This window comes from Capra hircus, chromosome 14 (genome assembly GCF_001704415.2).
Source record: "Capra hircus breed San Clemente chromosome 14, ASM170441v1, whole genome shotgun sequence".
Taxonomy (NCBI): Eukaryota; Metazoa; Chordata; class Mammalia; order Artiodactyla; family Bovidae; genus Capra; species Capra hircus.
In genome coordinates this window covers 65,501,451-65,645,629 of record NC_030821.1, presented here as the reverse complement: position 1 = coordinate 65,645,629, position 144,179 = coordinate 65,501,451, and the positions used below count along the sequence as shown (strand labels likewise).

General features: G+C 40.2%; 2 protein-coding genes across 5 annotated transcripts; one reads left to right on the top strand and one right to left on the bottom strand.

Annotated features, from left to right (window-relative positions):
* On the bottom strand, positions 40,221–58,427 carry WDYHV1 (WDYHV motif containing 1). Of its 2 annotated transcripts, none has more exons than XM_018058539.1 (6): positions 58,133–58,427; positions 52,980–53,079; positions 52,156–52,206; positions 47,856–48,004; positions 46,738–46,862; positions 40,221–40,891 (listed from the first exon to the last, which is right to left on the bottom strand). In XM_018058539.1, the coding sequence occupies exons 1-6, from the start codon at positions 58,219–58,221 to the stop codon at positions 40,782–40,784; spliced, it is 624 nt and encodes a 207-aa protein (XP_017914028.1). In that variant the 5' UTR covers positions 58,222–58,427; the 3' UTR covers positions 40,221–40,781. The 2 variants fall into 2 exon arrangements, with proteins under 2 accessions (XP_017914028.1, XP_017914029.1); XM_018058540.1 differs by having other exon boundaries at positions 40,805–40,891; positions 46,645–46,862.
* Positions 58,486–136,392, top strand: ATAD2 (ATPase family, AAA domain containing 2). Of its 3 annotated transcripts, none has more exons than XM_018058538.1 (28): positions 58,486–58,582; positions 79,677–79,825; positions 86,262–86,311; positions 88,017–88,182; positions 88,542–88,644; positions 89,176–89,263; positions 90,006–90,191; positions 91,441–91,558; positions 96,727–96,834; positions 101,132–101,240; positions 101,483–101,598; positions 107,928–108,102; positions 108,953–109,041; positions 111,249–111,408; positions 112,234–112,324; positions 113,014–113,328; positions 113,658–113,790; positions 114,144–114,330; positions 114,989–115,174; positions 121,809–121,944; positions 126,793–126,989; positions 127,517–127,676; positions 129,675–129,797; positions 129,916–130,059; positions 131,371–131,763; positions 133,975–134,108; positions 134,971–135,099; positions 136,075–136,392. In XM_018058538.1, exons 5-28 carry the CDS (start codon positions 88,567–88,569, stop codon positions 136,117–136,119), a joined length of 3,600 nt encoding a protein of 1,199 aa, XP_017914027.1. In that variant the 5' UTR covers positions 58,486–58,582; positions 79,677–79,825; positions 86,262–86,311; positions 88,017–88,182; positions 88,542–88,566; the 3' UTR covers positions 136,120–136,392. The 3 variants fall into 3 exon arrangements, with proteins under 3 accessions (XP_017914027.1, XP_017914026.1, XP_017914025.1); XM_018058537.1 differs by lacking the exon at positions 58,486–58,582 and adding an exon at positions 70,467–70,877 and having other exon boundaries at positions 113,679–113,790; XM_018058536.1 differs by lacking the exon at positions 58,486–58,582 and adding an exon at positions 70,467–70,877.

The following is a 144,179-nucleotide window of genomic DNA, read 5'->3' as shown; positions in this document are numbered from 1 at the left end:
GCCACTAGACTACCAGGGAAGTCCCCTCAACAGCATTCCCATTCTGTCTACTTCATTCTCCTCACAGCAGCAAATCAGATAATGTCACTTGTCCATTTAGGACCCTTTGGTGGGCTCCTATTACACTTAGAATAAAACTAAATTTCTTACCAAGGGCTGGTAGGGCCCTCCATGGCCTGTCCTGACCATCCTTCTGGCCTCATCTCACCATTCTCTCCTTGTTATGCTCCAGCCACACACACTCTCTTTCAAACCCTTGAACTTGTCAAGTTCTTCCCCCACCCACTCACCAAAACCTTTGTATTATTTCTTTTTTCCAGACTCTTTCCTATCATCAGGGCTTAAATGTCACCTGGTCAAGAAGTCTTCCTTTCCTTCCCATGCAAAGTAAGATCTGAGCTTCCTTCCCCATCCCAACTCCATTATTCTATATTTCAACCCTTCCACTATTTCCTTGGTGGTGCCTATTACAATTTGTAATGATTCCACTTGCTTGTTTTTTAATGTATTCTCTGCTGCTGCTGCTAAGTTGCTTCAGTCGTGTCCGACTCTGTGTGACCCCATAGACGGCAGCCCACTAGGCTCCCCCGTCCCTGGGATTCTCCAGGCAAGAACACTGGAGTGGGTTGCCATTTCCTTCTCCAATGCGTGAAAGTGAAGTCATTCGGTCATGTCCGACCCTCAGCGACCCTGTGGACTGCAGCCTTCCAGGCTCCTCCGTCCATGGGATTTTCCAGGCAAGAGTACTGGAGTGGGGTGCCATTGCCTTCTCCAAATGTATTCTCTACTAGGTTGTAAATCCTTGAGCACAAGGATTCTGTCTTACCTAATAGTGTATCCCTACCACTTTTGAGTGTGACAAAGTGAAAGTGATAATTGTTCAGTCTATGTCGTATTTGTTGTACGTGGTATGCGGCCATTTCTTAGACTCTTATAAACAACAGCTAATAAATTCAAAATTGTAGACTTCATTGCTGTGTGAGCCAGTTTCCTTTATTGTTTTCAAAGGCTCAAACCTGAGCAGCTGTTGCCATAATTGTATCTCCAGCTCTACGATAATGTTGCAGGTAATACATTAAATACAAATCCTTACCATTACTATTCAATACACTCAGTTCAACAGCTACTTACAAGCACTACACACTGTGTATCTTACAAGGAGCAAATGTGGGGTGTCATCATCCACTTGTAATGAAAAGTAGCATTATTTTACTTAAATAAACAAATAATAGTAAGAACTAGTTTTGATGCATATTAAAGGACAGAAATGGTATGTACCTAACAGAAGCAGAAGATATTAAGAACAGGTGGCAAGAATACACAGAAGAACTGTACAAAAAAAAATCTTCACGACCCAGATAATCAAAACTGTGCAATCACTCACCTAGAGCCAGACATCCTGGAATGTGAAGTTAAGTGGGCCTTAGAAAGCATCATGACGAACAAAGCTAGTGGAGGTGATGAAATTCCAGTTGAGCTATTTCAAATCCTGAAAGATGATGCTGTGAAAGTGCTGCACTCAATATGCCAGCAAATCTGGAAAACTCAGCAGTGGCCACAGGACTGGAAAAGGTCACTTTTCATTCCAATCCCAAAGAAAGGCAATGCCAAAGAATGCTCAAACGACCGCACAATTGCACTCATCTCACATGCTAGTAAAGTAATGCTCAAAATTCTCCAAGCCAGGATTCAGCAATACGTGAACTGTAAACTTCCAGATGTTCAAGCTGGTTTTAGAAAAGGCAGAGGAACCAGAGATCAAATTGCCGACATCCGCTGGATCATGGAAAAAGCAAGAGAGTTCCAGAAAAACATCTATTTCTGCTTGATTGACTATGCCAAAGCCTTGTGGATCACAACAAACTGTGGGAAATTCTTCAAGAGATGGGAATACCAGACCACCTGACCTGCCTAAATCTGTACGCAGGTCAGGAAGCACCAGTTAGAACTGGGCATGGAACAACAGACTGGTTCCAAATAGGGAAAGGACTACATCAAGGCTGCATATTGTCTCCCTGCTTATTTAAGTTATATGCAGAGTACGTCATGAGAAATGCCGGGCTGGAAGAAGCACAAGCTGGAATCAAGATTGCAGGGAGAAACATCAATAACCTCAGATATGCAGATGACACCACCCTTATGGCAGAAAGTGAAGAGGAACTAAAAAGCCTCTTGATGAAAGTGAAGTTCAGTTCAGTTCAGTTGCTCAGTTGTGTCCGACTCTTTGCGACCCCATGAATCGCAGCACACCAGGCCTACCTGTCCATCACCAACTCCCAGAGTTCACTCAGTTTCACGTCCATCGAGTCAGTGATGCCATCCAGCCATCTCATCCTCTGTCGTCCCCTTCTCCTCCTGCCCCCAATCCCTCCCAGCATCAAAGTCTTTTCCAATGAGTCAACTCTTCGCATGAGGTGGCCAAAGTACTGGAGTTTCAGCTTCAGCATCAGTCCTTCCAATGAACACCCAGGACTGATCTCCTTTAGGATGGACTGGTTGGATCTCCTTGCAGTCCAAGGGACTCTGAAGAATCTTCTCCAACACCACAGTTCAAAAGCATCAATTCTTTGGCGCTCAGCCTCCTTCAGAGTCCAACTCTCACATCCATACATGACCACAGGAAAAACCATAGCCTTGACTAGACGGACCTTAGTCGGCAAAGTAATGTCTCTGCTTTTGAACATGCTGTCTAGGTTGGTCATAACTTTTCTTCCAAGGAATAAGCATCTTTTAATTTCATGGCTGCAATCACAATCTGCAGTGATTTTGGAGCCCAGAAAAATAAAGTCTGACACTGTTTCCACTGTTTCCCCATCTATTTCCCATGAAGTGATGGGACGAGATGCCATGATCTTCATTTTCTGAATTTTGAGCTTTAAGCCAACTTTTTCACTCTCCTCTTTCACTTTCATCAAGAGGCTTTTTAGTTCCTCTTCACTTTCTGCCATAAGGGTGGTGTCGTCTGCATGTCTGAGGTTGTTGATATTTCTCCCGGCAATCTTGATTCCAGCTTGTGTTTCTTCCAGTCCAGCGTTTCTCATGATGTACTCTGCATAGAAGTTAAATAAGCAGGGAGACAATATACAGCCTTGATGTACTCCTTTTCCTATTTGGAACCAGTCTGTTGTTCCATGTTCAGTTCTAACTGTTGCTTCCTGACCTGCATACAGATTTCTCAAGAGGCAGGTCAGGTGGTCTGGTATTCCCATCTCTTGAAGAATTTTCCACAGTTTATTGTGATCCACACAGTCAAAGGCTTTGGCATAGTCAATCAAGCAGAAATAGATGTTTTTCTGGAACTCTCTTGCTTTTTCCATGATCCAGCGGATGTTGGCAATTTGATCTCTGGTTCCTCTGCCTTTTCTAAAACCTGCTTGAACATCTGGAAGTTTACTGTTCACGTATTGCTGAAGCCTGGCTTGGAGAATTTTGAGCATTACTTTACTAGCATGTGAGATGAGTGCAATTGTGCGGTCGTTTGAGCATTCTTTGGCATTGCCTTTCTTTGGGATTGGAATGAAAAGTGACCTTTTCCAGTCCTGTGGCCACTGCTGAGTTTTCCAGATTTGCTGGCATATTGAGTGCAGCACCTTCACAGCATCATCTTTCAGGATTTGAAACAGCTCAACTGGCATTCCATCACCTCCACTAGTTTTGTGCATAGTGATGCTTTGGCTTAAAGCTCAACATTCAGAAAACGAAGATCATGGCATCTGGTCCCATCACTTCATGGGAAATAGATGGGGAAACAGTGGAAACAGTGTCAGACTTTATTTTTCTAGGCTCCAAAATCACTGCAGATGGTGACTGCAGCCATTAAATTAAAAGACGCTTACTCCCTGGAAGGAAAGTTATGACCAACCTAGACAGCATGTTCAAAAGCAGAGACATTACTTTGCCAACAAAGGTCCATCCAGTCAAGGCTATGGTGTTTCCAATAGTCATGTATGGACGTGAGAGTTGGACTCTGAAGAAAGCTGAGTGCCGAAGAATTGTTGCTTTTGAACTGTGGTGTTAGAGAAGACTCTTGAGAGTCTCTTGGACTGCAAGGAGATCCAACCAGTCCATCCTAAAGGAGATCAGTCCTGGGTGTTCATTGGAAGGACTGATGCTGAAGCTGAAACTCCAGTACTTTGGCCACCTCATGCGAAGAGTTGACTCATTGGAAAAGACTTTGATGCTGGGAGGGATTGGGGGCAGAAGGAGAAGGGACAACAGAGGATGAGATGGTTGGAAGGCATCACCAACTCGGTGGACATGAGTTTGGGTAAATTCTAGGAGCTGGTGATGGACAGGTAGGCCTGGTGTGCTGCGATTCATGGGGTCGCAAAGAATCAGACACGACTGAGCAACTGAACTGAACTGAACTGAGGGGCCAGAAACCATGACAAATTTATGTACATCATCTCATTTAATCGTCAAAACAGCCCTAAACAGTGTAGAATACCAAGAACATAGGTTCTAGAATCATATTTATTTGGGTTCACATGCCAGTCCTGCTTCTCTTGTTGTTTAGTCTCCAAGTCGTGTCTGACTCTTTGTGACCCCATGGACTGTAGTGCGCCAGGCTCCTCTGTCCATGGGATTTCTCAGGCAAGAATACTGGAGTGGGTTGCTGTTTCCTTCTGCCTAGAATCCTCCCAACCCAGGGATCAAACCTGCGTCTCCTGCGTTTGCAGGCGGACTCTTTACCACTGAGCCGCCAGGAAAGCCTCTGCTACTCTTACAAAGTTGCTTAACTTCTCTGTGCTTCCATTTTTTCATAGGTAATGTGGGGGTAATAGTAGTAACCATATTTTATTAGGGTCATTGAGAGGATTAAGTGAGATCATGTATGTGATGTGCATGGCACATAGAAAGCATTCGATAGATACCACCTGCTGCTTCTTCTTATCCTTCTGTGGGGCACTGTATGTCCTACAGCATCACAGGATGCATCCATCTCAGAGGGAGTTAGCCAGGCTGAGTTCCTGCCCTTCAGAAGCACACCATCCGAGCCAGCTGTGAGCACACAGAATTCAGAAGAAGAGAGCAAACACGTTCCTCCAAATGGCTGTGTTCGTTTACTGGCCAAACCCAGTAAACCCATGTTCTCATTTCCTTTTCCACCAAAATAGCTATCTCTGCTCCCTGAAGAGGCCTTGGATTATTATAGTTCCTTAAATGCCCTGAAATCCTCAAGAGAGAAGGAATGTTTTTCTAAAGCAGGCAGAGCTTGGAGCTAGAAGACAAAAGGTTAAATTCTCTTAAGCTACAACAATGTAACTCATTTCCTGTTTTTCTCAACTGTCTAGACACAGATCTCATAGGCATTAGCCATGAATCCCACCATCAGGTTAAAAATAGAAGGTTTAAATATGAAATGCTGTGGTGGGGGAAAGATTGTAGGTTTCTACCTTCATCCACAAAATGACTATTTTGAAAAGGGATATTTCATCTTTGCTGTTAGTTTTTCCATAAGTTCTGTTGAGCTGTATTTCAATGGCAGAAATAGAGAATATTTTTTTTCTAAAGAATATATTTGCCCCTTGAAAAGCAAATGCAATTTTCCCCATAGATTTTAAAAGCTATTTGAAGACATACCTTATAGCAGCTTCTCTTCACAAGGAATGTGGTCACACAACTTTAAATATTTCATGTTATTGTGCAAACCAACATTTAGTCCGAAATAAATTTATACAACAAAAATCACATTAAATTTGATGTGTTTTCGTCTTCTTTTATATCTTCTGCTTCCATTAAGTGGTCTGACAAATATTTTGTTTATATCATATAATTTTTCTGAAAAACATATTTTTAAAAAACTCCTTTAATAATCCCTGGGCAGTGTTGCATAAGTGTGGGGGATCTACCATGACACGCTTCCCAAATTTATTGGACCACAGAGCCCTTTCATCATGATAAGCCTATTAATACTTCCCAAAACAGTATTCCATGGAATACCAGTTTAGGAAACATGAATTGGATACCTCTATGATTTTTTTTTCTGGACTCAGAATTATATGAGGTTAGGTCCCTTTTCCAATAACCTCAGCTATGTGAATCATAACATAAAATTGAAAGTAAACAAGTACCATTGACTCTGCAATATTGTAATATTCTCCTTATTTGGGGCAGACAAATAGAAGCCTGCCTGTAGATACTCCTGCAGTTTCTTTAGAGTGAATGTATTCATTATGGCTTTTAATATTTACATAGGGAATTCCCTTATGGTCCAGTGCTTAGAATTCCGTACTTCTGGGGGCATGGGTTCCATCTATGCAGGGAACTAAAACACCACAAGCCAAGCAGCTCAACCCAAAAAGAAATCTATACAGATTCATTGAAATAAAAATTGATGTGTGTGTGTTAGTAAACATATTTCCTAGCTCTATCCACTGAGAGGACCTAGAAGCAATGATACCCAGCAGCAATGAGCACACCCACCGCCAAGATCATAGTTTCCATTCTCCAATAAAAGAAGCTAGTGCTTTGGGGAAGATAAAAGGAGGGGTGGGGCAAAGAACTGTAGGACGAGCCTAGAAAAAGAAGGCAGTGCCAATAATAACGAATGATGGAGCATGTTGAAAGAATACAGAAGCCAACCTAAGTAAGCTCCTCATGGGAAAGCTGGAACAATGTGAGCATAATAATGATAGTATTGGATCATAACCCATAGAATAAAATAAATATGTATTAGCTCATTCTAAAACAAATAAGTGGAAGAAAAGGAACGACTTTTCCTTACAGAGGAATTCCAATTAACAAATACAGGCATGAAGGAAATAGAAAATCTCCAATAAGCAAACACCACATTAATAATTGTTTCTGGCAAAAATCCTGCATAGATGCTAAAGCGAAGTGAAGTCGCTCAGTCATGTCCGACTCTTTGCGACCCCATGGGCTGTAGCCTACCAGGCTCCTCTGTCCATGGGATTTTCCAGGCAATAGTATTGGAGTGGATTGCCATTTCCTTCTCCAGATAGATGCTAAAACTAGTATGCAAAAGTATGACAAAAAGAATATATTCATGGTCTCAAAGTATCTCCCCAAGATTTTTGTTAGCTGCAAGAGGAAAAACAGTAACTTAAATTCAAGAAACCTGACAGATACTACTTTAACCAAGAGGGCAAGGTTAACACCAGTTATAAAATACATTGGCATTGTGTACCTCCTGAGATGGTACATGGAGAAAGATACGGCTTTACTTCTGAGGTATCCTTGCTAAACTGCATTACCTCAATTTAATCAAAGAAAACACAGACAAGCCCAAACTAAGGGACATTCCACAAAGTAACTGATGAGTTCTCTTCAAAAGTGTTGAGATCATTAAACACAATTTTTAAAAAATCTAAGTTAGAGAAGATTAAGCTAGTCTTCTCATAAAGTCCCTGCATTGCAATAGGAAACTTAAACAGGAAAACAAGCAATTTCAAGTGACATCTATAGTTCATAGTATTGAATCGATCTTAATTTCTTGGTTTTGATCATCTGACTGTGGTTAATTATGTTAACATTAGGGCCTTTTCTGGTGGCTGAGTGGTAAAGAATCCACCTGCCAATGCAGGACACACAGGTTCGATATCCCTGACTCAAAGATCCCACACGTTACAGAGCAGCTAAGCCCTTGCACCACAGCTATTGAGCCTGTGCCCTAGAGGCTGGGAGCCATAACTACTGAGCCCACGTGCCACAACTACAGAAGCCCGAACATCCTAGAGTCCATGCTCCGCAACAAAGAGAAGCCACAGCAATGAGAAGCCTGCACTCCACAACAAAGAGTAGCCCCCGCTCACCACAGCTAGAGAAAAGCTCTCACCGCAATGAAGACCCAGCACAGCCAAAAATAAAGGGAAATTTTTTAAAGATGTTAAAATTAGGGAAAGCTAGTGAAGCACATAGAGAAGGCAATTGCAACCCACACCAGTACTCTTGCCTGGAAAATCCAATGGATGGAGGAGCCTGGTAGGCTGCAGTCCATGGTGTCGTGAAGAGTCGGACACGACTGAGCAACTTCACTTTCATTTTTCACTTTCATGCATTGGAGAAGGAAATGGCAACCCACTCCAGTGTTCTAGCCTGGAGAATCTTGGGGACAGGGGGGCCTGGTGGGCTGCTGTCTATGCGCTCACACAGAGTCGGACATGACTGAAGCGACTTAGCAGCAGCAGCAGCAGTGAAGCACATACATGAATTCTCTGTACTATTTTTGTTAACTTTTCTTTAAGTCTAAAATTAGTTGACATTTTTTAAAAGTTAAAAAAAATTGATTCATTAGCAAAGTATTTATAACTCAGTGCTTGTGAAAACCAATGATATTAATAATGTTAATAGCAATAATAATAGCAATGTGAAAATTTTTTTTTAAGTTTTCACTTCCTGACCATCTTTAGTGTACCAGGAGCTGCAGTGGGAGCTTGTATGTGCTCTTTCATGTGTATGTGTCTATGTGTATGTGTGCATTTTTGTTTAACCTTCACAATGTAAGATGAAGTCAAGCAATATGACCAAAGTAATATTACTGGTCAGTGGCAAGAGCTATGACACCAACTTACGCTGTAACTAAAATTACTTGCTATTTGGAAGAGGCTAAATTGAGCAAAATTACAGGCAATGCTGAATATCTATACTGCACTATTTCTGTTTCTTGTTCATCTAAGACTTAAAGGCATGTCAACATTTTAGAGATTCAAAAATATAAATTAATCAATACCCTACATGAGTAACGTTCCCTTTTCTCCCTGAAAAATGTGTCTATAAAAATTCCTTAGAGTTGCATGCATGCCTTGGAAGCTTTTGCCAAGCTTTCTCATACTGGTTTTACTGAATACTCACAATCACCAAATGAGATGTGTCATTTTTGTGATTTTATAAACAAAAAGAACACTAAATCTCTAAGAGTCAGAGATTTTGTATTCCCTACATATCATCCCATCCCTCCGCCCATCAGGCAACAGCCCTGGTCATTTCTGTCCATCAAAATTAAGATCAACTAACATCCAAGGTGTCATTGAATGAGGAAATAAGCAATGAAAGTCCAGGAGTGGTGGCTGGCGAAGGGGCAAGCTGATGGGAAGGACGACAACATCTTGGCTAATTAATAGTTTTTAAATGTGCTTCTAAACTCAGCTCAGTCACTTTCTGTAACCTGGACAAGTTATTCTTTCTGCCTCTTTCTCCTCAACTGAAAAAAAAAAAAGAATTGTAGTAAGTGTAGATGGTGATTGCAGCCATGAAATTAAAAGACGCTTATTCCTTGGAAGGAAAGTTATGACCAACCTAGACAGCATATTAAAAAGCAGAGACATTACTTTGCCAACAAAGGTCCGTCTAGTCAAGGCTATGGTTTTTCCAGTGGTGATGTATGGATGTGAGAGTTGGACTGTGAAGAAAGCTGAGCTGCTGAAGAAATGATGCTTTTGAACTGTGATGTTGGAGAAGACTCTTGAGAGTCCCTTGGACTGCAAGGAGATCCAACCAGTCCATCCTAAAGGAGATCAGTCCTGGGTGTTCATTGGAAGGAATGATGCTGAAGCTGAAACTCCAATACTTTGGCTACCTCATTCGAAGGGTTGACTCATTGGAAAAGACTTTGATGCTGGGAGGGATTGGGGGCAGGAGGAGAAGGGGACGACAGAGGATGAGATGGCTGGATGTTATCACCGACTCAATGGACATGAGTTTGGGTAGACTCCGGGAGTTGGTGATGGACAGGGAGGCCTGGAGTGCTGCGATTCATGGGGTCATAAAGAGTCCGACATGACTGAGCGACTGAAATGAACTGAACTGAACTGAAGTGTAGTGGGGTGTCCCCCTAAATTTATGCCCATTCACAACTTCAGAATGTGACCTTATTTGGAAATAGAGTTACTAAAGATGTAGATAGTTTATTTAAGATGAGGTCGCACTGGAATAGGCCTGGCTCTTAACCCAGTTGACTGGCATCCATATAAGTAGAGGGTGTAGAAACATACAGGGAAATGACAACAGTCTGACTTGGGAGACAGGCACTGAGTGGTGAATTCACAAGCCAGGGGACCTAGAAGAGGCGAGAAAAGAGTCTCCCCACCAGTTTCAGGGGCACGTGGCCCTGGCGACACCTTGATTTCCCACTTCAAGCTTCCTGGACTGCTAGCATTTACATCTGTTGTTTTAAGCCACTGAGTTTGTGGTACTTTGTGATGCAAGCAGTCCCAGGAAATGGATGCTGTTGTTGTTCATTTGCTGAGTGCATGTCCAACTCTTTTGTGACCCCATGGACTGTAGCCTGCGAGTCTCCTCTCCATGGGATTTCCCAGGCAAGAACACTGGAGCGGGTTGTCATTTCCTTCTCCAGGAGGTCTTCCTGGACCAGGTATCAAACCCATGTCTCTTGCATTGGCCAGTGGATTCATTACCACTGAGCCACCAGGGAAGTCCAGGAAATGTATACAATTGCCTTACCAAGGTTAAGTTTAGAATGAGGGTGTCCCTGCCTTAGGAAAATTTATGTTATGAAATAGAGTCAAATAGGTATACTTTTAAGTATTGGTGCTGGCTATTCACTATTTACACATACTCTCCTCCATTCCCTACCCTTCTGTGCAGCATGGAGCGCTGATCCCAAAAGACTGTAGTGTCCAGGCTCCCCTGCCCTTGAATTCTGGTTGAGTTTGACCAGTGGGTGACAGCAACTGGGAACTGGAGGCTAGGAGAAGTTTGGATATTTCTCACTCTCTCCCTGCCTTGCATTCTAGCTATGTTTTCCTCTCTACTACTACAGCTCCTGCTAGGCACCATGCCTAACTCCCAACCACCATCTGCAGCTTTGAGACCCACAGTACAATTTCCTCCCCTTGCTCCTTCATCCCTTGGGGTTTCCCTCTGCTTCCAGTCCCAAAGAGCCTCAACATCCCTATCAGTTCCCTCTATCCCTGCCTATTACAGACTGCACGTTTATGCCCTACCCCTAACTCCTATGTTGAAGCTCTAACCCGTAAGGTGATGGTGTCTGGTGGTGGGGCATCTGGGAGGTAATCAGGTGTAGATGAGGTCATGAGGGTGGGGCCCTCATGGTGGGATGAGTGCCCTTTAGAGAGAAAAAGAGACCAGAGCTCTCGCTCTCTCCATGTGAGGAGAAAGGGCAGCCATCTTCAAGCCAAGAAAAACAGCTTGACCAAGGCTCTAGTCTTGGATCTCCCAGCCTCCAGAGCTATGAGAAATAAATATCTGCTTTTTAAATCACCTGACCTGTGACATTTTTATAGAAGTTCCAGCTAGCACACTGACTCACCTGGGTAAACATTAAATCCTCTTTAAAATCCTGGCTGAATGCACTTTAGATTTTCCTTCCAAACCCTTGACTAACAGAATTGCCATGTTATGAAACCAGATATAAACCTGGCCAATGCTGGATAGTGTCACCGTGACACATACCTACAGCTTTCCCTTCTGGGTGCTGGGATTTTTTTTAAATTATTGTATCAGCTGCAAGGGTCCATTCAGGTCTATCCAGTCTAGAAAATTACCTTTATTAATAGAAGTGTTTTAACACTGGGCTCTAGAAAGACCAGAAAATAATGCACTAAAAGTGATTACACTATTGTACATCAATGTATGGGTGTATAGCAATAAAATAAATTTTTAAGTGATTTGACCCAGAACTCTACCAAATACATTCCTAATTCTCCTCAAAACTGTCAAAGTCATAAAAAACAAAGGAAAATTGAGAAACTGTCACAGACCAGAGAAGACTAAAGAGACACAACAACTAATGCAACGTGGTGGTAACCTGAATTGAACTGTAGAAGAGAAAAAGACATGAATGGAGGAAGCAGTGAAATCCAAATAAAGCCTGAAGTTTAGTTAGTGGTAATGTACCAATGCTGGTTTCTTGGTTTTGATCGAAGTACCATGATAATGGTACCACGAATAATGGGCTTCCCCAGTGGCTCAGCAGTAAAGAATCCCTGGGTTGGAAAGATCCCCTGGAGGAGGAAATGGCAGCTCATGCCAGTATTCTTGCCTGGAGAATCCCATGGACAGAGGAGCCTGGCGAGCTATAGTCCCTAGGGTCACAAAGAGTCAGACACGACTGAAGTGACTTAGCATGCACTTAGCATGCATGATAATACAAAATGTTAACATCAGGGGAAACTGAAACTGGGTAAGGGACATATGGGAACATTGCAACTCTTCTGTAAATCCAAGATATTCCAAAGTAAAAGTTTATTTTAAACAGAAAAGTGACTGGACCTACATTACGAGTGGAAACTAAATGCAGGTTCAGTTCAGTTCAGTTCAGTCGCTCAGTCGTGTCTGTCTCTTTGCGACCCCATGAATCATAGCACGCCAGGCCTCCCTGTCCATCACCAACTCCCGGAGTTCACTCAGACTTACGTGCATCGAGTCAGTGATGTCATCCAGCCATCTCATCCTGTGTCGACCCCTTTTCCTCCTGCCCCCAATCCCTCCCAGCATCAGAGTCTTTTCCAATGAGTCAACTCTTCACATGAGGTGGCCAAAGTACTGGAGTTTCAGCTTTAGCATCATTCCAGAGAAGGCAATAGCAACCCACTCCAGTGCTCTTGCCTGGAAAATCCCATGGACGAAGAAGCCTGGTAGGCTGCAGTCCATGGGGTCGCGAAGAGTCAGGCACGACTGAGCTACTTTACTTTCACTTTTCACTTTAACGCATTGGAGAAGGAAATGGCAACCCACTCCAGTGTTCTTGCCTGGAGAATCCCAGGGATGGGGGAGCCTGGTGGGCTGCCGTCTATGGGGTCGCACAGAGTCGGACACGACTGAAGTGACTTAGCAGCATCATTCCTTCCAAAGAAATTCCAGGGCTGATCTCCTTCAGAATGGACTGGTTAGATCTCTTTGCAGTCCAAGGGACTCGCAAGAGTCTTCTCCAACACCACAGTTCAAAAGCATCAATTCTTCGGCACTCAGCCTTCTTCACAGTCCAACTCTCATATCCATACATGACCACAGAGGGACAGCAAACTTAAGCATCAATAATTTGTTTACAATAGTGAAGATTACAGAGTTTCTTATATAAACTTGATACTCCTCTCCAAAGATACTGAAAAGCTTTCATCATACAGAGCTGAGAGAAGTTGTACTAGGAGAACAAGCAATGCAAAAGAGATTTCAGTTCATATATGCACACCTATCCCATTTGGAAGAAATAAAACAGCTGCCAAATAACTGCAAAACAAAGCATTATGCTAACTCACACACAATCACCACTGTTCAGCCCAAATGAGAGTGCTATTGAATGTCTCAATCTGCTGGTCTGTGGCTTGCAGAAGCAATATCTCTTTCACCCTATTTCCTGTGTGTCTTGAATGGAACATTAGATTATTGAAATGACTGAAATTTTGGTTTCAACTAGAGTGGGATGTGTCTGGGGAGACCCTAAGAAATAGCCCTACGGAAAGCAGCTTCAGATGGAACATGGACTCCTTCAGACATCTGGACATAAGTCCCACCCTTTAAGCCCTCAGCCCTTTCATTCTCCAAGCAAAATGCATCAGTTTCACTAGGTATTAGCCCTTAGCAAAGAGCAGCAGGCATGAAGGTGATCTGGGGCCTTGGTAAGAACAAGCTCACATGGGCCCTTAAGAGCATGGACAGCATCTCACAGCCTCTTTTACCTCTTCAAATTCCTAGCAGAGGGAGGGCAGGCACACACATTTTTCTTGATGCTGCTAATGGAAAATGAGATTCTATACAGAGCAAGGACTGGTCTCATGCACAACTGTATTCCCTTGGCCTGGTTAATGCCTATATGGTAGGCACTCAGTAATCATTAATTTGGTGAATTAGATTGTCAATCAACTTTCCCCTTGGCACTAATGACAACTTAAGAAAAGGTGTTACTAGGTCTCCATCCCATGGTCTCGAGTTTTATTCACATTTTTGTGTTTTTTATTTGGATCTCACCACCTCATTCAAAACGTCATTATTTGTCCCCAAGTCTACTTTACAAAAGAATTCTGTGATCTGGTTATTATTCATATGTTTCCATCATTAAAAAATAACAACAATTGATGATTTTTCACAAGGTTGCTAATCAGTTCAGTTCAGTCCCTCAGTCATGTCCAACTCTTTGCAATCCCATGGACACCAGGCTTCCCTGTCCATCACCAACTCCTGGAGCTTGCTCAAACTCATGTCTGTAGAGCTGGTGATGCCATCCAACCATCTCATTCCCTGTCATCCCCTTCTCCTCCTGCCTTCAGTCTTTCCCAGCATCAGGGTCTTTTCCAATTAGTCAGTTCTTCGCATCAGGTGCCCAAAGTATTGGAGTTTCAGCTTCAGCATCAGTCCTTCCAGTGAATATTCAGGACTGATTTCCTTTACAATTGACTGGTTGGATCTCCTTGCAGTCCAAAGGACTCTCAAGAGTCTCCTCCAACACCACAGTTCAAAAGCATCAATTCTTCAGTGCTCAGCCTTCTTTATGGTCCAACTCTCACATCCATACATGACTACTGGAAAACCCAGAGCTTTGACTAGACAGAATTTTGTCGACGAAGTAATGTCTCTGCTTTTTAATATGCTGTCTAGGTTGGTCATAGCTTTTTTTCCAAGGAGCAAGTGTTTTTTAATTTCATGGCTGCAGTCACCATCTGCAGTGATTTTGGAGCCCAAGAAAATAAAGTTTGTCACGATTTCCATTGTTTCCCTATCTATTTGCCATGAAGTGATGGAACGGGATGCCATGATTTTAGTTTTTTGAATATTGAGTTTTAAGCCAGGTTTTTCATTCTCCTCTTCCACTTTTATCAAGAGGCTCGTCAATTCCTCTTGGCTTTCTGCCATAAGGGTGGTGTCATCTGCATATCTGAGGTTATTGATATTTCTCCCTGCAATCTTGATTTCAGCTTGCGCTTCATCCAGCCTGGCATTTTGCATGATGTACTCTGCATAGAAATTAAATAAGCTGGGTGACAGTATACAGCCTTGACATACTCCTTTCCCAAGTTGGAACCAGTCCATTGGTTCTAAATTGTTGCTTCTAACTGTTGTTCTTGACCTGCATCCAGATTTCTCAGGAGGCAGGTAAGGTGGTCTGGTATTCATCTCTTCAAGAATTTTCCACAGTTTGTTGTGAAAGGGGAAAGAAGAGTTTCTTCAATGAATGGTGTTGAGGAAAGTAGATGTCCACAGAAAAAAGAGTGAAGTTAGAACCTTATCTTACACCATACACAAAAATTAACTCAAAATGGACTGAAGATCTAAAAAATGAAAACTATAAAACTCCTAGAAGAAAACACAGGGGCAAAGCTTTATGACACTGGACTTGGCAGTGACTTCTTGAGTGTGACACCAAAAGCACAGGCGAGAAAAACAAAAGCAGACAAATGAGACTACATCAAACTTTAAAGTTATGTGCGTGAAAAGACAGAATCAGTAGAGTGAGAAGTCAGCCTATGGAATGAGAGAAAATGTTTGCAAAACATGTATCTGATAAGGAGTTAATATCCAGAATATATCATTTTTTTCATTTCAAACATGAAATAGCATTTAAACATCTTTATGCTAACAATCTAATGCTACTAAACTTCCACGTATTATCTGGTGGGAACGTAAGTTGGTACAAAACTTTAGAAAGGTAATTTGGAAATATGTTTTGAGAATCATAAAAATATCCATGCCATGCCATAAAAATATCCAAACCCCATTTCCAGGAATTAACTTGAAAGAAATTATAAAAGAAAAAAAAATGACTTATGTATAAAAGATGTTTATTTCCAAGTTATTTATGTAACTGCTGGCAGACATAATCAAAATATATTTTGTTTTTCTCCCACCATCCCTCTAAAATGAATTCATTTGAAGAGAGGGGCAGTAGGAGGAAGAAAGGAGATGACAACTATTGCTGGACCCTGTCTGCTCTGGCCATTTCCAAGTAATGACAGTTTGATGCCACATCAAGTCACAAACATGGTCTTAATAGAGTAATTCAATGTGTCAGGTCATTATATTAATCAACAATCCAGTTTCATCCCAACACTTTCTCCCCCGATCCCAGCCAGCGCCAGCAGTTCAGTGAGAGGCGGTGGGGAGGAAGGGGTCTCCTACGCAGTTTCTTCTCTCTTCCACTACTCGGTCGCATTTCCTCCCCCTCTCACTAGCTGCTGTTTTGGATCGCATGTTAAAGTGACAGAGGTAAATGGTTCTGTCTGGAAATACTTTAATTGGCTTGTGACTGGCACTGTTGGAAGTTCACTGGACTTTGAAGCTATAAACTGCTTCTTGCTTGTGCACTGTTTCATGGGATCTTTGGAGATCTCCCTCTCTAGGGACCTCTCCAGTTTTAATTCTCAGGACAACGGAGAAGTATGAAGCATTCCATCCCAGCTGCCACTACCCACTGAGCCCCTGGTTCCCCGACAATCCTTTCTGTTCTAACTTCATCATTTGAGTTGCTCTCACCCCCTGAGAAAGTCCAATGGGCAGGACTTCAGTGACTCCTGCTGGGAATGTATAAACTATGTATAGGTATATGATTAAATATTACTAAGAGATAAAAAATAAAGAACTATTGATACAAGCAACAACATGGCTAGAACTCAAGGCTGTTATTTCTGCTAGTGAGAAAAGCCAATCTCAAAAGGTTACATCCTGCATGAGCCTACTATGTAACACTCTTGAAATGATAAAGTTATAGTGATGGAGACTAGATCAGTGATTGCCAGGGAATAGGGTTGGCGGAAGGGTCTGACCAAAAAGATGTAGGGTGAGAGAGCTTCTTACTAGTAAATCAGTATCCTGATTGTGATGGTGATACACAAATCACAAATCTGTACTAGTGATTAAATTTTCTACCTCCTTGGCAGTCTAATGGTTAAGATTTTGCCTTCCAGAGCAGGGGTGGGTGGTTTCAATCCCTGGTCAGGAAGCTAAGACCCCACATACTTCAGTGGCCAAAAAAACAAAACATAAAGCAGAAGCAATATTATAACAAATTCAGTAAAAAGACTGCTGCTGCTGCTGCTAAGTCACTTCAGTCGTGCCCAACTCGGTGCGACCCCACAGATGGCAGCCCACCAGGCTCCCCCATCCCTGGGATTCTCCAGGCAAGAACACTGGAGTGGATTGCCATTTCCTTCTCCAATGCATGAAAGTGAAAAGTGAAAGTGAAGTCGCTCAGTCGTGTCCGACTCTTTGAGACTCCATGGACTGCAGCCCACCAGGCTCCTCCATCCATGGGATTTTCCAGGCAAGAGTACTGGAGTGGGGTGCCATTGCCTTCTCCGAAAAGACTCTGGTCCACATCAAAAAAAAATTTTTTTTAATTGCATAGTAACACACACACACAAGTCCATGTGAAAATGGATGAAAACCAAAAAGGTCTGTTTAGTTCATAACCTTATACCAATGTCAATTTCCTAGTTTTGAAAATACAATTATCACTGGGGAAAAATGGGTGAAGGGCACATGGGAACTCTCTGTTTTATTTTTACAACTTTTTGAAAGTCTTAGAGGCTTTTTAAATATATATATATATATATATATTTTTTTTTTCTTTTTAATAGCTCTAGCCTAGTTCTCTCCCAAGTGACTCACACTTGAGTCCTAGGAAACCCTCTCTCATCCTTTGCTCCAACAAACCCTGGGAGGGCAGGACCAAACACCACCTTCTGTGTCCTGCGGCCACAGGCCACCGGTTTTCTTTATCTCCAATTATAGAGAAAAGTACTTCGAGTTCAATATGTGGACCTGAAGAAGCCCCCATCATATACTTTCAGAAAAGGAGGTAGAACCGCGGTCTTTCCTCTGGGGGTGGAGGGAGGAGTCCCAGCATGCAATGCTCTCCCCACCTCGTCCCAGCCTCCTCCCACCTCCACACACTGCATTCCGTCTGTATTCAGTCTGTATTCAGCCTGGCTGCGGGGATCTATGACTTGCATGACAGATTCATGAGAATTCCCCTGGTGTAGTGGGTGCTGTGTTCTCTGCCCACAGGACTGAGGCCCTCATTTTCACCCTGAGTCTTTGAAAATTGATCTAAGCTAACTAGCTCACCCAAGGTCATGGCCACTTCCCAGGGGGAAGCTGTATCTGATGACTGGTCCCTGAAGAGGTAAAAAGACCCAATCTCCTCACCCCAGGACAGAACAATTCTGCAAGACGATCTCAGCTCGAGCCAGCGGAAGGCCGGCTGAGGCCTTTGTAGTGACTGCATTGAAGTTCAACTATCCCTTCGGCCCAGTCCCACTTCCTCTATTCCTCCATAGGTGTTGATCTCCAGCACTCTCAGTAAACCTCCTGTACAAAAATCTCCATCAGGGAACCTGCTCTGTGACACTTGACAAATTCCATATATGATTATCGGTCTCATATAATTGCAATCTGATACCTATTGAATTGGTACCTGAGTCAAAATTGAGAAAGGAAAAGTCCCACATGACACCATGTTATGCTTCTAACAGGAGTAACTGAAGAGAAATTTATTAATAATTCACAGTAAATCAGCTTCATGGAATAGCAAATAGGAAAAATCATGAACATTTTATACCAAAATATTTCAGAAAAATGATGATGGTCTAGGATTAAGAGAATACAAAATTGATTCTGGATCAAAAATAGAAAAAGAGGGACTTCCCTGGTGGTCCAGTGCCTAAGGCTCCATGCACTCCCAATGCAGGGGGCCCAGGTTCAATCCCTGATCAGGGAACTAGACCCCACATGCTGCAGCTGAGAGTTCGCATGCTGCAACTAAAGACCCCACGTACTGCAATGAAAATTGAAGACCCCACATGCTACACCTAAGACCTGGTGCAGCCAAAAAATAAACATACTTTATGGGGAGAAAAAATACAGAAAAGTTTTACAAAAGAAAAAGCTATAAAAGGCATCTTGGCAATATTGGAAAAATCTGGATATAGATTATGTTACATATAGATTATGTGGTTTCATCAATATTGATTTCTTGGACATCATAATAACAATATTGGGATTAGGTAGAAAACAGTCTTCATTCTTAGGCAATCCTATTAAGAGAGAAAGAGAAAGAGAAACTCTTTCTTGCAAAGAACAAGAACTCACTCCCTGCAGCGATCTTATTCCCATTCCTGTGCTAAACGCTCCCCCTTGTGTACCAAAAGAGCAGACCGCATTCATCAGAATGCATTTTAAAACTCCCCAGCACAACAGGAATGCAAAGCTCCAATAATTGTAGAGAAGGTGGTCAAAGTATGGCACACTTTAATGCACTCTCTCCCAACCCCCAACCAACGGTCTGGTTCCCATTCCCCAGGTTGTGCCCCATAAGGTCAAAGTCTGAGTTTCAGTTCTGATGGAGGGAGCATATGGTTGGCCAAGGGGTGGAGAGGAGGGTACCTATAGCCTTGCCTGTGAAGGTCGTGGGCTCCAGAGTCAAATAGCCCTGAGGCCAAATCCCACTCAGTCTTACTTAGCTGAGTAACCTCTTTCAGCATCAGCTTTGTCATCTGTGAGCCAGGGATGACAGTAGTACCTATCAAAGGGTAACTGGGAGAATTAACTGAGATAATGCAGCCCAAAACACAGCCTAGGGCTTGGCCCATGATTTAGCAAGTATTAGGAATTCCTTGGCAGACCAGTGGTTAGGACTCAGCACTTTCACTGCCAGGGACCAGAGTTCAAACCCTGCTTGAGGAGTTAAGATCCCACAAACCACATGGGATGGCAAAAAAAAAAAAAAAAAAAGATTTAAAGCTCAGTAAGTATTAATCATTATTATGATCTAACCTCTTCTTGAGGAGGCTTCTAAGAGAGTTCCTTAGAAGTCCTACTGCCTTGTAGAGCATCATTTGAAAAATACTGTCCTAAGTATCTGATTTGTAGAATTTATTCTTGGGTAGAATCCATCCTATGTTTTTTCTACAAAGCTAACATTACTCATCTTATATTAAAAACAAAATATAGGGCCTCCCTGGAGGTAGTGGTAAAGAATCAGCCTGCCAATGCAAGAGACATAGGTTCGATCCCTGATTGGGGAAGATCCCACATGCTGCGGAGCAACATGCCACAACCACTGAGCCTGTGCTCTAGAACCAAGGAGCCACAACCACTGAGCTTACCTGCCACAGTTACTGAAGCCCGTGCACCTGAGAGCCTGCGCTACACAACAAGAGAAGCTACCACAACGAGAAGCCCACACACTGCAACTAAAGAGTAGCCCCCTGATCGCTGCAATTAGAGAAAAGCAACGGAGACCAAATACAGCCAAAAATTAAATAAATAAAGTGCTTTAAAATAAACAAGTAAGAAAAAACCAAAACTCTTACAGAAATTCTTGCACTGAAAAGGTCTATTTCATTAGGGATAGCTTTCCTCATCAGTGATTTCCAAGAAAATGGATTTTTGAGTTCTCTACCAAGTTTTCTGCTCACCATTGTGCCTCCTCTGGATCTTCCGCCTGACAGCCTAACCATGGTCTCCTTTAAGGCAGGCCGCTCTCGAGCCCCATGACAAGATGCCTGGAGGCTCTCATTCATGCTCCTGTGTCGAGTACCCAAGTGCCTATGCCTCCTCCTCCTTTTGCTCTGTCTCTTCCTTTCAACAAATCCTCACTGAGCATCTGTCTCTGAAAGACACAAGTCTTGTTGCTCTTGGGTACTAAATTATCCACATCATACTTCCTGCCTTTTATGGGTTTATACTGGTGTCTAATAGGCCAGACTCTAGTAGGAAAGCCAAACGTGTTAAAAGATCCAGGGAGACATTACAGTGAATACAAAGACTGGTTAGTATCAGAGAACATCAGGAGCCCACTGGATTTAGGAGAGCTGAATTAAAATCCTAGATTTCCCACAGACTGGATTTGTGAGCTTGAACAAGGGAAATAACCTCTCTGGACTTCCCTGGTGGTTCAGATGGTAAAGAATCTGCCTACAATTAGGGAAACCTGGGTTTGATCCCTGGTTGGGAAGATTCCCTGAAGAAGGAAATGGCAACTTACTATACTATTTTTGCCAGAAAAATCCCATGGACAGAGGAACCTGGAGGGCTACAGTCCATGGGGTCACAAAGAGTTGGACATGACTGAGCGACCTCGACATACCATCTCTCAACTGTCTTAGGTTGGGTTCCCCCAAAGCAGGAACTGAGATTGAGGGCTGGGGTACAGGTGGTTTATCTGAGAGGTGATCCTAGCAAGGAGCGGCCCAGAGTGGAGAGGTCAGGTGGGAGAGGCAAGGGGGCATGTTACTGTGAAGGCAATGAGCAGGAAGTGGGGGCTTCACACTGCTGGGTACCCCTGGGAGAAGGTGCAGCACCCCACTCGGAGCTGTGCCCTTTGAGGAGAAAGAAAGCAGAAGCCTTTATCCACCAGCTCTGGCACATCAACAGAGGCGGAAGGCTGCTCTGGGTGTGTTAACTCCTTCCTGTATCCAGCCTGCCTGAGCCAGGGTCAAGTGTACCAGGACCAGGAAAGCCCTTCCTGGATGCACCAGGGCTTCACTCAGGTGAGGAAGAGTAAGAGGCAATGGGCACTCGATCGGAGGGAGGGACTGACAGCAGCTGCTACGGCTTCTAGAACTGTTTTGCAGACAAATGAGAAACTCGGGGAGCCTTGAACAGAAGCATTAAATACACGTGGACGTAAAAGCAGGATGAAGCACCTCCTCCACCGACCCCTGGATGACAGAGCATCTTAAGCATGTTCTTATCTCCTTGCTTCCTCTTCAGCTTTCAATTGGTATGAGCCCCACCAAGTTCTCAAGACAAAATCTTCCAGATCCATCCTTCCTCCCATTTCCATGATGGCCTCCCTAGTCCTGACCCTCTTCTATCTGCATGCAGAGGCCTTTTTCCTTTGGTCTCCCCTCTGCCAACCCCCACGTGCCAATCACAGTCCAAGGACACCCTACGCAATGCTAGTTTCCCCACATCCCTCCCCTGTTGAAGAGCTTGCTCCCAGAGGCCCCCCTTTCTTATTATAAGATTAAGCCCTGATGGGATGCCCCTGGTAGTCCAGTGGCTAAGACTCTGTGCTCCCAATGCAAGCAGCCCAGGTTCAATCCCTGGTCAGGGAACTAGATCCCATATGCCTCATCTTAAGATCCTGCCTGCCACAACGAAAACGGAAGGTCCCGCGTGCCACAGCTAAGACCCAGTGCAACCAAATAAATTTTTTAAAAGATGCTGCTGCTGCTGCTGCATTACTTCAGTTGTGTCTGACTCTGTGCGACCCCACAGACGGCAGCCCACCAGGCTCCCCCATCCCTGGGATTCTCCAGGCAAAAACACAGGAGTGGGTTGCCATTTCCTTCTCCAATGCATGAAAGTGAAAACTGAAAGTGAAGTCACTGAGTCGTGTCCAACTCTCAGTGACCCCATGGACTGCAGCCAACCAGGCTCCTCCGTCTATGGGATTTTCCAGACAAGAGTACTGGAGTGGGGTTTTAAAAGATGATGAAGCCCTAAATCTCATCTTGCTCTCAAGGCTCTCACATTGTAAAGACACACCACATTCCAAAGACAGGCTGCCCCATTACTTCCCCAGGCTCTCACTTCTATAATCCACTCAGCATCTCAGTCCCAAGACCAGCAGGAGAAGCAATACTCTAATTTCACCTTTGGATTTATTCCTGTGTGACTGGATCTTCATCTCAGGGGGTAGCAATCCTGGAGCCAGACCCAGGTTCAGATGACATCCATCTGCGTGTTTGAAGAAGGAATTCATAGGGCCTGGACTCCATCTTAGGCCTGTTCATGCTGATCATGCTCGGCCACCTTTCCAGTGGACTCTGAACTCTGTGTTTAGTGCCTATGAAAACAACAACAGAAGGATAAGACCCCCTCCAGACAGGGGAACCTTGAAGATCGTATCTAGGTTACTCATCACCTAAGAGAAAACATACACTATCACCCCTTCCTCCAGACAGGCCATAAATTTTTCTATCGGAGTGTAGCCTTGGGTTTATTGATTATTGGCTAATTGTTTGACTGTTTGAGCACATGAGCACGTAGCACGTGAATGAGGGGGTTATTGGGATTGTATTTTCCTTGGTTTATGTAAGTCTCAAGGAATTTGGAGTGGTGGGTTCAGACACGTACACATGGGGTATACAAGATTTTCACAAATGCTGGTTGGGGTCCTTGGCTAAGAGGAGACTCTGCCTTGGGCCCGCCAGTGTAATAAACTGCACTCCACTATCTTCATTGTCCTTCTGAGTGAGTTTGTTTCCCAGAATGCGTGGCTACAACATGTTGACTGTGCTCCTTGGGGAACATTGCCCACACCTGTTTCCTCATTTGAGAAATAGATAATAATAATTCCTACTTCATATGGTTGTTGTGAGGATGAATCAGTTCATATACAGGCAGTAGCTTTGACCCACACTCGTACAAACTGAGAGCCCAATAAACGTTGGCTATCATGACGAGTTCCCACAAGGGGTTATTTTTAAGATTCTTAAAAGAAATTCAAGAGCAATGTATCTACTAAGAAGGTTTTCTCTCTGCATGAGCTCCTTTCTGAGCTTTCTGACCCCAGGCTGCAGCTCAAAGCCATATAAGGCACCAAAACACATTCCTCAAGAGCGCAAAAAGCTCTTTATAAAGGTCTCACCTTTACTCCCAGCAGCCAAATCAAAGGTTAGCACTGCTGAACAGAAGGCTAAGATGAGTATAATAGAAAAACAATTGGAGGCATGTTTCCTCGTTACTCAGTCTCAGCATATGGATGTTGCTGTCAAGTTCTCTAAGTGTGTGTCACACACACTGGCTTCCTGTGCTGCTGGTCAACCCCGCTTTCACTCCAGAGAACACCTGAGGATGCAACTGTTAAAAGCTCTACTTTTGCTTATTTTTAAAAAAAAAAAGGTGGTGTGGGTAAATGTGTGAGTGAGGCAAGGTATGATTTATATATTTTTAAATTGTATTTATTTTCAACATTTTAAATAAAATACTATTTATTTTATTTATTAATGAGTAAGATTATTGATGGGGCTCACAACTATTTTGATAGGGGTACAGTTTGAAATGGAGCAGGACCACACGGTCCTTGCCCCCACCACCACATGTCCTCTGCATGCCTTTTGCCTGTGGAAAACTTAAGTCAAAGAATAAGTTTAATCAGAGAAATGTGGAAATGTGGAAACAAAGGAAAACAGTCAAAGAAGACTAAATAATAGTAATGTCATTAAGCACAATCAAGGATCTTTAGTTCTTTCTCAGGGCTATAAGAGAATATTCTGATCTATATCCTGTGAGCTGTCCTATAGATACTAGAACACCAGGTAGAAAAGTTAACTACGTGATGACCGGACTATACCCAGGATATGAGCTGCCGCAATGCATTTTAAAGTATTTCCTCATTTATTTGGCTGTGTTGGGTCTTAGTTGCAGGATGTGGAATTCTTTAGTTGCAAGGAAATGGGAACAAGTACACCCCGGAACTGAAGATTAACTGTACCTAAAACAACCAAGATGATGCTAGTCGGACCAGTGATGACCAATTTGAAGATGACTGTTAGAGATGACTGTGCTGCTTCTGCATGTAAACTCCCCTACTCCGTCTATAACAGCTCTCACCCTCTGCTTGTTGGGGGGGTGTGGTGGAGGCTGGGGGGAAGTCAGCCTTTGGACAGATGTCTGCCACCCTTTCCTAGCTGCCAGCATCTGAAATAAAGTAAACTTGCCTTTCCACCAACCTGTTGATTGGCTTTTGAGCGGCAAGCAGCTACGGTGAGCAGCCACGGTGAGCAGCCAGACCCCCATGCATACTTTTCAGTAACAAGTTGATTGACAATGTTGCATTAGTTTCAGGTAAAGGAGGCTCATGACTCTTAAAAACACAAAAGGACATATGATGGAGTTTCCCTTCTTCCTCTAATGCCAGCCACCCAGTTCTCCTCTCCAGAGGCCACTACTGTCACTAGTTTCTTTGCGATATTGGATATTCTTTATATTCTGTACAAATACAAGCAAATATATACCTATTTTCTCTCTCTTTTTTTTTTTCTTTAACCAAGACACAAAGGCGACAGATACATATATGTTCTAGGGTCCTTCCAAAGTAAAGATGGATTGACTTTTATCTATTTTTAAATATTTATTCATTGATTTGGCTGTGCTGGATCTTCATTGCAGCATACAGAATTCTTTGGTTGCAACATGCAAACTGTTGGTTGCTGCATGTGGGATCTAGTTCCCCAGCCAGGGATCAAACTCAGTCCCCTGCACTGGGAGCACAGAGTCTTAGCAACTAGACCACCAGAGAGAAGTCCCCACTATTTTCGCTTTTAATACACACTTTTTCACTCACTTTTTAATTTACTAAATACTTAATACATGTGAAAGAACATAATATAAACTTAAGATAAAGAGGAAAACCACTACCAGTCAGCCTAAGAAACATAAGCTTCATTTGTTTTCATAGCTTCATGATGTTTTCTTCCATGTTGTTGTTTAGTCACTAAGTCGTGTCCAACTCTTTGTGACTCCAAGAACAGCAGCACGCCAGGCTTCCCTGTCCTTCACTATTTCCTGGAGTTTGTTCAAACTAAAGTCCATTGAGTCAGTGATGCCATCCAACCATTTCATCCTCTGTCACCCTCTTTTCCTGCCCTCAATCTTTCCCAGCATCAGGGTCTTTTCCAGTGAATCAGCTCTTCACATCAGGTGACCAAAGTATTGGAGCTTCAGCTTCAGTCCTTCCAATGAATATTCAGGGACTGACTGATTTGATCTCCTTAGTGTCCAAGGGACTCTCAAGAGTCTTCTCCAACACCACAGTTCAAAAGCATCAATGCTTTGTTGCTCAGCTTTCTCTACAGTCCAACTCTCACATCTGTACACGACTAATGGAAAAATCTTTGACTATACAGACTTCTGTTGGCAAAATGATGTCTCTGCTTTTTAATATGCTGTCTAGGTTGGTCATAGCTTTTCTTCCAAGGAACAAGTATCTTTTAATTTCATGGCTACACTCACTATATGCAGTGATTTGGGATTGCCTTCCACAGAGTGTGAAACAAATTGATTTTTTTATTTTTGAAAATTTCCAAGATGCCTAGAAGTTTAATAGCTGGCAACATCATTTAAGTTACAGAGCTAAGAGGTTGGCAAAATGAAAGGATCATCACTTTAAAGTGACATTTTTAAAGGATAAGCTAAATATCATTTTTTGTTTCACCCTGAGGTAATCATGTAAAGCAACTCGGCTTTTCCTTCAATACTTGCTAAAGGGTCCAGGTACATACTTTATTCTGGCATAATTCCTGTAAGGGTTCATGTTATTCAGAACTGACCAAAATAATTATTTCCTGTAATGAGGTAATTATGTAATCAAGTTCAGCAACACTTCTTTGTAATTCTGTTTACTTAAAAATGACTAATGCTTTAGGTATTTAAGAAGTGCATCTTGTGCTCCAGGTTTTGAAATAAAAGTCCTTATGACATTTAAGTTCTCCTGACATTTAATAGCATCAGGAATAAGCAGGTTGACTATTAACTGAATTGTTTATCTGGAAATATAACCACTGTCAGATTATAGGGAACTATGAAATGGATGTCACAGTGTCTAGAATTTGGCACTGGAGATTCCTGTAAATAAGTACAGTGAGTTAAAGTGATTTACTCCAAAATTATAAAGCAATTATCCTCCAATTAAAAATAAATTTAAGAAAAACAATGAAGTGACTTACTTAAAGCCAACATTACTTATATATTTAAATATATTTATTTACTTATTGACTTATTTGGGCTTCCCTGGTGGCTCAGTGGTAAAGAATCTGCCTGCCAATGTAGAAAACGCAGGACCCCTGGGTCAGGAAGATCCTCTGGGGAAGGAAATGGCAACCCACTCAGTATTCTTGCCTGGAGAATTCCACGGACAGAGGGGCCTGGCATGCTGCAGTCCATGGGGCTGCAGAGAGTCAGACATGACTGAGCAACTGAACAGCAAGAGCAGCATTTATTTATTCATCTATCCGGCCGCCTTGGCTTAGTCGCAGTGCACAGGATCTTCACTGCGGCGAGCGGGTCTTCCCGTGCAGGGCATGGGCTCTCTAGCTGTGGCTTGTGGGCTTAGTTGCCTCATGTCACATGGACTCTTAGTTCCCCAACCAGGGATCAAACCCACATCCCTTGCATTGCAAAGTGGATTCTTAACCACTGGACCACCAGGGAAGTCCCAAAGCCAACATTACTTCTGATCACGAATCCACCTACAGCAAAAGGAGTACGTCAATGAGTTGGCGCCCTAGGATTCTCTGGTTTTACCATGCTCCTCATAACCCAGAAGTAGCTGATCTTCTGGAAGGTAGAATAAATGGCCTGTTGAAGGCAGGCACAGCACCAGCTGAGAGACACCACCTGGTGATGCTGACCTCCTGTCTTGAAGAATGCCGTAAGCCATGACGGTGCTGCCAGAACTCCCGGATCTAGGCACCAAAGGATATGTGTGAAGCACGTTATCACCCTGGTCGCTACACCCAATGATCCCCTCTCCAAATGTCTGCCTCCCTTCTCTGTGATTTGAATCAAACCCTTTTTGGCTTCAAGCATGATTTCTGTTATCTGCAACTGATTTCTGATTTCTGTTATCTGTTATCTGTTATCTGCAACTGAAGCCTGACTGAATCAACACCTCTCAGAGAGGGCTCTGAACATCAGCCGTGTGTGTGTGTGTGTGTGTGTGTGTGTGTGCATTTGGTGTGTGTGTGTGTGTGTGTGTGCATTTGGGATCTTCCCAGACTAAGGATCGAACTGTTGTCCCTTGCATTGGCAGACAGATATTTAACCACTGAACCACCAGGGAAGAACAAAATAACTCTTTCTTAAGTGAAGCAATGAAAGCCCAGAGAGGTTAAGTGACTTCCTCAAGGTCACACAGCAAGTGACTAACAAAAGCACAATTATAATGGGGACTAAAGACTCAAACCTGATATTTCCTGTATTCTGAATGCAGGCAGAATCTAGGTCTCCTCTGTACCTGGCCCCAAGGAGGTCACACACAGCTCTGTACCCCATGGGCCTTGAGTGGAAATGACTCATATATCACCCATGTTTCTAGAAATGGTGTCTGTCAGAACAGTGTGACTTTATTAACATTTTTACCGTCAATTTCTTTCCAACGTTCTTCCCAGAAATTGCTCTAAAACTCCAGGTCCCCATGGAAACCATTGGAAAGACTGCCTATTGACTCTATGTGTGATGCTGCTATGACTGCTCCCTTGATAACAAACGGATGCTATTAAAAGCCTGGCTCAAATGGAAACCTGCTATAGCTCATGGCGAGAGCCACATTCTCTTTGGACTGACCGAGTGAAAAGAAATAACCCTCTGATGCTAGGCTACATGGTCAAGGGTAGAGGAGAGAAGGAAAAAGTAATGCCTTCCCCAACTGTCACGAGCAGATACACAGGACGAGGCTTTCAATATATGTTTACAAGAGGAGGCTAGAGTGAAGAACCCACCAAGGTGTGAGAGTGACGCTGATTAAGTCAACTCACAATAATCTTTGCTATCTGCCATTTGTAATGTCCTTTCTAGACCGAAAAGTGAAAGAGTAGTGGAGTGGAGGCTTGAGAGACTGAAAAAGAAAAAAGAATAATACCATCTAAATAGGAATTATATACCTTCCCTAAACGGTACAGTACTGTTTATAAAAGGACAGTACAATCTGAAAATGGAACAGAACCTGGTCAAAAGGAAGAATGCAAAGAGCAAGAATTTAGCAGCAATTTTCTGGCATTACCCTTACCCAGAGATGGGGGGAGGGGGAACGTGACCTTCCAGACCCCTGAGGTAGCAGGGATTGCTCCTTCATTAAATGTTCCAGGCATGTTTGTTGGGCACCTACACAGTGGCAGACAACATGCTAGGCAAAGCAGAGAGAGCTCACAGTCTAGTGACGGGAGATAAAAACAGACTTTACACAAAATAAATACAGCAAATCACTTCAGTTAAGTGATAACTGCTGAGAAGGGAGAAGTGGCGAAGCAGTCTGATACTGACTGGGGCAGGCAGCTTCTGACACGTGACCAGGAAAGGATTAGCTGAACTGTCAGGGAGCCGACAGCCAAGAGAAAATATGAAGGGGCAGAAAAGGGGTCAAATTAGAGCAAATAGCATGTGAGGTCCCTAAGGAAGGAATGAGTTCCTCCTCCTTAGGCACAGGAAACTCACCAGTGAGGCACGACCGGAAACGGCCAGGAGCACGGGTGCTGGAATCACAGAGGCAGCCATGTCCAGACCCTGCAGGGCACTGTGGGCCAGAGTAAGAACACTGGATTTTATCTTTTCCCCTTTTTGTAAGCACTGATTGTTTTTTTAAGCATGCTCACCTATTTATTTCTGCTTGGCTCTGCTGGTCTTCATTGCTGTGAACAGGCTTTCTCTAGTTGCACCAGCAGGAACTACTCTCTAGTTGCTGCGTGGGGGCTTCTCATTGTGGGGGCTTCTCTTGTTGTGGAGCACAGGCTCTAGAGAACAAGACTTCAGTAGTTGTGACGAACGGGTTTAGCTGCTCCGTGGCATGAGGGATCTTCCAAGACCAGGGATCAAACCTGTGTCCCCTGCATTGGCAGGCGGATTCTTAACAACTGGGCCACCAGGGAAGTCCTGGATTTTATCTTAAGTAGTGTTGAATCTAGTGTGAAGTTTTGGTAGTGGCAGCTGTTTTGAAACAAGGAAGTGAGATCATCTGTTTATATGTTTAAAAGATCACTCTGGCTGCTTTGTGGAGAAAACACTGAAAGGTGGGAAGGGGACAAAGGGAAAAAGCAGGAAGTCTATTAGGGGTGGTGCCTAGACTTCTCTATGACCTGAATGAAAAACAGCCAGCACTCTATCCATGGGTTCCCCATCTGTGGATTTCAATCTGCGTTTTCCATGGGTGGTTGGTTGAGTCCACTGATGTGAATCCCAGAGTTACCGAGGGCTGGCTGTATTGCACCATTTTATATAAGGAATTTGAATATCTGTGGGTATTCACGGGAGTCCTGGAACCAATCCCCCATGGGTATCAAAGGATGACTATCCCTCTGGGGTATCCAGCTTTCTTTCCTCCAGTCGATGCTGAGGAAGGCGGTATGAACTGATGGATGGATTTAGTCAAGAACACAGACGTGTTCGCCCTGAGACCTGTGGGCCTGGAGGACAGGTCTCTGATGTCCCCAGAGGTCTCTCTGGAGGGCTAGAAGTGGTCAATTTGTTCATCATGAAGGAAGACTTGGATGATGGCCACGATCAGGGCAGCCCCACATCACCCTTGACCCACATCCCCCTTCGGGACAGCCCCTCTTCTCTATTCCTTTCATCAGACCACTCTGCCTCCTGCCTCCCTTTCTCTCCTAAGCCCATTTCAAGGAGGATTTCATCCCCACCACTCCTCTGAACTTATTCTGAAGACATTTGCCAAGGCCGGTGGTCATCTCAGTCCTCAGCTTACTCAACTGATCTAATTACTCAATTATTCTCCTCTGAGCTTTCCTATCTTCTCCCTCTCCCTACCCCGACCAGCCCCTCCTTCCATCCTCTTTCTGGAGTCTCTTCATCTCCTGACCTCTAAGTGTAAAAGCTCCCAGGGCTAGGGCCCCCAAGTCTTCAGTCTACACTCATTCAGTCAATGATCTCATTGAGTCCTGTGCCTTTAAATACTATTAACTGAGGTCTCCCCAATTTATATTCACAGTCTGAACCTCTGCCCTGAATGCCTTTATCCAACTATTTGACATCTCTTCTTAGACATCTAACCAGCATCTCAAATTTAAGATGCCCAAAATAAAACTCTTAATCCTCTTCAACACTCCTCCTCCCCAAGATTTCTCCACCTACCATCTTCCCCAACTCGGTAAATAGCAGCCATTCTTCCACACACAGTGTGTGTCCACTGTCCGTCTTCTCTACCAGAGTGTGGCCTCTGTGAGTGCAGGAGCTTGTTTTCTTCACCGCTCAACCACCAGGGCAGGAATGCTGCTCGGCACATAGTAAGAGCTACTTGCTGAATGGATGAAACACTTCCTCAAGGAAGCCTCCCAGTCCCCTTTAACCAGATAACTTCCCCCATTACACGTTCTCATGGGGCTTCCCAAGTGGCTCGATGGTAAAGAACCCACCTGCCAAGCAAGAGCTGCAGGGTCAATCCCTGAGTCCTTGGGAAGATCCTCTGGAGGAGGAAATGGCAACCCACTCTTAGTATTTTTGCCTGGGTAATCCCATGACAAAGGAACCTGGCGGGCTACAGTCAATGGGGTCACAAGGAGCCTGACACGACTGAGCACACACGCACGCACGCTCACATGTGCTCTCACAGAACTGTTACTTCTTGACAGCACTCACAGCTGCAATTGCACAGTCATTTGATTCCTGCTACTCTCCATCATGAGTCTATAAGCTACAGGAGAGCAAAAGCTACTCTGATTTCAGTTACCAGCATCTATCCTGGGGCCTGAGGTTATAGAGTAAGCCCTCAGTAGGTAAAAACAATAATATTGGTGTTTTTTTAATATTTACTTTACTTGGCTGTGCTGAGTCTTAACTGCAGCACACAGGATCTTCACCCTTTGTGGCAAGATGCAGGATTTTTAGTTGCAGTGTGAGAACTCTTAGTTGCAGCATGTGGGACCTAGTTCCCTGACCAGGGATTGAACCCAAGCCCCCTGCATTGGGAGCTCAGGGTCTTAGCCACTGGACCATCAAGTAAGTCCCTAGAGATTGTTAAATGAAGAAACAGATAATATAGGCTAGGAGTTCTCTCTCCAGAAAAATACACTCATAGACACACTCAGTGTGTGTTAGGACTCCAGGCTAGGGACACTTTGCCTTAGTACATTCAGGCTGCTATAACAAAATGCCGCAGACTAGGCAGTTAATAAGCCTCAGTAATCTACTGCTCACGGTTCTAGAGGCTGCAAGTCCAGCATGGTTGGCTTCTCATTGTATCCTCACATGGCAGAAGGGGCTAGGGCACTTTAGGGGATTTCTTTGATAAGGCCACTAATCCCCTTCATGAGGGCCCCACATTCCTAATCTTTTAAAAAAATATTTATTTGGCTGCACCGGGTCTTAGTTGCAACACAGCCTTTGATCTTCGCCACAGCATATGGAATCTACGGTTGCAGCATGTGGAATCTTTACTCGCGGCATGTGGAATCTTTTAGTTGAGGCACTCAGGATGTTTCGTTGCGGCATGTGGGATCTAATTCCCCGACGAGAGAGCGAACCCAGGCTCCCTGCTTTGGGAGCACAAAATCTTAGCCACTGCACCACCAGGGAAGTCCTCCCTACCCCCTACTAATCTCTAATCTCCCTCACACACACAGACACATGCCACCTCCTAATACCATCCCCTCTGGGGGTCAAGATTATACCATATGAATTCAGGGAATGGGTTGGAGGAGATACAGATATTCAGGCCATAGCATCCTTGCTGAATTCCAACAGGCTAAAGCTACTATGCCGTTCACCAGGGTGAAATACAGGGATATTGTTCCTTCTCTACGTCTGTTTGGTCAAGGCACACAAGGAAGTATTGATAGATATTCTGACGAAATGTTCTCATTAGTCGGGGTATTTCTGAACACTCTTCTCAGAAATGGCACAAACAATCTCGTCCAAACAGGATCGGGAGGGAAAACAGGGGCACAAAAGGCAAAAGAATAGGCCGAGATAATCCCTCCTGCAGAGCATTCCCGTCATTTCTCTGCCAAGAGAAAAAAACAGTAGCAACAGTTGTCTCACAACCAAATTCAACCTCATCGACCAGCTGCGGCTGCTTTATGTGGACAATTACACACCATTTCATTGATTTTATAACAAGCAGTGCTAGTGGAAAAACACTGAGAGAACCTCATAAATGTATATTCATTCACGCAGCAAATGCTCATGGAGCATCTATTGTGTGCCACACGCTGAAAGACAAACAGTATGGGGGGACTACTTAGCACTTTCTGTCCACACTGAGTATCAGAGGCTGATTTGGAATAGTTATAATACAGCCTCAACACCACACTGCAGTTATAACTAGACAGCTTCTTTCACTCGGTGTCCTATGAAGGCAACAAAAGGACTTGCTTAGAGATATTGTCATCAGCCTCCAGAATGAGTAGTATAGAGTCAGCTCAGTTGGTAAAGAATCTACCTGCAATGCAGGAGACCTGGGTTCAATCCCTGGGTTGGGAAGATCCCCTGGAGAAGGGAAAGGCTACCCACTCCAATATTCTGGCCTGGAGAATTCCAAGGACTTTATACTCCATGGGGTCACAAAGAGTTGGGTACAACTGAGCAATTTCAAATTTCAAATATTCACTTTCAAATACTGTATACCTGTAACCGAGCCCCACACGGCAGAGGCAGCAGTGCTAACATGAGTCTCCAGCCCTCGCCCACTGAAGAGCTGACAGTAACCCCCAACCAGGGGAACCAAGTAAATGATTCTGCTCCAGCCTGGATTTGTTTTTCTGGCCCTAGGGATGCTCACGTTTCCAAATTTTCTGGTTCTGTAACATCTGTACTAGAATAATCACTTCTTCCTTCAAGATCCTATTAAGTAACTACAGAAAAGTTCTTTATTTTGGCTTACATACAATGTTTGTTCTAAGTGAAATCTCTACGTGCCAAGTCTTTACCAAAAGATTGCTATACAACAGGCTCCTCCAAGGTTCGCCCTCTGCTTTACAAGCGAATGCGAGTGAGGTAATAAGAAACATACTAAAAAAGGACAGAGGTTCTGTCCCTTGAACCTGAGCATTCTCCATATGTCTTCTCTTATAGGGCAGTTCTGTCTTATTCATCATGGTCTAACTTTGCAAATGGTAGGCATGTAATACACCCTGGGTGGGTGGATGGATGGATGGAAGAAGGGAAAGAGGGATGGAACCTGCTACCTCATAACTTCTAACTCTGTCTCCAAAATGTATTCAAGGCAAATGACTGAGACTTCCTCTTCCCTGAATGGTTATGTCTCAGGCTTCTAACCATCAGTGACTACAAACCTGTCACTTTTTTAGTAATCCCAAATCTTGATGATTTAGGCACATATCCACCATCACTAGGTCCAGCTTTTTAATAACCATTCTCCACAGAATTTCTGTGCATTGTCAAGGGTTCTTGCTATTATAAACTGAACGTATGCAAGCCCCTTACTAGCTCATCAATCCTATGTAAGGTCATTTTCTACTTCCAAGTCCTGAAGAGGTGGAGACACCCTTGGCCGCCTCACTCTCACAAGGACCCCCGCTCCCCGCCGGCACCCACTGACCCCACTCCCTTCCACCTGGTTCACTGCAGCTATGCCCCACCTAACACGGCTCCCAAAATCCATCACTGACCTAGAGTCAACCGTTGACTGACCAGCCTGAACCACTGACCAAGGCTTCACTGACGAGGCAGAGACAACCACTGACTCACACATGGAGAACACAGACTTTCCCCTCTGTCTACTGAGGTGGAATTAAACACCCTGAGTTCTGAAGGAGACATTGAGGCCACCGCTGACAATTCTCTTCACACAGAGAACTCTGAAGTAGATTATGACTATGAAGATTATAGTCATAGATTATATCTATGAAGTAGATTATGATGTCACTGCTGATTTTTCCAAAGAACCCATGACTGAGTCCCAGGAGGAGCCCGACATCTTCATGGGAAGAAACAAGCCCAGCTCAGTGTTTTGTTTTGCTTTGTTTTGTTTTTCAGAAAATGAAGCAGATTCTCCATTAGCTGTGACCATCACTCTGCTAACCCCAACTTTCTACAGAGATTCTGAGCCTCTAAACAAACCTGCTATGCTGTGCTTAGTCACTCAGTCGTGTCCGACTCTTTGCAACCCCATGGACTGTAGCCCACTAGGCTTCTCTGTCCCTTGGGGATTCTCCAGATAAGAATATCGGAGTGGGTTGCCATGCCCTCCTCCAGGGGATCTTCCCAATCTAGGAATTGAACCCAGGTCTCCCACACTGCAGGCTGATCCTTTACCATCTGAGCCACTAGGGAAGCCCAAGAATCCTGGAGTGGGTAGCCTATCCTTTCTCCAGGAGGAACTCCCCAGCCCAGGAATTGAACTGGGGTCTCCTGCATTGCAAGGGGGTTCTTTACCAGCTGAGCTACCAGGGAAGCCTGTGAACAAGCCTACCACTCCTTAATAGGAGCTTGAATAATCATAAAAACGAGTAGCGAGACATTCAGTATGAGGACAAACAGAAAAGCAGGAATTGCGCCCAGACAGAAAAGGGGCCTCTTATGCCCCTTTAATGTGGGCTCAATAGATGTCCATTTGAACTGAAGAGCAACTCCCCAAAAAGGCCTGATGAAACGGAGTTTCACAGAAAATAAGAGCTACAGCCTCGGGCTTTATCATCTTCTATTCTGTTGCTCTGAGTCAACCGCTCAAATCCCAGCCTGTCAGGCCACTGGCCCTCCACTGTTCTCCTTTGAAGCCCAAGACCAGCCACTTTCAAGGTTCCCCAGGGCTGAACTGGGCCCCTGGTGACACAGTTCATTCCCTTCACTCCCAGAGGACAGGGCTCTGACGCGGGTGGGAGTGGGCTGAGGGAGCGCTGCATGAAGGGGAGCACACCCATGCTGCCCGTGCCACCTGTGGTCCCTCTAGCCACCAGGCCTCGTTGCCCAGTCTGGTCCACTCAGCCAGCTGTCTTCCTCACTCCAGGTGACCTTCTCTCAGGAACCCGTTTTCCTCTCCTCTAGCTAGGACAGCTCAGAGGCCTCCTAGTCCATCAGACAAGCCTGTACATACCCGAACTGTAAATAAAGACAAGATTCACTTGGCTTCCTTCCCACAAGGCTCTCGAACCTCATGCAAAACAAAAGGCATGGATGGACAGCAGTGTTCCTAAACATTCTGTGAAGGGCAATAATCCCACAAATACTGTAAGACACTGAAGGGGCAGTTTGTGTGAGAACACCATGGACCTAACTCCACCTGGAATATCAGTCTTATTTCCAACCCCACAGAAATCCCCTGACAAGCCTTGAATGGGCTCTGTATTAATTAGCGGGGGTGGTAGCTAAACTGCAGAATCAAGGTGCACCAGTAACTCTGTGACTTAAAAAAATATGTAAGTGTGTCTCTTAAGGAAACGCTCTACAATACACTTTTCAGGCAGGCCTGCAGCTCAGCTCCATGGGGTCATTCAGGAATCCGGCTGATGGTGGTTTTGCCATCTTCAGTGGGTGGCTTCCAAGGTCATTCTAGTCATCATCATATGGAGAGGGTAATAGGCAGGAAGGCCAGGGGTCTCCAAACGCAGGAAACAGGCTGCAAGTGTTAGACATTTTTTATCTAAGTGGCAGGAGGAAACAAGTGTTAGATTTTTTTCCCTTTCGCTATACAAACTTAAGAGGTTTCTCTTAAAATTCTGTGTTGCCGTAACGATTATCTGGCTCCACCAGAATTTAACTTTTCTCAAACCTTGAGCTAACCAATGCGCTTTTCTTATGGAAATGTTTGTCTTAAGCTATGTTAATGTACTATGTATTTACCCTAGACTGTGTCTTCAAGTCAGTTCTGAATAAGACTCAGAATCAACTTGACAAGCCAGTATTTTTTACTCATACATTGGTCCTAATCTATGTTAATGAAAATACATATTGCTTGGAAATCTGCCCTTCTTCAAGATTCATGTCAATCGTTTTATGGCCTGGGATGACTCACCTGGTGCTAATGTTATCTCAGTGCATGTTGTGGGTGAGGGACCTGGTGCCATTCTCTGAGTTTTGAGACATTTCCTTTCTCTACTTAGCAGACTGCTTAGTAGGTATATAACATCCGGCTAAAGGCTAGCAGAGGGGCACTCTTTCTGCCCCCTTGTGATGTCTATGTCAGAAGTTTTCTCTATCTCTTTTATACTTTAATAAAACTTTATTACACAAAAGCTCTGAGCAATCAAGTCTCACTGGCCCTGGACTGAATTCTGCTCTGGGGGCCAAGAATCTTGGCCTCTTTCCTGGTTTAGCAACAACCTTTCAGTATTGTGCAGTAGGCAAGGGGGGAGAGATGTGAAGGAGGGGACGGACAATGTTTCACAAGTTATCCCTCTAAGTGGCATGCACCCCCTCCCCTTAGATCCCAACGGTGAGAACCTGGTCACATGGCAACACCTAGCCGCAAAGGACACTGGGAAATGTAGTCTCTGGCAGAACACCCACAATGCCAGCTACAACTCCGTGACTCTAGAACAGGGGACAGCGAACTATAGCCTAATGGTCAAATCCTCCAGCCCCCAGATTTTACAGTTTTATGGAGCACAGCCACACCCACTCATTTACACACTGTCTACGGCTGCTTGGCTGCTTACCTGCTACGAAGGCCAAGCCTCAGCTGAGCAGCTAGTTATAGATGAGACCTTATAGCCTGCAAAACCTAAAACAGTTACTATTTTGCCCTTTATATTAATAGAAAACATTTGCATCCCCTTTTCTAGAAAAAAAAAGAATGGATTCTGTCGGACAATTAGCGGGCTACACTTTCAAAATTTATGTCAAAAACTGCTACAAAGATGCATGGCCAAAAATACTCCTTGAACTTTTTTCTTTGGTTTTACCAAGAGACTAAAACAACTTCAGGACTCTTAAATTATGAACCATGCACACCATAGACTACAACATATCCTTTAAAAAGAATGAGGAAGTTCAATTTGTACTGACTGGAAAATATCCAAATATATTAACTTTTAAAAGTAAGATGTAGAAGGGTACTTTTAGAATGTTACCATTTGTGGAAGAAAACAAAAACCAGAATTAATACATAATAATAGTAATACTTAATAATTAATACATTAAACATATATGCTTACATGGGCACTAAAAAATTCCTGCAAGGATATAAAAGAAACAGAAAACACATTACTTCTGGATAGGGAAATTAGAAGGGAAACTTAAGGTGAGAATGGAAGGGAAGGGTACTTTCTATCATATACCTTTTCCCTCTCTTTTGGATTTGTACAATGTGCATGTACCAGCTATTTTAAAATAATTATTCGGCAGTGAAAAGAAATGAAGCACTGATACACCCTACAACATGACCAAGTCTTGAAACCATGATGCTCAGTGAAAGAAGCCAGTCCCCAAAGGCCACACAGTATCTTATTTCATGTATGTGAAATATCCAGAATAGGCAAATCCACGAAGACAAAAAAAAATAGATTAGTGGCTGCCTGCGGGGGAGGGAGGGGAAATGGAGAGTGACAGCTACGGGGTGTAGGGATCCTTTCAGGAGTAAGGAAAATTTTCTGAAATTGACAGACAACGCTGAATAAATTAAAAGCCATCAGACTGTATACTTGAAAAGCATGAATTGCGTATTATTTGAATTTCATCTCAAAAAAGCTACTGAGGGGCTTCCCGGGTGGCTCAGTGGTAAAGAATCTGCCTGCCAATGCAGGAGACTTGGGTTCGATCCCTGCATCGGGAAGATAACCTGGAGAAGGAAATAGCAACCCACTCTAGTATTCTTGTCTGGAGAATTCCATGGACAGAGGACCCTGGCAGGCTACAGTTCATGGGGTCATAAAAGTCAAATACAACTTAGCAACTAAACAACAACAATTAAAAATGAAACCGAGAAAAACCAGAGTTCGTCTTTACTTCCACTGCTAATGAGCCGTTCTACTGACAGACACAATCATTTGCAAAAGCCATGGTAATACCCACAATCAGCTACAGTCAGTTCTACTGCCCTGGGAGCCATTTTATATCATGTAATTGCTTCCCTGTCAAGATTCTCAGAGATGCCTTATTTCTCTTATTTTCAGAGTCAATTACAAATTCTACTTGAGTCCCCTGCATTTCTCGAAAGCTCCTCTTTCCACACAGCATTTATCAGTAATCTATTCAGTTCTCTCACACACGCTAGGATAAAGGAAAGCGAATCTGACCGCAGAGAAAAGTAAAAGCACAGAGACAATGGTAACAGTTTTCTGATAAAATCAACCGTTCTGAAGAGAAATCTTGCGAGGGAAGCTACCCATCAGTTAGAAGTGACAGCACTCCTACTCACACAGGCTGAAGAGGAAAAGGAACCTTCTGGTCTGTGTACCTGTTAAGTTCAAAGGCTGAGGCTGGCTTGAAGCACAGGAAGACGCAGGCACTGAGAAATGCCCCGGGGCGCTTGCTCTGCGAGGCTGCAGTGAGCAGGCAGGTCCTTCTACTGCAGTCAGAATGCTCCCAGCGGCCCCAAACTCCCAGGGCCCTGGCCCAATAGTCCTGAAGGAGCAAGAACTTCTCTCTCTGAATGCCAACACAGCAGTTCCAGAGAACCCTGGGACAGGTCACTCTCAAGACTTGTGCAGGGGTGGGGTCCACGCCTGGTCCAGCTTAGGCAACATGCCTTTATCTATGGCCATGCAGACTCTATGAAATACGCGAAGAAGCTTCTCAAAAGGTACTGAAGGAGTGGTAGGTAGAAAAAAACAAGAGTCCTCTACTTCCTCCAGCAAGTCATGACAATGGCCACTGGATATGTTGACAAAACCTTGCTCACCACACTGGTTAGAAGTAGGGGGTTTTCAATTTCAAGGCAAGGTGGCTGGGAAGTTCAAACTTAACACACACAGACAGTCTGACTGGTCTGCACCAGACATAATTTTGAATACCATATTGGAAACCTGCTCACTAATTGCCAAGGGGAAAAAAATCTACAGAGATGCAATTTATAAATCAGATCACAATCCTTTGTTCCCTCTGAATGTTTCTGCTCAAGGCAAGTATTTCTGGGGTCCAATTTGCCAAAACTTATCTCCTTTATTGTAGTCACGTACTTTTTAAATGACCATCTGAAACGCAACAAAGTCATCCAAGTATAGGGTCTATACTGAACTCTAAATTACAAACATAATTTAGGCTGTATTGGTATGCCTCTTACCAGAGCTGATTCACTTTCTCTCAGCATCTCCCAGGTCAGCTGAACCAGCTGGATACGTGGTATTTCCTGAGACTGATTCTCGAGGAAATGACTGCAAGTGTCCCTCCAAAGCACAAGGCACGGGATGTGAATGGAAGTTTCTTAGTAAGCAGAAAACACACCTAAGAGCGAAAGCTTGCACAGCCCTATTATAAGAAATGTGCTCCTTTTTACAACAGAACCATGGAGTATGTGAATGAGAACTATCGCTATACGCTGCTTTAATGCCAAACATCTTTTATTTGGAATTAGATGATGAAAGCCAAAGTTCCAGACACATCTTCAAGAAGGAAAACTGATCAATGCACTCTGAAGGACGTTCCTGTCTACAACTGAGACAGTCTTGGGTATCCCAGATTATCAAGAGGGACACAAAATCTTCCAAACAAAATTAATTTAAGTCAATTTTATTTAAAAACATATAAACAGGCCAAAGAACACTTAAGCCTGAGAGGGCTGCAAACTTTTCTAAGAACATAATGGTCCCAAAAGACTAACATTTATTGCTGATTCAGCTCACAATGGCAGCCCTCTTCAAGCAGCAGCACAGTTACTAGCAAACATTTTACGGGCCTCTCTTATGAGCATCAGAGATCCACAAAGCAATGGGCCACGGCCCTGCCCTCAGGGAGCTTACAGTGGAGCTGGAGAGACATGATACATCCAAAAGAGACACAAAGTCCACATATCAATATCGTAACAAAAAGCAATTACTGGCCTAAGTCTTCATAGGTTTTAACAAATGAACAGGAGGAATATCTGAGCAACTACATCAAATTTCAACCTGACATATCAAAAAAATGGTTTCTATTTATTCTTTTCAATTGAACTGAATTAAAAGGGGAAAGCATAATTCCAAGCCAAATGTACCATAATGTTTGCTGTCTCAGATGAAGGGGTAGATTGTTCAGGTTCTAGGGTTTCTCTACGGCACCACATCCAGAGGTCAAGTTCAGTAGTTCTGGCTGCTAAACCGATCTACAAACTCAGACAGCGAGTAGACGGCTCCCCATCCGACCTCAGGATCCATGCTGATAAAATCATTCAGGTTCATCTTGGAATCTAAAAAATATATGAAAGAAATGTCCACTGCAGGCACAATTCTGGTTTAACAGCCCCAAAGACCAACAGTAGGGAAAATTATTCCAAGGTTTCATAAGGGATCAATATCATTCTGTGGTATTCTTACCTCATATGTATAACCTCAACTGAATCATGAAAAACATCACACAAACCCAAACTGAGGGACACTATACACAGTCACTGATCAGTATCCTTAGAAAGGGTTGTTGTTTAGTTGCTAAGTTGTGTTCGACTCTTTCGTGACCCCAGGGACTTTGGCCCACCAGGCTCCTGTGGCCATGGGACTTCCCAGGCAAGAATACTGGAGTGGGAAGTTGCTGTATCATGAGGGGATCTTTCCAATCCAGAGATCAAACCCACATCTTCTGCACTGGAAGAAAGATTCTTTACCGCTGAGCCACCAGGGAAGCCCCTTCAAAAGGGCAAAAGTGTAAAAGTAAAAGAAAAAAGAAATTGTCACAGATGAAGGAATGTGAGGAGACATGACAACTACATGTAATATCCTGGGTTAGATTCTGGACCAGAGAAAAGAAATTGGGGTAAAAGTCACAAGCTATAAATAAGGTCTGTAAGTGAACAGTACTATGCTGATATTTTTCTACTGATTTATTATTTTCTTGCTTTAGATAATTACACCATGGTTTTCTCAGATACCCTGGAATTTGAGTAAAAGGTACAAAGGAACTTTCCGCGCTTTTTTACCCAATTCTCTAGCAATCTGAAGTTATGTCAAAATAAAAAGTTAGATGAAACATGCACAAATAAGCTGCTGATCTACTGGATAAAACGGCCAATTTACAGAAAAATTCAGAAGATAGAAGAGGTACAATCTGCAAAACCAGACCTTTTCTCCCAGATTCACTGCTTCAACAAATAAATTACAAGGAAAAAAAGAGCTGGACTAGGAATCTCTACATATTAAAAAAAGACTCCACAGAGACATAACAACCAAGCACAAGGTAGGGGTTTTATTTGGATAATAATTCAAATAAATGTACTATAGGAAAAAGATTACAACTTTATGAGATAACTGTGAATCTAAACACTGACTAGAGAGATAAAAGCTGATTTTAAAGAACTGTTAAATTTTTTAGCTGTAATAATGACACTGTGGTTATACTTTAAATAAACTAATCCTTATATTTTAGAGATTCATACTGAAATATTTAGAGTTGAAAGTACCTAATATCTGGAATTCACTTCAACATAATACAAGAAGGGGGAAAGCGGATAGGCTATCAGCCATGAGCTGATAACTGTTGAAAGTCTCATTTTCTGTCTAGTTTTGTTTATGATTTAAATTTTCCATACCATACATTTTTTAAAAGTGTGTACACATTTCTTCTTGTCCTCATTAAAGAATAGTTATACAACTATACTCCTATCAAAAACAGTCAGGAAAGCGGACAAAGTATATTCAGCAGCTCTTTCCACAAGCCAGACAATGGGCAACACGACCGACTGTCAGAAAGCAGAAACAAGGGAGGGAGCCCTAGGACCCTCCAGTTCACTGCCCAGGGAGCATTTCCAGGCCACAGCACAGAAGGAGCAACACGAACAGCTCGGGGGTTCTGCCCGTGGGAAGACAGAGACCTGAATCCAGCAGGGCACAGTGGCTACGTGCTGGGGACAGAGTGTGGAAGAGGACGCAACTACGCAGACAGTGCTCTGGACTTCTGCAGAGGCGACTCAGCCTCTACCCCCAAGTCTGCCTAAGGACTGAACTCATGAAGCCAGGAAAGAAGCCCAGAAAGCAGCTGGTCTTAAAACTCCCAGAACTTCCATAGTCCCCACCAGCCAAGGGGGAGAGAATCCATAACACATGGGCATTTAGCAGAACCCTCGAAAGGGTTACACCTGAGTGGCAGGGCCAAATGAGCGCAGGGTGAAAGGCTGCTGAGAATCTGCACTGCGCACTCAGTTGCTTCAGTCGTGTCCAACTCTGTGCGACCCCACGGACTGGAGCCCACCAGGCTCCTCTGTCCACGGGATTCTCCAGTCAAGAATACTGGAGTGGGTTGCCATTTCCTCCTCCAGGGGATCTTCTCGACCCCGGGATGGAACCCGCGCCTCTTATGTCTCCTGCATTGGCAGGCGGGTTCTTTACTACTAATCCCACCTGGGAAGCCCGTACTGAAAGAGCAAGCCTTAACTGTAAGCTAGAACCAAATCCAATATTGTTTTTAAAAGTACCTCAAGATCTAGCAACTAACAATGTAAAAGTCACAAAGTCCAGCACCCGACCAAATAACATGAATCACACAAAGAAACAGGAAAACGCGACTCAACATCAGGAACAAAATCCATCAACGAAAACAGACTGAAATGACAGAGATAACGCAACCAGCAGACAAGGATCAGCTATTATAAACACACTCTGTATATTCAAAAGGGTAGAGGAGAACGTGGGCACAACAGAGAGAAATGGGAGATATTAAATCAGCCCCAAGTGGAATTTTTAGAGATAAAAAATAAAATATGTAAAATGAAAAAAAAATGCACTGGATGGGATTAACAGCAACTTAATGCAGCAGAAAAGATAAATGAATTTATAGACAAAATAATTATTCAAAATGAAACATAGAAAAAGTCTGAAAAAAAGTGATCATTGACTTAAGAGAATAAGAACGAGGCATCTAACATAAGCGTAGGTAAAAGACAAGAATTTTTTTTAAAGGGGGAGATAGAGGTGGTGGTCAAATGAAACATTTGAAGAAATAATGGCCAAATGTTTCCAAATTTGATGAAAACTATAAATCTACCAATCTAAGAATCTGAACAAACCTCATGTGGACTAAATCTAAAGAAAACTACAGTCCATCATAATTAAATTGCTGAAAATGGGAAATAAAGAGAAAAAAATCTTAAAAAGCAGCCAGGAAAGGGGGGAAAGATACACTACATTTAGAGAAACAAATATAAGAACAGTTTCCTTGATCAGAAACTAAGCAAGCAGAAAACAAGAGACACCTTTAAAAAACTGAAAGAAAAAACATGTAAAACTAGCGTATATTATCTAATAAATATATCTTTTCAAAAATGAAGACACTTGGGATACAGAACACTAGAAACAGAGTCTTACAACAAAAAAGCTAGATAATCACCAAAACCAGGACTTCTGTTGATGTGATCAGACAGCCAGGGATGAATAATGACCAAGTAATCCACAATAAAGGAAAGACAGGCGCCTCCCAGGAAAGAAGGAGTAAAAGTTCTTGCTTACCTGAGGTAGATGTACTTACCTGACTTACTCCATGTAAGTCAGCTAAAATCTTTACCAAATGGCTAAAGGAAACCTCAAGTTCTGAAATACAATGGTATTCATTTTCTAGGACTTTTTAATGCAATTAAATAAAAAATGATTATTATCTGCAGGCATTCAACACCTACCAGCATTTAAAAATAAAATTAAAAAATTTTTAAAGACCAATATATAACAAATCAGCATTTGGCTGTATCTCCCTAAGAGGCACTATAACATTTCCATTTACATATAACACTGGTCCTCCAGCTACGTTCAGATTAGCCAGTGTCACTATAACACACCATATGAGAACAGGAAAATGAAAGGACAGAGAGGCAGCAAAGGGCTTAGAAAGAGAAAGGGACAGTCATGGTGTACCCTATAGTTCAGTCCAAGACTTGGGAAAGGTCCTTAAAAACTGAGCCATTAAAGGCTAGTGCTGAAACTGAGCTTTAGGGCAAGGCTGCAAGACTGTGAATCTTGGTTTCCTTCTTATCGGAGATGGGCAAAAAAAAGGAGAGGGTAGTTTCCTTCATTTAAAATACACTAAACGCTGAGTTTAAAAGAGTGGGCCTGCAGACTCATGGCCACCAAAATTATTAAATGTTGGGGCCAAAATATAATGTGCAATGAATGAAATGTGATAAAGTTTAAGCCCCTAAGGGCCAATCCCATAACTAAATGCAGTAAGGCTGCTATGAAAGTTACCTAAAACAGGCTTTAATTGCAAGTTTGATGTCTTCTTGAACCTCTTCTTCTTTTTTAACTTTTTTTTTAAAATAAAGCAATATTAATTAGCTGAAAGTAATCCTCCCTTATCCTAACTTCAAACACATTCCTTTGATAAATGGGGCTTCCCTGGTGGCTCAGCTGGTGAAGAATCCACCTGCATGCAGACCTGGGTTCGATCCCTAGGTCAGGAAGATCCCCTGGAGAAGGGAACGGCTACCCAATCCAATATTCTGGCCTGGAGAATTCCACGGACTGTACAGTCCATTGGGTTGCAAAGAGTCAGACATGACTGAGCTAAAAGTAATTCCCCCTTATCCTAGCTTTAAACACATTCCTTTGATAAATGGGGCTTCCCTGGTAGCTCAGCTGGTAAAGAATCCACCTGCAATGTAGGAGACCCCAGTTCCATTCCTGGGTCAGTTCAATTGATAAATAGAGGCTTGAATTAATGGACTGACCACACAAGAGAACATGGCCACATGGTTAAATTACTACATGAGAAACCAGTATGTTTACCCCACACTTCAGAGCAGACTCCTTTGAGTTCCAACCTCAAGTTCAGGAGGCCCCCAGTGAGCTAGTTACACAGGGACAAAAAAGAGACATCCCCTCCCCTGCTCTTGACCTCAGGGAGGTAACAGACCTGCCACCCTCCAGCTGTGCCTGGGGGCCAGGCAGAGGGTTGGACCTTCATGGACTCCAGTGTTCATATCTGCCAAGTGAAGAGGAGATGATAGGAGGGGGCTGGCACAAAACAGCACCTCCTGGGAAGCAGTCACCAAAACCCAAAGGAACAAGTCAAAGAGGACGGGGGCTGACAAGGTTTACTGAAGGCTTACTGAAGGCTCAGCTCCTGCGGCAGTGCTCCTATGTGGAAGAGACACGGGGAGCCACACAGGCACTGTCCAGACCACACCCAGTAGGGTGTGTGAGATGAAAACAAGACCCACGAAGCCCTCTCTTGACCTAAGCTAGCCCAGTTCTGATGCTGAGCCTGGGAACCAGGTTGGTGGACCCGAAGCAATGCCAATATGAACTTTAAAAATCATGAGAGCTTTCCACAGAGAGCTGCAAAATCAGAGATGGAATCTTCCTTCAGTGTTCACTCCCTTCAAATATACCAAATACACTTTTTTACTTTCTTCCCTGCTGAACTCTGACTCTAATGTTCTGTTTTTCTGGCCTCCTTTACAGCCTGCAGAGCATCTTGACTCAGACAGCATCATCCTCATCAGAGGATGGTTTTTACCAATTAATGGCAACCTTGTGAATTACTTCCCACCATAAATTCACCCAGGTGAATGCTAGACAACAGTAATATGATGAAGAACCCCTGATCTACTTAAGTCTCGAGAAATTATTAACTGGACTGATGCCTAAAAGCACATAAATGAGATGAGTGGGACAATAAAACTGGCTAGCTCTCACTGCCTTTCTAATGCAGATTTCATTACAGAGATTTCACAGGTCTCAAAGAGGTACCAGGGGATTCCCTTCACCATAACATAAAACCCCACCACGGGGAGGCTCTACAAGTCCCACGGTAAAGTGGCACAAACACACAGTTCTCCCCAAGTCCGGTGGACCAGAGACAGGGACAGCCGATATTCCGGCAACAGGGTTGTGGTTTGGCTCCCTGAAGCCTTTCCTCTCCCATGAAACCTTCCAATCCTGCTCTCTGAGCCTCTATTTCTGAGTCTGATAAATACACACAACTACACTCCCTCTCACCTCCTAACCACTCCGGGAGTCTTACCCAAATGACAGTGCACTTCCTGTCCTTGGTTAAGGGAACTCGCTCACCAGCACGCTGATGGGAAACCCCTCTGAGAGGGCGTCCCTGGCTCACCTCCAGTCTCGATGCAGGGATACGACGGGGGAGGCTCTCTCCAGTTCCCACTGGAGTCTTTCATGTGAGAGCGGTCAGAAGCAAAGTTCTTCAGATATGAGTCTGCACGGATCACTCTAAATTTCCTGCACGTAAACCAACACTCATTTATGTAACAGTTGAAATTCTAACTCAATTCTTACAGAGACTCATTTTCTATGACATGCACAAAACTAGGCACACACTTTTGTACTATTAGTGACAGGCAGATAGTTTAGGCGCTAAGTCGTGTCCGACTCTTGCGACCCCATGGGCTGTAGCCCACCAGGTTCCTCTGTCCATGGAATTCTCCAGGCAAGAATGCTGGAGTCAGTTGCCATTTCCTTCTACACTATTAGTGATACACAAACAGATATGTGGCATTAACACCTGCTAAAGATGCCATGAGAAACGATCAGCTGACATTCCAAACTACAAAGGCGTGGAAATCTATCCAGTTGCCTTTACTTTCTCAATGAATATATCAAGGGCCAAGGGCATAATTTTCAGGTGTTGGTATCATCAAAGTGTTAGTCACTCAGTCGTGTTGGACACTTTGTGACCCCATCGACTATAGCCTGCCAGGCTCCTCTGTCCATGGGATTCTCCAGATAAGAATGCTGGAGTGGGTCGCCATTGCCTTCTCCAGGGGATCGTCCTGACCTAGGGGTTGAACCTGGGTCTCCTGCACTGTGGGAAGATTCTTCACCATCTAACTACCAGGGAAGTCTATCATACTCCTCTCAATTTTGGCGTCATATGGCATCCAGCTCCCCCACCCCACCCCACCCCACCATCCACACACCCAAAAATAAGAGTATGAAAGACATTCCAAAACTGACTTGAAGAAAATGTTTTGGATCTCATCACACAAAGTTTTAAAGACTGCCAGCCTTTCATACGATGGACAACCTTCAAAACTTCAAAATATTTTGAATCTGCTGTGTAGTACATGACTCTCAAATATCAACTCAATGGTAAAGCCAAGACAAGCAACCTTCACAAAACCAACACAGAAACAAACACGCAAACAAAGTAACTGTATAATCGTCAAAGTCTAACTTCAGACAAGTAGGCAAACCCACCCTGAGTTTCCTCACCTTCTGAACTGTGGATGGATGTCCTCATCAGACTTAAAGGCATCTTCCACGTACGTGTCAAAGGGGCAGGGGAACGGCAGGACAGTGTCAAGGTCATAAATGAAGCTCTGTCCTCCGCTTGAAACGTGAAGCAAGACAACGTGGTAATCCTAGACGTAAAAGTTGCTGAAGTTAACCAGGTTACCTTATGATGGAGTATTCCAAGGTTATAGTAATAATGCCTATCTACCAGCAAAAACATACAAGGCTAATACAGCCCTCCTTAAAATAACAAAGCAAACACAAAACCCTGAAAACAGACCAGATGTCCAGTGACAGGGAACAGTTACATAAACAGTGGAAATGTTCATGTATATTAACTGTATACCTTCAACCCAGCAATTTTACCATTAGGAATTCATCTTAGAGAAACACTGCCATATGCAGGTAAAAGTATATATTCAAAGAAAATCTCTGCAGTGCTGTTTTTAACTGTGAAGATTCAGAAACAATCAGAAGTCCACCAAGAGGGGAAAGGCTAACAAACCACGAGGCAGCCATAAGATGGGGTACTGTGCAGTTGCTAAAAAGACTTAGGTAAACTTTTGTGGAAATTGGATTAACTCCGTGTTACACAGTTGGATGGAAAAAGCAAACTGCAGATTATGTATTATACATTATTTTTTAAATTGATGCGTATATAAAGACAGATGTCTGTGTTCAGAAGTACACATGCATGCATATGAGTACAGAGAAAAAGTCTATAAGGATATCCTCCAAACCATTAACAAAGCAGAACGGCCTGAGGTCAGCCTGAAGAGGGAAAGAAGGACTTTAAAGTGTTGTTGGGACTTCTCTGGTGGCCCAGTGACGAAGACTCTGAGCTCCCAATGCAGAGGGCCTGGGTTCAATCCCTGGTCAGAGACTGGATCCCACATGCCACAACTGAGAGTTCTCATGTTGCAATGAAGATGAAAGATCCCTCATGCTGCAACTAAGACCCAGCGCAGCTGAAGAAATAAATTTTTTTAATGTTGTTGCTACTGATTTTCAATCAGCCACGCCCTTATCCGTAGCCATTAAGGAAAAAGGACACAAAAAGCTTCTCCCACACAGCTGGGTCCCAGCATGCATGTGAATTCTCACTCTCACCCCCAGACACAGGGTACTGCTCAAGCCAGCTAAGAGCTAGAATGGATGTCAGGAAAATTTATCAATGGACACGAGGGCAGTCTGATGCTTAGAATGCCTCGGAAGAAAAACGCTCACAGAGAAAACAGCATTGTGAGATTAAAATGTCCAATCACATTAGTACAATGTTAGGAATACCATACGTTTCTAGTACTTCAGAGCTTACAAAGCACTTTCTCAAATGATGTTTCATTTGACCCTGTGAGGTAGGGGAAGACAATTAACTGAGACTGGAGACACTGCACCATCAGAGCCCAAAGTGCTATCTTTGGCTCCAATTCTATCTTAGGAAAGCAGAAACAGCGTCAGAAATGAGCGCTTCTCTCCTGTCCTCCCCTTAATGCATCCAGCCCTCTCCTGTAACAGTCCGAGACTTTGGCCCCCTGGGCCTCTTCACGTTATTCCACTCCACCTGTGCTGCGTCTCCACCGCTCTCCCCCAGTTCATCTCTGCAGCTCCAGCTCAAATGCTTTCCCCACCCAGGAATCCATCTTCGATCTTCTCCCATCCCTGCCAGCAGCAGTCTCTGCCATATCCCAAATCGGGTTCTCTCCTGACATCTACTTCATGTTATGTTTTTTTTAATACATACTCCCAATTACTTGTGGGAAACTGTGCTATTAAAATACAGATACAGAGATGAGAAAGATAGGTCCAAATGTTCAAGAAGTTCCTGGAGAAGCGAGTGGGAAACCCAAGTCAGTGGTGGCAGAAGAGTGAGAGAATGAGGGAAGACAGGAGGCGGGAGAGCCTGCGGGTTAGGGCATATGAGGCGGGATCACCCAGTTCAACTTCAGCCACGCCACCACCGGCCTCTGTTTCCTCTTCTGTATAATGGGGGATAACTGTAATGTTTGAAAGTGAAAGTTGTTCAGTCGTTGTGTCCAACTCTTTGGGACTCCATGGACTGTAGCCCGCCAGGCTCTTCTGTCCATAGGGATTCTCCAGGCCAGAATACTGGAGTGGGTAGCCATTCCCTTTTCCAGGGGATCTTCCCAACCCAGGGATCAAACTGGGGTCTCCTGCATTGCAGGTGGATTCTTTACCAGCTGAGCCACAAGGGAAGCCCAACTGTAGCATTTTACCTCATAGTATTACTCACACTGTTACTGAGAGAATTAATGAGATTATTATGTAAATACTCAGCCTTCTTAAAAACCAACCAAAGTGGCGAGGGGGGGCCTCCACAAGGGGGATGGCAACCCAACTAATAAGGGGAGTTTCACTGAGGAAAGGCTGCATCTTGCCTAAAGAGGAGAGCATTCCAGAAAGAGGAATGCTTGTGGAATGGCATAAACAGAGACTTCCTGGGCAGTCCAGTGCTTAGGACTCTGCTCTTCTACTGCAGGGATCACAGGTTTGATCCCTGGTTGGGGAACTAAGATCCTGCAGGTTGCACGGCACAGCCAAAAAATTAAAAAAAAAAAAAAAACAAAAGAAAAGGCATAAACAAGGAATATCCTTCTGGCTAGCTCAGGTCTATGTTCCTACATAGCAGATGGCCAGTGAACTCAAGGGAAAGCAGGCCACCTCCATGAGGAGAGGCAGAGATGGGGACCAAGGAGATAGACTCGAGAAGCAGCTTCACTCTCTGAGCCAGGTGAAGAGAGCTTGTCCAAAGGCCTGGGAAAGACACCGCAGGCTAGAGGCAGGAGCGCCCACTTAGAAAGTGACCTCTTCCTCGGGGGTTGGTCTCCACTGACTGAGGGAGGCTCACCCATCGCCTACAACAGAACAGCAACGAGGCACAGATCAACTGCCAGAGGTGTATTCCACACAGGAAGTCTGTGGGGAGACTCCCTGAAACAGGATTTTCCACCGGGAGCTGCCATGAGCTGCTGTGTAAAGAGGGCACGACCACAGATCCTTTCCCTGAAAATTCCCTGAAGACCGGCAGCTGAGCGCTTCAGCAATGGGCATGATGCTAGGGCAGATGGACAGTCCACAGCTGCGGTTCTATCGCTCTGTTAACAAAAATCGCTAACACTTTTAGAGCACTGGCGCAGATACAAGGGTGATGCTTCAAAAATGCATCATCTCCCTGAGGCCCCCGGTGACCAGGGGAGGATACCCAGGAAAGACAGTAACTAAGCCGTCCAGCTCACACAGCCCAGAAGGGGCACTTGGGCTTAACCCCAAAGTGCCTCACTCAGCCTGCGCTCCCAACCCAACACTGATGGATTCGGGCTTCAGAGCAGCAAGTCTCCTGCTGGTGAAGGAAGCTAGAGTGTGAGCTCCATGAGGCCAAGCGTTTTAGTCTATTCTGTGCCTCGTATATAACAGGCATTCAATACATATATGTTATATAAACGAATGAAGCCAATTCAAACGATGTCTTATCCTAAATATGCATTGGAAACTTGATGTTTGTTACAGTATCATGAATGGAGTTTTTCTTTTATCTCCATGTTTCTTAGCACAAACAATTCCATTCTTCGGGGCAGCAGGTTAAGGTGACATATGGATGTGTGCTGGCAAGGCCCCCATCTGCCACCTATCAGCCAGGTAACCCTGAGGTGGTCACTTTGCCTTTCTGGGCTTGTTTCTTCACCTGAAAAATGAAGGGGTTGGAACAGATCTGTGTTTTTCAAATGCCAGTCATGCTAAGAATTTTGCTAAGAACACAAATTCCTGAACCTTTAGATCAACTAGATTAGAAACCTTTTTTTTTTTTTTTTTTTTTTGCCACATCAGGCAACAAGCAGGATCTTAATTCCTCAATCAGGGATTGAACCTAGGCTCTTGGCAGTGAAAGCCCTGAGTCCTAAACACTGGAATTCCCACAAACCTGTATTTTTCACACAGTCTCTGGATAACTCTACTGTGCAGATGGACCAGATGCTGCTGAAGTTCCTTCCAGTGCTAAACAGACAAGCGTCTAGACAACAATTTTATCTGCTACATCAGCCATTTAAAATCACTTCTATAATAATTTCAAAATTAAAAGAAAACATGCCTGTCAGTGCTTCTGCCTTAGACCAAATAACATCTGTCGTCCAAAGGTCAAATTATTAATAATTATCATAGTCTTTCTCTACTGCCTCATCATTTCTGCTTTACCAAAACACAAAGACCGCTCCTGGATTACAAGTACTGCTGTATCAGAGCCTGTCTGTGCTGACCATCTTACCCAGATGACAGGTCCATCTCCGGGTCTTGCCTGCTGCTTCCAGATAGGAATCTACAAATACAATACACTTCCTGAGTCAAACTTTACAGAGCAAACACCACTCAATTCTTTCAGGCAATACACACATGGAAAATAAAATAACAACAAACAAGTCAGGTGGAAGAATGAACAGATAAAAAATTCAAATCTTTCCAAGGGTCCTTAATAATGAAGGAGCAATAATTCATTGTTAAGATGTTCTCTGGAGAGTAGAAAGAGACCCAAACTAGGGATCGGAAGTCCTGGCAGGTTCACCTCTTGCTCTCCCACTTAATTATTCATGGGGCCTTCCCAAGTCTCTATTTCCTCATCTACAAAACGGAAACAGCTATCTGGACCCTGACTACTTCACAAGGTATCCATTGGGATCAAACAACACGATGTTCACAAAAGTGCTTTACAAAATACGAAGAGCTTACTTTTTTTTTTTTTTAATGCTTTATAGAAGTTTACTGTAGTTCCATAAAACACAGGAAAGAAACTTTTCCTTCAAACCTGAGCATATATGCTTCTAGTCTAAGCATTTTAAAAAGCTCTCACTTCATACCTAAAGAAAGGGGACTGAATTTGCATAAATATACCATCACATATTTATTTCCCTACCTGCAAGTTAGGACTAAACTCTTAACTACATCCTCGTAGGGAAAAAAATCTGATTCAAAAACAAACTTTGAACTGTTGCTGTATTTTATAAAGCACATTTTAGAACAAGCTAAACCCATCCTCTATTTAGCTTCGAATGTCATCCTGAATTTGTGTTCTTTCTGCATCACTCCCCAACTTACCATCTTCCTCTCATTAGATATGAAGACAGCATAACACTCTTCTAAAGGATACTGGTCGTGGTTTTTGATGTATTCGCAGAGCTTCCAAATATTTTCTTCACTGGAATAAAATAATTGTTTAAGCAATATAATTAAGCAAGAACACTCAGTTCTTGAGTGAACACTCAGTTCACTCAAATTTGAACAAAAGACCAATTATTACATAAAAAAAAAAGTTGGTAGAGACTTAAACACCACCTCCTCCAAAAACTGGCTAACAATTGTACCTCCTCTGAAACATCCCCAGCAACAGCTGTTACCAACCTGAACTGTGCACGGACCCCTCTGCGGACACAGAGCTCACTGCCTCTGTCAGCAGTGTTAACATGAGGCATTCTAACTGCTCAAATGCTCCATCGATATTCTAAAAGTTCTGAGTCCAGGGACTTGAATTCCAGTTCAGCCACTTACAAGGTAATAAGTTTTGGACACCTGACCTCTCTTGAGTGTCTGCTTTTCTCCTCTGTAAAGTGGGCATAATCATATCATCGATACTCAATAAATCTTAACATTGGTTGGCTGCTCCCCTTTGGAAATGGCAGGATGGGTATTGTGTAGGAGGGCTCCTGATGGGAAAAGATCAGGACGGTTATGGGATATGTCCAGGAATTATTCTGGAGGGAGCCTCTGGTGAATGCTATTACCCAAGCCCCTCTGGTATGGAGGAGGTCCTGACTTTTAGAAAGCTCTTCCTCATGCTAAACTGAAATCCATCTTTCTTATACTGCTGCCCTAGATGAATCTCTTTTATGTGAGAGGCCTTCAGCTATTATGTAGCAATGGTAAGAACCACCGAAGTAAAGCAACGCCCAGTGCCTCAAACCAAGCCACACTGGCAGTCACACTCCAGCATGGGCAAGCCCCAGCACTCCTGGCAGTATTCACAGCCCAAGCTTTGGGTTCCTGTCTTCTTCTAATGGGGCACACAGCACCTTTGCTCAAAACGAGCTATGCCAATATTCCGCTCACACAAGTGACTCAATTTGTCAAAACCTGAATCCCAGCCACCTACACCATGCGACCTGGAAACGGCACTGAGGACAGGCACAATTCTGTGGAGAGACACACGCTTCACTCAGCCCTGCCCTTGTCCACCTATCTCAACACTTCATGCAACCAGACTTAAAGTACCAAAGTTAACTGTTTATATTTTTCTCCCATGATTTTGTTTTCCCCTAGAATATCTAAGAAGTCTTATGGGGGGAAAAAATGGTGGCAGAGATACCAACAGGAGAATGCTAATAATTCTATGGGATGTGCAGCACAGAGTAATAATATGCGAACTGTTTCAATATGACATATAACATGCAGTAGCTAAAATTTTTTTAACCTGGATGTTCTCAGAGAGTTTTGAGAAGACATTTGTCTTTCCAACCTAGAGACATTCAGGAGCACTGACTATCAACAACAGCCTGTGATGTACAAATCACTGTGCTAAGAGCTTGGAGTTCAGAATGATAAATCAGAGTTGCAGACGATGAGAGGAGCCACACACATCCATAAATAATTAAGTACCGCTGCTGCTGCTGCTGCTGCTGCTGCTGAAGACCATAAAAGATGCATAGAGCAAGTACAGAGGAGGGAGTCATTCACTTTGAGGGATACAGGATGATGGAGGAACTAGGTCAGCAGGTTCTCCTTGTGTGTTCCCCTTTCCCCTCTCAAGAATGGAGAGTTAACCCCAGAAGTTCTTGAATCCATATGTACCATGAGTACTACTGGTTGGCTAAATGCACATGTAGCTTGGACATACTTCGCTTATTACTTTTCAAATATGAGTGAATATTACACAGAGAAAAAAATTAAACCTAAGAGTTACTGAATTTGCAGTCCCTTTTAATCAACAATTTTGTCTTCAAGAGTACAACTAATATGAAGGAGGATTCATGAAATTTTTCATGCTAATTAAAAAAAAAAAGAGGGCCTCATCCTTGGAAATGCTGGGAGTCATCACTGGAATAGAAAGTGCCACAGATTAGGTGTGAGTCCTGCAACTCATTTAATTGGTTTAAAAAAATGGGGGGGGGGGCGGTGATAACAATAATGCCCCAGGCTGTCAGCTGAGTATCTGGGTAGCAGAGATGCTAACAAAGCAGTACTGGGACTGGGATTCTGCAGGGGTGGCTGGTGATGAGCTGATAGAGAGGCATGCAGATGGGGAGGATCCCTGGGACACAAGTGCTTAACAATTATTGGAAAAATCCGAAATGATTACAACAGAATCAAAAACGCTTTGCAGGAGACTTCCCTGGTAGTCCAGTGGCTAAGACTCTGTGCTTTCAAAGTAAGGGGCCTGGGTTTCAGTCCTGGCCAGGGAACTAAATCACACATGCCGCAACTAAAGATTCCACATGCTGCAACCAAGACCTGGTGCAGCCAAATAAATAATTTTTTAAAAAATGCTTTGCAAACTGCACAAAACACAAATATTGGCTACCACTATTATCATTAAGCTTAAAAGCTAAATGACATCTGACAGAAGATAACAGAAGTCAAGAGGAGGCATTTATTCCAAGTTCGAAGAATCCGCAGGAGCAAACACAGAAAGGTGTACCAGCCTGATGCGTTCGGACAGGATGGAGCACTTGTTTGCCATCAGAGGTAATTTTGCCCCCTAAGGAACATTTGGCAATAGCTGGTGACATTTGGGATTCTGACAGATTGGGGGAGGATGGGCATCTAAAGGGTAGAGCCTGCCCTACAAAGAACAGATGCCCAAACAAAGAATCTCCATGCTCAAAATGTCAACAGAGGCAAGGCTGAGAAACCCTTGGGCAGAGCAGAGAAGCCAGGTTCACGAAGAGGTCGCAGGAACAGATGGCGACCAGATCTTTAGAGTGCTTGCTATACACAGGAGATAGACTTTATTGTCTAGGCCTGAGTTCCTGAAATTGGATCAATGGGCCAGACTCAGACTTCTCTACTGTGCAGCTCACACATCCAGGCTCTCTGGGGTTGGACTCTAAGATCTGCATATTCTATAAGCTCCAGGTGGTTCTCTGGTACATTCAAATTTAGACTGGCTTTGAGCAGTATGAAGCCAGCCGAAAATTAAAGACTTAATGGGCTATGGGAGAGCTAGGCAGAGATGCCTGTTAGGAAGGACCAGAACAGGCCCCAGTGGCCAGACCCAAGGAGGGACAGACCTATGTTTGAAGAGACCAGGAGGAGATGATCAACTGAACAGATATTCATCTCCTAGTATTCTTCCACTGAATCACTGCCCTCCTATTATGTCGGCCTCTCTGTCATTCCTCAAATATTCTTGCCCGCTTCCTTCTAAGAGTTCTGTACCTGCAGTCCCCCTGCCTGGAGGGATCTCCTGCCAACATCCACAAAGCTCCTGCCCTCTTTCTTCAGCTCTCTGTTCAAATGTCATTTTTTTCTGTTCAAATGTCATTTTATCAACATCTTTAAGTATCCTAATAATATGGTGAGTCACCATCTCTTATCTTGTTCTATTTTTCTCACAGAACTTAACACACCCAAGTGTGGTTAAACTTGCTTTTGTCTGCTTTTCCCCAACAAAAATGTAAGAACTATGAAATCTTATCAGGGAATATGTCTACGTTGTTCACTACAGTATCCCTAGTGTCTAGGATTCTGCTTCACATCCTCCATAAATATTTACTGAATAAATGAATAAAACAATGAATGGATCTCAGAGACAAGAACTAAGAGGACTGAGGTGAGAGGAGGGGCAGAAATAAAGTGTAGAAATACCTCCCCCAGAGGTTCCAAGTTCAGCACCACCACTTGCCAGATAAAGTCAAAGTCACTCAGTCCTATCCGACTCTTTACGACCCTACCGTCCATGGGATTCTCCAGGCCAGAATACTGGAGTGGGTAGCCTCTCTCTTCTCCAGGGGATCTTCCCAACTCATGGATCAAACCCAGGTCTCCTGCATTACAGGTGGATTCTTTGCCACCTGAGCCACAAGGGAAGCCCTTGCTAGATGTGTGACCTTGGGCAAACTAAAGGCCTCCCTGTGGCTTAGTATTTTCATTAATAAAGGAAATGAGAAAAAGGATAATAATAGAACTATCTCCTAAGCCTGAAAGTACTTGGCACTGGGCCTGACATGCAGTCAGAGCTGAACAAACTCCAGCTCTTCCTAGCACTGATTTGGTGACCAGCTGAAGGAGGAAAGGCAGTTTCAGAGGACCCTGATGTTTCTTGTGCAGGACTGGAAGTCTCCATTCAAGCAAAGGAATGGTAGGCGTGGCAGTGATAAGGCCGAAGATTAAGAGTTGTGATTCCACCACAGAAGTGGCCTAGGAAAGGGGCACAGTGTGCGGACTCTGTGTTCCCAATCTGCATTCCTTCACTCACAAGCTATGTTGCTGTTGTTCACTCACTAAGTCGCTGACTACAGCCAGGCCTCCCTGTCCTTCACAAGTTATGCGGCCGTAGGCAAATTTCTTGCAACCCTCAGTGCTTCGACGTACTCACCCTTAAAACGGGAGTTTTAACAGTACCTTCCTCCTAATGTAACTGTGGGGAGAAATTCTGAAACGTCTGGGAACAATGCTCGGCATATACTGAGTACCACGTGTAAACGTAATCACTATTATAATAACGACGTGGTGGTCTTTAAGCTCCTAGTTCCTGGTACAACGGAGCCTGAGTTGGAATCTTGGCTGCCTTTAATGAGTGACCTTGGGAATGTTTTTGCAAAATCTCTGTGTTTTCATTCTCTTCCAAAATTAAAATGACCTTCACATCAGTGCGAAACCACTTTGGGCTTTAATTTAGTACAATAATTTTCAAAGGCTCTCTACCCTCCACCCTCCGCCTCCAACTCCCCTTTCAGGCGCCCCCAAGCACTGAGATCCCCTGAGAAAGGTCCAGGAGAAAAAGGCCAGGCAGAAGTAAACCACCTGACCCTTCCTGGCGGATACTACCCCCCTCCCCCAACACCCTCCGAATGCCCACACTCCACTCAAGACTCTAGGGCTGCCATTCCGGCTCCCTTCGCCCCTCACACCGGAAAAACCCTCCAGCCAGGCCCAGAGCGCCCCCGGGGAGGGGCCGAGAAGAGGCGGAGCCCGGCTGCGTCTCCACCGCCGAGTGGGCTGGGGAGACGCCGGGGGCTACCCCCGCGCCCCCTCACCAGTAGCAGCTGTTGTAGACACAGGCGTCCCGCGGGGGGCTGGCCGGCTGGTAGTGGGCGGCTGCGGCGACCGGGGCGTCCCCTTCCATGGCTGGCCTGGGTACCGGCCAGAGGCGTACGGACCGGACCGGCCCCGCCGGCGGGCTTCGGAGGAGGAGCCGGCGAACCACACGCAGCGATGATTCGCTGGGCGGACTGGGAGGAGCCCGAGGCTGCGGGTGGCGCCCCCGGGTGATGGGGCTTGGGGCAGGGTGGGCGGAGCCCGAGCGGCGGAAAGCGCAAGATCCCGCGCAGAAGCTCGAGATGCCGGTGGCAGGTTCCTGGAGTGTGGAGCTGGGAATGAAGAGAGTTGTCAGTGGCTTGACTCGGGCGGCCCTGGATTGGCTGGGCAGGTTCTGGTGGACGGAGCGTGGGCGGGGCGAGCGATGAAAAGTCCCGGCGCGGAAAAAGGTGGGCGGAGCTCGAGGCTCTCGGTAGCAGTGCCGTTGAGGGTGGAGTCTGAGAGACAGGGGCGGATCCTGGGTGGGTGAGCGGCGTGAGTCCATAGTGGGCGGAGCCAGGGACGTGGAGGATCTTGTGGTTCCCGGTTTGCGAAACCCCTCCAGGTGGGTGGGGTCGGGGGCCAGGGGCGGGGCCACGCGGCACGTGGTCCTAGAGTAGCAGTGTGCCAAGAGTGCTGGAGGCTTGGGAACAGCGTGGTTTCGATCAGCGTGGGAAAAAAAAGAGGTCACCGGCTGGCCGCTTGAGAGGGGAGTCAAGGGAGGGCTTGGAGTTGGTAAACGGTGCTTCTTGAGTCTCGGAGGAGTCTGACACCTTCTAACCCCTTGCCAGCTGCGGCCGATGAGATTGGGAAGACTCCACGTGTGCAAGTGAAATAAGAGGATCTTTTGTGTGAAAAAGGTTTATTTTTGAGAGGGGCGATGGGACGCGGGGAGTGAAGAGGATGATGGAATGATGGAGGGAGGTTCATTCCAAATATACTGACTCAAAAAGGTATATTGATTCTTTCATACAGTAAGTAAGAACAGTTTTGAAAGCCCTTTTAGTATTAATTATATATTTATTTGCCAGCAGTCGGGAAGGAAAGACACCAGATTGTTAAGTGTTTATCACTGGTGAATGAATGGCATGGAGGACTTTCACTTTAGATTTGTATCCTTCTGAATGTTTATATTTGCAAGGGACACATACAGCTGATCGGGTATTTTCCATTCTGAAAACCGAAATTGTTAGATTGGATTATAGACCATATACATATATATATATATATAGACACAGTCTGATTCTCCCAGTCTCATGAGTTCTAAAGCCCAAAAGTCCTCAAGACTTTTAATGTAAGTCGTGTCAGTTATCGATGTATTACCTCTCAGGTCCAAATACATACTTCAGCATAGACTCTATAATAAATAATGGAATTCCTTAAAGCATTTATCCTTTAAAATGAGCGGTGTTAAACCTTCTCTATTAAGTGCACTGAAAGAAGAAGCTTCCTGTGGTTTCTGGGAACCAACCAGGGTCAGGAGTGTGGTCTCAAAAACATCCTATAGGGTCTACAACAGCCACAGCCCCAAAATTGGTCCTTCTGTGACCTTACAGCTCTAGCCTTGCAATAACCTTTATGCAGCCCTCTTGACACAGAAACTAGAGCCCTGCGAGGGCTGCAGGCAACCACCTAGCCAGCCTTTCAGGGGGGCAGGGTGACACATTGAGCAGTCCTTCTGCTTCCATCTCTCCAATCCCCCAACGTCTTAAAGGTCTTCTGTCCCTGCTGGTTCCCAGATTCCCATGGCTCCCCTCAAGGCTGGTTAGTGATCATCTTCCTCCATCCTCTTCTCTGTTGTTTGCCCAGCTACCCTGGACTGCTTCCAACCTGCTAAATGAGCAAATGTCTCTGCTATCTGGTAGCCAACCATCCTTTCTCCAACGTGATCCAGACCCCTCTCAAATTTGTCTTTGAGGATGCTCCCTCAGCCCGATACCATAGTTTTCCTTTTATCTCACATTTCACTTTTATCTTAGTTAATTCTTGACAGTCACATCCCCTCTTTAACCTACCATGTGGTTTCTTCTGATTGGACCTAGACTGCTGCAGGATTCTGAAGCCAAACTAGTAGGTTCCATTACTTACTAGTTGTATGACCTTGGGCAAAGTTACTTCACCTCTCCGTGGCTCAGTGTCTTCATCTAAAATGAAGTTAATGACAATAACACCTACCTCAGAGGGTTGTTATGAGGATTGATTGAATTTATGTATATAAAGTAGAATGAACATGTACTGACACATAATGATGTGCTTAGTCACTCAGTCGTGTCCCACTTTTTGCAATCCCATGAAGTGCAGCCCACCAGGCTTTTCCCGTCCATGGGGATTCTCCAGGCAAGAATACTGGAGTGGGTTGCCATGCCCTCCTCCAGGGATCTTCCCAACCCAGGGATCGAACCCAGGTCTCCCGTGTTGCAGGCTGATTCTTTACTGTCTGAGCCACCAGGGAAGCCCAACACATAATGATAAATGGTAGCAGTCATTTGTGGTATAGTTTCACTCCATTATCTCCAGTATATCCTAATTTCCATCACTGAGTGTCTTATTACTCAGATAAACCTTTGCAGAAGATACATGTTCAGTTCAGTTCAGTTCAGTTCAGTTGCTCAGCTGTGTCCAACTCTTTGTGACCCATGAACCGCAGCACTCCAGGCCTCCTTGTCCATCACCAACTCCTAGAGTCTACCCAAACCCATGTCCACTGAGTCGGTGATGCCATCCAACCATCTCATCCTCTGTCATCCCCTTCTTCTCCTGCCCTCAATCTTTCCCAGCATCAGGGTCTTTTCCAATGAGTCAACCCTTCGCATCAGGTGGCCAAAGTACTGGAGTTTCAGCTTTAGCATCAATCCTTCCAATGAACACCCAGGACTGATCTCCTTCAGGATGGACTGGCTGGATCTCCTTGCAGTCCAAGGGACTCTCAAGAGTCTTCTCCAACACCAGAGTTCAAAAGCATCAATTCTTCGACGCTCAACTTTCTTCACAGTCCAAATCTCAAATCCATACCTGACCACAGGAAAAACCATAGCCTTGACTAGATGGACCTTTGTTGGCAAAGTAATGTCTCTGCTTTTGAATATGCTATCTAGGTTGGTCATAACTTTCCTTCCAAGGAGTAAGCATCTTTTAATTTCATGGATACAATCACAATCTGCAGTGATTTTGGAGCCCAAAAAAATAAAGTCTGACACTGTTTCCACTGTTTCCCCATCTATTTCCCATCAAGTGATGGGACCAGATGCCATGATCTTCGTTTTCTGAATGTTGAACTTTAAGCCAACTTTTTCACTCTCCCCTTTCACTTTCATCAAGAGACTTTTTAGTTCCTCTTCACTTTCTGCCATAAGGGTGGTGTCATCTGCATATCTGAAGTTATTGATATTTCTCCCGGCAATCTTGATTCCAGCTTGTGCTTCTTCCAGCCCAGTTTTTCTCATGATGTGCTCTGCATATAAGTTAAATAAGCAGGGTGACAATATACAGCCTTGACGTACTCCTTTTCTTATTTGGAACCAGTCTGTTGTTCCATGTCCAGTTCTAACTGTTGCTTCCTGACCTGCATACAGGTTTCTCAGGAGGCAGGTCAGGTGGTCTGGTATTCCCATCTCTTGAAGAATTTTCCACAGTTTATTGTGGTCCACACAGTCAAAGACTTTGGCATAGTCAATAAAGCAGAAATAGATGCTTTTCTGGAACTCTCTTGCTTTTTTGATGATCCAGCGGATGTTGGCAATTTGATCTCTGGTTCCTCTGCCTTTTCTAAAACCAGCTTGAACATCTGGAAGTTCACGGTTCCCATATTGCTGAAGCCTATCTATCATGTGCTCTCTCACTTTCCTTATTTTCAGCTTTTCCCAAAGAAAGTTCATTGCTGCCTTCCAATTCTGCACAGCTTTTTTTTTTTTTCTGTTTTGCCACAACATTTTAGTCATATGTCTTTAATACTATTATCATGTGAAGTAACTTGACCTGTCTCAGCCTCTGCCATGAGCAGCACCGTGGCATGGTCTTATCTTGAGACCTTACAAAATAATAGCTCCAGAGTCAGACAGACCAACTCAAATCCTTTCTCGGCTAACTGTCCTGTACGACCTTGGACAATTCACCAGTCTTCCTGTGTGTCAATTTTTTTTGTAAAATGAGAGTAATACAAGTAGGTGTCTACCTAACAAAGCTGTCATGAGCATTAAGTACACTAATCTGTGCAAAAAGTATAGTGCCTGGCACAACAGAGAAATCCCCCATGTAGTAAACAACTACCAGGTTTTGCAACTATGATTATCATTATTATACTTCTTTGTGAACAAAGTGTAAGCACTGTGAATGGGATAAATCCCTATTGAATTAACGACTGTTTTGCTAAGATACGAGTGAGGTTACTGTCACAAACCCAAAAATGTGGTTTAGGGGAGATACAAATGGATTTCTTATATTACACCCTGGATGTTTACATTCCAGAGCTGATAGACTGTCTCCACAGTGTCTGTACCCAGGCGCCTGAGATCTGGATGGAAAGCCATATCTAGAATGTTGCCCTGCTTGCACATAGTTGAAAAAAATTGCTTCAGTCGTGCCTGACTCTTGGCGACCCTATGGATTGTAGCCCCCTTGGTTCCTCTGTTCAGGGGGTTCTCCAGGCAAGAATACTGGAGTGGGTTGCCATGCCCACCTCCAGGGGATCTTCCTAACCCAAGGATCAAACCCACATCACCTTTGTCTCCTGCATTGCAGGCAGATTCTTTACAGCTGAGCCTAGTTGGAGAATGCTCACCACCAACTCTGTTGCAATTGCATTCTGGCCAGCAAAATCAGGAAAAAGGAGTAACAGAAGGTTTAAGAACAAAAATCCACAAAATGGTACATATCACTTCTGCTCACATTCCACTGTCTAAAAGATAATCACAAGGTCACATACACATGCAAGGGAGATTAGGAAATGTAGGGTTGATTCTGGGCAGCACAGGTAATAACAGTATCTCAAGCAAAAGGAAGGATGGATACTGAGAGTGTCAGAAGTCTCTGCTATAATGTGCTTTCTTTAAGCTACTAAACCTTTTCTTAAAAACAGGAATTAATCTTTAAATTGGAAAAAAAATAGATTGTATTTTTAAAACACACACAATTTCATGGTAAAGTCTATTAAAAAGAGTATGGTTTCAGAGGAGTTAGGAAGTACATAGACCAGATTCTGACCTGCAAACCCTAGTGATGTGGATGTGGAAGAAAAGAAAGATGCACTCAGACAAGGCAATACCCAATAAAATCAGGATGTTAAAGGGTAGGGGTTTGGAGGAGGAACTCATAAAAAAGGAAAATACAAAAGAGGGCCACAGACTTGAAAGGGGAGATTCAGGAATACAGTCAGGTTTAAGAACAAAAGGGGCTTTTATTTTTTGTTAGGGGAGGAGGTATTTTAATGCTCAGTATTAAGAGCTAGAAGAAAAAGAAAGAGAATCCCATTGCTTGAGACCAAATGATATGATGTGATCAGACAACTGAAAAATAAACAGAAATACCCAGTGTCTATTTTGCTAGCATTTTCTCTATCAAAAAAAAAAAAAGAATCCTCAAGCTGTAAAGAATAAAGAAAATAGCTGTAAGAGGAAATTAAAGCCAAGATAACTGTTAATCAGCTCTACCACAATACAAAATAAAAAGTCTGAAAAAAAATTAAAAATAATAAAGCTAAGATAGGTGCAGTGGTAGAAATCACCAAGTTGCTTACTTAAAGGGGTCAAAAAATCTTTAGACTCAGATGAGTTACATTCCAGCATACTTAAAGTGCTTTAGTTTATGACCCCAAAGCCTTTCTTATGGATCTTTGAGAAAGTATGTTGGAAAAGATGACATAAGACTAAATATGAATAGTTGCTGTCTTCAGTTTCATAAAAGGAAAAAATATATATATGTATTCCAGACACTACACCCTGATGAACTTGATGTCTATTCCCAGGATGATTTGTGACCATGGAAAAAAAAAAGGTTATTATTTAGAGGACTCTACTGATCTGCCAAACCCACTTCATGCCAAATGGACCTCATTTCATGTTGTTGGAAGAATTAATTGATCATTAGAAGAGGATTATAGCACAAACAGAATATAATTTGATTCCAGCACAGCAGCTGTCCTCATTGTATTAGTCATGACTCAATCAGTTAAAAGTCAAGGCAGGGAGGCTGTTTATTAGTCTGTTGAACAGGAAGGACACCAAAGTGGCTCTCACAGTTGAAAGATGAGCTGCAGAAACCAGGCTGTCAAGGGACCAGAAGTGGCACTCACTTCCCCCAGGCCTTCTTGCTCCCCATCTCTGCTCAGTGCTTGGCTTCATCATGAGGTGACCTCTGCTTCTGCTGCTGCTAAGTCGCTTCAGTGGTGTCTGACTCTGTGCAACCCCACAGATGGCCTCCTACCAGGCTCCTCTGTCCCTGCGATTCTCCAGGCAAGAACACTGGAGTGGATTGCCATTTCCTTCTCCAATCAGCCCCCTATTCATATTTTCCAAGCTTGGCAACCCTAGCAGAAAGAGAAAACTTCTTTTTCCTCATGGCAATCACACAGAGTGACTTGTACATTTATTTTTCACATTTCTGTACTGCATGAATTTTTCACATGGGATACTTTCTAATAAACTTTTTAATACTTTTCTAAAAAATCAAAGTTATGAACATCAATATAAAAAGCTACATGGACAGACTATTGTTTACTTAGCTCTTCCCCTTGTTGAGTCGCTCAGTCATGTCTGACTCTGACCCCATGGACTGTGACCCACCAGGCACCTCTGTTGGATTCTCCAGGCAAGAATACTGGAGTGGGTTGCCATTTCCTTCTTCAGGGGATTTTCCCGACCCAGGAACTGAACCCGCATTTCTGCATCGGCAGGCAGATTCTTTATCACTGAGCCACCTGTGCAGCCCCAACTTTCCCCCTACTGTTGTATATTTATTTTTTTTCAGATCTTACTCTTACAAATAAAGCTGCAATCAACATCTTTGCACTTTCTTCGTCCTCGCCTCTGATTATTTATGTTTGGAAGGAGTCCTAGAAGTAGAATTCCTGGACTAACAGCTTTAAATATTTTCCAGGTCCCTTAATATACGTGTCTATATTACTTTTAAGAAACAAGCCTCTAAAAAAAAAAAAAAGAAACAAGCCTCTACCTCAACATCACATTGAGTATGTTTATGTTTATTAAAAAAATAAAAATATAGGCAAAAAATGGCATTCCTATTGTCATTTATTTTGCATTTATCTGATTACAACTTTCCCAGGTGGGATAATTTTAACATAAAGCAATAAATGCTAAGGCAGCCATGTGCTATGTGAGCTCTGGGTGGGGGTGTAGCACCTCATCATTGAGGGTGGGGAGCTGGGTTGGAATGCCATACTATTATTATTACCAATCTTACTTAGAATGGGGTGGGAAAGAGGCAATAGTACCAGGACCCATGCTCATGCCTCAGGGCTGTGTACCACACCGTTCATGGGCAAATTTAGAAACAAGTATGTTCAGGGGAGGCTGGTAAAGACAGAATGTCTGAAAACCACATCCTAGAATCATGACGTGTCTTTCTGGCTCACTTCCACATCCTCTCTCCTGGCCCTCCCTCCTCCACATCTGATAGTGGTGTCTGTCTCATGCTGTGCCCCTTACAGGAAACCACTGGTGAAAGTCCCTTTTCTGACCTGAAGCCTCTATACCAGAGTTCTTTTTTAAAAAACAATTTTGGCCACGCCACAAGGCATGTGAGATTTTAGTCCCCCGACCAGGGATTGAACCTGTACCCCTGGCATTGGAAGCACGAGGTCTTAACCACTGGACTACCAGGAAAGTCCCCAGAAACCATCTCTGGCTGACTTAAACAGGAAATCAAATTTACTAGAAGAATGGGGAGGAGAGTGGGGTGGGCTTGGAGAAGCACAGCCAGGTCAAACTGATAAAATGCTCCAAGGATCCAAGAATGGTGGTGATGAAGAATCTCTGTCCCTGCATCTTTGGGTCACTTCTTCAAGATGTGATGAATGTCTCAGGTAGGAGCGGCTTAGTAACTGAGATGAGGTAACATGCCTGAGCCCTGGAGGCCAAGTCAACAGGGAAATGAAGTATCCATCCCTGTGGGATCCCCATCGAAGGTGGTGGGCCCTGCCTTGCCCAAACCCACCCAAAGAGAAAATCTCTCATGTAGGAGAAATGTTTAAATTTGGAGTAGCTGAAAAATGGACAATGTCAACTGCGACTCACCCCCACCTCCACGTGATTAACGATTTTCTCCTCTTTTGTGGGAAATCACTGAAATTAGCTATCAAATTTAAGTAAGGTCAGATTTATAACATTGAGAGAAATCCCTCTTCAAACTGATGTTTACTTTCTGTTACTAAAGAACAGAAAGGGTCCCACCTATGACCTCATTTCAAATGAGATAATGGAATTATGATTAGCTCTGACTTCAGCTCTCTTTTCTGTCTCATGTGAGCTAAGAACACTGACCCTGTTTAGGAAGTCGGGGCAGGGGAGGAGAGGAAAGAACCTGAGTTTCTGCTGCTCCCCTCTTTCCCTAAAGACATTCCTATCAATCATAGCTAAGACTTTGGCAAAAGAAAGAAATATGATTTACTAAACACCAGTTCCAGGGAATCCACCTGCAACGCAAGAGATGCGGTTCTATCCTTGGGTGGGGAAGATCCCCTGGAGTAGGAAGTGGCAACCCACTCCAGCGTTCTTGCCTGGGAAAATTCCATGGACACGAGTCTGACAGGCTACAGTCTATGGGGTCACAAGAGTTGGACTAGATAGCCACTAGATAGCAACAACAAAAACCAATTCCAGACCAATTCTGTTTCCTAAGGCTGCTGTAACAAATTACCACAAATCACACAGCTTAAAAACACACACACACACGGAGACATTTATTCTCTCACAGTTCAGGAGCCCAGAAGCCTGAAATCAAGGTGTCAGCACCACTGGTTCTGTCCTCAGGCTCTTAGAGAATGCTCCGTACTTCTCTCTGAGCTTCTGGTGGTTGCTGGCAGTCCTTGGTGTTCCTTGGCTTACAGAGGCATTACTCCAATTTCTGTCTCCATCTTCACATCACCTTCTTCTCTATGAGTCTGTGTGTCAAACCTTCCTTTCCTTTCTATTAGGACACCAGACTTGGATTTAGGGTCCACCATATATCCAGGATGATCTCATTTCAAGATCCTAATTACATCTGCAAAAGCTTTATTTCAAATTAGGTCATGTTTTCAGATCCCAGAGTTTAGGACATGGATGTATCCTCTTGGGGTACACAGATCACCCACTACATCAACTAAAGGCTGAAGCAAGTGTGATATTTCTTAATGTTGAACAGAGTAAACCATTTGGCTGCCTCTGTCTCTTGGTGTTCTGAAATTTTTATTTCATTGGTTATTTAAAACAAAATTAAAACCTAAAATGACAACTATAACTTCTGTGGAGGTCAATTTGGTAGTATCAGACGAAATCATAAATGTGTATGTTTTTGAGGTGGAAGTTCTTTTTATAAATGCTTACCGAGGTATAAGGGCATCCCTGGTGACTCAGTGGTAAAGAACCTGTCTGCCAATGCAGGAGACACAGGTTAGATCCCTGGTCCAGAAAGATCCCCAAAGAAGGAAATGGCACCCTACTCCAGTATTCTTGCTTGGGAAATCCCTTGGACTAAGGAGCCTGGCAGACTACAGTCCATGGGGTTGCAAGAGTCAGACGCGACTTAGCAACTCTTAACAACAACAATCAAGGTACGGTAATGCATAAAGAAAAGGGAACAGACTAGGCTGATTTAAATATTGTTCTTTTTTGCTTTCATTTATATTGGGTAAACAATCATCTGAAAGCTTTTTTTTTTCCTGTTGTAAAAGTAATACATATTTAGTGCAAAAAAAATCAGAAAATTTGATAAAAGTAAAAGAAACTACACAACCACCATAATATTGCCATTCAGAAACTAACCATTAATATTTTGTTGTAGTTTTTTTTCCAATGCAAATATATGCATATACACATATCCATTTTTTAAAACAAAGATGGAATTGTATGATATGTCTTTGTACTTTCTTAACAAGTTACAATGCATTATGCACAACTTTCCATGTAATTAACACAGGTGCATCATAATTTTAACAAATGTTTATTTATTTGGCTGTACCAAGTCTTAGTTATGGCATACAGGATCTTTAGCTGTGGCATGTGGGATCTAGTTCCCTAACAAAGGACAGTCTCAGCCATTGGACCACCAGGGAAGTCCTGCATTGTAATTCTTACTGACTGTACAGCAGTCTTCCTAAGGATCCTCTGAGGGACATTCAAGTTGTTCACTGCTTTTTGACATTATAAATTATGCTGTGGTATATATCACAGTGCATACATTTCTAAAAACTCTTAAAAGGTCAAATTTTAAGTGCTGAATATTTAATCATTTCCGTATCTTAGGTGTGAATGGAAAGAAATTTCAGATATTCCCTCCAAACTTGCTTTAGCCATAGCTTTCTCTAAGTACAGCTTCATCTTGCCATTAGTTCAAGCAAACAAGCAACCAAATACGGGGTAATCTTCTACTCCTCTCTTTCCCTCATGCCTAAATCCAATTAATGAGCAAATTCAGTTGGCTCTTTCTTCCAAACATGCCTAGTATTTGACCATGTCTCATTACCTCCGAGGCTCTCATTCTGGTCTGTGTCACTTCATCTGTTGCCTGGATAATCCTGGTGCCCTCCTAACTATAATTGGCAGATTTAGCAAAAAAAAAAAAAACAGGACACCCAGTTAAAACTCAGTTTCATATTAACAATTTTTTTAAACATAAGTTTGTCCCCAGTATTGTATTCTCAAGGCAGCAGCGAAAGGGATTCTAGGTCCGAATAGGTCACTCCTCTGTTCAAACCCTGTGATGTCTTTTCATCTCACTTGTAATAAAAAGCAAAAAACCTTTGAGGCCTTGCAGGATCTGCTTCTAGCAGCATTTTCCTCTTTAATCTCACTGACCAGCTGTCCCCCCGCTCCCTTCTGCTTGCATCTCTCTCCTCCCAGATATACACAACTTCCTTTAGATCTCTGCTTAAACTTCATGAAACCCTCTCTGAAAGTGAAAGTGAAGTCACTCAGTCGTGTCCCACTCTTTGCGACCCCGTGGACTGTAGCCCCGTCCCACTCTTTGCGACCCCGTGGACTGTAGCCCACCAGGCTCCTCTGTCCATGGGATTCTCCAGGCAAGAATACTCGAGTGGGTTGCCATTTCGTTCTTCAGGGGATCTTCCCGATCCAGGGATCGAACCCAGGTCTCCTGCATTGCAGGCAGACGCTTTAACCTCTGAGCCACCAGGAAAGCCCTCTCTAGTCGTTATTTAAAATCTTACGCTTCCCTTCACCTTCCCTACTTCACATTTCTCTGTAACACTTACTACCTTGTAACAAACATATCATGTATTTAGTCTTCCTTCTTTCATCAGAATTTAAGTTCCACGAGGGCATTTTTGCTTTTTGTTCACAGCTGCATTCCGAGTGCTTAGAATACTGCCTGGCACGTAATAGATGCTCAATAAATTTTTAATACATGTCGAGTTAAGGAAACGCAGACATCCAAATCAATAAATAGCTTTTGTTTCTGTTTCGCTAGGACTCCGCTCACATTCTGATCATTCGGCATGCTGCTATCAAAGTAGTGGTGTAACTGCTTTATTTTCAGAGAAGTTATTTTCTTCTGGAATAGTAGTAAACATTTATATGTAAGGCATAATAAAATCTTAGAACCTTGGGGGTTTAATTAGAGTTAATTTACAGATTAGGAGATTTAAGAGCAGGCAGGGCGAATCTTTTGCTCAAGATCGCGGAAAAGGGTGGCGCTGGGTTATAGAACATGCCTTTAACTATAATACTCTACCCCCTCGCTTCTAACTGTCTCTCTCTTAAACTCGTTTGGGTTATCAGTAAGAGTCCTTAAGAAGCAAAGTCAAAACCTATCAAAAGTCAAGTGCATTCTCCCGCCCCAGTCAAGGACTCCGTATTTTCTATTTGAATCCCGCGTGGCGGGAAGCTGAGGGCTGGTGTCGGGAGGGGCGGGGAGGGGCCACCAGGCCCCGCCAGCCAATCAGAAAGGCCGGGAGCCTCCCTTCCCGCCCCCACCCCCGCCGGCGTCCACGCGCCAAAATTCCAAACAGGACGTCGTGCCGCTACCCGTAGTGTCCCTCCGCCGAGCTCAGCGAGCCGGAATTATCTAAGAAAAAGGAGTAAGCAGTCTCCTGTCACTGTCGCCTCGGGTCCCTGATACCGTCGGTGTGGGTTCTGCTCAAATTCGGCCCAAAGCCCTCCGCGCTACGGAGAGGAAAGTTTCGAGCCCGCCGTGGTAGGGTGGCGGCGTGGGAGGGACTGGCGGCGGAGGGATTCCGGGCGCGCGCGCTGCGGCCGGCGGCGCGGCGCGAGTGGCGCCAGAATTCGGAGCGCGGAAGCGCCTGAGCGGCTGTTTCCCAAACTCTGCTGCGTCTCCCGCCGCGGACGGCAGGGCGAGAAGGGAGAGAAGATGGTGGTCCTTCGCAGCAGCCTAGAGCTGCAGGGCCACCCCGCCGCTTCGGCCACGGACTCTCTGGACCTGTCCAGCGAATTCCTCAGTTTGGAGCAGATCGGCCGGAGGCGGCTCCGCTCGGCCGGCGCCGCTGAGCAGTCCGCCGTCACCGCGGCCGCCGCGGGCGTGAGTACCGGCCTGGGCGGGCCCCTGGGGCCGGGCTTGGGGGACTGCCCGCTGCCCACTGCCCGGCAGGGCCTTTCGAGATGGGGGTGGACGGTGGGATCCGAGTGACAGTTGGCTGGGGGTGGGGCAGAGGAGAGGGGGTGTAGGTTGGGAGAAGTATTTGTCGAGGACGCGTAAAATGGAAGGCTTCTCAGGATCGGAGCCCGAAGAGGGGTGTGAGTCTGGTGGAGAGAAGAGCTGACTGTTGAGAGGGTGTGTTAACCTGGTTTGACTCAAGAGGAAACCGGAGGTCTCCGCAGCCGAAGTGCAGTTCGGGGCCCCACCTTGGTTAGCGGCTTGCCCCGCCCCCCACCTCGCACACCTCCGGAACCGATGGCCCAGGCTGCCGCCCCAGGTTCGCAGCGATCGCGAGCCACGCGCGTTTACCGAGCGCTTACTTGTGTGCATAACGAGTGTCTTAGGAGCCGCGAGTGGATAGAAAGATTGTGACTCAGGTTCCCTGACCTGGCGTTTACGATCCAGAGAAGTTCGGTAATCCTAACGCCGTGAATAACACCAAGTTGCATAACGTGGAGGGATGGAGGGCGACGTTTCATTTACGTCTTCTTTACTTAAGCCTCATAACAGCACCATGAGAATGGATAGTTACGTATCTTACCGATGAGAAAAAAGGACTCGGGAAGTGGTAGATCGAAAGTTGGAACTTGGATCTTCCGCTTCCACAACCCGTTCCCTTTCCCTTATTTTCATGTTAACAGCTATAAACAAGGTCTGTAGGTTTCCATGGAGGTGGAGCGGTATAGTCGTCTTGAAAGAAGTTCTTCCAGGTCTGATGTACAGATGGGATGTTTGGTAGGTTTAATTAAGTCGGAGGGAGAAAGTCCCTCCACCTTCCCTCCGCCACCCCCAGCTGCTGAGAGAGAGAGATGGAGGAGACCGCATTCACAAAATGTTACAGTAATTGAGGAAGCAACAGTACATAGCAAAGTTAAGGCAGCAGAAAGTAGTCTAGTTCTGTTGAAGCGAAGGGTAGGCATGGGGGTGGGAAAAACAGGACGGGAGATAGGGTTAGAACTGGTAAGTCAGACTAAAGCTGAGGGGAGGTGTGTGTGGTGGGAGAGAGTGAAGAACATAGGTAAGGGAGAGATCGGGATATGAAATTGTCAGAATCTCTTGTCGAGGCCTCATCAGAATTACTTCTTAACCGAGGGGAATGAAAGAGCCCATTCAGACTCTGACATTGTGATTCTGAATTGAAAAAACAATTAATTTCCTGACTTTCAGGATCCGTTTCCCAGTCACAGGCTGAAGTTGTTGGAGATCTAGGGAGGCTGGACACTTCTTCAGTGAACTCTGTCACTTATTAACCTTTATTCAGAAGAACTAATTAATTTCAGTAAATATTGAGTGTTTATTATCTTCAGGACAGTGCCAGTTCCTGTGACCGTAATGATGTATTGAGTAGACTTCCCTGGTGGCTCAGACGGTAAAGCGTCTGCCTACAACGTGGAAGACCTGGGTTCGATCCCTGGGTCAGGAAGATCCTCTGGAGGAGGAAATGGAGACCCACTCCAGTATTGCCTGGAAAATCGCATGGACAGAGGAGCCTGGTAGACTACAGTCCATGGGGTTGCAAAGACTTATTAACCTTTGTTCAGAAGAACTAATTAATTTCAGTAAATACTGAGTGTTTATTATCTTCAGGACAGTTCCAGTTCCTGTGACCGAAATGATGTATTGAGTAGTCGTTAAGTAATATTGGCACTTAAAACAACTGTTAGTTCTTCCTGTGATAAACTATAATGGAAAAGAATATAAAAAAGGATGTGTATGTTTATGTGTAACTGAGTCACTTTGCTTTGTAGCAGTAATTAACACAGCGCTGTAAATCAACTATACTTAAGCAATTAAGAAATTAATTAAAAAAAAAAAACTTCTGAACATCAGCTTACCAATATCAGCAGGTTTCTGTACTTTTTGAAAGGGGGTGAAACCCACCACATGGATAATGAGAATTAAATATGATCATGCACGTAAGGCGATTACGTGGACACTTGGCTGATAAATAGGACTCAGTTATTGTCAACTGTTAAGACCTCAGTCAACTTTAATGAGGCACTTTTTTTTCCCTTGAAGTTTCTGAGGCTGAAAACCTTAGAGTCATCCTTTACTCTTCTGTCAGTTCCTATTAGCAAATTCTGTTGCCTTCACTTTCAAAATATACTCAGAATCTGACTACTACTCAGCTGCTCCATTGTTGCCTTGCTGATTCAAGCTGTTATCTCTTGCCTGGATTATTAAAATAGATTTTTTGTTGTTGTTGTTACATTGGCTGGCTTGTGGCGTCTTAGAACCAGGGATTGAAACTAGGCCCTTGGCATGGAGTCCTAACCACTGCACCACCAGTGAATTCCCATGGGCTATTAACATAGATTCTTGACTAGCCTCCCTATTTGCCACCCTTACATATAATGCCCTCCTCCCTTGAAAGTCTGAGTTCTCAGTATAGCTTAAGTCGTAACAGTTGATCACTCTGCTCAAAAATCCCTATCTAAATAAAGTAAAAGTTGAGAAACAGCCCTATACATCCTTGCTCCCTTCCCTTTATGATGACATCCTCTTCCATTCTTCCTTTTGAAAAACCCAGTCTATTCCAGCCACTTTGGCCCAGCTGCTCATTGAATCCCAGAGCCTTTGCACTTGCTCTACCTTCAGTTGGGAATACTCTTTCCCTGGATATCTACATCAGATATTCCTTTACCTTTTACATTTTTTAAAATTAAAAGCAACAACAACTCAGAACTCATAGTACTTAATGTGTACCAAGAATCTTACAAATATTAACTGACTCCTCATAACTATAAGATAGGCATCCTTGTTTAACAGGTAAGAGGACTGCAGCACAGACTTTAAATAACTTGCTCAGTTCACCTTTATATGAAGAAGTAGCGCTGCAAGTCCCATGTAGGAGAACCTGGATGAAGTAGCTTGTTTGAAGTGTTTGCTAACTACCTTGTCCTAACAACCCTACTGAAAATTGCAAACTGCTCATCGTCAGGCTGCTCTGCTCTGTTTTATGTTCCCTAGCATTTACCACCTTCTAAATATTGTATAATTTCCTACTTTTAAAATATTCTTCTCTCTCCCCAAATCAGAATGGAACTCCATAGGGATTTGGATTTTGAACTTTTGTTCAGCAGTATATACTCCTAACACCTAGAGCATATTAGCTGCACAGTTAATATTTTGTTGATTGTCTTGCTGTATCAGTGGTATGTGGTGGTTGAGCAGCTAGCACTCGGCTTGTTGTCGAAGGGTAGAAAAGATATTTTTTTCCCAGCTAGGATTTCCAGTAGGGATTATTACACCGTTTTGAGACATAGTATTCCTCCGTAGGATAGATTGTAACTAGAGGGTTATTTAGTGAGCATGGGATTGGGTCTTGAGGGGTAATATATTCATGCTGAGGAAGTTTACCAATACAAAAAAATGAAATATACCGTTGTGATTGGAATATTTTCTAATTACAGGACTTTACATTCAGTGGATTTGATTTGATTATAGTGTGCTTTTTACATCAGTCATGCATTTCAGAAACTTCCTTGATCCACTCATTGTACTTGAATATTTCTTAGTCTCATTCATGCTTTTATTGACAGCATTTCTTGGAGTAGATTTCTTTTTGAAGATGGTTGGATTTATTCATATTCGTTAACTTGTATTTTTCTTCATCTGATCTTGGAGGTTGACCTCCAGTTTCTAAAGATAAAGTTACCTGTTAACCACATTTTGCTTTTACGTTTTAAATATGATCTCACTCAACTGGGCTTAAGGATTTTTTTCCCCCTGACCTGTATGGGTTCCCAGAAAATATTTTGTTATTGTTTTAAATCTGTTTCTTTGATTTTATTTTCTTAAACTTTGTAAGTTTAGATGCCCCTTTCTTTTGGAGTCAGGCTAGCCATTGTCCTTCTGGGCTTTCACAGAGCTGAGTCTCTTCAATTCATTAAAGTTAGGGTGGTTTTTCATGCTGAAGAGACATTTAAGGATGGGTAGTAGGGTTAGGTTGTGTTTGTGTACATTTTATTCTGTATGTTATTAGGTAAAATAAACACACTGTAGTATGTAGAAGGTACTGGGTTGTTTTTTTTTTTTCATTGTACGTTTATTTAGAAGTCTGGAAAGATAGCCGAGACTTGACACTGATACATACAACCCATGGGAGATTTTTTAAAACTTGAAACATATCACAACATAATGAGAAATGCACAGCTCAGTGAAGTATCTCAAAGCATGGATAGATTTTGACATGTAGTGGTGAATATTACTCCCTGGAGTTGGCTGTTCTGCATTTGTGAGAGTTTACTTGTTTTGTGACAATAATAGATAGTCCGTTTTTATCAGTTTGTTTTGGGCTGGCTCTTGATTTTAGGCTTAGAAGTTGCAACTTTTAGATCAGGGATCTGATAAAATAGTGTTTAAGATGGATTATAGACAACAAATCTGGGAGTCTGAAGACCAGTTAAAAGATTATAATATTGGTAGCTGCTAGGTTTATAGCACTTGCTGAGTGCCAGGTTTCCCCTGTAAAGTAACTGTTAAACAGTTTGTTAAATAGATTCATGTAATGGCTGGATTACTATTTATTCATCTAAAAAGATTTTTAGAATAGTACTTCATGACTTGGGAAAATGATCGTATCACTAGAAAAAAGTTACAAAGCATAAATAATATTAGCTCAATTTTAAAATTGTATGAATGTGTATGCATAAGAAAAGAATGGTTTGTGTATCCAAAGGTTAACCCATTTCTATCTGTGGATAACTGAAATTGAGGGTGATAGTTTTATAGTTGTACATTTCTTAATTTTTCCATTTGTAATGGGCACACATTACTTTTATTTTTATATTGCTTTTATAAAGAACATTTTTGAAAGTTATATGTTTAAATTCCCTAGTGTATGCCCAGGTACAGGTGATTCTCAAAACACTGGTTTTTTTCTCCATGCTGTTAAGAGCCTTTCTTGATGCTTAGTACTTACTTAGGGACAATGAACTAAGCCAATCTCTGCAAATCACAGATTTACTTAGACTGCTTAAAGGTTAAGTCTTCTGAGTTTCTCAGGGAATCTTTTTTCCCAGTATTGAGCACTCCCCTCCTTTTTTTCTGTAGAAACCTTTCTTTTTTAATTCCCAGAAATATGGTGACATTTACTTTTTTTTATTGTAATAAAATATAAATAACAAAATTTATCATTTTAGCCATTTTAAATATATAGTTTTGTAACATTACGTACATTAACATTATTCAGTAACCCATCACCACTCTCAATCTCCAGAATTTTTCATCTTCCAAAACAAACTCTGTACTTATTAAATATTAACCCTCTCTGGAATTCCCTGGTGGTCCGTCCAGTGGTTTGAACTTAGCGCTTTCACTGCAGTGGCCCAGGTTGAATTCCTGGTTCAGAGAACTGAGATCCTGCCCAAGTGGCCAGAAGATCACACACACATACTCTAACTCTCCATTTTCCATTTGCCCCTGGCAAGGAGCCTCATAAGAGGAAACCTACAATATTTGTTCTTTTGTGACTGGCTTATTTCACTTAGCATAGTATATTCATTCATGTTATTTCATTGTGTTAAAATTTCCTTTATTTTTGACTATATAACATTTCATTGTGTGTACTATATATTGTTTTAATCCACTCATTTGTTGATGAACTCTGCTTTCACCTTTTGGCTATTGTGAGTATGCTGCTATGGACAGGAGTGTTCAGATATCTCTTCAGGCCCCTGTTTTCACTTTTTTTGAGTATTATGCCCAAAAGCAGCATTGCTGGATGATGTGGTAATTCTGTGTTTAATTTTTTTTGAAGAATTGCCGTATTAGTTTCCACAGTATACACAGGGGTTCCAGTTTCTTCACTTTCTTGCCAACACTTACTTTCTCTCTCTGTCTCTTTTTTTTTTCTGGTAATAGCCTTCCTACTTAGCAGCAGCAGCAGCAGCAGTCTTCCTAATTGGTGTGATCCCCCGTTGGGTTTGATTTCCATTTCCTTATGACAAGTTACCTTCAGCATCTTTTCATGTGTGTATGGGCTATTTGTGTATATTCTTTGAAGAAATGTCCATCCAAGTCCCTTGCCTGTTTTTAACTTTCTATTGTTGTGACAGTATAGAATTTCTTTATATATTGTGGGTATCAGTCCTTTGTCGTTGTCAAATACATGATTTGCAGATATATTCTCTAGTTCCAGGGGTTTCCATTTTACTTCATTGATAATGTCCTTTGTACAAAAGTTTTTTTAATTTTGATGAAGTCCAGCTTATCTTTTTCTTTTGATATCTGTGCTTTTGATGTCCTAAGAAATTGTTGTCAAATCCAATATCATGAAAGTTTTCCCTATGTTTTCTTCTGAGTTTTTAAATTTTTTTAGCTTTATAATCTCTTACATTTTTAAGCTGCCATCTAAGGTCCTCCCCATTCACTACATCAGTTTAAATAGTTACAAAGGAGATAATTTCTGTCATTTTTTTAAAGTTGACATTAAAAAATAAAACTATTGTATCACACTTTTATAAGTAACCCCTGGAATCTAAAAATCGTAGTTATTTGGTACCTGTCTTGAAACATTAAAAGTTAACACATGAACAAGCTCTTTTAGCAGCCAGACATTTTACCTTGATTCTTTTCTCTTTTAATTTTTATTTCCCTTCCACTTAACTAACAGCATTTTATCTTGATATATTTTCATGCTTGAAAGTCATTTGTTAATTATCCTTTCATACTTGTAAAACAAAATTTGGATTTTTTCCACTTTTCCGTGACAAAGCTCCAAGAAATAAAATTTTTGTGCATTGAATTATCATAATTATTAGTATTCAGGTTATCAAAACAACCAAAAATATTTTTTATTAAAATGATTAAACATAGGAAGTAATATTTTATGAGGATATCATGTGGTTGAAGTCTCCCTGCCCACCGAGTTAGCTTATGTATCTGTGGATAGATCTTATTTATTGTTGAGGACAGTGTTTTGGCATCTTGTTTCATTGTTTTTGTAAAGGTAAGTGCTGAGAAACATTGTTCATATAAATAAATAGATAGTAATGAAAGGAGTTTTGTTTGCAGTGCTACTCAGTTTTGCTGGCTTATGTGCAGAAAATCACTTGCCAAACGTTTTTAATGGTCTCTTAGCTTGATTAGGTCTCCTTTCAATTTTGTTAAAAGCAAAGATTTGGAACCATCTAACAAAGGAAAGGATTTGTTGCCTAGCATAGTCATTCATTTTCTTAACACCTACATTAGTGTTTTTCTGTGTTTGGCTCTTGGAAGATTTTTAATGCCTTGAAGCAGCCCATAGTAGTAAGATTCAGAATGGGTGAGAGAGATGACTTTCTTTTGTGAAACGGGAGAAAGGTAAATTTAAGAGGATGCCTTGTGTTAGGGTGTTTTCTTAGATCCATTTTAAGGAAAAGTACATATGGAAGTTGAGAGACTGAAGATAGATACCCTTAAACAATATTTTTTTGGAGTCTTATGTTACACCACATCCATATAAGATGTAGGTATTCATTTTAAAAATAATGCACTTATCTAAATGCATAGGCGTTCTTTTTTCAGACATCTTAAAATACGGGCACATTGATAAAAGTGTGTAACTCAGACGTATCACTTAATATCTTATAAAGAACTTAATTTTTAACTTGTCCTCTCATGCCTTTAAGAGCATGTCAGTTTCTTACACAGGTCCTTATGATATAAATATTCTTACTTGTGAGCCAATCAAATGTTCTTCCTGAAACAAAATTAAATGACAAAATATCCTAGTAAAACATAATGAAATGACCAGATAAAGCCAGCCTAAGAAGCATAGGGGGAATGATGTTTCGTTTAAAAAAATAAATGCCTGTTTTTCTAAAATTATAAATTTTTAGAGTAGTAAAATTTAGGATTATAGAGTTGCTAGGTAAATTTGCTTCTCTTCTAATATAAAAATATCCTTTATGTGATTTCTAAGAGGCATGTATGAAATCTTGAACACTTTATGACAGAACCTCTGTAGCTTATAAAGCCAGCCCACTAACTTAGAGTCTCTCTTGAGCAAAAACAAAGTTACCTGGCGCTCTATGGCTTTTACAAGAAATTAATATATTTAATGGAGAAGGAAATGGCAGCCCACTCCAGTATTCTTGCCTGGAGAACCTCATGGACAGAGGAGCCTGGATGGTCCATGGGGGTCATAAAGAGTCGGACACGACTTAATAACTGAACAACTAACATGTTTAAACAGTCTTTAAATTCATTTTTACGTTATCTGACTAAAACTGTGTGAGATAGTAATGACTCCTTTTTGTCACTGAAGCCAAAATTGCTTCTGAAGCCAAAAGTTCTGATTGTCTAGTTATTTTAAAGTTGCCACCAGTGGTTCCATGGTTTGTATGTGTATCTTTCTAATTTCTGTAGTCTTAAAAAAGAGTACTTACTGTTATGAACTAGTACAACTTTTTATCAGTGGCAGAAAATTTCACTCTAGACTACTTGTTATCAAATAGAACTATAAACCATTAATAAATCTGAAATTAGCCACCTTATAGACATTATTCATACTTGTTTATCATAAAATGATTATTCTAAATATTAACTATTTTAGTTTCTTGTAGAGATGCAAAAATAATACTGTACCAAAAGCAGTTGTTACAAACTTTTTAATCAGAGAGAAGTCTTAGGAGTTTAACTGGAATATTTGACTGAAGAAAAAAACTTAAATGGCTTTTTACATTTTTTCTTTTGAAGGATGGGTCTTCAGTTAAGGAAGTTGAAACCTACCACCAGACACGTACTTTAAGGTCCTTGAGGAAAAATGCACAGAATTCTTCAGATTCTAGTTTGGATAAGAATACGGTGATAACAGAGAAACATGCTAATGGCAGACATTTTACAAGGTAATACAAGATGCTTGAATGTTAATTCAAAATAATTTTAAAGTATTAATTTAGGATTTGCATTTAATTTTTAAGTGTGTTCTTAACTGATCAAGAGTTCAAGTTATAAAATGAAATTTATTTGAAATGAAATTGTACTAAATGAATATTATTGAATTAAAAATTTAATATGTACTAGCTTTGTTACTTTCTTATTCAGAGGCAGTATCTATTATGTGTGTGAGTGCAGCTGACAAGGTTGGTTGATACAGAATCAGTTCTGGGTATTAGAGTAATCTAAAGAGACTTTATGACTGTAACTTGCTTATGATATATGCTTCTGATTCAGAGCCTGTGCTTTGCATGCTAAGTTGCTTCAGTCACCTCTGACTCTTTACGATCATTTGGAGCCCACCAGGCTCTTCTGTCCATAAAATTCTCCAGACAAGATCCGAGGGATCTTCCCAACCCAGGGGTTACACCTGGTCTCTTACAACTCCTGCATTGGCAGGCAAGTTCTTTACCGCTAGCGCCACCTGGGAAGCATATGTAAAAAGGTTTTATTCGAGATAGTATTTGTATTTCTGATTGCTTGCTGTCAAAAAAGTTTTTCATCATTTCAAAGTCATTTATGAATATCTCTGTTGGTATGCTTCTAAAACTCTTCACAAAGGAGGCAGAACATGTTTTTCCTTTATTTTTAGTTTTTGATTTGTTCAGTGGAACTAGGTGGCTTTATACATATTTAAATATTTCTCAGGAACCCTGAGGTAGATAGCATGAATCCCATTTTAATACTCAAGGAATTAGTTTCAGTGAGTTAGGAAGTATATACTTTATGGAGCTTGAGTTTACTTGGCCCAGGCAAAATTTAAATCTAGCTTTAATTAGCTCAGAACCTTCACTTTTCTCCCCATTTTGGTGGGCTTAATACAAATGGGGGGAGGTGCCAATTAGAATAAAATTTGTTTTGATGAAATAATTAATTTTACATCAGTTCTTCTCATAAAAAATGTAAGCCTATTTACTCTCAAGTAGAATTTTTTTATTCTTCTATTGTTTAACAGATTCTCCAGATAAGTGAGGTTGTGCCCTTTTAAGTTTGTTTCTTTGTTACTGTTATTTTTCAATTATTTACTTGGTCTATTATTATATATATTTAAATCTGCATCTTACTTCATCTACTGTTCATGGAATTGAAGAAGGAAATGATAACCCACTCCAGTATTCTTGCCTGGAAAATTCCATGGACAGAAGTGCCTGGTGGCCTACAGTCCATGGGGTTTCAAAGAGTTGGACATGACTGAGCACATTCATGGAATACCTACTACTGTATTTCATGGAATCCAAGGTAGCAACAATTGAAACATACAACATTATTTTATGAGACAGTAAGAAAGGAAAAAACACTGAAAATTAAAACTATGACATACCATCAGTTATAATATACATCCCAATTTGGGGGATGTTAAAATGGGGGGGGGTTACAGTTTTTAGAATCATTGAAACACAATTTAAGTTACCCCACTATTTCTAAAATTTGTCTTCTTAAAGTTGGGAGGAGAGGGTCCATAAATTCTCAATGAGAATTTAAAGATTTCTTTCATGATCTGAAGAAAAAAATAAATGTTCTAAATCATCTAACTTGCTGCCTTATAAAGGATAGCCATACAATTTCAGGCTCTACATTTATGTTTACAATTGGCACCAAGTAAATTGGGGATGGGGGATGGGGGAGCCCGGTGGGCTGCCGTCTGCACAGAGTCTGACACGACTGAAGCGACTTAGCAGCAGCAGCAGCAGTAGTAGTACTGCTTTAGTTATCTCAAGGTCATGAGATAAGAACCCAGTCTGACCTTGATACATAAAGATGCATCTGCTTCTAAGAGAAAGCTATGTGATGTGATGTCATACATGCTGTTCAGATGAAGGTTTAGAGCCCTTTAGGTAAGAGAAGAGGATGAATTGAGTCATCCAGATACACAACAAGCATGATAGGTAACATGCTAAACTCAAGAGAAACCCATAGCAATCTGAATTACATTCACACAGCAAATAGAATTTGTGTCAGGAAACCTCCAGTGTATTCTGTTAATATTTTTGTTGATGGTTGTTTTCATAGTTTTATTTGTATAAAACTTAAATGAATTTATATCTAGTTTGGGTTGTACATAATCATAAAAAATTTAATATAGGAAATCCTCAAAATCTTTATAAGGCTTTGTACGTTACTCAAGTTTGTAAAACATAGTGCTTGATGTTAAAGGAATGTATTAAATGCTGTTTTAATCTTGATTTAAAAATGAGTGACTTGGTGTTTTAAATTAGAATCTTCCTAAAATATATTGAATTCCTTTCTTTTTATTATTTTAAAATAACCATTGAAATACAATTTACATACCATAAAATTCATGATTTTTCAGTGTAATTCATTGGTTTTAGAATATTTAGTGGTACTGTGCAAGTGTTGCTGCTATCTAATTTCAAGACATTTTCTTCACCGTAAAAAGAAACCCAATGCCCATTATCCCTCCCTCCCCAGCCCTTTGGGAACTGCAAATCTACTTTCTATCTCTGTTTAGATTTCTAAATCTACTTTCTATCTATTTGCCTATTCTGGACATTTTATACAAGCAGAATCATACAATGGCCTTTTGTGTCTGGCTTCCTTTACTTGATACAATGTTTTGAAGGTTTATCTATATTGTAGTGTCTATTAGCACTTCATTTTGTTCTCAAATAAGATTTCATTATATGAATATTTCGTTTATCCACTCATTAGTTGATGAACATTTGAATTATTTACCCTTTTGAATTATTTTGAATGATATGAACACTGGTGTACAGATATTTATATAGACATAGAGTTTTGGTTTTTGGGTATATGCCTTGAAGTGAATTATTGGGTTGAATGGTAGCTATTTTAATGTTGAACTGCCAAACTGTTGTCCATAGCAGCTGTACCATTTTATATTCTCACCAGCACTGTATGAGGATCCGACTTTGTCTACATCCTCACTAACACTTGTCATAGTTTGTCTCTTTGATTTTAGCCATTTTAGCGGGTATGAAATATCTCGTGGTTCTGACTTGCCTGCCTTTGATGGTTAATAATGTTGAATAATTTTTCTTGTGCTTGTTGGCTGGCTCTTTATATGTTTCCTGTGGAGGATAATTCCTATCTTTAAAAGAATTCCCTGTATTCAGATCATTATTCCAAAGGCTGTAATTTAGATAGATTACATCAGGATCTGTTTGTACAAGACTTAGATAACATGGCCTATAGTATTTTTGAATTCTGCTTTATCTAGTTTTCCTATTTCTTACCAGGATGACTGTTTGCTATTTCCAGTTTGCTGATTATAATAATTTTTTTACGTCTTTCTGTGTGTTTTTACCCGCTAACCCTTTGTTTTCCGTCTATTTGGACTCCAAAGACCAGGGAACCAAGGTTGTTAGAATAATACGGAAAGATTTGAGTAACTATGACTTGAGGGAAGACTATATATTTGTTTGGTCCTAAAGTTCTTAACTAGGGTCCACTAATAGTGTTTTTTCAGGTGGCATATGAAAACTCTGAAATAATGTTTTAAACTTACATGTGTATAGGCAGTTTTCTAGGGAGAAAAGACCCATAGCTTTCATCATATTCTCAGGAGTTGACTAAAGTCCAGACACCTGTTCTTGTAAATATTTCCACTGGAACACAGCCATGCCCATTCATTCTGTCTAGGGCTGCATTCCTACTTTAGTGAGTAGTTATGACAGAAACTGTACAGCTGACAAGCCAAAAATATTAATTATCTAGCTGTTTAAGAAAAGGTATAGCAACCCCTGCAAGTAGGAAATTGCTTCCCTTCCTCTACAGACAAAAAAAGGAAAAAGACACTGCTTTAGTCTTTGTATCCCTAGCATCTATTAGGGGGGCCTTGTTTGTAGAAGTGTAGACCTACATGGTATGGAGAGAGGGGCTCTTCCATGAGGAGACTCTATGAACCTGTCAACAAACTAGCCCTTGATCTGTAGATGGATTGCTGAAGAGTGTTTCTTTTTGTTCTTCATTCTTAAAGCATGTTCCAAAAGCGTTAAGGAAGTGTAATGATGACTTACATTGTTATGAAGATATGCGTGAGTTAGTTGGATAGATGGTTTAGAATAAGATGGTTTATTTTAAAGTGTCGTATTTGAAATTCCAAGGGTATAACCAGCCCACTTGCAAAGAGCTTGATTTATAGGTTGATTAATGAAAGTGAAAGTCACACTGTCCCGTTCTGTCCGACTCTTTGAGACCCCATGGACTATACAGTCCATAGAAGTCTCCAGGCCAGAATACTAGAGTGAGAAGCCTTTCCCTTCTCCAGGGGATCTTCCCAACCCAGTGATCAAACCCAGGTCTCCCGCATTGCAGGCAGATTCTTTATCAACTGAGCCACAAGGGAAGCCCAAGAATACTGGAATGGGTAGCCTTTCCCTTCTCCAGGGGTTCTTCCTGACCTGGGAAATGAACCAGGGTCTCCTGTATTACAGGTGGATTCTTTACCAACTGAGCTATCAGGGAATATATACCCTATCCAGGTATGGAAAATTGAATCCCTAAAAATAATGAATGAATGAGACATACTTTGTTTGCTTCAGTGGGTTTGGGGAAAAATGAGAGGAAGATACTTTTTTTAAAAGCCTTTGGAAGATGTTCTTTCCAATCCAGCAGATTCTGTATGTCAGTTTGTAGATGGGATATCTGATTCACAAATGTGACTGTTCTACCTGTGAATGATAATGCATGTCATGTGAAGATTGTAGCCAGCACATGTTCTTAGAGGAAAATTAACATGTCACTAATTTCTATGATGTGTTCTTAGGTCCTCAAGGATGTGGGACCACTATATTCTTGTTGTATAAAACACCTTGTCTTCTCTTTGCCCACTACTCAGTTCAGTTATACCTAAATACTTAGGATAAGGATTTCATGTTTTAAGTAAGATACTGTGGTTTAATTAATTTTGTTTAAGACTTAATGCATACAGTTGACCCTCTGTATCCACTGATTCTGCGTGTTCAGTTTCAATCAACTGGGTCAAAAATATTTTCCAACCAAAAATTCCAGAAAGTTCCAAAAAGCAAAACTTGAATTTACCACTCACAACAATTTGTTGTGATCCACACAGTCAAAGGCTTTGGTGTGGTCAATAAAGCAGAAGTAGATGTATTTCTGGAACCCTTGTTTTTTCTATGAGCCAATGGATGTCGGCAATTTAATCTCTGATACCTCTGCCGTTTCTAAATCCGGCTTGAACATCTGGACGTTCTTGGTTCACAAACTGTTGAAGCCTTGCTTGGAGAATTTTGAGCATTACTTTGCTAGTGTGTGAGATGACTGCAGCTGTGCGGTAGTTTGAATTCTTTGGCACTGCCTTTCTTTGGGATTGGAATGAAAACTGACCTTTTCCAGTCCTGTGGCCACTGCTGAGTTTTCCAAATTTGTTGGCATATTGAGTGCAGCACTTTCACAGCATCATCTTTTAGGATTTGAAACAGCTCAACTGGAATTCCATCACCTCCACTAGCTTTGTTCGTCTTGATGCTTTCTAAGGCCCGCTTGACTTTGCATTCTAGGATGTCTGGCTCTAGGAGAGTGATCACACTATCATGGTTATCTGGGTCGTTGTAATCTTTTTTGTATAGTTCCTCTATACTCTTGCCACCTCTTCTTAGTATCTTCTGCTTCTGTTAGGTCCGTGCCATTTCTTTCCTTTATTGTGCCCATCTTTGCGTGAAGTGTTCCCTTGATATCTCCAGTCCCTTGGACTGCAAGGAGATCAAACCAGTCAATCCTAAAGGAAATCAGTCCTAAATATTCATTGGAAGGACTGATGTTGAAGCTGCAATACTTTGGCCACCTAATGGGAAGAACTGACTCCTTGGAAAAGACCCTGATGCTGGGAAAGATTGAATGCGGGAGGAGAAGGGGATGACAGAGGATGAGATGGTTGGATGGCATCACCGACTCAATGGACATGAGTTTGAGCACGCTCCAGAAGTTGGTGATAGACAGGGAAGCCTGGCATGCTGCAGTCCATGGGGTCGCAAAGAGTTGGACACAACTGAGCGACTGAACTGAACTGAACAACTGTTTATGTAGCATTTACATTGTATTAGGTATTACAAGTGATTTGGAGATGACAAGGTATACAAGAGGATGGACATGGGTTATATGCAAATTCTAAGAGACTTAAGCATCCTTGGATTTTGGTATCCACGGGGGACCCTAGAACCAATCCCTTCCTCACACTGAGGGACAACTGTATATCATTGAATTTCACAACAGGGTTCTTAGCCTTTATTTAGCCATAACTTATATAAACATATTTTTCCATTGTCCTAGTTTATAATATTATGAAATACAGGATTTAAAATCATTTCAATTATCTTGAGTTATTTAATATATTTTTTAATATAGGCAGTTGGCCAGACAGCAGGCTGATAAAAAAAAAGAAGAGTGCAAAGAAGGTAAGTAATGTTAAAGGCATTTAAAGTTTCTTAAATGTTCAATTTTTGTTTACAAGCATACTGAGGTACATACAATAAACTGTCCATATTTAAAGTATACAATCTGTTTGGTTTTGATGCAAGTATGTGCTGTCAAACCATCACCATGAGAAAGTAGTAAAGATAACCACCTCCCAGAATTTCCTCAGGCCCCTTTATAATCAGTGCTGGCTTCGCCAGCTCCTCTCCATGCCCTCCATGCCCCAGGGTTCCTAAGTGGCCACCAATCTGCTTTCTGCCACTGTAGAGTAGTTTTGTATTTTCTACAGCTTTATATCAATGGAATTATACAGTATGTGTTCTTTTTGTCTGGCTTCTTTTACTCAGCATACTTTCTTTGAGAATCATTCATAGAGTTGTTTTCTGTTGCTGAGTAGTAGTATTCCATTATATGGATATACCACAGTTTTTTTCTTAGCTTTCTTTTAATGTAATTGATATATAACAGTGTGTTAATTTAAGGAGTACAAGGAATGTTGATTCGATCCTTATATATTACAAAATGATGATTATCATGGTTTTAGCTAACACCTGCATCATATCATGTAATTCCCATTTCTCTTACTGCTGAGAACATTCAAGCCGCACTCTCTTGGCAACATTAAGTATCCAGTAGGGCTTCCCTGGTGGCTCAGTCGGTAAAGCGGCTGCCCGCAATGCGGGAGACCTGGGTTCAATCCCTGGGTTGGGAGGATCCCCTGGAGAAGAGAATGGCAACCCACTCCAGTACTCTTGCCTGGAAAATTCCATGGACAGAGGAGCCTTGTAAACTAAAGTCCACGGGGTCGCAAAGAGTCGGGCATGACTGAGCGACGTCACTTCACAGTATTATTAGCTATAATCAATCTGCTGTACATTAGAGCTCCAGAACTTACTCATTTTATGGCTGAAAATTTGTATTCTTTGACCAACAATCTTCTCCTTTCTCTTACTCCCCACCCAGTCCTTTGTAACCATTATTGTAGTTTCTGTTCCTGTATCATACATGTAAGTGATGTCATTTGGTATTTGTCTTTCTCTGACTTACTTCATTTAGTATAATGCCTTCAAGGTCCATCCATGTTACTGCCAATGGCAGGATGTCCTGCTTCTTATGACTGAACACTGTTCTGTTGTGTGCATATTCCACATATTCTGTGGGGGATTTTTGTTTGTTTTTTGGGTTTGTTTTTGTGGGGGTGGTGGCATGCCACACAGCTTGTGAAATCTTAGCTTCCCAACCAGGGCTTGGGGATTGAACCCAGACCCTCACAGTAGAAGTGTGGAGTGATAACCACTGGACCACCAGGAAGTTCCCAGTCCCACATATTCTTTATCCATTCACCTCTTGGTGGACACTTAGGTTGTTTCTTGCAATTGGTCTGTCTGTCTTTTGATGGACATCTGTTTTGGGTTGTTTCCATTTGGGGGGCTGTCACAAAACTGCTTCAAACACTATATACAAGTCTTTGTATTATTTATATATGTATGTTTTTCTCTTGAGAGTGGTATGATTGGACTTATGGTAGGTGTGTGTTGTTTATTTTTACGTAAGATAAGGGAAAGTTCAAGAAACTAAAACTTTGTTACATGAAAGTATAGCTCTTCAGTTGTTCACTTTAGCATTATTTTATAAATGCCGTTATTTCAAATCTTTCTGTTTACTTTTATGTACACATCTGTGAAGACAAAGCAATTGCAGTTACTCGGTCATTGAGGACTAGAAACATAGTTCAAAAAACAGAACACTTGCATGAAGAGAACGGTGATGTTGAAGTTCGCCGGAGTTGTAGGATCAGAAGCCGCTACGGTAGTGTGAACCAGTCTGTGCTGTTTGACAAACTTATAACAAAGTAAGTAAGACTCATGTAGATGAACATGATTTAGCTGACAAAAACTTTTCGTTGGGGACTAAATTTTGACTAGCATGAATATTAAATGCATTCCGTTTATGTAAAGTATAAAGTGATCATTAAAGGACTTTGTAATAATTCTGTATGTGCATTTAACTATATTTGTATTGAAATTCTTATAAAGAATAGCTAAAATTTTTATAGTAGTAAATCAGTGCTTCTTATAAAGATATTTAAAATTCCAGCAGTTGAAGAATATAATGGAAGAAAAATTAAGTTTTTAAAAACATACTACTTTTTAAAATATATATATACTACTCTTTACAATTTTAGCTTATGTTTGTATCATTTTTTTTAAGCACTGCTGAAGCTGTGCTTCAAAAAATGGATGATATGGAGAAGCAGCGTAGACGGCGAATGAGAAAACTTGAAGACTTGGAAGTATTTAATGAAACAGAAGAAGTAAATATATTCTTCCATTAAGGGGATGATTTCATAATTTCCAGTTTAACCTTTTTTCTGTGATCCCTATCCTTTCTTTTGGTTAAATTATTCATTTTGTTCAGCATTTATCAGTCACTAGAGTTATTGCTTGGAGAAGGCAATAGCACTCCACTCCAGTCCTCTTGCCTGGAAAATCCCGTGGATGGAGGAGCCTGGAAGGCTGCAGTCCATGGGGTCGCTAAGAGTCAGACATGACTGAGCAACTTCACTTTCACTTTTCACTTTCATGCATTGGAGAAGGAAATGGCAACCCACTCCAGTGTTCTTGCCTGGAGAATCCCAGGGACGGCAGAGCCTGGTGGGCTGCCATCTGTGGGGTCTCACAGAGTCGGATGCGACTGAAGCGACTTAGCAGCAGAGTTATTACTGGAGTTGTAAGAGTTTATAACTAGAAATATCTTCATTATTCAAGTAAGGTTGGAAGGTCCTACTGGATTTATTTTAAATAAACATACTAAACAATAATGGATTTTATTTAAACATTTTTAGGGAAATCTTAACATGTACACAAGAGGAAAACAAAAAGATATTCAAAGAACTGATGAAGAAACAACTGACAATCAAGAAGGCAGTGTGGGTTAGTCTTTTCCTCTTGTTCTGTCTTCTGGGTTTGAATTTCAATGCTTTTTATTTAGTAGGATATAGTCTTTATTCAGAAGCTATAACATGTATGGTAAATTGTGATAAATTAGGGAGTTGGTTATAGTGTCAGAAAAAAGTGAAAGTAAGGGAGATAAAAGGATAATGTGTTTTGCTGGGAATATATTTGAAATAAACAACTCTAAAACAGATGAAACTGGTTTGCTTGTGTAATATATCTACAGATAACATATGTCTACCTGTCTTAGTTAAAAGTTGATTAAAGTTAAGTTTTACTATTCTGCCATTAAATGCTCTTTTACTGATCTATATCCTCATGCCAGGTTTTACTATTCTCTTTAGAACTTATTGCTGCAATTTCTTAGAAATTTTCTTGAATGAAAATTCGTTTTCTGAAATGTGTTTTAAATGTTTGCTGAGGGTATTTTACATTATCTTTAAGTAGACTACATGTCATGTAACTCAGGGACAGAAGTTCACTATATTAATGAATTAGCAGTAATACTTTAACATTTAGTTCGGTACTTAGTGACAGTGGCCTTTAAACTGCTTTTTTCTTTGCTCTAGTTATTTTTAATTCTACAGTGTTTTACTTCATTTTTCAAAATCTTTAGTCTTTAATGTTGCAGAATTAAAGATTCTTTGGACAATCTAGAAGTAAATGAGTTTTAAAAGGAGGGTCTTTAGAAGCCTGAAAGTAAATGTTTCTTAATTTGTAGAGTCATCTGAAGAGGGTGAAGACCAAGAAGATGAAGATGATGATGGTGAAGATGAAGATGATGAAGAAGAGGAAGATGATGATGACGATGAAGATGAAGATGAAGAGGACGTTGAAGAAGATAACCAGAAGCGATACTATCTTAGACAGAGAAAGGCTACTGTTTACTATCAGGCTCCATTGGAAAGTAAGACATGTCTATTAAAGTTTTTTCCAGGAGAATATATAGTTAGGTTACCTTTATCTTTACTGCCTTTCCTTTGTCATTCTTATTTTTCAAGTTTTCATTTTACGGAATACTCATGGCTGTTGTTTTTCGTAACTTACCCAAAATGTGCAAGAAGTTATTTCTTTTTCTTTTTCTATTTCTTTTTCTTTTCCTTGGTGTGTGTGTATATATATATATTTTTTAAATTTTATTGGAGTATAGTTACTCTACAATGTTATGTTTCTCCTGTATAGCAGAGTGAATCAATTATACATATATCCCTTCTTTTTTAGATCTCCTTCCCATTTAGGTCACCACAGAGCATTGGGTATAGAGTTCCCTGTGCTATGCGCAATTTCTCATTAGTCATCTATTTTATGCACAGTAGTGTATGTATGTCAGTCCCAGTCTCCCAGTTCATCCCACCATCACCTGCTTACTCCCTTGGTATCCATGAGTTTGCTCTCTACCTCTGTATCTCTGTTTCTGCTTTGCAAATAAGTTCATCTGTACCATTTTTCTTGATAAGCAATAAGCAATTTTATACAATATTTCTTTTTCTCTTTCCGACTTAAGATGTTACATCTTCTAAAAATTAAATGTTAGCCTTGACCAAAGCAAATAATTGGGTGACTTTGAAATTTCATGTCTGTCTTTAGTTATTTTAGCTTTCACAGTTTTGTACTTAATTTATAAGTTTGTATAAATAGGACCACTTTTGACTTATGTTAAAGTTGTACCTCAACACTTTAAAGTATATATATGTATGTCTGTGCGTGTGTGTGTGTGTGTGTACATATATATGTGTGTCTGTATATATATATGACTGATAATCAGCCATTATGCATCAGTATAATCATAATGGTTGTTTGTGGTCAGTGTGTGTTTTTGTTGGTTGTTGTCTGTCCTGCACACATACATTCAGTAGCAGCCTTGCAGGCGTAAATGATTTAAACCACGAACAGTAAAATATACTCTAGTAGATACATGCTATTAATAGTATTTTCATGAAAGGAAGGGCATGGCAACCCACTCCAGTACTCTTGCCTGGAGAATCCCATGGACAGAGGAGCCTGGTGGGTTACAGTCCATGGGGTTGCAAAGAGTTGGACACAACTGAAGCCACTTAGCATGTGCACATGCACAGCACCTTTGTAAGTATTTAGATGAAGAGGAGAATTGTGTTTATACATATTGAAGTGTCATGTACATATAATTTTTTTCTTAGAACCTCGTCATCAGAGAAAGCCCAAAATATTTTATACTGGCCCAGCTTCTCCTGCGAGACCAAGATATCGATTGTCTTCTGCGGGACCAAGAAGTCCTTATTGTAAACGAATGAACAGGTTTGGTTCTGAAATAGTGATTGATTTATGATATGATTGTGGCTGTATTAGAGTAGAATTCTGGAGCCTTAAGATTGGGTGTATCAGGATGGAATTCTAGAATTGTGTATTTTGGAGAGTTAGCCCTGTGTCTTCAGGGCTTTACCACTTCAGACTCCACAACTACTGACTGGTTTTCAGTTTGCTTTCGCTGATAGGAATTATTAATAACTGCCATGGTAAGGTAGTTTATTCACCTGTTCCACAGTAATAATAGAGAGCTACTTTCGCTTCGGTGTTTACTGCATTCCTGGCTTGATGTAAGCATTTTACATACACTGTCTCATTTAATTTTCACATTAAGTTAGAGTATAGGTTTAGTCTTGTGATAGTCTTTACATACTATCCCAGACATATTTTCTTAACCATGACAAATTCTAAGTTACATAGCTTTTAGACTTCTTACGACTCTGCCCGTCTTTTTTTGGCAAATTTGTTTTTCTTACGTAGTAGGAAACATTAATTTTCTTTGACTATTAAGATTATTTGTGGGTTTCTTTTCCTTCTGCGTCGTATCGCTTGTCTGTCTGTCATATTTAAGTCTGAGGAGGTAATTCTTATTAATTCTTCATTCTCCCGAGTAACAGAAGATTTTCTGATGCAATAGAATTTTCTGGGTAATAGTAGCATTATAGTAGTTCATGAATGAGGAAGCTTATAAGGGAAGCCTAAAAAGGCAGGACACAAGTAGAATTTCATATTTTTCTTAATTTCATTTTTAGAGTTTCAAAATCATAAGTATACATTCTGGATTTCTTGTTTCTTCATCCCTTTTCATACAACCACAGCCCAGAAGGATAGAGGATGAGAAAGACAACCTGTCGGAGCTGCCAGAGATAAATTGAAAGGTGCCCATACTGTCGGTACTTTTCATAGGCCCTGTAGGATATTGTTAAAGACCAGTATTTTGATAGTGAAATTTAATGATCCTCAGAAAAGGAGAGTAAAGTATAGTATGCACTGGAGTCCTCATTAGCATAGTATCCAGGGCGGCTGCCTGACTCACAGAACAGGCCTCTGTTTGAGCCAACAGAAGTGAGAGGGTAGCAGTTACTTTGAAATTTAATTTCTTTTCCCATATTTAATGGGTTTATATTTCTGGGAATAACATGATTGTTGACTGACGACCTCTGTAGTCACCAGCTTGCAGTGGGTAGCAGGTGGGTCTTTCCTTTTTATTGCTTCTTTGGTGCTGGAGTTCCCTTATTTAGTTCACAGGGTATACTGTTTCTCTGTGCAGAGTGTCTGATGTTACTGTGTAACTCCTCGGGTACAGGATTTTCCCCCCTCCTATTATTTAACAAATATTGGGGTACTACTATGTGCCAAATACTATGGATATGAAAATGGCTCAGCCAGAATTCCTGCCCTTGGATCTCAGACTAGTGGTGGATTCTGACACATTTGAAGTATGAAGCAAGAGATTTAGCTGTTCCATGAGTTACATTAGTGACCTTTGTATTGGTTTTGATAACTCCCTTTCAACTTTTTCATTTTGATAACAACTTTATTGTGATATAATTCACATACCATATAGCTAAATTCTTGCCTTAAAAAATAACCCTGTACTCTTCAGTTATCACTCCAATACCTCCAACTCTAAGCTACCCTAGTCTACTATCTGTCTCTATAGATTCTGGGTATTTCATATGAGTGGAATTTTTTGTGACTGGCTTCTTTTGCTTATTAAAACAGTGTCGAGGTTCATCTACATTGTAGTATATATCAGTACTTCATTCTTTTTTTTTTAATTTTTTTTATTAAAAAAATTTTTTTCCCCAATTTTTGGCTCTGCTGGGTCTTCATTACTGCCCATGGGCTTTCTCTAGTTGTGGTGCATGGGCTTCTCATTGTGGTGGCTTCTCTTGTTGTGGAGCACAGGCTCTAGGCTCACGGGCTTCATTAGTTGTAGCACAAGGGCTCAGCAGTTGTGGAGCATGGGCTTTGTTGCTCTGCAGCTTGTGGAATCTTCCCAGACCTGGGATCGAACCCATGTCCCCTAAATTGGCAGGTGAATTTTTTTTTCAGTTGATCTTGTTTATCTCACAAGACCTCAGAAAATTGAAGCAACACTTATGCTTATCCCTACCTAGGTGAATCTTTGGTCAAAGGCAAAATTCATTTTCAAGAGAAACAAGAATGGCCAGCAAATTCTTAACTATTGGACCACCAGGGAAGTCCCACTTCATCCCTTTTTATTGGCAAATAAAGATTCCTTTGTATAAATGTACCATATTTTGTTTATCCCTTTATTAGTTGATGTACATTTGGGTTGCTTCTACTTTTTTGGCTATTATGAGTAATTCTGTTAGGAACATTCACGTGTAACTTTGTGTGGACATGTTTTGGTTTCTCCTGGATATATACCTGGAAATGAAATTGCTGGATCAGATACTAGCTATATTTAATGTTTTGAGGAACTGCCAGATGATGTTTCCAAAATGGTTGCTGCACTTCACATTCCCACAGTGTACGAGAGTTTCAGTTTCTCTACACCTTTACCAGATGTTTTGAATGTAGCCCTTTATAAACCCTTTTTTTCTCTGAATTTTCTATGCCAGGGTGGAGTTAACATCTCATTTCTTCTGACAGCTTTAATGGTAGTCATTTTGCTTAGCTTTTTTACTTTTTCTTGAAGAGATCAGCCTCTGTTTATAGTTCCTATCCTGCTTAGGCACGGAAACAATACACAAATCCGAAGAATCGTTGGAACTTTGCTCTTAGTGAAACTTGAACCACCATGCAGGATCTTCCAAGGGTCTCTTGGCATACTTACAGTACAGCAGAGCTTCAGAAATGCTGCCTTAAATTAGGATTTTTCTTTCTTGCTTGTGATTGCTGACCTCTCATCATCTAAGGTTTATTCTCTAGCCTCAGTTTGCAGTTTCTGAAACAAACCTACCACCTTTAAACAAGAAGGTAACATAAACAGCACAATTGCTTCACTAGTGTTTCAAAGTATACCTTACTGGTTGTCGAGGAACTAGAACTGACCTTTCTAGAAGTTCTAGTTGGATTCATAGTGCAGGGCCAGTGCTGTCTGTGTCAGATTTTCAAAACTTCTTAGTAAAATAGGAAGAAAGAAAAAGAGTGAATGTGGGTTATATGTGTTTAGAATTTTTTTCAACTGAAATAGACTTTGTGCAGTGTAGTGTAATTTTGAAGAGCTAGGACTGCCTAGATTGTGAATTCACCTCTACCACTTATTAGTGACCTCTTCCAAGTTACTTAACCTATCCGTGCTTAACTTTGTGATCTGTAGAATGCAGACAATAGCACCTATTTCATAATACTGCAGATTAGATGAGTTAATACATGTAAATCACTTAAAATAGTGCCTGGCATATGTTAAGTACTATATGCATTTGTTACTGTACTTTAATGGTTAAAGGTAATCCCTACTTTGCAAATCAGACATTGGAAACTGTGTCAATACACAAGAATTTGTGGTTTGCTTATAACTTTTTTGATTTATGAAATAAACAACTGGAGATCATCAGTGTGGTAGTGTACAGTATGTGAACCATTTTTTAAAAAATAGACGAAGGTTTTGAATTCTGACACTGTCACTGACTAATTCTGATATTTTAAGCAGATTAGTTGAACTGTGAGCCACATTGGCCCTGATTATACAATGAGCCTACTAATATGTACTTGTCCAGAGTTGTAACTGTTTAAATGAGATATGTCAACTGCCGGGTACAAGAAACAGTAAATGCTAGTCCTTTTTATTAATTGTTAGTCTTAATTATGTGCATACCTACTGAATTCACAAACAGTTATGTGTACTATGTAATTGTGAGGGTCTCTTAATAATATTAATTAATGGTAGTATTAAATAAGTTTTCCATATAAAATTATAGACTTGTACTAGATATTTTTAGTTTCAGGCAGATCACAAAATAGGTCTTGGGCGTGTTTGAGTGGGTAGATGGTGGAGGAGTATCAAAATCCTGGAGCTGTTTATGTTTCAGCATTCAGATTTGTGGCCAGGGGTAGAGTTATAAAGATAATATACAACAATCATAATGTGCAACATTAACATTTGTGTGTCTGGGCCCCCCATGTATAGTCAAATGTATTAATTTTATAGCAAAACATATGAATAATTATAGTAAATGGGACAAATAGAGACTGTGAATTGCATTTGTGACATTTCAGGTCATGTTTTGCTGCTAAGTGAATAATGGAAAAACTTGTTTTCAGGGTTTTTCTAGGTACAAGATTCTGGACTTCAATTTTCAGATAATAGATTGTGACCTTCTGTATTTTTGGACATACCTACTTAACCATGATTGTATTCTGACTCAGGAAATGCTGTCCACCCTGAGCCAACAGAATGATTAAAAGTTTTCCCAGCCAGATTTCTTTGCTTTTATTCCGTGAGTCGTTTGCAACTGTCCAAAGGTAGAAGTGATTTAAAAACTTTTTTGAGTTTGTAACACTTGGTGCTTCATCTGATACTACCAAGCAGGCTAAGATTTGGATTATTTTTATCTTTTTTTTTTTGTAAGTAGGAAAAAAAAGGCTTATATGGGTTGAGTAACTAATCCACGTTTACACAACCATTAAATGGCAGTTGTGAATTTAGAGTTGAAGATACACTATAGATAAAATACCATCTGTTTTCCCACTGTTTCTTAGCTTTTTTTGATCCCTCTTGATCCCCTTTGGTTTACATTAAAAATTCTAAGAAAAAAAAATTACCTTGTTCTCCTTTGAATATTATTTGACATTTCAAAATAGGTGATTCCCTTCCAAATGTAAGTTATATATAGTATAATCTTGAAAATACTTTCTAAAATTACATTCCCAAAGATTGCAAAACCCTCTTTATCATACCTTCTCTTTGAGTGTACCGGACTTATATTAAGATAAGAAGTCACTCTGCCTGGACCATGTTTTGTCTTAATGATGCCTATAGCCTCCTATCTTTTCCATTCTCAGTTATCCAAGTCTTTTATTTACTTCAAAAGATTGAACCAACAAAGCTCACTTCATTGATTCAGCAAATACATTAATTTTATGATAAACATTTTTGGATCACTAGGTATTTTTAGGTATTTCTGATATTTGTGTTGTATGTTTCTCCTGCCTTCTTCCATTATGATTTCAGTTTACCTCTTTAGGCGAAGGCATGCAATCCACAGTAGTGACTCTACTTCATCCTCTTCTTCAGAAGATGAACAGCAGTTTGAGAGGAGAAGAAAAAGGAGCCGTAATAGAGCTATCAACAGGTAAGTGCTTATTGATTCTTTTAAAACTGCCAGCTTTTTTAAGTAGAAAGAAAAATGAATAATTTGGGAATATGTACAGCTTGGCACATATTAAAAAATTAGTTAAAAATTATATACCAGTTTAATATATAAGCCTTAATATGTAATAACTCTTGTGTGAAATATCTGCAGTTGAAACTTCACTGTGGTTAGAACCTATTTTTTTTAATTTATATATTTTTGACTGCCCTGGACCTTTGTTACTGTATGTGGGCTTTCTCTAGCTGTGGTGAGCAGGGTTTTCTCTTTGTTGCAGTACTTCTCACTGCAGCAGCTTCTCTTGTGGAGCACGGGCTCTAGGCATACAGGCTTCAGTAGTCACAGCACATGGGCTTGGTAGGCCCAGCTGCCCCATGGCATGTGAGATTTTCCCAGACTAGGGACTGAACCCATGTCCTCTGCATTGGCAGGCGAATTTCTAACCATTGGACCTCCAGGGAAGTCCAGAGCATATGTTTTCTTATAAAACCAAAATGCTGCTTGGTAAACACTGACTTGAGGAAATAATTGTTTTTTCACTGAAATTTTTTTTTCTGTTTATAATGATAAAAATATTCTTATTGTAGAACTCTTCAGGAAAATTTAAAGGTTAACTTATTTCATAACTGCTTGTAGGATAAGTTCAGACATACTAAATCAGCTCATTTGATTTTTCACAATAATCATAGAAACAGGGCAAAAATTACTCCCATTTTACGGATATGGGGGGGTAAATGAATAATTCAGTGCTTGGATTCTAACAATGCAATATTTGTAGGGTAGAAAACAATGTTTGATAAAGTGACTAGAACATATTGAAGGGGCATGCAAACCAATCATTTTTTATATCCTAAGTTCTCTGTGTTTTTTAAATCATGTTAGCTCTGTTTTATTCAGTATGCTGGGCTTCCCCTGGTGGCTCAGCAGTTAAGAATCTGCCTGTGATGTAGGAGCCGTGTGTTTGATCCCTGGGTCAGGAAGTGCCCATGAAGGAGGAAATGGCAATCCTCTCTGGTATTCTTGCCTGGAGAATCCTTGAAAAAGGAGCCTGGTAGGCTACAGTCCAAAGGGTCGCAGAGAGTCAGACATGACTGAAGCAACTTAACACAACATTCAGTATGCTGGCTACTAGCCAGCCACATATGACACTTAAAATATCCATAGCTTATCTGAATTGAGATTTACCATCCATTTTGGTAAAAAATACACTCTTGCATTTCAAAGACTGAGTACAAAAAAAGAGAATGTAAATTATGTCAATTTTTTAAATATTCATTTTGTGTGATTGAAATATTTGGGATATATTGAGACATATTTTTGTCTGAGGAGGCCTTACAAATAGCTATGACTAGAAGAAAAGCGAAAGGCAGAGGAGAAAAGGAAAGATACTTGAATTTAAAGTTCCAAGGAATAGAAAGGAGAGATAAGAAAGCCTTCCTCAGTGATCAGTGCAAAGAAATAGAAGAAACAATAGAATGGGAAAGTCTAGAGATCTCTTCAAGAAAGTTAGAGATACCAAGGGAACATTTCATGCAAAGATGGGCACAATAAAGAACAGAAATGGTATGGACCTAACAGAACCAGAAGATATTAAGAAGAGGTGGCAAGAATACACAGAAGAACTGTACAAAAAAAGATCACAATGACCCAGATAACCACGATGGTGTGATTACTCACCTAAAGCCAGACATCCTGGAATGCGAAGTCAAGTGGGCCTTAGGAAGCATCACTACGAACAAAGCTAGTGGAGGTAATGGAATTCCAGTTGAGCTATTTCAAATCCTGAAAGATGATGCTGTGAAAGTGCTGCACTCAGTATGTCAGCAACTTTGAAAACTCAGCAGTGGCCACAGGACTGGAAAAGGTCAGTTTTCATTCCAGTCGCAAAGAAAGGCAATGCCAAAGAATGCTCAAACTACTGCACAATTGCACTCATCTCACACACTAGTAAAGTTAATGCTCAAAATTCTCCAAGCCGGGCTTCAACAGTATATGAACCGTGAACTTCCAGATGTTCAAGCTGGTTTTAGAAAAGGCAGAAGAACCAGAGATCAAATAGCCAGCATCTGTTGGATCATTGAAAAAGCAAAAGTTCGAGAAAAACATCTGCTTTATTGACTGTGTCAAAGCCTTTGACTGTGTGGACCACAACAAACTGGAAAATTCTTAAAAAGATGGGAATATAAGACCACCTGACCTACCTCTTGAGAAGTCTGTATGCAGGTCAGGAAGCAATAGTTAGAACTGAACATGGAACAACAGACTGGTTCCAAATAGGGAAAGGAGTACATCAAGGCTGCATATTGTCACCCTGCTTATTTAATTTACATGCAGAGTACATCATGAGAAACGCTGGACTGGAAGAAGCACAAGCTGGAATCAAGATTGCCGGGAGAAATATCAATAACCTCAGATAGGCAGATGGTACCACCCTTATGGCAGAAAGTGAAGAAGATCTAAAGAGCCTCTTGATGAAAGTGAAAGAGGAGAGTGAAAAAGTTGGCTTAAAGCTCAACATTCAGAAAACGAAGATCATGGCATCTGGTCCCATCACTTCATGGGAAATAGATGTGGAAACAGTGACAGACTTTATTTTGGGGGGCTCCAAAATCACTGCAGATGGTGATTGTAGCCATGAAATTAAAAGAAACTTGCTCCTTGGAAGAAAAGCTATGACCAACCTAGATAGCATATTGAAAAGCAGAGACATTCCTTTGCCAACAAAGGTCCATCTAGTGAAAGCTATGGTTTTTCCAGTAGTCATGTATGGATGTGAGAATTGGATTATAAAGAAAGCTGAGCGTCAGAGAATTGATGCTTTTGAACTGTGGTGTTGGAGAAGACTCTTGAGAGTCCCTTGGACTGCAGAGAGATCCAACCAGTCCATCCTAAAGGAAATTGGTCCTGAATATTCATTAAAAGGACTGATGCTGAAGCTGAAACTCCAATACTTTGGCCACGTGGTGCAAAAAACTAACTCATTGGAAACGACCCTGATGCTGGGAAAGATTGAAGGCAGGAGGAGAAGGGGACGGCAGAGGATGAGATGGCTGGATGGCATCACCAACTCAATGGATGTGAGTTTGAGTAAACTCCGGGAGTTGGTGATGTACAGGGAGGCCTGGAGTGCTGCAGTCCATGGGGTCGCAAAGAGTTGGACACAACTGAGTGACTGGACTGAACTGAGACATATAAAATACATTATTAAAATTAATAGTATATTCTTTAGTGTGGTTAATACATTTTGGTGTGCATTTCATTTCTATGAAATGAACGACAATGAGTTAGATCATTCAAAAGTTATGTACTTGCCTTCATTTTATAGAAATGTACGTTAAGTCCTATGACTTTTATATTATGCAGTTCTATTAAGAAATACTTAAGAAATATCTTTTAAAGCCACAATTGAAAACTTTTCCATCTTAGGCTTGGCAGTATAAATTTCTCATGGAATTTGAAACTAGCAAGAATTGTCACATGGGGAGAAGATGGTGTGCTTTTACTTGTATTTAGTAGTAGCAGAGATTATTTGCTTAGGCATTCTTATACAAGTATCTTAACTTTTAACATGAGCGTTTTCATTCTTCCATCTATAAAACAAGAGCTTTTTCTAGGTATATTTTATTGTAACCTACTGTAAATGTTTTTGAAAGTAATTAGGAAAGTATTGATTCACTCTTGCTTGGAAAGGTTGGCATGGATCCAGGTGCTGGTGGGCTCTGCATATTTTTCTGAGAGGTATAATAGCAGGGTAGTGGCGGATCTGGAGTCAGGCTGCTTGGGTTTGATTCCTAGATCTGCCACTTATACTATCTGTGTGATCCTGGGCGAGACAGTTAACCTTTCTGTGCCTTGGCTTTCTTTTAAAATGGGATTAATAATAATAATACCTATGTTGTAAGAGTATTGTGAGAATTTAATGACCTTGTACTTGTTTAGCACCTAAACTAAAATCGTGTCCAGCAAATGGTAAAGTGTTTGTAGGTCAGACACTATCATTATAATGTATGTTGATGCTTCCTGAATTCTCAACCATGAATTACTTTATGTTGCTGTGGTATCTTGTGATATTTTCATTAGATTGTGTAAGCCTTCAGATGTAAATATTTCTAACACTGAAGTTCTCAACTAGTAAAGAAAAGGAGGAACTCAAAACACATAATCTCATGATTACTCCATTTGGAATTTTTTTAATTCTTAAGAAAAATGTCTGTATTCTAACATGGAATTTAGGAGAGGAAAGTGGTGTTTGATGAATGTTTGGGGTTTGTAACCTTAGGTGCCTCCCACTAAATTTTCGCAAAGATGAATTAAAAGGAATTTATAAAGATCGAATGAAAATCGGAGCAAGCCTTGCAGATGTTGATCCAATGCAACTAGATTCTTCAGTGAGTACAGTCTGAGATGTATTATTTTAGTTTAAAATTTAAAAAGCAGTGTTTTATAAGAAATTTTTATCTTTGTAGAACCTTTTCTTTTTTTTTAATCTTTAGGCCACAACTGTTGCTAGTTGTTCCTGTTAAGTTACTGTTACTCAATATATGTGGCTTGGATATAATTTAAGAATGAAATAAGATTTTAGCTTTGACTCCCAAATCTCAGAATGTCAATGTTTCCCTTCTATTAACAGGTACGATTTGATAGTGTTGGTGGCTTGTCTAATCATATTGCAGCTCTAAAAGAAATGGTAGTATTTCCATTACTTTATCCAGAAGTCTTTGAAAAATTCAAAATTCAACCTCCAAGGTAATTTAATTATACATTTTATTTTAGCTAAAATCTTTCCTGTGCTATGTCCAGAAACCGCCTCTCTCTTGGTAATTTCCAGGTCTAGAGTCATTTGTTATACTTGCCCTTACAAGATCCTGGGTGATTTGAGTATTTTTACTTTCTCGATGTTTAAGATGAAAAATGGTTTCAAAATTGATTCTCCATTAAAAAAATCATTTCCCATGACTTTTCATACACTTAGTAAAATTCCTATCTTACATACTCTTTTTTCCTTTCAGCTTTGTGATTTAGTTTTAAATTTATATCAAAGTAATATATGTACATAGTTTTTTAATATCTTTTTTTAATTTTTTTCACAGTAGTAAAAAATGTTTTTCAGTTTTCACAATCAATAGCCAGATAAAAAATAAAAGATAATTATAACTACAAGTTATAATGGGAACATGATTAACTTAACAGTATAAATTATTGTTTTATAATGGCATGAAATAATTACATACAATTGGGAGGTCAAGCAGAGTGATGTAGTAAGTGGAAGTGCATACATGCACATAATTTTTTAATATATGTATTTTTATTTTGTACTGAAGTATATCCATGGACAGAGGATCCTGGAGGGCTACAGTCTGTGGGGTTGCAAAGAATCAGACACAACTGAGCACCCATGTGCACATAGTTGATTATATATATACATAACTTTAAAAGTCAAATAGCACGGTAAGTTTGACAAAGAAAAATTTACAAAAGTAGGGTAGGCCCTCTTCAACCCTTCTTCATTTTAATTTTTCTGTTTTTTAAATTTGTTTCTGTCTTTTGGCCACACTATGAACCACCAGGGAAGTCCCTCATTTTTCTATTTTAGACACAATTTATAGGCTTCTAAGGATGAAGCTGTTTGGCAATAGCAGTGGCTATTTGGCTCCTTTACTTTCCCTACCCTCCATACATAAATATTTACTCCCCTTCCTTAATACTTTCAGTAGTTTATTTGTATACATGTAAACTTACTGAATCAATTTTCAGTGTTTGCTTTATGCCTATATATATATATATTTGCAGTCGAACCATATATAATATAATTGTATTTTCTCTTTTATATCTCTCCTCTCCCCACCAACTTTAATATTTGCTGTTTTGGTGATAGGAGGGTAAGGGTTTTTTGTATCACTATGCTTTTTAAAATTTTAATCACCATCCTTTTTTTATCTTCTTGCTTCTAGTTTTTATACTTAACCAGTTTTTAAACCCTAGTTCCTGATTTTTTTTCTTTTTATAATTTTTCTCCCTGAATCACCCTCTATGGAAACATTGATTTAAGTAAACTTTTAAAAGTTTGTAGGCTTTTTAAAGCATAAATCATTTTAGTTAAATTAAAGCATAAATCAATTATAGTTAAACACTGGTGAATTTTTTAAAAATTAATAAAAAATATAGAATATTAAATAATGATTTAATGATGACAGGACATGTTGAAAGTACCTAGTTAAAGTCATTTAGTGAATTTTAGGGAATTCTTGGCAATCCAGTGGTTAGAACTTCATGCTCTCACTGCCAGGGGCCTGGGTTCAATCCCTGGTCAGAGAGCTAAGATCCCACAAACCACGGGTGGTGGCAAAAAAAGAAAGTGGTTTAGTGAATTAAAGCAACAATGACAAATTAGAACATTCTCTAACATCATATACAAAAATAAACTCAAAATAGACTAATTTTAAAACCAAAAACCATAAAACTCTTAGTGGAAAACATAGGAAAAGTAGAATTTTTAATGTAAATCATAGCAATATTTTTTTGGATTCATCTCCTAAAATGAAACCAAAATAAATAAATGGGACCTAATTATATTTTACGCTTTTTCACAGCAAAGGAAACCACTAACAAAACAGAAAGGCAACGTATAGAAGACAATATTTGCAAATGATATAACTGATAAGGGATAAATATCCAACATATATATAAAGTTCATACAACTCAACATCAGTGAAACAACCTGATTAAAAAATCGCCAGAAGAATTGAATAGACGTTTGTTTGTCCAAGGGGACATGCACGTGGCCTACAGGCACAGGAAAAGATACTCAGCATCACTAATCATCAGGGAAATGAAAATCAGAACCACAGTGAGGTATTACCTCATACCTGTCAGGATGGCTATCATCAAAAGGACAAATAATAAATGTTGGCAAGGATGTGGAGAAAAGGGAACCCTTATATGTTGTTGGTGGGAATGTAAATTGGTGCTGCCACTGTGAGAAACAGTATGAAGGTTTCTCAAAAAATTATAGAGCTACCGTCATATACCAGTAATTCCACTGTTGGGCATATGTCCAAAAAAGCACTAATTCCGAAAACACACATGCACCCTAGTGTTCATGGCAGTATTATTGATAACTGCCAAGATACAGATGCAACCTAAGTGTCCACATCAGCAAATGAATGGATAAAGAAATGTGGCATATATTACTGTGTACACAGTGGAGTACTACTAAGCCATAAAAAGAATGAAATACTGCCGTTCGCAGCGACACGGATGGATTGCAGGCCATTTTGCTGAGTGAAATGTCAGAGGAAGGCCAATACATATATCACTTTTATGTGAACTCTAAAAATACAGCAAACTAGTGCATATGAGGAAAAAAAGCAGATTCACAGATACAGAGAACAAACTGATGATTACCAATGGGGAGAGGGAGCTGAGAAGGGGCAGTGTATGGGTAGGGGATTAAGAGGTATAAACTGTTAGGTATGAAAGAATCTACGAGGATATATTATACAAAATGAGAAATCGAGCAGATATGTTATAAAAGCTGAATGGCATATAACCTTTAAAAATTGTAAATCACTGTATTTTACACCTCTAACTTAGTTAATACTGTATATCAGCTGTACTTCTATTTAAAAAATTAAATTAGACCAGTTCCTTCCATTTTTTCTCTTCATTTTCACTTTCTTACATTTCTGCTCATAAAAAATCAACGTATGATTGTGTTAAACTGTTTTTATATGGTATGTTCTCTTTACGTTTTAATGGCTGAATGATACTCCATTTTGTGGATGTATCATATTTTATTGATTCTGCTATTGCCAACTATTTTGTTTTCTCCTAAGTTTTTGTTATTAACAGATAATCAGTACCATGAACATCTCCATTGCTTCCTCTTTATGGGAATCCTTACTTTTTTTCTTTAAAATAATCTCACAAATAAAACTACTGGCCCAATAAATATATTTTTAAAAATCTGTTTCTGTCTTGGGTTTTGTCCATTGAAATCACTGATTTATTCCATTTAAATTCTGATTGTCTTCTAAACAATTTTTTTTCCCCATCTGCATTTGATTATGTCTGTTTCCTATTATTTTTGTTTTGACTGTGCTGCAGAGTTTGCAGGATCCTAGTTCCTCAGCCAGGGATTGAACCCAGACTCTTGCAGTGAAAGCGCTGAATCATACCCACTAGACCTCCAGGGAATTCTCTTAATTTTTCTTCTATATTTTATGCTTGACTTTTAATAGATTTATTTCATCCATCACGTTTCTGTTTGTTTGGCCATTCTTATTCTGTCGTTTCTGGGTTTTTTTTGAGACCTTTTCAACTAAATAACTATTAGATAGTTAAGGAGCAGTTACTTGATCATTTCTACGAAGAGTATGAATATAACCTATTTTCTCAGAATTCTGCCATGAGATCAGTGAATAACTTTGGGAATAGGTGAAAAAACTGCATTACCCCATGACAGTGCAGTGATATCACCAAAAATTATTGTCAATTGTTTACATTGTCCTGGTCCCTATCACCCAGCCACTACTTCAATTTCTCTCTTTTATCCTACTTTATCTCATGGTCGTTCCCACTGTTTTCTTGCAAAACTTTTGGTGTTGTGTTACTGGCGCTGAGACCAAGGATGATACTTAAAATCTGTGACTATGGCTCAGATCATGAACTCCTTATTGCCAAATTCAGACTCAAATTGAAGAAAGTAGGGAAAACCGCTAGACCATTCAGGTATGACCTAAATCAAATCCCTTATGATTATACGGTGGAAGTGAGAAATAGATTTAAGGGCCTAGATCTGATAGATAGAGTGCCTGATGAACTATGGAATGAGGTTCGTGACATTGTACAGGAAACAGGGATCAAGACCATCCCCAAGGAAAAGAAATGGAAAAAAGCAAAATGGGTGTCTGGGGAGGCCTTACAAATAGCTGTGAAAAGAAGAGAGGCGACAAGCCAAGGAGAAAAGGAAAGATAGAAGCATCTGAATGCAGAGTTCCAAAGAATAACGAAGAGATAAGAAAGCCTTCTTCAGTGATCAATGCTAAGAAATAGAGGAAAAGAACAGAATGGGAAAGACTAGAGATCTCTTCAAGAAAATTAGAGATACCAAGGGAACATTTCACGCAAAGATGGGCTCAATAAAGGACAGAAATGGTATGGACCTAACAGAAGCAGAAGATATTAAGAAGAGGTGGCAAGAATACACAGAAGAACTGTACAAAAAAGATCTTCACGATCCGGATGATCACGATGGTGTGATCACTCATCTAGAGCCAGACATCCTGGAATGTGAAGTCAAGTGGGCCTTAGGAAGCATCACTACGAACAAAGCTAGTGGAAGTGATGGACTTCCAGTTGAGCTATTTCAAATCCTGAAAGATGATGCTGTGAAAGTGCTGCACTCAGTATGTCAGCAAATTTGGAAAACTCAGCAGTGGCCACAGGACTGGAAAAGGTCAGTTTTCATTCCAGTCGCAAAGAAAGGCAATGCCAAAGAATGCTCAAACTACCACACAATTGCACTCATCTCACATGCTAGTAAAGTAATCCTCAAAATTCTCCAAGCCAGGCTTCAGCAATACGTGAACCGTGAACTTGCTGATGTTCAAGCTGGTTTTAGAAAAGGCAGAGGAACCAGAGATCAAATTGCCAACATCCGCTGGATCATGGAAAAAGCAAGAGTTCCAGAAAAACATCTATTTCTGCTTTATTGACTATGCCAAAGCCTTTGACTGTGTGGATCATAATAAACTGGAAAATTCTTCAAGAGATGGGAATACCAGACTACCTGACCTGCCTCTTGAGAAATCTGTATGCAGGTCAGGAAGCAACAGTTAGAACTGAACATGGAACAACAGACTGGTTCCAAATAGGAAAAGGTGTACGTCAAGGCTGTATATTGTCACCCTGCTTATTTAACTTCTATGCAGAGTACATCATGAGAAACGCTGGACTGGAAGAAACACAAGCTGGAATCAAGATTGCCGGCAGAAATATCAGTAACTTCAGATACGCAGATGACACCACCCTTATGGCAGAAAGTGAAGAGGAACTAAAAAGCCTCTTGATGAAAGTGAAAGAGGAAAGTGAAAAAGTTGGTTTAAAGCTCAACATTCAGAAAACGAAGATCATGGCATCTGGTCCCATCACTTCATGGGAAATAGATGGGGAAACAGTAGAAACAGTGTCAGACTTTATTTTTCTGGGCTCCAAAATCACTGCAGATGGTGGCTGCAGCCGTGAAATTAAGACGTTTACTCCTTGGAAGAAAAGTTAAGACCAACCTAGATAGCATATTGAAAAGCAGAGACATTACTTTGCCGATCTTGTCAAGGCTGTTTTTCCAGTAGTCATGTATGGATGTGAGAGTTGGACTGTGAAGAAGGCTGAGTGCCAAAGAATTGATGCTTTTGAACTGTGGTGTTGGAGAAGACTCTTGAGAGTCCCTTGGACTGCAAGGAGATCCAACCAGTCCATTCTGCAGGAGATCAGCCCTGGGTATTCTTTGGAAGGAATGATGCTAAAGCTGAAACTCCAGTACTTTGGCCACCTCACGTGAAGAGTTGACTCATTGGAAAAGACTTTGATGCTGGGAGAGTGGGGACAGGAGGAGAAGGGGACGGCAGAGGATGAGATGGCTGGATGGCATCACTGACTCAATGGACATGAATCTGAGTGAACTCCGGGAGTTGGTGAAGGACAGGGAGGCCTGGAGTGCTGCAATTCATGGGGTTGCAAAGAGTCGGACACGACTGAGCGACTGAACTGAACTGATTCTCCCCACTGATACATTATAAAAGTAAACTGTCAATCATACCTTTTTTGCAAGATAAGGTAATATGAACAAATTTGAATGAATAAAAGAAAATGTTTCAAATAAAGGATTTATTTAGTTGCAATATTCATTTTGTAGTATGAATATTAATCCCAGGTTTTAAGTCGTGCTTTGTGTATTGAAATGTTTCAGTTGTCTTGTTTACTTTCTTATTCTCTAATTATATTCATGAAATTGATCTCTAATTTTGTTTAGACTTTTTTAATGTAGTGCTAAAAGAATACTTATTGTTTTGCAGAGGTTGTTTGTTTTATGGTCCACCTGGAACTGGAAAAACTCTGGTTGCTAGAGCACTTGCCAATGAGTGCAGTCAAGGGGATAAAAGAGTAGCATTTTTCATGAGGAAAGGTGCTGATTGTCTGAGTAAGTGGGTAGGAGAATCTGAGAGACAGCTGCGATTGCTATTTGATCAGGTATGATATTAAAATTTGCCTATATAGGTCTGTTATCAATGTAGATTAAGTATGTAAGGATTGGATAAAGGTTGCATTTAATCACTTTTCATAGAAATAGACTCAGAATAATTACGTCAAATATATAATGTTTCTAGATTATTTTCCTTTGTATGTCTTGATTACACCAACTTATGACGAACAATTTTAGAGAGAAAAGAATAATCGGGTCTAAATTCTTTGGAGTCTTAGGTCTTGTATCTAGAGAAAGTGATATTTTCATAAAGAGATAACACTAGTGAGTTTATGTTTCACTATGCAAGCTGAAGATTTGCTCTGCCTGAGTGGCTTTCAGGTTCATATCCCAGATGTATTGACAGTTATGAGATAATACATTCTGATCTACTGAGGCATAGTGCTGCAAATGCTTTTATATCTCTTTGTAAAATTCACTGAGGCTTTTTAAATTTTAATTTTACTGAAATTGATTTTAAACTATAGCATCTTGTTAAACGTTTTCTCATCCTGACATGGAGGAAGGCTGTGTCACTGTCTTCTGTTCTTTGTTTTGCTTTGACAGTTGGTCTTCTATAGATGTTTTTTGTGTCCCGATAATTATAGCTATATGGAATCCAAGGGACATAACCAGTGGAGTGTGTATTTTGAATATTTCCAGCTGAATATACAAATAAACTTAAATCACATGCTGTTAATAATTTAGTCTGAATCCCTAAAACACAATTCTTGAATTTACAGTTATATTGTTTAAAACTTGTTAAACGCAAGTAGGAATGAATTTAAAGTGGTTTATATTGAGTCTACATATTTGAAGTCTTTCCTGATAGCATGCAATCACTGGACTGCTTTCTAGGCCTATCAGATGCGCCCATCAATTATTTTCTTTGATGAAATTGATGGTCTGGCCCCAGTACGATCAAGCCGGCAAGATCAAATTCACAGGTAAAACTTGCTTGATGGTACTTCTGCCTTTCTCCCTATATTCTGAGCTGTATTAATGTTGAAAGAGGGATAGAATATTAAACAGTTAGAAACTTTATAAACCAGTTGTTTGGTAGTAGAAACCAACGTATAGTACAAAAAAGAAAACTGAACCTTTTCTAAATGGTAGGATGTTCTCAAACAATATTGGTTATAGATTTAACTTGTGATACAGACTTAAATGTCCACTGGCCCAGTGAGGTAAATAAAGGCAGATAAAATGAGTGAGGCAGGCCAGTGATAAGAGTGGGTCAAGGAAATGTGTCTGAATGTCCAATCATCAGAGCATAGCCAGTTGCTTTTAGCTCCAGCCTATTATTGAAGTGCAAAAGCTGACTCAGATTTGAAAAATAAGTTTTCTCTTTCTTAAATTTTATGTATGTTAACCATCTTTTAGATGTTGCCAACTAGTTCGGATGCTTTAAAGGCACTACCTGAGCCAAGCAAAATATATCTTGGTGTATGACCACTAGTTTAAGTTTCTAATACTAGCTCAACTTCCTAATTTTCAGAATGACAAAATTGCATCTCCCCTGTGATAACTGTGTTCCCAAGGGAGCAGTTTTCATTAGTGCCACTGCCTCAACTTGAATCTAAATTACTTTAGTCCTAGTTCATCTTCAGTTCTTCAGACCGTCTTCTTAAATGTAACTACTTAATTAATTTGGGATACCCAAAAGCACATGTTTGCATGCCTTCATAACGCTAGTATTATTTTTACCATAGGTGTTGTAAAAGAGGAACAAGATGTAAAAATATGAATGATATGTAGGTTTTGGCTTTTCTAATGCCTAACATTTACTGTATTATTATACCCTTCTTCGACTTGATGCTGTAGAATTTTATTTGTTGCTCTGAGTAAATTAAAATGTTTACTCCTGTTTGATAAAAATAGTTGTGTGTGCTCATACCTACCAATAATGATGCACACTTTTTAGATGTGACTCATTTCAGTATCTGGAGAAGGCGATGGCACCCCACTCCAGTACTCTTGCCTGGAAAATCCCATGGATGGAGGAGAGCCTGGTAGGCTGCAGTCCATGGGGTCGATGAGAGTCAGACACGACTGAGCGACTTCCCTTTCGCTTTTCACTTTCATGCATTGGAGAAGGAAATGGCAACCCACTCCAGTGTTCTTGCCTGGAGAATCCCAGGACAGGGGAGCCTGATGGGCTGCCATCTCTGGAGTCGCACAGAGTCAGACACGACTGATATGACGCAGCAGCAGCATTTCAGTATCAGCTATACTGTATTCATTGTGTTAATGACACTAGCACCATCACTTTTCAGTCAAGCAGTTGAGTAACTACGGTAGTTTGGAATAATTCAAAAAGGGATTGGAGAAATTTCAGCAACAAATACAGAATAATTTTAGCAAGCACTTGCCATTTCAAATATGTGTTTTTAAGAGAAATTTTATCATACAAGTTTTTTGGTTTTTTTCCAAAGACTTAAAAAAAAACTTTAGAGAAAAACTTTTTTGCTAAATTAAGCTTTTTTAAAAGTTAGCACATTGACCATGATTAAACTATATTCTGTATCTTATTGTTTCTGATAATATTGTAAGATAATGTAAATAAGTAATTATGTGAATACATTAGGAAATAAGATTTTTAGCCCAAGAGAAAGGGGATGCAAATATAAAATAAATTAAAACCCTTGCATCTTTATTTGAATTGGAATATCAATATGAACTCATGATGAAATTTATTTTTAAAGAAAAAATAATTCCTGTCTCTGGGCACTAAAAAGACCTAGAAGCAATCACAGTCCAGTATATTGTTTTACTTTGGCATCCTTTGATAATGTGTACACAATTAAGTTTTTGAAGCTTTTTTTTTTTTTAAGTTTCTGTTTATCTGCCTAATACTTGTATTTTTTTTATTGTATCCTTGTTTGAGAACTCCAGAGCTCTCTATGAAATTGTGCTTTATGAAATGGCTTCCAGGAGCCATTTGTAGCATTCTAGGAAGTGTGTTTTCCATTGATTTTAAATGTCTGTGTGCCATGTAGTATGTTATTTTACAGATTTTTTTTTTAAGTCTATTGAAAATAGTGGGATATGCAGAGAAAATTTATTCACACATTTAATGTATTAAATCTTCACAAAGAAATGATCTATTTGGCTTCCATATAGTTAATCTTTTCTCTCTTATTTTTAAATTTAGTTCAATTGTTTCCACCTTGCTAGCTCTTATGGATGGATTGGACAGCAGAGGAGAAATTGTGGTCATTGGTGCTACCAACAGACTGGATTCTATTGATCCTGCTTTACGAAGGCCTGGTCGTTTTGACAGAGAATTCCTATTTAGCCTACCTGATAAAGATGTAAGAATTTAACATCACTGAAATTTTGACAAAATTGTGCTTATCTTGAACAAGTCTTAGTATAGTGCAGATTTGAAGACTGAGTTTTGTATGTTCTGAAACAAAGTTGTATGATGAACATTCAAATAGGTATGTATGTATTTTTAGAGAGGGATTAAAGAAAAGAACTCAGATAACTTTTTATCCTATTTATTTATGTATTATTTTGGGGAATGCATACCTTGTGGCATCTTAGTTCTCCAACCAGGATTTTAACCCAGGCTCATGACAGTGAAAGTGCTGAGTAACAAACACTGGACGGGGGAATCCCTAGACGTGCACCTCCGCACCCTCCCCGCCACCCCAAGCACAGCCTTTGCTTGTTAATCATATAACTTTATTTTGATTCAGAATACATGGCCTCACAGTCAGTCCTTAGCCAGTTCATTAGACTTGCCTTTTTCATGGATACAACCATGTAATTCTACCCAGTTACTTTAAAGCTGCTGAATATTTTGAGAACCAAGTATGAAAATATGGGTAGAGCTATCAGTACTCGACAGTTTTTAATATGTACCAGAATAAACAATAATCCAGTAGTTAGTTAATTTTTCTCATTCACATTTGTGATGACTAGAACTTGAGCACTAAAAATGCAATCTTATTTAATATAAATTTCTTAAGCTGATACAAATGTATCATTTTTTCCATTTTTACTGTTTCATATTTCTGTTTATATTAGGTATTGACAGCTTTACATTTTTAGATAACCCAATTATCTTAAAGTTACCCTAATCTGAATAGCACTGTATTATTATAGAAAAATTAAATTGTTTTTGTTTGTAGGCTCGAAAAGAAATTCTAAAAATTCACACAAGGGATTGGAATCCTAAACCACTGGACGTGTTTCTGGAAGAACTAGCAGAAAACTGTGTTGGTAAACATTGCTTTAAGTATTAAAAGAAATATTATATGCATTTCAGAGATGGAACAAGTTGTAGTTTTGCCAAGGTTAAAGAAACCTTGTTTCTTATTTAAAGAAATACAAAGTTAGATTTGTTTTTTATTTATAATTTGTGGCATGTTTTCTTATAAAGTCCTAGATACCATATAGAGGTACTTAACATCTTGACTGTCAAAGAATTTGAGAATGAAGTTAGATCTTTTGTTGTTTACATTTTTCTAATTATCCTGTTAAGTATTCTACATAAACTATTTCAGGTAACTCTTAGATCAATCCTGTGAAGTAGGTAGCTTTATTCCTATTTTACAGATAAAGAAATGGCTGAGAAAGCGTAAATGAGTCTCTGTAAAGATCACACATCTAGTAAATGACAAACTGGAATTTGATCCTGATTATCTGATTTCAAAACTCATGCTCTTGACCCCTGCACTCTGCTTTTGGTGCTTGCGTATTTCACTCTCAAAAGTTGATTGATTTGTTAGGGGTTATTATCAACCATGTGAGTTCACTGAGGGGATGAAAGACATTTTAGCCTTATTACTCCTAAATATTTTGCTACTATATTGCTAGGCTGATCTTTAACTTTCTTTTAACCATCGTCTTGCTTAATACGGTGGTGATTTACTTTAATTTTTTTTTTCTTTTTTGGTTGCCTTGGATAGGATACTGTGGTGCAGATATCAAGTCAATATGCTCTGAAGCTGCTTTATGTGCTCTGCGTCGACGCTACCCACAGATCTATACCACTAGTGAGAAACTGCAGTTGGATCTCTCTTCAATTAATATCTCAGCTAAGGACTTTGAGGTAGCTATGCAAAAGATGATACCAGCCTCCCAGAGAGCTGTGACGTCACCTGGCCAGGCACTGTCCACCATTGTGAAACCGCTACTGCAGAGCACTGTTCACAAGATCCTAGAAGCCCTGCAGAGAGTATTTCCACATGCGGAAACAAGAACAAACAAAGCATTAGACTCTGGTATGAAACTTGATTGACTGTTAAGTATTCATAGTTAGTAAAACTAAATATTTTGTACATCTCAGTAATGTTTCTTTATGAAAGAGCCTCTTGAAAGGAATTTCGTCATGCTTTTCCTAGATATATGAAGGAAGTTTACTTCACAGATTGCCCTAGACTGCCTTTATTTTAGGTTTGAAGTGCGTTTTAAAATTTTACTTGTTATTTATATGTCCACAAACTTTTTTGAAAAAAAATCTCAATGGAGTTGCTAACTGAAGCATTATGTGAAGATGCACTTTGTAATTGAGAAAAGCTACTAATGTACACTTTTTTTGCTTGCTTGACAGATATTTCTTGTCCTCTCTTAGAAAGTGACTTGGCATACAGTGATGATGATGTTCCATCAGTATATGAAAATGGACTTTCTCAAAAATCCTTTAATAAGGCAAAAGAAAATTTTAATTTTCTTCATTTGAATAGGTACATTTCCCTTGAAAATTTATATATATATATATATATATTCATTCTTGTGTGAATTCTCTAAAACTAAATGAAATTATGCTTGAGAAGATAAAGGATGCCAGCTAATTTACTTTTTTTTTAATTAAAATATTAGAAAATATTTTGTTACATTTGTCATGATCTCAGAAACTATAAAGTATTCCTAAAAATCTGTAAAGTTCGATTATTTCCAAAAGCCACACGAATCATGCTGCTATGATTGACTGGCCATATTGTCAAAACTTTTGGCTTAAAGAAGTTCATAATTAATAATTGGGAGAGAAATTTAAGCTTTTTTTCCTAAAACATAGGTTATTACTCATTTCTTTCAGAAATGCCTGTTATCAACCTATGTCTTTTCGACCAAGAATGCTGATAGTGGGCGAACCAGGATTTGGGCAAGGTTCTCATTTAGCACCAGCTGTCATCCATGCTTTGGAAAAATTTGCAGTGTACACTTTAGACATTCCTGTTCTTTTTGGAGTCAGTGCTACATCTCCTGAAGAAACATGTGCCCAGGTAATTCATTGTTGCCCAGACAAATAAGCTGTAAGGTGAAGTAGTCTTCCAGAGACAGAGTCTAGAATTGCTTTATTCTTTTTTGTACTGTGTTTTTTGGTCTTTTTGATTTCTGACTTCAGGTTTTCAAAATAGAACCATGCCTAACTGCTTAGTTATTAAAAAGAATGACTTTAAATCCTTTTCCACCTCTTAATTGCTATGTGACTTAGGAAAGTTTATTAAATCTCTCTGCCCCATTTTCCCTGTTGGCAAAATAGAAAAATCAATACTTTACTTACATGACTGTTGTGAGAATTAAATGAGTGAAGTACTTAAAACAGTGATGGCTGTGCAAATTTTCTGCTGCTGCTTTTTTGCTATAGTTATAAGTTTATAAATGTGTTTTATGTAATTTTATATTTAACCTTGGTTGCCATAACAGAAAAGTCTTCTAGATTAATTGAGCTGTTTTCTAATTGCTTGAAGCAATTATGTTTTTCTAAAAATGAAACTTTTATAAAACATTTAAAAACAAGATGGTGGGATTGGGGGAAGCATTTTTTAAACTTAAGGGTTTTATATGACAGTTCTGGGAAGTTAAATTGTTCTAGATTTAAAAAGCACACTGCTAATGTGCTGATTATAAGTGTATGTAATTGTTTTCTCTCTCTACTAGGTGATACGTGAAGCTAAGAGAACAGCACCAAGTATAGTGTTTGTTCCTCACATTCACTTGTGGTGGGAAATAGTTGGACCAACACTCAAAGCCACGTTTACCACATTATTACAGAATATTCCTTCTTTTGCCCCAGTTTTACTACTTGCCACTTCTGACAAACCCCATTCCACTCTACCAGAAGAGGTAATTTGTGGGAGAAATCGTTATGCTTTAGAATGGGATATTCATAATCAATATAATGTAAAAAGAGATATTCAGAAACTATTAGGAATTTATGGGGAAAAAATTCAAGTGCTAAAGAGGTGAATAAAATTATAAGGAAAAGTTCTCCTAATTAAAGATACCATTGCTAGCTATTTGATACATATGTTTGTTGGGCAGCACATGTGTCAGCATTTGTTGTGTGTATGCATATATGTATAATGAGACCAGAGCTTTCCAGGTGGTGCTAGTGGTAAAGAACCTTTGCCAGTGCAGGAGACAGAGAGACGTAGGTTCGATTCCTGGGCCAGGAAGATCCCTTGGAGGAGAGCATGGCAACCCACTCCACTGTTTTTGCCTGGAGAATCCCATGGACACAGGAGCCTGGCCGGCTATAGTGTATAGGGTTGCACAGAGTAGGACATGACTGAAGTGACTTAGCACACATAGTGAAACCACTTTATAAATTTTTTTCTCTAAATGGAATATGATACATTACTATTCTGTAACTACTTTATGTGTTTTTTAATATGTAAGTCTTATTTATTTTAAGAGCACCATAGCCTTTGCTGTTGTATTGGTATACCATAATTTTATTTATCCAAATCCTTATTGATAGGATTTCAGCTATTTTCTAATTTTTTTCTGTTGAACTGCTATAGTGAGCATTTGGGGGTTTTAAATCATAGAAACATTACCATGTGGATTTTTTTAACATGCATTCCTAAAAGTGGAATAACTAGCTTAGTTGAAGGGTATGCACAAATTGGCACAAATTACTGTTAATTTGTGCCAATTTCGACAACTACCATTGACCAGCTTTGTTGTGTTTCTGCTTATAATACTGTTCTCTTATTGCAGGAACACCTCTGCCTATCACTGTCTTTTCCCTTACTCTGCTTTTTTTTCAATTAGTTTATTTATTTTTCAATTGGAGTATAATTGCTTTTCAGTGTTGTGTTAGTTTCTGCTGTATAAAAACATGAATCAGCTATATGTATATGTATATTCTTTCCCTTTTAAGCCTCCCTCCCACCCTCATCCTACCCCTCTGGTTTGTTTTTGTCGCTACTACTTGACATATTAATTTGTTTGACTCTGTCTCTCCTAGCAGAATGTTAAATATGTGAAGTCAGGGACTTTTTTTCCACTTCTCTATCCCCAGAGTACATAATAACCATATTGTAGGCTTCTCTGTGTGAGAGTGTGTATATGGTTTTTCCATACCTTTAACAGAATTGATGTACAGTTTATAAAACACTAGTAGAAAGATAAATTCAAATATTTAACTTAAAAATACTTTTGAGCACTTATTCTATAACAGACATGGTTATAGACATTGGAAATATAGCACTGAACAATTTAGACAAAAATCTATATCCTCCTAGGGCTTACATTTTAGCTGGGGGAAAGACAAACAAAAATAAAATACAATACTAACCTATGACTATGGAGAAAAATGTAGCTAGCAGTGCCAAAAGAGTGTGGTACAGTCACAGTGTTAAATTTGCTGGGTTGGCCTCACTGAGAAGGTGGCATTTGAGCAAATATCTGGAAAAGGTGAAGTAGTGGCCCATTTGGATATTTGAGGGACAAAGGTTCCTGGCAGAGGAACAAAGGTTTCTTGCCTTTGCAGGTATAAAAGTGTGTCTGATCTGTTAGAAAAATCGCAGAAAGTCTAGAGTGACTAGGGCAGAGGGAGTGAAAGGCCGAGAAGGGATTGATGCCAGGGAGCTATCAAAGGGCCAGGTTATGTTCCCGATGGGAGCTTTAGTAGTTGTGAATTATTCAACTAAGAACTGAATAAATTGGGAAATGAATATTAAGTGTATGTTAAGTCTAGATTCTTAAGATGGTAAGAGTCCTTAAAAGTTTCTAATTTAATCACCTAGTTCTGGACTCTGAATTCTTTCTTTTGTGTAATAACACTTTCACAATTCATTTGCTTAGTTCTGACTCCTAAAAAAATCAGATTATTTTGAGAGGCTTCCATTTTTAATCCCCGTTTGTTTCCCAGGTACAATAGAGAACTTGTCTAATCTGCCTTCATCACGGCAAGCGCTTTGTATGTTTGAACATGCTTTTGCATTCATTTCTATTTCCTCACTCTAACCCAGGCTTCTTCACACTAAACAGTTCTTCTATGATAAGATATACTTCTTAGGATTCTTAAATACAATGGAAGTTTATTTCTTGCTCACTTACAATATCAGGTAAGTTACTGGAGTGACGGGTGTACCCTCCCCCATGTAATCGTTCCAGACACTCAGACTGGGAGAGCATGCTCATTTTCATCATGTGGCTCTCCAGATTGTTTTCATTCCACCCAGCTGAAAGGACTGGCCCTTTCTTGTGCCTGGTCTGAAAGTGATACACATCATTTCCTTTCACATTCCGTTGGCTGAACCTCACATAGCCATACCTAACTGCAAGGGAGACTAGGAAGTATGATATAGCACTGGGCCCAAAAGAAAGAGAACATGAACTGTGACAATAGCAAGCTCTGCTGCACATCACACATATTTCTAGTTTCTTCAAAATTCTAGTCACTCGCCTGAATGTCTTTCTCTTTATATTCCTTTTGAAAGGCTGTACCCAGAATGAATTAAGTACTCTAGCGGTGTTCTGATTAACAGAGTAAAGGAGAATTGCTATTTAGTGGCCACGTTAACCATTTATGTGTTGTACTCACTGTCAATTAAAACAACATTATTACAAAGTTTAAAACAAAAATAAGTTTATACTCTTGGTAATAAGTAAGGGAGACTAGCTGAACTTTATATGGATGGAGGGAGGTTGAAGGGAGAAGGCAATGGCACCCCACTCCAGTACTCTCGCCTGGAGAATGCCATGGACAGAGGAGCCTGGTGGGCTGCAGTCCATGGGGTCGCTAAGAGTCGGACACGACTGAGCGACTTCCCTTTCACTTTTCTCTTTCATGCATTGGAGAAGGAAATAGCAACCCACTCTAGTGTTCTTGCCTGGAGAATCCTGGGGACAGAGGAGCCTGGTGGGTTGCCGTCTATGGGGTCACACAAAGTTGGACATGACTGAAGTGACTTAGCAACAGCAGCAGGGAGGTTGAAAAGCCATAATCAGTTTAATCTGGCATAACTTTATCAAGAATGTGGAAATTCTGTACTTAAAATGTTTTGGCTTTTTTTTTTTTTTTTGCTATAGCTACTTCTGTTTTATGATAATATTTCCTAAGTATGTCATTGTAAACTGGGTTGAGTAGCCCAGCATCACCCTGTCTGGGAGGGTGGAATGGGCACTGGACCAGGAATTGCTGGTTTTATAAAATGAACTGTCTATATGGATACAAATAAGCAAGACTCCTTTGAGCCTTATGTAGTCTCTGTTGTCCTTGGTGAGCTAGTGATACTGTGTATGTAGCATTGGACTGTGATATATATGAGAAGTACTATGTATTACATTACAATTTGTCCGTCTCAAAACTGCAGTCAGAGTACCTGTATGCATGAGCACTAGTAGACCCTAACAACTCATGAAAAAATGAGAAAGAATGTCAGTAATAGATTAGAAACTTGGGTGAATCGTAAAACACAAGCAGTTAGGATTAGATGGATGTGGGTAACCACATTTCAGAGTGTGCATCAAAGGGCTGCTTTGAAAAATGGGAGTGATTTCTAGCTCTAGATCAGTGCTAGGAGGAAATTAAGAGTCCTTGAACAACTTTGTGTTTTTTGGCTTTCTTCACTTCTGGCCATGCCAGACAGTAGTTGGCAGAGTTTGTCATCAGCTAGATCAGTGAAGGTGGACCAAGGACTAGTGTGGCAGGGCAGTAACAACCTTTAGGTACTGAATGGGAGGAGCAGGAAGACCCTGTGCCCAGGAAACAAATTACAGGCGCATTCTGTTTCTAATATAGTCTACCTTCTTTCATAATCACTGAAAAAGAAACTAGAATAAACAGAAAAAGCATCTATGAACCGTCATATTTGAAAGGCAAAGATAAATTTATAAATAAGCATTTGAAGAAGGACAGTGCCATAGAAAATTATATCCAAGCATCAGCAACAGATTGTTATGGAAAAGAACCATTTGAAGACATTACAAATGAAGTAGCTCCTCCCAAATATAAAACCCTCCAGGGCTAAAAAGACACAGATGAAGAGTGAATTAGCAAGATGAGGGATCAGTGAGAGCAGGAATTCTTATGTAATACAATAGGACAGAGATTTGAAAAGTGAGGGAAAAATTAAAGGAAATAGAGGAGATAGATTCAAGTCTAACATCTATTTAATGGGATTTATGGACAGAGAAAAGCAATGTAGAAGAAAAAAACAGTCAAATAATACAACATTTCATAGAATTAGAGAATACCATAATCTTCAGATTTAAAAGGTCCCCTGTTCTAACTGACGTATATAGAAAGACCATATCTAGATAAAATTTTAGAACATCAAAAATACAGAGAAAAATCTAAAAATCTTCCCAGAGAATAAAACATTACTAGAAAGGACTGAAAATCAACTTGCTTCTACATTTTCATTGGTAACACCAGCTACTAGGGAGGCAACTGAGTGATATTTTCAAAGTTAGAAGGAAAATAATTTTGAATCTGTAATTTCCTTCCCAACAAATTAGCATTTGAGTGAAAGAGCAAAATATATTTTTGACCATACAGTGCCTAAGAAACTATTACCCACAAACCTCTGACTGAAAGAATTATTAAAAGACAATTTCTCCTCTTGGATTTCTTTTTTTTTTTTTCAGAAGTGGCATATAAGAAGTAGTGCATGAAGAAAACAGTAAAACTTGTCACAAAATTGTGTGTGTTAACTTTTTTTTTTTTTTTGAGGAAGAGGGAAAATATTGCCTCAGGTTCTTCGAACAGAATACTTTTTAAGCCTGATGCAATCAATATGATAGACACTGAAAGTGAAAGTAAAGTCGCTCAGTCGTGTCTGACTCTTTGCGACCCCGTGGACTCTAGTCCACCAGGCTCCTCTATCCATGGGATTCTCCAGGCAAGAATACTGGATGCCAAAATGGTTGCCATTTCCTTCTCCAGGGGATCTTCCCGACCCAGGGATTGAACCCAGGTCTCCTGCATTGCAGGCAGACGCTTTAACCTCTGAGCCACCAGGGAAACCTGATAGACACTAAATACACAAAAACACATCTAAGTTACCTTTAAGATCTTAGGTCATTCAGATATCCAAGGAAGGAAGTTGCCAACAAGTAACAGTTATTTAAAGTTACGTGAAACTACATTGACCTTGGTTCTGAACTCAGAATAGCAGGGAGGAAGGACATTGTGAAGGAGAAACAGGAAGTAAAAGCACCTACAGATTTGTATCTGATATGTAGATGTTGATTAACTTTATAGTTTGATAGAAAAAAGCTTAAGGATATGTCTGTTAAAACTGTAACAGTGAAAGAATAGAAATACAGCATAGAAATAATACATAAAATATCTGTCCTTTTGTGACTGACTTATTTCCCTTAGCATAGTGTTTGCAGTGTTCATCTGTGTTGTAGCCTGTGTTCAAATTTCATTCCTTTTTAGGCTGAATAATATTCTGTTGTATGTCTGTACCACGTTTTGTTTATCTGCTCATCTGATGATGAGCGTTTGAGTTGTCTTCACCTCATGCCTAACTCCTGAATAATCCTGCTATGCTTATTGCTATGCAAGTTTATTTTTTTTCTTCCAGTTTTTTTGGATATGTATACTGGGTTATATGGTAATTCTGTGTTTAACTTTTTTGAGGAACCAGCATACTGTTTTCCACAGTGGCTGCACCCTTTTAATTCCTACTGGCTCAGTAGATCTAATTTCTCCCTATTTTTACCAGTTCTTACTATTTTCCAGCCTTTATTCTTACTGAACAACCACTCATTCTCATATCTCACTTTGGGTTGTGAAAGTTAATTAATTGATCTCAGTTCAGTCACTCAGTTGCATCTGACTCTTTGCGACCCCATGGACTGCAGCACTCCAGGCCTCCCTGTCCATCACCAACTCCCAGAGTTCACTCAAACTCATGTCCATTGAGTCGGTGATGCCATCCAGCCATCTCATCCTCTGTCGTCCCCTTCTCCTTCCACCTTCAACCTTTCCCAGCTTCAGGGTCTTTTCTGAGTCAGTTCTTTGCACCAGGTGGCCAAAGTATTGGAGTTTCAGCTTCAGCATCAGTCCTTCCAATGAATACTCAGGACTGATTTCCTTTAGGATGGACTGGTTTGATCTCCTTGCTGTCCAAGAGACTCTCAAATGTCTTCTCCAACACCACAGTTCAAAAGCATTAATTTTTCAGTGCTCAGCTTTCTTTATAGTCCAACTGTCCCATCCATACATGACTACAAAACCCTTTAAGTAAAATATTACCATATCAGTTATTGTATGAATTACAGTTTGGAGTCTTGAGTTCTAAAGAAGGCTCCATGGTTTTAGTTCCTTATCCACTGCATATGTGATGTATAGATAAGTTAAGTAAAAGATTAAATAAATTACTCATTACACAGCTTAGATTGTCATTACAGTAATATACTGTTGCATTGAATGATTGATACATAGTATGTATGTGTATACAAACATATATATATACACACATTTATATATAATGCATCTGTTTTCTTTTTTAAGGTACAGGAATTATTTATCCGTGACTATGGAGAAATTTTTAATGTCCAGTTACCTAGTAAAGAAGAACGGACACAGTTTTTTGAAGATTTAATTCTGAAGCAAGCTGCTAAGCCTCCTATATCCAAAAAGAAAGCAGGTTAGTTTCTATATCAAAGTTAATATATAATAATTTTGAGAAAGTGGAAATGAAATATCAGTTAATGGCATTGCCATCTTCTAATAGTCTCTCAGTTGTGTCTGACTCTGCGACCCCATGAACTGTAGCCTGCTAGGCTCATTTGTCCATGGAATTCTTTAGACATGGAATTCTGGAGTGGGTAGACATTCTCTTCTGCAGGGGATCTTTCTGACCCAGGAATCAAACCCAGGTCTTCTGCTTTGCAGGAAGATTTTTTACCACCTGAGCCACCAGGGAAGCTTTTAAGGTTGATACCTCTTACCTGTATTTCTTTGTATTTCCCATTAAAATATACTAAAGTTCTTAAGGCATACAAGGCCTTTCATAGTATAGCCCTAATCATTGTGGAATTTGGCCTGGAATTCAGAGTATAGCCCCAGTCTGTCTTTCCAAGCCCATCTTTGATACTTTACTCTCTTCCTTCCTTTTCCTTACAAAGCACTCTATCTTTAACCATACACAGCATATTTGTGTCTTTTCACAATTTCATTCATGCTTGTTCTCTGTCAGTAATGCATCTGTCCTCAACCTTGTCTCTGTCTATGGAATTGTTTTTCCTTCTAGTATGTTTTTCCTTCTAGTATAATTCATGTTTTCCTTCTTAACATCTAGATAGAATTAATTGACTACCTTTATGATGTGCTGTACTTTTTTCATACTACTAATATGACATTGTGGTGATGTTATAATTATCTCTTACTACCTTAATAAATTGCCTTCTTAAGGGGGCAGCACTCTCATAATTCCCTTTTTTATCCTGAGTAATTATTAGTCCATTCTGTTTAAACAGACTCAAACTATTGTCATATTTGAAACATACCACAGTTTTTCATTAGCTGAAAAATTAACTAGTTGAGATGACTTCCTCCCATGCACACATGGAAATTCAAATTTTTTTTTTTTTTTCAAGTTTTGGAAGTATAACACATTTATAGGAAACTTGGAAAATATAGAACAAGGTTATGTATAGTTACATAGAGTTCCACTATATATACAATTATTTTTTTTTGAGTAGGTAAATTAAGATTTTTAATTGGAATTTCAGTATCAACTCTCAAAAGCCAATAGAATGAATATACAGAGAAGTAGAAGAATATAGTAGACCTGAAAAGCACTGTCAGCATAATGAAGACTTATACAGTTTTCACACAATGATAAGATACAAATTCTGTTCAGGTTCCCACAGACTGTAAACTGTGAGACATTGGAACATATGCAGGTACATAAAGTGCAAAAATTTCATGGTCTGAAGGTATTGAATCATACAGAGTCTGTTTTCTTTATCGCTGTGGAATTATGTTAGAGATCAGTTTCAAAAGATATTTGAAAATACTTTTAAGTGTGATGTGACATGTACCAAGAGAGATCTTCAGCTTAGCCATCAAAAGCCTCAATAAAGTTAGGCTGAAAAAAACACAGAGGATGATTGCAGAGAAGAAAGCATTTAAATGAGAAATTAGTATTAAAGATACTTTAAACAAAATCACATGTATTTGGAAATTAAATGTCTACTTTAAATGATGGGTGTACTAAGAAGGAAAATTACAAAATATTTGTAATAGAATAAAGACAAAAAGAGAATTTATCAGAATTTGTTGCATGCAGCTGAAGCTGCTCAACGCAGTTAAATGCAATGTGGAGTCTTAAGATATGAAAACAAATAATGAACACTAGCATGAAATTTTGTGAAATTTGAACAAAATCTGTACTTTTGTTAGTAATACTGTATCATGTGTTGATTTCCTGTTTTTTGGTTTTTTTACAACATAGCATTTCTTTATATTCTCAGAATTGGATTAGAAGTTTCAAGCCTCATTCAATTTTTTTTTTTTTAATCACTAAGATAATGAATTTTCTTTAGCAGTAATAGTACGTACTAAACTGCATGGAACTGTATCAAAGTTTTGAGTGAATATAAATTAGAAATCTGGCATTCTGTTCATACTAAGTCAAACAAGTGGAATCAAAATGTCATAAACTTTTATCTAGGCAAAAATTCATAAATTCTCTAAAATATATAATATATATATGTATACAAAAGCTTTTCTACTAGACTTGATGATGGCTTGAGAAAGAATAACAACAACAGAGAAATGGAGAAATTGGAGAACGTAACTAAATGAAATGGAACACTGAATATGAAATAGAAGAAGTGAAACTAGGTAAAAATAAAACATCATCATATAGTCCAGTTGTTTTTAAATGCGGCTGCTCATTAGAAACACATCTAGAGCTTCAGAGAAGAATAGCAATAACTGGGCATTTGTATTTTTTAAGAATTCTAAGATAATTCTGTTATGCATCTGGATTTTAAAAAATAGTTACAAGGTTTTCTATTAAAGTAGTCATTTTAGTGATACAGAGTTCTATTATTTTCTGTTGACCAATCATGATACAATAGTATTAAGGGAATAATAGTACATAACCATAACAGTAAAAGATGTTTATCAGTTTTCGCAGTCAGGAGCCAGACAAAAAATAAAAGACAATTACAGTTGCAAGCCATAAAGGAAACATGATTAACCTAACACTTTAAAATAGTTGCGTACAATTTAGGGATTAAGTAGAGTGATGTGGTAAGTGGAAGTGCATATATGCACATGTTCTGATCTGCCCAGCCAGTCTGTGTCTTTTGGTTGGTGCATTTAATCCATTTACAGTTAAGGTAATTATCAACATGTGATCGTATTACCATTTTCTCAATTGTTTGGGGTTTCTTTTGTATAGGTCTTTTCCTTCTCATGTATTTCCTGCCTAGAAAAGTTCCTTTAGTATTTGTTGTAAAGCTGGTTTAGTAGTGCTGAGTTCTGTTAACTTTTGCATGTCTGGAAAGCATTTGATTTCTCCATCAAATCTGAATGAGAGTCTTGCTGTGTAGAGTATCCTTGGTTGTAGGTTCTTTCCTTTCATCAGTTTAAATATATCTTGCCATTCCCTTCTGGGTCATAGAATTTCTGTTGAGAAATCAGCTGATAGCCTATAGGAGTTCCCTTGTATGTTATTCGTCATTTTTCCCTTGTTGCTTTTAATATTTTATCTTTATCTTTAATTTTCATCATTTTGATTACTATGTGTCTTGTTGTGTTCCTCCTTAGGTTTATCCTGCCTAGGACTCTCTGTGCTTCCTGGACTTAGTTGACTATTTCCTTTCCCATGTTAGAGAATTTTTCAGCTGTTATTTCTTCAGATATTTTCTTGGGTCCTTTCTCTCTCTCTCTCCTCCTAGGACCTGTATAATGTGAATGTTGGTGTGTTTAATGCTGTCCCAGAGGTCTCTAAGGCTGCCTTAATTTCTTTTCATTCTTTTTTCTGTTCTGTTCTGTGACAGTGATTTCCATCATCTGTCCTCCAAGTCTTAACCATTCTTTTGCCTCAGTTATCCTGCTGTTGATTCCTTCTGTAGCAGTAGGAATTGTTCTTCTGTTTGTTCTTTAGTTCTTCTAGGTCTTTGTTGCATCTTCTCAATCTTTGCCTCCATTCTTTTTCCAAGATCTTGGATCATCATCACTGTATTTATTCTGAATTCTTTTTCTGAAAGGTTGCCAATCTCCACTTTATTTGGGTGTTTTTCTGAGGTCTTATCTTGTCCCTTCATCTGGGACAAAACTCTCTGCTTTTTCATCCTGGTTTACTTTCTGTAGTGTGGTTTTGGTTCCAGCCGCTGTGAGATTGTGGTTCTTCTTGCTTCTTCTGTCTTCTGTCTGCCGTCTGGCGGAGGAGGCTGAGTCTTGTATAAGATTCCTGATGGGAGGGAGTGGTGGTGGGGAAAACTGAGTCTTGCTCTAGTGGGCAGGGCCAGGCTCAGTAAAACTAATCCAGTTATTCACTGATGAGTGCTCCCTCCTTGTTAGTTGTTTGACCTGAGGTGACCTAGCGCTGGGGTCCATGGGCTCTCTGTTAGGGTTAATGGTGACCTCCAGTAGGACTTAGGACAAGGGGCCCCTTCCAGGACCGCCACTGCCAGGGACCCCAAGCCATGGCCCACCCATACCCCCACAGGAGACACTCTTAACACTAGCAAGTAGGTCTGGTTCAATCTCCTGTGAAGTTACTGCTCCTTTCTCCTGGATCGTGGCGTGCACAAGATTTTGTTCGTGCCCTCCAAGAGTGGAGTCTGTTTTCCCCAGTCCTGTGGAAGTCCTGTAATCAAATCCCACTGGCCTTCAAAGTCAGATTCCCTTGGGATCCACCATTCTTTTGCTGGATCCTCAGGTTGGGAGGCCTGACGTGAGGCTTAGAACCTTCACAACAGTAGGAGAACTTCTTTGGTATTATTGTTCTCCATATTGTGGGGTGCCCACCTGGAAGGTACGGGATTTGAATTTACCGTGTTTGTGCCCCCTCCTGCCGTCTTCTTTCAACTTCTTTGTGTTTGGACGTGTGGTATGTTTTTCTGGTGGTTCCAGCATTCTCCTGTCAGTGGTTGTTCAACAGCTAGTTGTGATTTTGGTGCTCTTGCAGGAGGAGATGAGTGTACATCCTTCTGCTCCGCCTTCTTGAGGATGACATTTTTCGTAATTAGGATATTCTTGTCCTGAAAATAAGCATTTTCAAGATTTTAATAGCCTCTTAAATGATTTTTAAATGATAATGACTCAGCAATTCACATTCCCAGTTACAAACTGCCAGTTACTGCTGGAAGAGATGGAGAGGGTGAAGATTATGGTAGCACTTTAGTATTCCAAATCCCCTGGTTCCTGACAGATAGAAGGAGGATAATTCCTGAAAGCTTGTCTGCTTGGTGTGCTGAATTGTGTCACCCTTGATCTGGTGGGAGAGCAGTAACTAACTTCCATTCACGTAAAGTTTTGCAGGCCCTGGAGGTACTCCCTGTGGCACCACCACCTGAGCCAAGACCACTGACAGCAGAAGAACTGAAGCGACTAGAAGAACAAGAGGAAGATACATTTAGAGAACTGAGGATTTTTTTAAGAAATGTCACACATAGGCTTGCTATTGACAAGCGATTCAGAATATTTACTAAACCTGTTGACCCTGATGAGGTATTAATTTAGTCTTTGGATCAGAATGCTTCAGACTTAGAGAATATTTGAATAGCTTTATGTGTGTCCCTCTGTACTCTCTGAACTTGCTTTCTTATTTGGAAGCATCAAGTAGTATTCTCAGCACATAGAGGCTTCAAGAGTTATATAAGGCGTTTTCCTTTCCTGCAGAGCATAGACAATTAACTTTGCCCAACTCAAATGTTCTAGAAGTAACTTGAGAATGTCTTAATGCTACATGACATTCCTGTGACGTTCACAGTAAAGAATGCGGTCCTAAGTTGGCATTGAAGGGTGGGTGGCGTTTGGATGAGCAAAGAGGCTTAAGGTGTTACTGGAGATATAGGTGCCCAAGAATGAGAATGAACACAAAACAAAAGCCACCTTAAATACAGAGTTTCACATTAATATATTTTCATTATCTCTTACATATATATTCTCTCCTGTTTTGCCTGGCAGAAAAACTTGACTCAAATATTTCAGTGTTCAGAGTTAGTTTGTGATTTGGTCATTTGTTTGAATTTTAGGTTCCTGATTATGTCACTGTAATAAAGCAACCAATGGACCTTTCATCTGTAATCAGTAAAATTGATCTCCACAAGTATCTAACTGTGAAAGACTATTTGAGTGATATTGATCTGATCTGTAGTAATGCTTTAGAATACAATCCAGATAGAGATCCTGGAGGTGAGCATTTAGTGGGTTTTGTTTTATTTTGTTTTTTTTTTTTAACCTCAAGGAGTGGAATGAGGGCTGCTAACACTTAGTGAAGGGTGATTTTATACTTGTTGCTATATTAGAAGCATTTTACATTCACAGTGCCATTCAGTCCTAATGAAACAGAAAACTGCATAACTGTTTAGCTTGTTTTTGTTTGTCAATGTTCTTTCTCAAAGTAGGAAAATAAAAACTCTAATAAATTTGAAAGGATTTTTTTAGTTAAGACCATTACAATTTTTATTACAACAAAGTAATATAATACTCGCTAACAGACTAAGTCCCCCATTTCCTTTCTCCAAAGGTAAGTGTAAGTAAGTGTTAGTTGCTCAGTCATGCCCAACTCTTTGCGACCCCATGGACTGCAGCCCACTAGGCTCCTGTGTCCATGAGATGTTCCAGGCAATGATACTGGAGTGGGTTGCCAGAGATCGAACCTGGGTCTCCTACACTGTAGGCAGATTCTTTACTGACTGAGCTACAAGGAAAGCCCCATCTCCAAAGGTGGATGCTGTTAAATTTAGGGCTATCTTTCCAGACCTTTTCTATGCATAGAATGTATCCACAGTCTACCTCACCTACACAGGCTATTAAATAAAATGTATAAAGTAAGAGATTTTTAGGTGATAGATTTGTTTATATGTATAATGATATATTCAGATATCTATATATTTGTTATAAACTTACTGATTTCCAAAAAAATACTCTTTCAGGTTCTTTTTCTTAGCTTCTTGCTGTATGAATGCCCTATCCTTAACTGTGTTGCTGGATAATTTTTTTTAATAGTTCTATTTCCTGTGTTGACTCTCTTTAACATTGGCATTCTGTTTTTAAATTTGTCGTGCTTAAAAATTAGATTGATTTCCACCACTGAGACTTTACCCAACGATTTAAAAGCCCACTATTCTTCCCTCACCAGTCTTCTACCCCACCTTCCCTAGGCTCTGTCCCACAGTTCAGAGTTCTGGAGGTAGCAGTGGGCAACAGGCTGCCAAGTTGGGAAAACCCCTTACTTGTAGAAAGAAGGAAGCTTCTCCTGGAGGAAGTAGGCTGCTTCTGTTTCCTTGCAGTCATACTGCTGCTGCTTCCCGTTCTGACCATTCTGACAAATGTAAAATTACTTCAGGGCAGTGGTGTTCACACTTGAGATAGCACCAACACCTCCTTCAGGACATACTGAGGTGCAGCTGGCTGGGCCCCACCTCCGCAGGTTTTGATTCTTTAGATTCAGGACTGGAGAATGTGCATCCTGACAAATTCCCCCGTGGTGCCAAGGCTACTGTACTGAATGAAGTTGGCCCGGGCTTTCTTCAGGTCATGTTAGAAGCCCCCAGCAGCATCCCTTCTGTCCCAGCCCTTCCTGTCTACCGTAAACTGAATGTTGTGTGACTGCTGCAGCACCCTCCTGCCCTGCGAGGGGGACTGATCCAGCTGTTCAAGCAAATTTACACTCACTTACGATCTGCCTTTGTTTACCTTGAGACATATTCCAGTTCATGGCACTTAGACTCAGTTTAGGATTTTTTCCCAGTGCTTCCTGTGTAGTGTTGCTGTTTCATTGTCTTTGTTTAGTTTCTCAGTCAGTGTCGTAACATCCTCTATATCTCTTCCAAAATTGTTTTACATCCCCTGTTCACTCATGACCCTGATAGCCTTCCTTGCTGTTTTTGTGTCATTGTATTGTTGTTTAGTTTTGCTGTTGGCTGATTCTTACATTTTCCTTGGTGTTTCAAAGGGATTTAGCTAGGACAGGACAGTGAAATTGGGTTTAGTCTGCTGTGTGGAATCAAATGTCCAGAACGTTAGATGAGCATCAAAAGCAGAAATAACACAGTTCCAGTAACTTTTACTATTCATGGTAGAAGTGAAAAACAAATTGTAATGGCTATAATCTTAGCCCAACATGTAAAATTAACTTTTGTTGAATTATTAAAAGGAAACCGTTTTAAAATTTTCTTTATTCCATAGATCGTCTTATTAGGCATAGAGCCTGTGCTTTAAGAGATACTGCCTATGCAATAATTAAAGAAGAACTTGATGAAGACTTTGAGCAGCTTTGTGAAGAAATTCAGGAATCTAGAAAGAAGAGAGGTAGGAAAATGATTTGACATCAGAAAGAGATGCTTTAAATGTATTGAGTACTCATAATTCTCCATGTAATTTTTATATCTGAAAATTTTATTTGATATTCCGCATGTCTGTTTATAAGGTTGTAGCTCTTCCAAATATGCCCCATCTTACTACCATGTAATGCCAAAGCAAAATTCCACTCCTGCTGGTGATAAAAAATCAGATCCAGAGCAAAGCGAAAAGCCAAACAGGCCCAGTACTCCTATGGCTTGCAGCACTCCTGGTAAGTGCACCTGGGTGATTTTTACTTAGGAGACAGCTAGCCTTTATTTCTCTTCTGATGCTGTTTACTTTTCTCCCTCAGTTTCCTTTGTCTATATTGATGCCACTCGTTACATTGATTTCATTCCTATTAAGGCAACTTTGCATTCTTTAAATAAACCCATGCTTGCAGTGAGGTACCATTTGCAATCCCAATTCACCTTTCAGTTTACAATCTAATTGTGGGTTGACTTGATTTGAAACTGATTTTTGCTTCCTATAATCCTAATCTATTTCCTGTTCCCTCTTTATTCTTAGGGTATAACTCCACAGAGTACCCACCCAAATTCTGTGGATTTTCCAAAGCCTCTTCCTTGGCAGGCTCCTAATTCCAGTTTTTGCTTTTAAAGCTCTATGAATATCAGACTGTCCTCAGCTTCTTAGCCTCTCAGCTATTCATCTGTTTTCCAAGATTTGGGTGCCATAATTCCTCAGTGCTTTTAAACGGAATGTTCATAGAAACTATTCATACTAGCCCAACTAATGCCGATCAACAGTAGAATGGAAAAATATGGATTATTATACAGAAGTGAGAATTATTAAACTTCACGTAAATACAACACTATGGATGACTTTCCCAAATATGAGATTGCACAGTGGTTATACTGTGTCTAGGCAGAAGTTTTAATCTCTGTATACCATAGTTTCTTCATCTGTAAAATGATGTTGAGGAATGGTAGCACACCTGATCGGGTTAAAGTGGAATTTCAATGAGTCAGCACATATGAAGGCCTTAGAAGAGTTCCTACTTCATGGTAAGCACTCGATAAGTGTAGGCTGTTTTTAGTCTTGCCCTTTCTTCAGTTCATTCCTCATACTACTGCCAAAATTACCTTTGCAATATGTGCATTAAAAAATTCATACCATTGTTGGGATTTCCTGAGATGGAAGGGAGGTTCAAGAGGGTGGGGATATATGTATACCTATAGCTGATTTCATGTTTGACAGAAAACAACAAAATTCTGTAAAGCAATTATCCTTCAATTAAAAAATTAATTAAAGAAAAAAATTTATGTCTTTGCCCTGCCTAAAATTATTGAACTTTTAAAAAAATTATTCAGGATGAAATCCAGATTCCTTGGAATAACAGGTCGTTGCCCACTTTCTGCCTTCTCACAGTACTACTTTGGTTCATCTATTCCAGCCATACCATACTGTGGTGATATCTCAGATTTTCCTCTTAATATCTCAGGAGGTATTTTTTCCTCCACTTAACTTAAACTTTAAAAAGTTGTTGAATGTTCTCTTACTCTTTTTCTTAAATTCTTTGAAGCTCAGCTGAAGAGAAAAATCCGCAAAAAATCAAAGTGGTACTTGGGCACCATAACAAAACGAAGGAAGATCTCACAGGCAAAAGATGACAGCCAAAATGTCACAGGTGACAAAATTGAGAGTGACACAGAGGAAAATCAGGACACAAGCGCAGACCACAACGAGACCGGAAACACGGGGGAGTCTTCCATGGAAGAGAACGAGAAGCAGCAAAATGCCTCTGAAAGCAAAACAGAATTAGAAAATAACAGTTCCAGTACTTGTGTTGAGAATGAACCTGAAGAATCTGGAAAGACTACAGCATGTACAGAATTGAGGAAAGATAAGATTGCTTATAATGGAGATGCTTCTAGTTCTCGAATAATAGACATTTTTGATGAAAATGAAGCAAAAGGTAAGTCTCAGTGAAGCAACTTACTTTAAAGACGTTTCATTCAGGGTTCTTTAACAGTTAATTGCATCTCAGTTAACTCTTTTTCCTTGTTTTTCAGAGTACAAGAGTTAATTAGGGAAGCTGGCGTTATTTTATTTAACAAGATTTAACTATTAGTATTAAATAGTAATAAGATATCATTATTCTATTAAATAACAGTAAATGACTGTGGTTAAAAGCAAACTATAGTGGGACTTCTGGTGTCCAGAGGCTAAAACTGTGTTCCCAATGCAGGCAACCTCGGTTTGATCTTAGGACAGGAAATTGATCCCACATGCCACAACTGAGACCTGGTGCAGCCAAATAAGTAAACACTTTTAAAAGCACAGTATAGCATCAGACAGACCTGGTTTTGAGCCGCTAGTCCACTGCTTAGTAGCTTGTGACCTTGGTTAAGATTCTTGCCCCATCAACCTCAGTTTTCTCATTTGCAAGATTGAGGGTAGATAGTGCTGGGAAGTAAGATATTCTGAGGATTGAATAAAGTACTCCATCTAAAGCATGTAGCAAAGTGCTTGGCTATACAATTTTTAAAACCTGGCAGGATACCCTCTCATTTTTAAGCAGGATAAGCAGTTTCCTGTGATTTCTTGCTGAGTGATGTGAAACAACTGTTACTCACCCCCATCATTCCTCTATCCCTATTGTAGGTGAAATCCCAGATCATTTATACTGTATTTATTCTAATGGTCCTGCTCCCAAAGATTTTCATTTAGAATTGTCTTCTGTCTGTATCTTCTTGAACCTTTGGCATTAGATTTGTTTGGTTTTTGGAAAAGCCAAACATTTAGTCTTACAAAGCAGAAAGAAGGGTAACGAGGTCAAAAATTTGTTTTGGTCAAAAACAAGTATTGGCTAAGTTAATGAGACTGGTTTCCTTCAGTGGCTTGTAGGGGTAATATTTTTTGAGGACTTCCTTGAAATGAATTCTAGTGTGTTTGAGTAATCTTAGAATGGTTTAGGATATATCCTTTTGAATGTGGATATTTAAAATGTTAATCCTCTGACTGTAAAATTTTGTATGTTCTATTTAAGTTCAGCATTTATTTTTGTTTTATCATTATCTTTTCTAAAAGAACACTATTTAATGAGACCAGGCACCTATTTACACTTGTCAGGAGATTTGGGTTCTTGTCCTGGCCCTTAAATGGTTAGGTATATTGACCTTAGAAAAACCTCTTCACTTTTCTTTGGCCTTGTTCTTTCGCCTCTTAGTTAAGTAGATTGTTATAAATCAGAGATAGGCAAACTTTATCTAAAGGGCCAGAGAGTCACAACTACTCAGTCTTGCTGGAAAAGCCATATTGACACACTTAATGTAAAGTGGGTGTGGTTGTGTGCTAATAAAACTTGAATTATGGTAGTAGACCAGATTTAGCTTATGTGTAGTAGTCTGTACTGAAGCCCCTTCCAGCTCTTAAGTATCATTATTATTTTTTTTTTTTTTACGTGCTACACAGCGTGGGGGAATCTTAGTTCAATCCCAGTGACCAGGGACGGAGAAGGCAATGGCACCCCACTCCAGTACTCTTGCCTGGAAAATCCCATGGACGGAGGAGCCTGGTGGGCTGCAGTCCATGGGGTCACAAAGAGTTGAACACAACTGAGCAACGTCACTTTCACTTTTCACTTTCATGCATTAGAGAAGGAAATGGCAACTCACTCCAGTGTTCTTGCAACCCACTCCAGTGTTCTTGCCTGGAGAATCCCAGGGACGGGGGACGCCTGGTGGGCTGCTGTCTATGGGGTCGCACAGAGTTGGACACGACTGAAGCGACTTAGCAGCAGCAGCAGCAGTGACCAGGGATTGAACCTGTGCCCCCTGCAAGGGAAGCTCAGAGTCCTAAGCATTGGCTTGCATATATGCATACTCAGTCTTTGTGACCCTATGGACTGTAGCCTGCCAGGCTCCTCTGTCCATGGGATTCTCCAAGCAAGAATGCTGGAGTAAGTTGAATTTCCTTCTCCACCTAACCACTGGACTGCCAGGCAATTCCCTGTCCTTAATTTTTGAGTGTGTAAATGGTAGCATCTTAATCTTAGAGTCAATAAATGAGAACAGAGATTTGTGTTTAAGTAAATATGCCCTGCTGCTTAATCAGCCTAATGTTTATTTTAGGCATTGTAAAATGTCTGTGAAACAGACAAATAGTAGTTATTCTTTCATTCTAGAAATGTGTGTTCTGCGAATGACTCGAGCTAGACGTTCCCAAGTAGAGCAACAGCAGCTCATCAGTGTTGAAAAGGCTTTGGCAATCCTTTCTCAGCCCACACCCTCACCTGTTGTGGACCATGAGCGACTGAAAGTATGTAAATTAAAATCACAATGCTTTCATTGTATGAATTAGAAACATAACTCGCCAAAAGCAGGATTGTAATAGCGCATTATTTCAATTTGGCTTGCAATAAATATATTTTACAGAAGGATAAACTTGGTATAGTTTGATGTTACCAGTGAAACTCAGTAACTTTCATTAAGGCAGTGATTGAAGATGACTAATATATTAACATTACTGTTTTTGACATATTAATACTTGTCTATACCAACTTATCCCATACATTGTTTGTATGACCATACCTATGACCATTTTAGTTGGTTTTTACTTAACCATGGTTGCATGTTTTTGTTGGACTACAAGGCAATGGAATATCATGATAGGACCAGACTTGAGAAATCACAGAAATTCAGTAGGTCCATTTCAGTCATGACAAAAAACCCTGATCAGATGGAAAACCTTTTTTGAAGAAAAGAACCCTGAAGTGGTGCAGTATTTCATCATTTATGTCCTGTCTCTTTTTGTTTCACATAACAATTAATTCTAGCACGTATTAATCATAGTGACATAAAATATTCTACAAAAATGCCTTTTTTCTTGTTAGTCTAGTTTGAGATTATTTTTTAACTTGTCTGAAGAGACTGATGGCTATAATTGAAATTGGCAACCTCATCAGCTGTAGTTTTTAGGATGAGAGGCCAGAGTCATAGAACGTTGATAAAGGTAGCTTGCACTTGAATGTCAGAACCACTGTTAAGAGACTGCAGTGTCTTACCGATGACTTGATCTGCCCTCTCTCTGGCTTATATGCTAAAAATGTCCCCAAATCTTCAAAATTAAAATGTCTCTGGGAATTTCTCTCACATATGTAAACACTTATGTTTTCTTTTAGAATCTTTTGAAGATTGTTGTTAAAAAAAGTCAAGAATACAATATTTTCCAGTTGGAAAATTTATATGCTGTAATCAGCCAGTGTATTTATCAGCATCGCAGGGACTATGACAAAACAGCACTTGTTCAGGTAAACTCATCTATATGAGAAGTTAACTGATGATAAAAATTTCTAAATACCATTTTTAATGTGTAGGATTATGAATTATTTCTAGGTATAACCATGTTTTGTACTGTTTAAAATCTAGCACCTAAATTAGCTTTTGTTTCTTTAATAAGAACACTGAAGTATCTATAAACTATGAAAAATCTTTTTTGTGTGTGTATGAATGAAGATATATAGCTCATTTTTAAGACAGACTTAAGATAGGCCTATTTGTCTTTATTTAATCTGCTTTATAGTGGATGTGTGTGCTTAGTCACTGTAACTCTTGGTGACCCCATGGACTGTAGCCTGCCAGGCTCCTCATCCATGAGATTCTCCAGGCAAGAGTACTGGAGTGGGTTGCCATGCCCTCCTCCAGGGCATCTTCCCAACCCAGGGATTGAACCCAGGTCTCCCGCATTGCAAGGCGGATTCTTTACCATCTGAGCTACCAGGGAAGCCCTATTCGAGTACTAATGTTTAAAAATAGATATTGACTAATACCTATATAGTATTTCATATATATATACACACACACACACGCACATATAACTCGCTACCTACTATATACCTACCAGTATGTAATATATACAGTATTTATATCTAATAAAGTATACTGTGGTATCTATATAGTATAAATATATGTAACAGTAGTACCTATTAACTGTTAATATCTGTAAGTACACCAGTGCCTTGGTTAATAACTATATGAATTTAATGTAAGATGAAAGCATCTCAGACTTTAATTCAAAAGAGATTTAAATAATGAAGTCCCATCAGTGTTAACAGTCTATGTGATAGTCATAAATACTGAACAAAATTTGTTTCTTTCTCAGTTATATACATGGGTAATGGTGTCCTTAAGGTTGTTAGGTGCAAAAGAAAACCAGCAATGGAGTAATGTTCTTTAGTGTTTTCTGCATTGAAACTTACTGTTTTTCCCTCCTATCCTTTATCTAGAAAATGGAACAAGAAGTAGAAAACTTCAGTTGTTCCAGATCATGATGTCATGGTACCAAGTATCTTTTATATTCAGTTCCTATTTAATTCACCTTTGTCGTGTTGACGTAACTGATACAAGATGAAATCCTGAATCTCTAAGGAAAAGAGTAAAATAGTAATTAAAAATATTTAAACTCTTCTGGTATTTATATACATGTGTAAGATAAATTGCAGAGATAACTGATAAATATTTGATTGAACAAGTCATTGTAGTAATACTATTGCTATTGTTATCAGTAAAGTGTGGCCAACTCCTAATAAAGATTATTTTGATAATTAATGTTTATGACACTTAGGAGTAATTAGTGACACTGATAGTTTTTGTTTTAAGCACTTTTAATTTTATCCTTCCTAAAAATAGTTTATTGTGTCAGACTAGAAACGACTTAACCATTGTGTCTTTGCCATCATTTCTGCCTTTAGCATCCTCTGCAAATTCACTTAAAAGCTCATGCTTGAGTCATGATTTACGGGAGGTCCCCTGAACAACTTCTAGGTGAACCACAGTTCTGTACTTGAATATCAAAATTAATGCTTTTTAGATAAAACATTTTTTATCATTTAATTTGGATTAATAAAAAATTTTAAATTTTTTGTTTTACTTTTATGATTATACATACAACAAATGTATTAACAACTACTTTGTTAAATATCTTTTTAACAATGCAAAGTTTTTATATATGAAAGCTATTTATATCCTTCTTAGGTTGTATTGTATAGATACCTTTTGTATACAATTATATAAATGTAAATATTATGAATTTTGTATTAATGATACCAAAAATGCATTTCTTAAAGCAATAAAAGCATTCACCACCATGCATTTACCCCCTCCCCCATTTTATTTCTTTTTCTTTGAGACATTCTAATATTACTTTGCAAAATTTCTTTTGAGGGGAATAGGGGATAATGATCTTGTGAGAGATTCTGGATTCCAATACAGTTTCTGAGTTAAAGTGCTTTTTGTTGTTTTATCTGGATATTTTATTTAAAGCCTTCTAAAACTCAATCATTCAGATACCCTAATTAGTAGATACTGTCTTATGTAATGCATAATGGAATGCTAGTCTCTGAAAATATTTAAGTGTATGTATATTCCTGGATTCACACACACACACACGCATCTTCATTTTTAGTGAAATTTATTGTAACTTACAGTAGATTCATGCTTTTGTAACTAGGATTTTATTTTGTATGTATAGCTTCTATAATAAATTATAAAGGTAAAAATTGCTTCTCAGTTCTGTGTCTTAATTATTTTATAATGTCCTAAAAATAATTCAGTGTGAAACAAGTGCAAAAATCTGTTTTATTACTGTGCATCATTTAAAATGCTATTGGCACTGGAATGTGTATATTCTTTAGTTACAAAGACTAATCTGCTCCTGTCCTTTGCATGACATACTGTGTATACACGTGGAGAGTAATGTATCTACATTGCTGTGTAGGCTTTCAAAGCCATGCTGAAATTGCAAACCTAGAATGTCTTTCTCTCTCTCTCTCTCTCTCTCTCTCTCTCTCTCTCTCTTCTTATTGCTTAAAAGTATAATCAGGCTATTATATGTATATTAAATATATATAATATGTTATATGAAATATTTATTTTGTGTATAACCTATATATTATATATTTTATACACTATTTACATTATAAATTATAATATTTATATTTTATAATGTATATGTTAATACATGATTTTATTATATACTATATTTTATAATTTATATTATATAAATATATTTATACATTATATTTTATAATATATTTTATATATTTATACTTTATAATATAAATTTTATTTTATATATTTATATAATCAGGCTATTATATATATACCTATATATAAAAGTATAATCAGTAATTTAGACAGGAAAAAGAAATAGAAAGCATCCAAATTTAAAAGGAAGAAGTAAAACTATATTCACAGGTTATCTTACATGTGGAAAACCCTAAAGTATCCACAAAATATTGGTTAGAAGTAATAAATTTGACAAAGTTGCAGGATAGAAGATCAATATAGAAATCTGTTGTATTTCTGTGTACTAGCAACAAATGATGCAAAAAAGGAAACTAAGAAATAAATTCTATTTACAATAGCATCTAAGTCAGTAAGACACCTAGGAATAAATTTAACTAAAGAGGTTCAGACTTGTACACTGATAACTACAAAATGTTGCTGAAAGAAATTAAATAAGACCTAAGTAAATGGAAAGAGATCCTGTACTTCTGTATTAGAAGACTTGATGTTAAAATGACGGTATTTCCCAAAACAGTCTGCAGATTTCATGCAGTACCTTTCAAAATCCCAATGGCCTTTTTACAGAAATGGTAAAGTCAATCCAAAATTCATAATGAAACTGCAGGGGACCCTGAATAGCCAAAACGATCTTGAAAAAAGAAGAGGAAGTTGGAAGTCTCGTACTTCTTTATTCCAAACCTTACACAAAGTTACATTAATAAGACAGTGTGATATTGGCATAAAGGATGGACATACAGATCAATGGAATAGAGCTGAGAGTTCAGAAAGAAGTCTGTATCTGTCAGGGTCAGTTGATTCTAACAATGGTGCCCTAGACCGTTCAATGGGGAGAGAATAGTGTCTTCAACAGATGGTGCTGGGGAAGCAATATTCACATGCCAAGGGATGAAGTTGGACTTCTACCCTATACCATATATAAAACTTAACACAAAGTGGATAGAAGACCTAAATTAAGAGCTAAAACTATAAAATTCTTTAGATGAAAACAAGACCTCAAATTTGATGATGATTTCTTAAATGTGGCTCAAAAAATAGCAGCTGAAGGAAAATCAAATTCATCAAAATTAAAAATGTTCATGGTTCTACATATAGTATCTATGTTACAATTATTATATAATTATGTAATTTAATATAATACTATCTTAAAACTCAACAAGAAAAAGACAATCCAGTAATGGCTGTTTATGATGACTTAACAGTTTTGAGGAGTACTGGTCAGATATTTTGGAAGATCCCCCTCTTTGGGAATTAGTCTGTTTTTCTCATGATTAGGTGGGGATTATGGGGGAGGAAGATCACAGAGCTAAAGTGATCATACCAAGGTTACATACTCTCAGTGTGAGTTATGACTTAATTGGCCTTGACCACTTGGCAGAAGTAGTGTTTCTCTCCGTTATGAAATTACTCTTTGGGTACTATGCTCTGGAAGGTCACTGTGTAGCTCAGTCTTAGGAATGAGAAGTTATGTTCCATACTGAGATTATTTGTCTCATTATCTTCTCTTCAGTACCAACCCCCTGCCATGTAACACACAGAATACATTTTTACTCAAAATAATGCAATTGAGAGATTACATAATTCTATAATATCTGTAGACTCTTACTAAGATTCTGTAATAAAAGGGCCTTTACTAGAACTTGAGCATACAGTAACTATTTACTGATGGATATTATATGAGGGGTAAAAACTCCATTTTTAATTGACCTATAGTTGATTTGTAATGTTGTGTTAGTTTCATGTATACAGCAAAGTGATTCAGTTATATATATATCTGTATCTGTGCATCAGTGTTTTCCTTTTTATCTGCTGCCTGGAAAATATATATTTGTATTTTTTTAAACATATATTTCTAGGGACTTCTGTGGTGGTCCAGTGGTTAAGATTCCTAGTGGTTAAGACTTCCAATGCAGAGGGCATGGGTTCAGTCCCTGGTGGAGGAACTAAGATCCCACATGCCACGTGGTGCAGCCAAAAAATATATTTATCAAATATATATAAGCAGAGAGGGGCAGAAGTGCTCTCAGCCCTTCCCTTCCAAAGACCTTTCCCAGATATTGTTCACACTTCCTTTTTTTTATCTCACTGGCTAGAACTTAAGTCACATGGCCACATTTTGTTGCAATGAAATAGAGAGAGAGGAAATAGCTGGAATTCCATAAACTGTCTTGGGGCTGTGAGGTGACCTGAATGATGGGAAGATTCAGGGACAATAATGTTTTTAATGCTTAGGGTCTTCTTTAGGACTTGTTGCTTATAGGAAGTAAAAGCTGAAAAAGTAAGGAACCACTGAGTCCTTGAACACGCAGGTGGCATGGCCAAATGGACTTCAAAGCTTTTCTTAGATGGTCTAGAGAAATGACTGGCTAGAGACAGAGGAGTCAAAAGAAAGACCTATGAGGCATTTTTGTGAAGACTTGGTAAGACCTTGCTTAGTAACACAGCGCATATTAAGTAAGAATTCCACGGTGGCTTCCCCGGTGGTGCTAGTGGTAAAGAACCTGCCAGCCAGTGCAGGAGACATGAAGAGATGCGGCTTCAGTCCCTAGGTTGGGGAGATTCTCTGGAGGAGGAGTGCAGCAAGAGCTCCTGACTGGTTCGTTTTCTACTCTTTGCCCTCTGCCATCCATTCTCCACTCAGTAGCCAAAATATTCTTTGAAGGAACTCAGGTCTGATAGCATCGTTTTCTCATACTCACTGTTTCGCATTACAGACCCTTGTTATGGCTCCTGCCTCTCAGCTTTCTCTCCCCGCTCTTCTGGTTCATGACACTCTAGCCACACTTAGACTTTTTCCAGTTCTTTTTTTCTACCTGTGGGCTTTTTCATGTTTTTTTTTCCTTGTCTAGAATGCCCTTCCTCTCCCCAGTGCATATCGAACTCCTACTCCTATCCTTTATTTTCAGCATAAAAGTAACCAATTAAGAGAAGTTACCCCCTCCCAATCTAAATCCAGTTACTTATATTCATCTCATTTAATCCCTAATAGTCTTTACATGACACTGTTCGTAATTTTTTACTATGTATTCTCTAATGTTTATTTAATATTTACCTCACCACAAGATCATAGGCTTTTTAAAGTTACTAAGTTTGTTTCATTTTTATGATTATAGATCTAACACTTACATAGTAGGTTCATAGTTGACACTAAATAAGTATCACTTGACTTAATGATTACATCGTGATTGAAGAGAGCAGAGGAGAGTAAGGAGCAGGACAGGAAGATATGAAGTTACTAGAAGTAGAGACCTCGGGGAGTTATTGTGAGTGAAAACCTGTACTTCAGAAAAGCAGAGTGGAATCTAGCTAATAGCATCTAATTTTTTTTTTTTAATACAAAGTCATAATTTTAGAAGCTGCTTCTATTAGATTTATCCCATTTCAAGGTTATAAAAAGAATAGTTTTTCACTGCAGTTTGCTAATAGTTGTCCACATATTGGGCATCCTCATGAGACTGAAACCCATCCAGTTAATGATTGTACAGTCTTAGCTTTGCACAGTCAGAAAAAGAAATTGAGGCTTCGATTAGCTAATTTACTCAGCTTCACAGATAAGTGGCAGAAGCAGGACTCCACTAGGTCTGTGTGATTGAAATCCATGTTCTTAATCACCTCCCCTGAACACACACTGTAGGTGCCCTACTTGTAGGCTCTTGGCATTCAGCATTCTGGTTTGTGCCATTGTTGGCAGTCTGCAAATACCTGTAGCCCCACCTGAGGATGTTCTCATGATCCATGCTGGATGTGGACTGAAAAGAATAGGATATTAACACCCCTGGGAATAGTTGCCAACCAGACAAAGGCAGGGGCTTCCCTGGTGGTTCAGATGGTAAAGAGTCTGCCGGCAATGCAGGAGACCTGGGTTCAATCCCTGGGTCTGGAAGATCCCCTGGACAAGGAAACTGCAACCCCACTCCAGTATTCTTGCCTGAAGAATTCTGTGGACAGAGGAGCCTGACAGGCTACAGTCCATGCAGTCACAAAGAGTGGACTGAGCAACTAACATTTTCAGACAAAGGTAGGCAGGAGTCAGTGAATAATACCCCAGCACCCTCATAACTCTGAGGTGTGTTCTACCCTTTTGGTTCTCCATGAGGGTTGAGCCCTAGGTCTCAGTGCAGTAACGTGCTTGAAACTGACTATGAACTCCCTTTCTTTCTGTTTCGCTTTGCTCCCCTGCCTGTACTTTTTGGCATTACCTCCCAAATGATCACTTCCTCACCTTTATTCCACCTCTGCTTTGGGAAGAACACAACCTAAGACACTTGCTCCCTTTACAAAATAAAAGTAGAAAAATGCGAAATGCCCAAACAATAGCTATAAATTTTTTTAGTTTTCCCAACAATTATCAAACTCACAAGCCAACATTAATTTCCTCAATATTTTTGTGAAAGCCTAGCCATTTCCTTTTCAGTTTCCCATTTTAAAGATTGTCTTAATTATCTTATAGCAATGTTAAATTATGTTTTTACTCGGTTTTTAAGAGAAAAAATCTGGAAGCTTCGTGTTTAGGCTATGTAATTTTAGTATGCAAAGGTTGGAATTGAAATCACTATATTTGAGCAGTCAGCCCTGCCAACATCTGAGCTCTGGCTGGGAGTCAGAGAATAGCACTTAACATGCAGTGAGAGGGTTCTTGGAATACTACTACCTTCAGAGCACACGCCAAATCAAAATGATTTAAACATCCAAAAAATACGGGACTAAAACATTTAATGGATCAAAGAGTGCCAAACATGGGTACCCTGGACATGCAGACATTGTGAGCTACAAGCATTGGTTTAAAGGCCTATTGTGAAACTTCAGCTGGCTTAAAGATAGACTTGAGGAGAAGGGGAGGGGGTGTGCTCATTGCAATAGATAATGTATTCATGAAATAATTTGGAAACTGATTACGTGTGATGAATCCTAATTATAGCTATTTACTGTGGCGAATATTTAGGAAAATCAAGGTCTCAAAAAAAGACTAGCTCGTGCTTTAATTATTTAGGAAGAAAAGTTACCCCAATCTTATATACTGTAATTATTTCTTACATTCAGTTTACATATTGTATTTAGGACCACAGCATATGTCTCTTTTCTGTTTCTTCCTTAAATTTTTCTTAAGAGTCCTTGCCCACCCCACCAAGGAGAAAATGTAAATTACCACCATCACTCAGATGAATTCCCTAGTTTCTTCTGAACCTTCACCTCACAGCTGTTGCATGAAATACAGTCACTAGAGTATTAGCTAAATGAAAATGTCTATCTAAAATGGCAGTTTTCTAATATTCTTATACCAAATAATTTTGCAGGAGAATAAACAGATAATTAAACACATTTTTTTTTCCATCTGAAAATAGTTCATCTGGAATTACACCAGATGCTAATAGTGGTTAGGAAGGCAGAAACATGAATGAATTCTTACCTCTATTTTTTTTCAAAGTTTCTGTAAAATGATTATATTTCTTTGGCAGCAAAAATATTTATAAAAATGTAAAAGTTGCTTTTAAGCTATAATTCTTATTCTAGTTGTGAAAGTTAATATCTAATGAAAGGCAAAACAAGATGAGAAAATAAAACCTGTGTATCTTAAACTGAAAAATCACATATTTTATATATTGTTATATTGTCCCACTACTGTCTTTGGGCAAATATTTCTCAAAAAAGTTGTTAAAAGTCTGCAAATCCCATCTGTGCAATCAGAAAGAAAGTACTTAATCTATTTAACCTTTGGGTACATGCATTATATAAGCCTAGCAGTTTATCACTTTGCTGGCTGTAAACTATACCTCATCCAGGAGGTATAAGAAACAGGAGGCAAAAGAAATATGTAAGCAGGAAGTAAGTTGCAAAATATCTGAGCTAGCTACAAAATAACTGAAAAATTGACAACTTAAAGTTCAAGCTAATTGATCACATTTTCAATTTATATCATTCATCCTTGAGATGAGGTAGTGATAGTTAAACTACATTACAAATGACCAGACACAACTTGAAGATGTTATTATTAAGATTTTTAACATTGTAGTTATTTTTGGCCGCACTGGGTCTTTGTTGCTACGTGTGGGCTTGCTCTAGTGCAGCGAGCAGAGGCTACTCTAGTTGCGGTAGACAGGCTTCTCATTGCAGTGGCTTCTCTACTTGCAGGGCACAGACTCCAGGACATGAGGGCTTCAGTAGTTGTGGCACGTGGGCTCAGTGGTTGTGGTGCAAGGGCTTAGTTGCTCTGTGGCATGTGGGATCTTCCAGGATCAGGAATCGAACCCATGCTCCCTGCATTGGCAGGCGGATTCTTAATCACTTGACCACCAGGGAAGTCCTTATT

What these genes read in the sequence shown, in the direction of transcription:
- WDYHV1 (XM_018058539.1), bottom strand. Translation starts at nt 58,221, where the DNA reads ATGGAAGGGGACGCCCCGGTCGCCGCAGCCGCCCACTACCAGCCGGCC. An exon ending in GAGATGGACCTGTCATCTGG is followed by an intron (nt 48,005 to 52,155) that starts GTAAGATGGTCA and finishes TTTTACGTCTAG; the next exon opens with GATTACCACGTTGTCTTGCT. An exon ending in ATCCATCCACAGTTCAGAAG is followed by an intron (nt 46,863 to 47,855) that starts GTGAGGAAACTC and finishes GTTTACGTGCAG; the next exon opens with GAAATTTAGAGTGATCCGTG.
- ATAD2 (XM_018058536.1), top strand. Translation starts at nt 70,710, where the DNA reads ATGGTGGTCCTTCGCAGCAGCCTAGAGCTGCAGGGCCACCCCGCCGCT. An exon ending in TCACCGCGGCCGCCGCGGGC is followed by an intron (nt 70,878 to 79,676) that starts GTGAGTACCGGC and finishes TTTCTTTTGAAG; the next exon opens with GATGGGTCTTCAGTTAAGGA. An exon ending in TGCGATTGCTATTTGATCAG is followed by an intron (nt 108,103 to 108,952) that starts GTATGATATTAA and finishes ACTGCTTTCTAG; the next exon opens with GCCTATCAGATGCGCCCATC.